The sequence below is a fragment of the Limanda limanda genome, chromosome 9, assembly GCF_963576545.1.
Source record: "Limanda limanda chromosome 9, fLimLim1.1, whole genome shotgun sequence".
NCBI classification, from domain to species: domain Eukaryota; kingdom Metazoa; phylum Chordata; class Actinopteri; order Pleuronectiformes; family Pleuronectidae; genus Limanda; species Limanda limanda.
Genome location: NC_083644.1, coordinates 18,084,807 through 18,227,233, shown reverse-complemented (window position 1 = coordinate 18,227,233; position 142,427 = coordinate 18,084,807). Strand labels below are relative to the sequence as shown.

The window sequence follows — 142,427 nt, the reverse complement described above, 5'->3', positions numbered from 1 at the left end:
GCGTCAGATACATCTGAGGGTTCACACATGATTAATGGTAGAGGAAAATATAACAAAGTCGTCTCTGATACACTGAACTGTGACTAGACACTAACACTGTCAAATATACAGTATAACGAAACGAAATTATTATAACACTAATGCATATTTTCAGATCTGTAATGATCCGATAAAGATCCTGTTGTCTCATTAAAACTAGACTGTTTTTGCTGCTTTTCTTTTCACTAAATTATCTGTATACCTCTTCCATTATGCTTGGGAAATTATAAATGTAGCACAGTCATGTTGCCAGGATACTTCAGTCAACATGTCTTATACAGGTGAAATAAAAAAACAACTAAAATCCTTGCAGAACTATTCTTTATTTATCAACTTCAGATCTTCTGTACAAAGTCCACTTAAGATTGAAAGGGATTTCAGCAGGATGGCTCAGCTTTATCAGTTGACCTCAATAGAACATTTATATCATGGGGGGTTGTGTTTGTATGATACTCATATTGCTGTAATTTTATATAACACAGTTATATAAACGATTAACGATATGATAGTTAGATGCAAGATGTAGTGATATAGTTTTAATTTACCCATAAATACTTTATGTTTTCTGCAGCCGGACACCTTCTGCTGTAGAAAGCCACAAGATAAGCTGCAGAAATCCATTGAATATATTTTGGTTATAACAATGTACAAAATAATTGTTTATAAATTCATCTGTGTTTATCAACAGTTTTTCTGATTTATACAAATTTTTTAGTGTTTAATATAAGAATTAGTTCATACAGCTATATAATACAATGTTATTGATCATTCAGTAACTGTCTATGCATTTTACTGGAGAAGTTAGAGCTGTTGACAAACATAAAAAGTTTTGCCGCAAAAAAAAACTTTTAATGCTAACAACTTTATTATGCTGTATTAAAAAATGTTCATTGTATAAAGAAACAATCAAGTAAATCCTGAGTGAGAGTGCCCCCCCCCCCCTGTACAGTTTATACAGCCAGCTGACTGAGCTGGGTGCAGAGTCAGACGACCATGTTAAGTGCAGTTGATGTAGTGAACCCTGAGAGGGCAGTCTTTACCCATCAAGTCAACTTTTTCCCCCTAGCCTCGCCCACGCAGAGCAACAACACACATTCAGATTTACATCCTTAAGATCTCTTCACTGCAGATGCACTGCAACTCCACAGCAGTCTTTTTTTCTATTAAATATTCATATTTGATATTTAAATATTTTAAAATCTGCAGGAAAATGGGGGCAGGCATGGTAGAGGAGAACAGGCTTCGACTGTAAATGCATTAATTGAATGTACCTATTCTCTCTGGGGTCTGGGATGTCATTGTAGCATTACGGTTCCTCTTGATGTGGAATTCACATAATACTTTGGCATTGTAAAACCTACACAGTGGCTTGGCCTTCTGCTGGATGCTGCCTGTGTATCATCCTCACTGAGACTCTGTTAACTCTGCCTTTTCATTCGGAGGGAATTTTTCATTATTCAAGCCAGTTTACAGTTTTCATTATGTGCCCCCTTTGTATTTTCCCAAACGCCAGCACCGGGCTTCAGACAAAGGAAACAGATTACCTCTAACGTTGCTATCAGATATTCATTGAATAATAATCAGTGTAGCTTTGTTTTGGCCGAGTTTAAAATCCAGGCTGTGCTGATAACAGTCCCGTTTACAACATGAGTCTGATGGGTCCTGACCACGCACTGTAAATAAAGATGGACGACATGACAGCTCCACATCAATGTTGCTGAAAGACCAGAAGAGTTCGCTTGATAATGAAATATAAATATGGGTTGTTGTCATAGATATAAAGATGGAGGACATGAAAGCTCCCGTAAATTATTAATCGCCACCTGGATTCTGGCTGCAGTGTAGGTCATAAAGCCAGCCTCCTCCATGTTGGTAGATGGCAGATGAGCCAAATTAGAATATCAAACAGATTTTTCACTAAGATGTTTCTTGTCATGATAAGTCATTCTTATCCCAATGATGTTCAAGTGCTAAGTTTTGCAGTACGTTTGGTCTAGATCAGCTATTTGATGCTATAAAAAAGGAGTGAAACATGATGATGGACAGCTGAGACTCACGATTGGTCAAGAACATTTATAGGTGCGCAAAATGGCAGTGTTCATATCTGGGATATTGTGGCTTGTGAGAGGGGACACACATTGTCTATCTTTATATACATTTTATGGTCTTGACTAGTTATATGGCTCCTTTCCTTCTTATTGTCCGATAGGTTCATCAATTACAAGGCAATCTCAACCTCTGCATAATGTGCCCCTATCTCAAAGACACACACACAAACACACACACACACAAACACACACACACACACACACACACACACACACACACACACACACACACACACACACATTGCCACCACACTCTTGTGAAAAAGAGACCAGCATGTGCCCCAGAGGCTCTCATCTGTTCCTGCTCAACTCTTCACTCGGCCTCAACGGATCAGTTATTGAGGCCAAAATTGTTCTGGATATCGACTAATTGAAGATTAGTAGATAAGAGGGAAATCACTCACCCCTCAGAGTAAAATGATCACTCCATCCTCCCCCAGTCCCCCATCTCACTTTCTCTTTCCTGCCTGAAGACATACCTTTCAAGATAAGGGCAATAAATTGGCAATTTGACCATATTCCACAGATATGAGAGCAGAAGACATAAATCTCTTATAAAGATTTATCTGAAGACACCTGAGCCTTTTCCACATTAAATTGAAAGCCTATAATCAGTTGGTCATAATAATAATGGAAGACACACACGAGAAATGAGATGGACTGCCATCTGCATGCGTTCAGTATATAGCCATTGAACGAGTTTATATCCCCATTTAACAAAAAAACAAGACAATGAAAAACCACAGCAAACCGAACAAATGATGCCAAAGAGATCACCATAAAAGAAGTCCCAGGTGGGTTTTTGGGTCCATGCAGCATTTTACAAGGACAATTAATAGTTTAAATAAGGAATCCATCATTATCAAAAAGCACATTTGTTGAAGGCTTGTGTTGGTCTGTGCTAAGCAGTGAAAGCAGCAGCACAATTGCACCGTAATGAAAAACATTTGCTCTGTTTCATGTTGAGTTCTAAAGTCTCAGGTGCACTGGGAACAGATTACCTCACAGAAACCTTAATTTCCCCTCCTGTTTACGCCTCCTGCTCCTCATTGTCTGCAGCCTTGAAACTATAGAAACGACTCCCCATACGTTAATAGCTGACCTGATCTGCTTGGTTTCCTCTGCACCACGCCATTGATGGGAATCTTATGTCCGACATCCTGCAACAAATTTCCGGAGACTTGCAAGGCGAGGTATCTGTAACATACAACATGGTGACAAATCATCTCCAGGTTGAAACTGGATACGCACCTTTGCCCTTGCTATATTTTGCCCAATAGCATATTAATAAGGCATAACCAATGCATACGTTATGTGAAGAGAACCACTCTGTCATGCTGGAATGATAAAAGGAAAGGATGCTCACTGTAAGCATGTGACAGCGCCATATGGAACTGAAACAAGGTATTAGCAACAATATAGAAGTTGGGCAACATTTTGAAAAATGTATCAAATATGACAAGGCATCCATTTTCCAATTTAAGTTTATGAAAACAAACATGGACACGTGCTATGAGCAGTTATTTTGTATCTCGGGATTTGGACGAATTGTAAGAGCTTACAGTCGGCCTGCATCAAGCTAATTCTATACATGCTTTTCTTGTTAATAAGCCCTTGGAAACTTCCTTGAAATTTAGGTCTAGTCCATTCACCACAGGCCAAATATTCAAACTAATCTAATCGTGTGCATCAGAGTTAAACATTGCAGGAGAGTATGTTCATTTACAAAGTGTAGGCTCAATATGAACGCTCATAAAAGTCATATTGAACGTTTTTTTTGCGACAGTAACAGTCTTTAATCTTCCGGATAAAATTGCCCTGTGAGGAAAACTTAACTGGCTACAGACCTTTTACGACTGTTGCGCCTTCGGCTTAAAGTATATTAGAAAAGTGATTTGTGGTGGTACCTCTGTAGTAGACTTTAAAAAACACATACTAATCCAAAAGATTTGTAACCACAGTCAGAGGGAAATGCCAGGTCAACGAACGCAACATAGGAAATGAAGAGCAACAAATAAATAAAAAGAGCTGCCACGGCCAACAGGTAGTCTTTCCTGTGCTTCCTCAGAATATGAACAATTTCCTCACACTGTGTTTTATGATTTCCCATCGCTTCTTTTGTTTTTCTGAATAGCGACAGCATGCCTTTCTATTACTCTGGGTCTCCTGTGTTTGGTTTGGCGAGCATTTTTCACCCTAGAGCCCTGACAACGGGTCAGCTGCCCCAGCGGAGGAGGAGAGGAAACACAGAAAGAGCTGACTGGCCCTGAAATATTTATGGTTCTTTAATGTTTTGATTGTATGAGTTTTGACAGCGATGGCACATTACTGGGACCCTTCTCCAAACAATATGACCCGTCTGTTGTGACTTACAGAGGTGAGGCAAAGTGCATTCTTTCCATCTCGTATACGTCAATTTCCTGACATCGATTTTTTCCCTCCCTCCTCTCTGATTATAAAATAAGTCTCTGAATGTGTTGGTATCGATCCCCTTCCCTTTCAGAACAGTTTGGTTCTTTTATCCTTTTTCCAAATGTAATTTTCTTCAAATCTCTTCATAGCACGAGTCCTCATCCTTTCTCCTCTCTCCACCTTTTCTTTACACTCGGTATCCAGTCTCAGTTCCTCCACCTTCACATCTCTGCACCACATTCATTACGACAGATTGATGGCCGCCTCTGCAGTACGTCAGCGTGACACAAGGTCATACTCCCAACTAATTTACAACAAGTTGAGGAAGTCTGTTTACACACCAACTGTAAATTATCTCATATTAAGTGTAAGTAATCAACATTTGAATTAATTACGGTGTCATCTTTGGACTCTGCTCTGAATAATTAATACAATTTATGAATAGTATAGCTGTGCATTTGCTAAAAAAAATAGAAAAGTTATATAACAGTAAATATAAGACCGAGTTTGCTTGCTTTCAGATACAGGAGATGAAAAAACATCCATCATTTATGAAAGCCAGGCTTTCCGTTGCTCCTATTCACAGCCAAGCAAACCTTTGTTATTCAGACCTTTTTGTGGTTCACTGTTTACATGTCACACTGAGAAGAAGAGCATCTCCAAACTGTGTTCTCTGCCTTAATGTCGTGTTTGAATACTGGAGCAGGCTCACACCAGGGACTGTCGCTATCAAGGTCAGGCTCTGTTATTGTTCCTTTTGCTGCTGACTCTCACTGTGCTACAGGCTAGGATCAGGCATATTACATTGAGGTAATGAAATCTGGTAACCAAATCAACTAATTTAACAATTCAAATTTTTTCTCTCAATGACAATAAAAAAAACAATCTTACAATTTTGCATTGGATGTGTTCGTTTAAACATGATTCTTCATAAAATCGTAATATTTGAAGAAAAATAAATTCTATCTAAATATTGCTGAGAAAAATTGTAGTTATTTAAAAAGCTGGAATTGAAAGTCCTCCTGCCCATGTGGACTTTGCTCTGTTCCTGATTAGTACCTTTAGTTGTTACTATAAGGGAATATTTGTTGTTTTGGGGCATTTGCTGAAAAGAATGTTGTTCATTAGACCATAACTGGTCGCTTAACAACAAAACGTTAATATGGGTCGTAATCAAAAATTTTATATTATGATGGACAACATTACGGCTCCCTAAAAGTTAAGCCAAAGCATCTCGATCGCCACCTGGTGGCTGGCTGCAGTTTAGGTCATGAACCCAGCCTCCTCCATGTTAGTGGATGGAACATCAACTACTTTTTCCAGATTATTCTTACCACACTGATGTTTGTTCAAGTGCTAATAAGTTTGGTTTCAGTAAAGCTATTAATGATGGGGGAAATGTCATGACAGCTGAGACTAAGTCATGATTGGTCGAGCCCTTGTATGGGCAGCACCTTGACGCCACACCGCCATCCCTCGATTGCTTCTGCGCAGACTCTGGTTCCAAAAGGCGTCTTTGATCATGGACACTGGAAGTCATTCAGATTTGAGAATGCAGGGACAGAGTCGACATAACGATGTTGTATTAAATACAGTGTGCAGGTTTACATTCTGGATATTTGTATTAATTTGAAGAGCCGACAACACTTTACACCAGCTTTAGATCATTTAACATAACGGAAAGGACATTTGTTTTCTGTCTTATAAATTGCTTCTTAATTAATTCATGTCATGTTAGTAAGTAACAGTAGTTTTTTTGTTTTTTTACTGTCCCTTCCCAGTGGAGAGTACTGCAGCCCCCCTCAGTGCATCTGCTTCCTACGTTTCAAGATGACAATGAACCTATCAGGGATATTTTGGCTTCAATTCTGGATAGTGGAGACGCATCACCCGTCAGTTCATGGTCGCATTGAGCAACTTGCACAAAAAGTCTTTCTGGTTGTTTTATTTGTGTGATCACACGAACCCTGCACACAGTGTGTGTGTCTTTGTAGGCGACTTGGTGAACCATGTGACACAGAAAATGGTCACAGAGGAATCTTTATTTTGTGTTCATACTTTGGGTGAAATGGAAGTTAGCAGACAAAAGCCTCACCTGAGCCTTGCATAACGCATATTTCCTTCTCCACACACACACACACACACACACACACACACACACACACACACACACACACACACACACACACACACACACACACACACACACACACACACACACACACACACACACACACACACACACACACACACACACACAGGCCCCACGGGGGAGGATGGCTGTGCTGCTCGTCCCTGTTCCCTCATGTCGTAGAAAGATTAAAAAGTGCATTCCCCATCAAAGCCTGCATGTTTTTTTTCCTAAGCTTTCTGATGGCAGCTCCTCTGCTTTTATCTGGCTCAGGTCTCCAGTCTGCCGGCACTGACACACCGAGTGGGATGAAAGCGAACGGATGAACAAAATGAACGTTTCTTTATTTATTTATCACCAGCACACAAACTTTGACGGGAGATGAAATGGTGTACGTTCCTCTGTTGCACATGGCTCAAAGCTGCTGTGTCCTGAATCATTTGTATGCAAAGTAGCTGGAAACAGAATAATAAGCTGATCCAGGGATTTAAAAAATAAAAACTTTTGGAGAGCAGTTTAATTTTAGAATAGAGTACTGTCAGCAGTAACTACACTGCACACTGTACACTGAGAGTCATTGTGGAAGTCTTCCCTCCCTCCCTGCATCTATCCTGTGTCACACTGCAGGGTTTCCCTGAATAACTTCTATTTTGGAAGCTGTAATACAAATCAAATACGACCACTCCTCTCTTACAAATAAAAGTCATGCATTCAAATTTTACTTGAGCAAAAATACAGTGGCATCATTACAATAATCCGGAGAATTGTGTCTGGAGCTACCTGCAGTTTTCTTTTCACACATGCACAACGCAGCGAGAGGCTTCTCACAACAGCAACAAATCCACATTATTCAGGCGAGTGATGGATCAGTCGTGTGCAACAGGCAGAGGCAGAAAGTGACCTATTAACTACGCTGTGAGATCACATGATTTTCTTTACAAACCACAGACTCAAGTGTTGGCTCTTATTGCCTGAAACTCTTTTGACGTGTTTGTCAGTGTCTTGGACGCGTCTGACACAGCTTTTTCACATCGCATGCTGTCGATTATCTACGGACACGCTACTCTGAGGCCTTGCGGGGAAAGTCCTCAGAAACTGCAGAGTCCTTCACTGGGACCTTTGTGTTTACACGTGTACCTCCTCTGGTAAAGATACGGAGGATCTGCGGAGTTCAGTGCAGGTCTCAAAGCAGCTTTAGTGGTGAGAGAGTCAAAATAACTCTGTTTTCCAAGGATGTTCTTTTACTGTCTTATTAAATACTGAAGTAGTAACATGTAAGCGTCACTTAAATACTGTAGCAGGTTGAGATAGAACTTTCTTACTTCAAAGCAAACTACTATAACTACTGTTTCTTTCCCAGAAAGATCAAATTTACTGTATATGGCCTAAAATATGAGGTGGCTGCAACTAGGCTATACGTGTGCTGAGATTAAGTGAATATAAAGAAAAAGGATTCCTGCAGCATTGTATTGGAGTCGAAGGATAAAGTGAAATTAAATGGAAAAACTAATGTGAAGCACGAGTGCCTTAAAATGTTGAAAACTCTTTCACAAAGGGAAAGGTCAAATTTGTAAATACAATACTTCGTCTTGTTTGATCCAATAGCTGATGGAGACTATTCTTAGGTTATGTTTTCAAACTTGAGATGGATATCGCTGTATTGTGGGACTTCTGTTCAGTAAAATGATCATCATTGCATAATTGTCACTAGAAAGTAAAACGGCTGCTCTTCAGCAAACTTATACAGCTCATGCTCACAGTACATCAATAGAGAAAAAAGCTGCAGTTGTTTCAAACCCTGACTTTGGGTGGAGTAACAGTGCAGTTCAACAGCTGGGACAAAACAATAAAAAGTGTGAGTTCTCACGCTTTGAAGAAACACACAGGCCCACTCACAGATGGGAATCTCCTTGAGCATTTGTCCGAAGTCTTTCTCTTAAGGGTGGACACAGATTGAATGGTTTTCTCTCTAGTCAAAGCTACCTTGTCCTTAGTGCTTTGGCTGAAAAGACAGAACACCTCCGGTTCCTATGGACACATGGGACATGATGGTTTTGTATGTGCGAGTAACAGACGCCCAATAGAAGCCTGAATAATGATACTGCTGTCAAAGCTCTTTCTTCTTTTGTAACTACAGTCAGCTTGTTCAAAGACTTACATTAGGTGTCCTCTGGAGACCCTGCATGGGCAAAGTTAACCGGACGACAGAATCTCTTTTTTAAGCTTTAATTGTGGAGGCTACAAAGTCACAGGCAGGATAATGAGGTGAACTGTATGAGATGTATTTGCTGTTCTGGTGCAGGCACACTTTGTCTGTGTAAATTCAGATAAGGAAAAAGAAAACAGCAAACAGCAAGCGGGACAAAAAAGGCCCACAAAATATCATTGTTAGATAAGAGTAGGCTTTAAGCTCCACAGAATGTCACCTGCTTAACAATAATCATTTGTTTACCGACTGGCAAAGAAACAGCCTTCCAACATCCCAAATCTCTGCTGACATGACAGAAAATAAGCATTTTAGGACCTTTACTTCTTTAATGCACATTGTTTATACAGATCTCATATGTTTTTGGTTTAAAGCTTAAAGAAAATATCTCTGGGCTTCATTTCGTTATGTCATATCAGGGGACTTTTTTCCATTTTTCTCAGAAAACAGAGGTTGACTCATCGGCTCTGGCACCAATGATTATAACCGAATGAATCAGAAGGGATCCTGGGAGTATAGACGGTAAAGAGAGGGAGCTACACACATGAGCCTTCAATCCGGTACAAGTCATTATTTCAGGAATTAATTATTCATGAATCAAAGCTGAAAAGTGGCTTAGATTCACAGCAATTTGGTGGAGAGGTCTTAACGCCTGGAGCCCATATAGCACAGCACCAGTATTATCCAGTGACACGGCACATGAAGGCTTTTCCATATGCTACTCAGGCATTTGTACTGTGGGCATGAGTATGAGGATGAACAATGTTTGTGGGAGAGTCACCGAAAAACCCACAAATGATTGAACACCCACATCAAACACAAACTCCAAATTGCAAAGAGCAACAATTATGATGAGCTGAAGGCTTATTGAGATTTAATGAGACTAAATTATTCCTCTGTTGTGTTAATTTAAGCCTCAATGGGAAGATGCAAATGCGGCGAGACCTTAAACTCAGGGAGGGAAAAATGTTTTTCAAGTTCACTGAATTATTTCATGTCATTACAGTAAACAGGACTCGGAGGAATTATAATTAGAATAAAAAAAATCCAATACATTTTCCTGTCAATACTTATTATCGTTGCAAGAGGGGATGCTATTCAAAATTAGAAATGCACAACTAATAGTAATACTGCCAAAGAAAACCCGAAACCCGAAATAAAAAATTTGTGATACTAATATCTCACATATGTACGGAAGAGGATTAGGGCCACTGTGGAAAACTCAATTGAGTTCTGAGTTTAAACTCAGAATTCTGACTTTTTTCTCAGAATTCTAAGATTTAAGTCAGAATTATGAGATTAAAGTGAGGATTATGAGAAAAAAGTCAGAATTCTGAGAAAAAAGTCAGAATTCTGAGATTAAAGTTAGAATTCTGAGAAAAAAAGTCAGAATTCTGAGAAAAAAAGTCAGAATTCTGAGAAAAAAGTCAGAATTCTGAGATTAAAGTCAGAATTCTGAGTTTAAACTCAGAACTCACTTGTTTTTTCCACAGTGGCCCTAATCCTCTTCCGTACTATGAGAATGAGTGTTTATCAGAATTTATCACCTCGGATCATTTTAATCCACTTTGTGTTGAGTGGGACTTTTTTCGGGTACTTCCCACTTTGCTGCACCACTTGACTCTCCAGAAACATATAAAAGGTCACCATTATTGTGAAAGACTCTTTGAATCCGCCTTGTGGTTTCATGTTAACGTCAGCACTGTAATCTTTCCAAAAAACATTTTCAAACCCGTCGCTTGTCTTATAAGTGTCACGGTCCCTGGGGTGAGCCTCTGCACCCACGCAGGAGAACAGTGCTCCCTCTCAGGTGCACGCCAGCCCCGGGAGGACTTCTAAACCAATTCCCCTTGTCATGCTGCAGCCATTAAACCCAGTGACCATGTGAGGATGTAGTTTGTTGGACATTTGTGAGGTTTTGCAGGGATAAGACGCCTCCACAAAAAAAAAACAACAAAAAAAAAAACAACGAAAAACCCCAATTAGACGTTAATCAATTCCATTCCAGTCGCTGCGTAATTCTGCTTCAGGTTTTGGCACCGGCAGGCTCCAGGAGTCTCTGGTGGATGACAGCGGGGAGCAGCGGTGGAGATGCTGTAGCTCACACTGCCGCTAGAAGACCAGCGCCGTGGTCCCACCTCGGCAGAGCTCCGGAGTGCAGCCCGGTGGAAGAGGAACAATTTGTTTTTGTGTGCGAATCGATGAGTGGGGCTCTGCGTATTTGCCCCCTGCGCTGGATCCAGACCCCCGGCTTTTTGCGTGTGCGTGTGTGTGTGTGTGTGTGTGGACGGCGGACAGAAGGAACGGTCTCTCCCCTCCGAGCTGGAAGGAGACGCAGCGATGACAGAGCAGCAGTCGTGCGCTGCAGCGGCGGAATAGAGCAACTCTTGTGAGACAGGAGATCGATAACACACAACTGGGCCGAGCAGCAGCGAGGGAGCGACAGATGTGATCTTGGGGAAAAAACCGTCGCAGCTGGTTCGGTGCCAGTGACGTTGCTGGATGCATGGGTCATAATTGCATTTTGCATTCCCCCCCCTCTCCCCACCTCCTCATTTCATCATCCACTGCTCCCGGCGTCTCCCCATAACTTGAGGGTCTCCGGGCTGCTGCAGAGACCCCCAGCACCACCACAGCGGAGGAGAAGTGCCACCATGTGTCGTTGCGCCACATAGAAAGCTCTTTGTGGGGCTGTTCTGCACCGGGGGGACAGGTGGTGCTGCGTGCGTGCGTGTGTGTGTGTGTGTGAGTGTGGGTGTGTTGAAAGTAGCAGGGGGCACGGACACACAACCCCCCTCCCTACCCTGAGACAGTTGTCCTGGGGATGTCAGGCCGGCGCGCTGGATCACTTTGTGCCAGGGACAGGTGCCACAGGGAGGAGTAGTTCACTGAGACCTGCGCAGGATCTGGCAGCGCACTCCCTCTGATCACTCTCGGATTTTTTTGTTGTTGTTGCTGTTGTTGCTGTTGTTGCTGTTTCCAGTGGGACAAACAAACACACACAATTGACTCGCACAGTTTCGGGCTGCACCTCTCAACCCGCCAGGAACAACCAGAGAGGTAAGTGTGACCCGGGGTGGGTGGGGTGTGGGGGGGTCGTAGTGACTCTGATTAGACCAGGGCATTTAGTGAGAGGGGTTTTTTTTCCCCTAAACGAGCCGAACCATCACCACCACACCACCCATCCTCTGGTGGAGCCACTGGCACGTCTTGTTCTCCACGGCAGGTTTTTCATTGTGTAATTTTTATTTTCCCATTTTCATACTGCGTAGCTCGCAGCCACGCATGGGAGAAAACACACGCAGGGTTGTGGAGCAGGAGATCCGCTTCACCTCACTCATCCTCCACCCAGGCACTGGATCATGACACGACCCAGACTCGTGGGTGGACAAATGGCTGTCAGTTGTGTATTGATTATAAATTCGTTACATCATGTTACAGTTATTGTCCTCCTCACATCCCGGTGTCACTCATCCACTTTAATTGAGCAGGTTTCAAGCTGAAATGTGTTGCTTTCCCCTTTTAGATGCTAAGATCATTTAAAATCCCAATTAAACACCTCATTTTCAAGTTGCAGCAGTGTAGAAACAAAGACAGCCTCTCTTCCCCATGGGGCTGGTGGGATGTGTGTCTTTCTCACTGGTTTGTTTGGGTGGAGGATCTATTGGTGTGTGTGTTCTACCTGCTGGGCCCCTGGTGTCCACCACCACTGCTCTGCCATCCCTCCCTCTCCCTCTGCAGTAGCTGCTATCTTTACAGTACATTCAGCTCGTTGGTTGGATAGTGTCAGGATCCCCCATTTTTTTTCTGTCTTCTTGTGCGAGAACCCGCCGAGTCTCAATGGCTGGCTACAAGTCTCCTAAAGTTTCTCCATTTGGGAGCTGCAGTGTTTTTGTTGTGGCCCCTGTTTCAAATTCAAATTGCCTTTCAGCTGCCTTTTGTCCGACGCCGAGGTTTGTGGACTGGAAAGAGAGACAGAGAAGTAAGTGAAGTCCCCAAGGGTCAGAGATTTTCTATAATGAGCCCCAGTGTGTGTGTGTGTGTGTGTGTGAGGGAGAGAGAGAAGGGTGGGAGGACAGCGAGAGAGCGAGGGAGAGAAAGACACATCTAAAGAAAGTGAGACAGTCCCCCTTGTCCGGTGTGAGGGTAGACACAGCCGAGGGAATACCAGCACCTCCACTCACCCCTCCGTCACTCTGACGGTGTCACTTTGCCTCGGAGGCCAAGAGCCTCTTTAATTCCTCCTCCTCAGGGCTGTCACCTCCTCCTCCTGACAGCCAGGGAGCGGGGTTTCTGCCGCAGGTTACACTTTTACACATACTGTAAATCCTTCTCCTCTGCCGCTCCTATGCTACATTGGGGAGAGGGGGTGATGTACTGCACCGGACTCTGTTTCAGACCTTTTCCACGGCAACGGAGGGGAGAGCCGGTGGTTGGTGATAGAATTTTAAACAAGGAAACAAGAGGCAGATGAAACTAGGTATTGTCTAATCATCTCTGTGCCGTTGCTTTGTTTGGCATGACGGAGGAGGAGCGGCCCCCCGCTTTCCCTCACATGTCCTGACATCCTCTTGTATAGGCCCATCACGCCACCAGTAATTACAAGACAAAGTGCTATCGGAGGGAAGGAATTAGTAGACAACACAGGAACTGCACCTCTGATATGATCTCTGATATTATTGCGCTGGATTTAGTTTTCATTTGCCGCGGGAGCAAAGGACAAAAACGTGACTGTAGAGTGGAAAACAGAAGCATACGATGCTGTTGCTGGAGCTTCAGGTCCACCTATGGAAAAATACAGATGGAAATCCGACTATAAATCACACTTATTACATAGTATTATACTTTCATTTAGTCCAGCAGGAGATATAGAGGAAAGAACTAAACCAAAAAAACAGACCTCGGAGCTGCGGCGATGACACATGCTGTAAATTTTTAAATAACCACAACAACATGCTATAGTCAAGATTTAACTCTAATAGTTTTGCGAAAGCCAATTTTGTTTTGGCGATATTGAAGGAATTTATCATAAGCTTCTTCAAATGGGTTTAATTTCTTTCCGCAAGTGCTGGTGAGGGGGGATAAATGTTTTTCTCAGTCAGTATGTAAATAACCAGGCTGCAGGAAGCTCGGCTCCTGCCAACTAGAGATGACTCAGTGGGGGGTACGATTGCACAGAGAATTATGTGAGGCGAACATAAGGAAAGCAATAGTAGCAGCCGTGTATCTGACGATCGAGCCGATGTCCTGAACGCTAAAAGTGAGAATTGGGGAAACAACCCCAACAGAAGACGAAGTATCATCAATCAATCAAATTTTGTTTGTATAGCCCATATTCACAAATCACAATTTGTCTCATAGGGCTTTAACATGGTGTGACATCCTCTGTCCTTAACCCTCAGCAAGAGTAAGGACAAACTACTAAAAACCTGTTAACAAGGTAAAAATACGTAGAAACCTCAGAGAGAGCCACATGTGAGGGATCCCTCTCCCAGGACGGACAAAAGTGCAATAGATGTCAAGTGTAGGAAAACATCATCAAGATTAAAGTTTTTTAGCAGCATTGATAGGGTAAACATTTTGAAGGATAACTTCAATACGGTATGTCAAGCAGTCCTGTTGCAATCATAGTCTATGGAGTACAAGCCTCAAATCGTAGAAGGATTTTTGTGTCAATGGAGAACTCTGATAACCAGGCTAATGTGTGCCCAGGAAACCAGGCGGCGTGGTTCGTACCGTTCCAAGGTCCCAGTGCTGATGTCAGTTTTTGGCGGCGCTTGCCCCCCCCCCGAGTGCTTCTCCTCGCAGCCTGACAAAGTGCTCGCTGGAGCTCGGCTAATCCTCGGCTAGCAGTGCCCAGTGATTTATTATAAAGTTAGTTAATTTGGGGGAGATCTGCAGCATCCCACTATAAGCGCACGTCCTCGACAGATCCCTGCTGCCTTCACCGTGACCTGCCAATTAGCTTGAACAGCTGCTTGAGTGACTGTGTGTGTGTGTGTGTGTATGTGTGTGTGTGTGTGTGTTCGTGTTTGTGTGTGTACGTTTGTCTGGCAATAAGTCCACAAATGTTGTTCCAGTGTGGTATATGGGACGGGCCTGTCCAGTCCCTTCCTGACCCCGGTCTCCGATTAGTCTCTTCTTCTCCTGTTGTTTATCACACAGAGAAACATAAGGCAAATTGTTCATCACATTGTATCTGTTTGCCTTCCTGTCCTCCTCGGACTTTTGTGCGTGTGCATGTGTGTGAGTCAGTCTGTCTGTGCCCCCCCACACAAGTGTGATTCAGCACCGTCCGGCCCCGGTTGAATGGACGCCCTGTTTGTGCCGCGCTCCGTACGCCAACAGCCGCTCGGCACCCCCCTTGCGTTGGAGCAAGTGTTGGGCCCATATGCGCTGAAATAACAGGTGCCTTGACACAGGGACTTAATCCCTCTAACACCACCTCCCTCTGCCGCAGCCCGCCGAGGCTTTACATCACCTGTGGACCTGGGGCAGCGCCAGTGTAGAAATAAAAAACAAGATTCAATTTCAAAGCAAGTTCGGACCGAGGTAGAGGAATAATGTTTCATCATTTGTAGAATCTGTTCTGTTATGATAATGTGAGTTAAAATTCACATTATTTTGATTTTAAAGCGTTAAAACCTTCAAGTGGTGAGAGGGAGAATGTGGCCGGGGTTATCAAGATTGGTCTTTTAGTCCGAAACCCCCTCTTTATCTCCATGTTATCATCTACGTTAGAAGCCACTACACTTATAACTACACAAGAAGTACAACAAAGCCTGGTTTGTAGGGAGGCTTCCGAAGTTGGAAAAAAAGAACCCAGTTGATGTCATCAGGGTTTTCTCTGATTTGGAATTGCGTTACAAACAGAATGTGTGCGGTTTGAAACAAAAAGAGGAGTTCTGATGAATGAGGCTATTGAGTTGCATCGTGGGAAATGTAGGATCTGGTGTATTTGGACCTGGACCAACACAAAGTAGACACGGATCTCAGCCTTTGTTGCTTCAACTTTGATTATTCTTAAGTAGTCCGTGTTTTTAAGGTGCTACTTTTAAGCAATCTACACATGTTAACTCTCGCTTGTTGTCTCACTGATCTCAAACCGTACAGGATCTAACCATGGTGCCTGTTTAGGTTTTATATGTTGACATTTTACTGCCTCCACCTTCACACAATAGAGATTGATGGCCTTTCATTGCGCACAGCTGTAAAAATAACTTTTCACAACTTTTTAGAGAACGTGTCTTTCCAGAAACCGTCAAACTCTGCAACATCAACACCTTGTCAACAGTTTATAATCAGGAGTATTTTGTTGGTCCAATGAAAACTCCACATACCTCTTGAGGATACCGGAGAAAAATATTTTTTCCCGGACCAACTTTTCAGTGACCCCTCAACTTGTGTTTCTACTTGCAAAAATTGGTCCCGAGAGTAATCATTTAATTTCCTCAAAACACATTTCAATATTGCACCTGGGTCCCTGTCTCCCATGAGCTTGTCCGTCTTGTATTTCTCTGGGTTTTGGCCAAACTCAGGCAGATTGATTAGTAGTGAGCCGAGCTGTCGCCATCTACATCGGTCTGCTCTGTGATTGACCGACTGGTAGGAACTACTATTGAGCTTCCCAGTCTGTGGGGTTTGTGTTCAACCTGGCACCCCGGCCTCCTTCTCTCTTTTTTCCCTTCTGTCATTCTTTCTCTCGCTTGTGTTTTCCAGCATTTCTGTCTCCCTACCGCTGCTCCCCTCATTACCTCTCTACTCCTGTATTTCCCTCCCTCTCCTCCTCCTCCCCTGTTGTCCTTCGCTTTCTTCCCTCCTCCCCCCCATCTCCCCCTTACTTTCCTCCGGACCTTGATGTCAAGGCCTCTCAGGCAGTGTGGTCTCTGTCTGTGGGCTGTCAGGGCAGGGACACTGCCCACTGTGACCCTGAATGGGACAAATTGACCGTAACAATGTTCCCACTTAGCATGTGGAGCTGGGAGAAAGAGAAGGTGAAAGGAAGGGCCCGATGATTGAGGTGCAGGCCAGCCGCACTCGGGGGGTAGAGAGAGTTAGGAGAGAGAGTGAGGAGAGAGCAGGACCGCTCTTTCAAATGTATAAATTGAAGACTTATATTAAATCACACACCTCGTCTTTTTAAATCCCCTCTTCGCATATTCTCTCACTCTCGCACACAGACACGCACACACAGCCTTCGCTTGTTATTATTTGCCCAAGGCTACTGTGAGGGGTTGCCATAGCAGCAGGATAAACACGTTTGCCTGTGACCCTGCGAGCCCTCGACACATGCACACACACCCCCAACCACATTCACACACACATATAACACACCTCATTTTCAAGGCCATGAAGCCTTCCGGGGGGGCTCGTCAAGCCTGGCAGTTTGATCCGCACTAAGGTGCTACCGCTGCCACACAAAGGGTCAAGGATCATCCAGCCCCCCACATTACAATGCAATAAGGGCTCCAGCCCAACAGGACCACCTCTGCCATTTAATCACACACTGCTGCTCCCCCCCATCATCTGCTCTCTCCCTTTTATCTTTTAATCACTTGTTTTTCTTTTCCAGCCATGTCCTCCTCGCACTCTCATTTCTCCGCCTGTTCATGGATCTTATACATCCAGCGCTACGCCACGGCAGCTCCGAGTAGATGAGGGAGTTCAAAGAGGGAAGCCTGATATAGTCAATAATGAGAAGTCTTTCATTTTTCTTTGAAAACTCTCTCCGGTTGCTGTCATTGGCAGCCACAGGCCGGCCTCCTCTCTGGGTTTGCAAAGTGTATGATTTCAATATTTTTTTGTCTATGCCCTTTAACTGTGACAGAATGTCTTGGAGAAGTGGGAGCGGCATCATGTTGTGTAAGCCTGAGGTGGCGCAGTATGACAAGAGCAGAGAATGCGGCAGCTATCACCAAAGGCCAAGTGGCTGTTGAATAAAGATGCTTCCCGTTGGTAGAACTGGCATCCCATGTAGGCCTATTGTACTTTCCCATGGCAGAGTGTGTTCTTGCGTTTGTGTCTTTTCTATATCCGAATAAAGTAGGCGCCAGGGTTTCTTCCATTCTCTGCAGCAGTGAGAAGTGAGACATTTCCATGGGTATAAAAAAAACCTCCGTCCTGCTGGCAGCGGTCCACGAGTGATACTGTGGGAGACGGGGTGAAAAGACAGACATCACAGAGACGGACATTGACGTTTACTTCCTGGACACGACAGGATTGAGCTGAATGGTTTTCACGGCCTGTTTGCTTTGTCATTAAGTTGCGCTCACGTAGCGGCTCCTCCCCTTTTCTCTTCCTCATGCACACACACATACACACGGTCTCCATGACTTCAGAAGACATTACATAGACTTACATTGATTTCCTGGTAACTTACTCTAACTGGAACCATAGTAACTTACTAAGGTTAAGGCTAATCTGAACCTAAACCTAATCCGAACCTAACCATAACCTTACATCAAAACGTGTCCTTACCTTAAAATGTAATGATTTACATTATGGGGACGTTTGTCCTCATAAGGATGACAAGTCCCCATAATGTACCTGCACACACACAAACTTTGTGTCTCTGTTACACATTTGTGAACATGAGAAGAAGAGACTAATCGGGGACCGGGGTCAGGAAGGGACTGGACAGGCCCGTCCCATATACCACACTGGAACCATGATTTGTGGACTTATTGCCAGACAAACGTACACACACAAACACACACACACACACACACACAATCAAAGCTAACTAACAAGCCACCGCAAGGCCCAAAAGCCCACAGCAGCACATTCAGCGCCAGCAGCGATACTGCAATTATAATATTTTTCTTCTCTGACATGATATAAATAGCAACACTTATTTCTATTATAGCAGCTGCAGACATAGTGTGTACACCTCCTCAGTTTTATTTACCGCGGCAGGTTGCTGTGATAGCTGGGCAGATAACTAATAAGGTGCAGTTTAACCACCGTATGGTCGGAGACTTTGAGGAGGGGATACTGGTCACACACATCCTGAATCATTTCCCACATCTGCACAGCGTGAATCTGGAAAAAACAACAACAACCATGCCCTGTGGGCCTGACTGGTATTATCATGCTGTTGTTTTATAGCTGATTCATTTCTGAGGGGAACATCCAGCCCAATTGTCTCCATCCTGTAGTTTTATGGTTACAGAGAAGCTACAAAAAGAAAATGAGAATGTGCTCATTTGGCATTGCCCGTCCCGGCTGGTGACGAAATTGTTTACTTTTGGAGCTGCGGCTTCAGCTGTTGTTATTCTGGCCTCTGTTTATCTCACCAGTGTTCTGCCTCTACATTTGTGACTGTAGTCTTTTTTTTTTTTTTTAATGTCAGTTTGCTGCCAAGCGACCACTTGTTCTGTGCTTTGAGGTAATTAACAGCTTAATTCGTTCTGTGACCTGGGGGAGTCAGTCATGCTGAAAGAACAAAAAGAATACTCTGGTTTCCTGGTGGAAAAAGAGTAAGAACACTGTGACTCACTGCAGTTTATAAAGTGGAGCTGCTGAAACTTGGAAAAGTTTGGAAACACTGCTGGCCCCGTTTAAGTCTGGACAGACAGAGACTCACAACTGATTTCTGATTGGGTATTTCCGATGGTACCCTTGGCTGATTCTTCAGGTTCACCTGTTGTATTTGCTAACAGCTGTTGTGCAATTAAACTCGGAATTTTACAATCAAACAATTACCCCACATGTGCAGGAGACAATTCCTGTTTACACTGACACACACGCAATGTACATGGGTGGTCATGTGATATACATTTCGGGTGGGTTACTATGGACAGGGTTTAAAACTGATACAGAGCCAAAATGCTGCTATGGAGAAAGAACAATTTTTTAAATGTCGTCTTCAAACGTCAACATAGTGGTATGAATGTAGATTAAGATATAGATTAAGATTAAGATACATTTATTCCCAAACACATGCACAGACATGCACAAGCACACTCATGCAATTGAGGGAAATTTGACTTCTGCTTTTAACCCATCTGGTGCAGGACACACAGAGCAGTGAGCAGCCATGTATGGCGCCAGGGGAGCAGATGTTGGGGGAGTAAGGTGCCTTGCTCAGGGGCACTAGACAGGGTAGGGAGAATCCTCTTGGATTTTTGGACAGATCAATCCAGGTTCGTCTTTTTGTTGTTTCTCCGTGGAGTTGAACCAGAGACGAACCAGAGACCTTTTCTGCCCATAGTCCAAGTTTCTGCCACTAGTCCACCGCCTCTCCCCTGAATGTAGCATGAGAACCACTCTGTCTATGCACTTGGTAAAGGTAAAGGGATGAAGAGCAGTTGAGGCAAGAGGGGTCACAAAGGCGTTGATGGTTTGTGGGTGAAGCTGAATTGCAAAGTAATCAGGAAAAGTACAGAGGCGTCGAGCAGAGGGAAGGCAGTGAGCTGAGAGAAGGAAGGAGTGGTGGAAAATGCTGGGGTCTTGAGAGGATGCTTCATCCTCGCCCGCTGTTGAAAAGTGGGTCCTCGAACGCACTCGCCTAAATTAACGTCTCAGAAGCGCCAATTAATGTACAGCCTCGCTCTGGGTCTCTGCCACGCCGAATCAAAGAGGTCTCGCTGTGCAGTGCGTCCGCTCATCTTCCACGCATGTGTGCATGCAATCAAATACACTCTGGCACAAACAATGAGGCGATCTGAGCCAAGACACTGCATGGAGCCAGTGAGTGAGTGATGAGACACGTGGAGCTTAAAGCCTGAATGTCAAGGTTACGGAAACAAAAAGGATGGTGATTTGGGTTTTGTTAATAAGTTGTGAAGAGATGAAGGGAGGGTGACGTTTGATACGGAGCTGAAGAGATGGAGTAAGGAAAGGCGGAGGAGTGTCTTCTCTGAGGGAGGGAGACACAGACCCGGGACCCATCTGGAGGCAACAGGTCTGGTGACAGCAGATGGGATCCTGATCCAAGTGTCCGACAGCCAGGAAGTGGGCCGGGGTCTCTCCTTGTGCAAGACCCCTTGGAGATCCCGGCAGTCCACCAGCAATCTGTCCTCTGATACTAAATCACTGAAAACAAGTTTGTACGGTTCGTGCGCATGTTTTGTTATGATGGATTATAATTGTTCAAACTGAGAGTGGATGATTGATTACATGGTATTAACGCTGCTGTCGGGGGATGAGTGTACTGTGTGAGGACGGTGGACGGTCTGTATGCTGAGGAGTTATGTGGGGATTTCTGCTTCTTCATAGCAAATCTGTTAATGCAGTGCATCATGTCCCTCTCTGAATTCCATTAACATTCATTTGACTTGATACAAGGCGCGGTAACAATGGCAGTCACAAACCAATAAGGCACAAAGGCAAAAAAATAATTGATATCCTAAACACATAACAGCGACTTCAAAAGCCTGTGTGCACTCACAATGGAGCCGCTGATTGGCAAGTCCTCTGTGCCGGGTTTTTTCGGTGGTTACTGTGCATTCAGAATGCCATAGCTAGCGTGCTCGCAGGAGCTAGTGGGTCACTCGTATTTGCATGTAAATGTTTTTCACCCCTTGGCTCGACTGGTGGGGCAATCAGAATGGCTCTCTGTCTGCATCGTTTAGAGAGAGGCTGCTGTGACTGACTGTGACATTCAGAACTCGGGCCGGGCTTTGCCATTCGCTTTCACTCACTTGTTTGCTCACATGTTTCTTTCTGTGGACTGGAGAAGGCACAAGACAGCAAATTGTGTTTTTTTTTGTTTATTTGTTGTTGTGTTGTATGTGATATGTAGCCAGTCGTTCTTTTACCGCACATTCACAGTCTTTAATGGCTCGATTGGCTCCAAACATCCGTATCAGCCCTTGTCATCCCACATCCTCCCACCTCATCATCATCCAGCCCTGGAGCCTGAGCAGCGGCCACCTCCATTGTCCCATGGCGCCACTGAGATGGACACTTTTTCTTGCTCAGACCAGCATGTGACACACACACACACACAAGCACACAGATACACACACCTCCCACATGGCGATGATGGATGCATGTGCAAAACGCGTATCTGCACGACGGAGGAGTGTTTGTGCGTGACTCATGTAGCACATCCCCCGGTTTAGCAGTCTGTCAGGCATCTATCAGCCTCGGTCGTCAGATGATACATGCTCCTTCAGGTCTCAGAGCTCCACTATCTTAGTTTCTCCGGTGGCTGAGCAAGGCAGGCAGAGGGGAGTTGGGGGATAAGGAAACTCGGGATGGAATGAGTGATTGACTGAGTATGTTGAGAGAAGGCAGGAAATTGATGATGTGATGGAATAAGAACGTAAAATATTAGCTGGCCCAACTGATGGAAGATATGTTTTGAATATATCCATTTAATTGACATTATTTAAGGCTTTTCTTTTAAGACAACCACAGTGCTCAGCTGTTGAGGTGTTTTCAGATATGATCACAATTGGATCCAGACATTGTCTACACAGCCTAGCAGACAGAGGCAGGATGTAAGGTTTTTATTTACTGCACATCTCATGGTCTTTCCAAGTTGTCGTGACATTATTAAAAGTTTTGATAGGCGGATGGCAGGAGAAACTCAGGAGAATGTCCGCACAAACTGACTCAGCTTTGGATATCTCTGCTCCACTTGTTCAAATTGGCTAAAAAGTCCTTGTCTGAGTATGTGAAAATGTCTCTGTTTTATGTGTGTGTATATAAAATCTAAACAAACACAGAAACTACTAGAAAAGTTTCCTTTTCCAGTTTATGCTGGTTTGTGTTTGATGTGACAAAACATCAAACATTACTCTAATCCTCCTTGAAATTTGAGCGCTTGGTTGTGTTATTATAATTATGGAATGTTTCCGTATGATTTTTCTGCTGCTGGGTAAAATGGAAACATTGGTGTGTTATTACGTTCTTTTGTTGTGTTTTGCCCGCTCTTCTAAAAATAGCGCAGCAGTGGCAACTGTTAGGATTAAGACATCTGCATATTGGCCTTTTGATGAGGCCAAAGCCTTAATTCAATTGTGGTTGTGCTGTCGATGTTTTTTAGCTCACTGTGTATGGATTTAGACAAAATTCCTCAGTAAAAACTCTCCCTTGATCCCTGGGACGGATCTAGGATTTTTCAAACCAGGGGCCATAAAGAGGCCACGATTTAAACAGAGGGGCCAAATTATATGTCCAACATCCATGCACAGTCTCTGATTCAGTAACATGCACATTCTCTTTTTACTGTCAACAAGTTACACCTCATTTAATCTATTTTGATTTGATTGTTCATTGTTCAAGCACATTGTGTACTTCAAAAAAACTTTAGAAATACAACATTTGAACAATTTTTTCCCCAATACTACTGGCAACACAGTGGCAGCACTGATTTCAGCCGGATCCAGGCCCCCTCTGGCCCCGCCCCTGCCTGATCAACCACTCTCTCGAACCCTGTCCTTGCCGGCTGTCGTCATCGCCATGCAGCCTCCACATCCTGTGTGCGCATCAACATGCAGTTCACTTGTTGTCTGCTCTGGCTACTCTAACCTTTTCAACAATTATCCGCTTGCTTCTTATAAATAGCCCTGCTTGTTCTGTCTGTTTCATTTCAAAAACCCGCCACGCTCTTTCCCCTGGCTCAGTGCAGTCGCAGCAGTACCGGGAAACTCAATCCCAGAGTCTAAACTGAAGCGATAAACAAGAGAGACAATGCCTGAGAGCCTGAGATATGTCATGTACCATGACACATTTAAAGAAGCTGTAACAAGGGAAAAGCACTGACGGACTTTTTCCACTCACATGCATTTTGGAGAAGAATGGCAATAAAAGCCATGTTGTTCCTTTAACAGCAACAGGGGTCTTGGCCAAAATAACGGAAATCATCACAGGAACATGACGCCAATGAGTCAACTTTCCGATCTGCCCCCCCCTGCCCTCCCAGCATGCTCCGGACTCGTAATGAAACCTATTTTCGCTGCAATTTTTATGTTATTGATGAGTTAATGAGCGTGTCTTTAATTGTTCTACCCTGAGGGAGGGAGCTGAGTGCTTTGTTACAGAAACACTGGTGATCACTGTTTCTGCCAAAACTTAAAAATGGCAGTTATTCTTGAATGAGTTTTTGGGGGTTTTATGACTTGCCTGCTGGACAACATCATTCCTCTCTGGTCGATATAGTCCTGTTGATATTTTTACATTTCTTTCTTCTCTAATTTTTTCCCTGCTTTTTTGGCTCGGGCCACTTCACCTGGCATAGAGACCCCTCTCCGCTGTCATCAGCACCATTAATGGCCACAACAAAGTAGCTTTGAAGCTCTGCAGGGCTCAGGCCGTAATAGGAGGACAGCACCAGGCTCCCACCATAATGGATGGAAAACTCCGGGCCTCCACCGTTTGCTCCTTAGTTCATATTTCTGTCCCCTTTCATAAAATAAGGCTCTAAAGACACCAAGACCAATTACTGTGTCAGTCATCTTCGCCCTAACTTTCTCTCTGCGTCTCATCTCTTTTAAGGGTGATCTCCACAAAGACGGCAATGCACATCATAACTATACAGACTAAATGACAGAAAAGTGGTGAATGTGCCACGGTAAAATCATCCCCCTCTGGAGCCATCTTCAAGTCAAAGGTAAAGACTGCTGGAAGCACGTTATTTATCGTGTCTCTACTGTTAATTGGATGCATTATGTTCATTTCCTTTGCCGCTTTTCAAATTTTAATCAGTTGGTTAATTTGCTGCCTTGCAGGCTATAACCAGCTGGCTCCAAACACAGACGTTTTTCATGTCTTCATCTTCGTCTCTTCATCTTCACTGTGTGTGTGTCTCCATGGTTCCCTCCGCTTGTTTAGTCATCGAGCGGGTTGTGTGGCCCTGCCTGTGTGTGAGGGTAGGTGGGTAGGTTAATATGACAGGGTCCTCTAGCTGGTGTGGTGTTAGTACGAGTGAAAATGAGATGAAAAGTATTTGTTGTGGCAGCTCTGAGTCAGTCGACAGTAGAAAAGGGCAAGACGCTGCGAGGAACCTCCGTTAATATAATAACGCTAATCGGTTTTAAAAGCTAGGAACGCTTCAAACGCCTTATGTGACATGTGACACACACAGACACACACACACAGACACACACACACGCTTATGACCCTGCTCACTCCCTATTTATACATTTTCCACCTCACAAAGTTAACAAAAAGGAATGAGGAGAAGCTGATTATGCTCCCAACAGTCACTTCTGCTTGTGTTTTACGGGCCATCAGCTCAGCACTTCCCTGCCATTGTCAAGTTGGTTCCCTGGTGCTGATAAGGAGTAATTGCCAGCGTGGCAGTTGACTTGATTCTTCCTTGAGAGTTGCCATCCAGGCGGAAGCAGGCTTTTGAGACACTTTTTTTTTTGTTCCTATGAAAAGTCTACATCCATATCTTTGTCTGGAGGTGGGGAGATTTCATTTGCATCTGATAATCCCTTTTCACTCCTGAAATTAGTTTCTCTCTCTTGAGGCTCACACGCAGAAGCAAAATTACAAATGAGCCAGGATTACAAATGTAAAAGTGTGAAACAGAACAGATAGGGAAATGAGTGGAAAGCGTGTGTGTGCGCATGCAAATGTGTAAATGTATATATGTGTGTTTGTGCGTGTGTGTGTGGAGGAGACCTCTCGTCAGCAATCGAGGACCATTACCTTGAACACTCACCCGACTGAAATGAATTGATTCCTGTACAGTGGAGTGGAGGAGGGGAGTGGGGAGTGTGAAGTGGCAGCCGCAGGACTCTTCAGTCATCACATATACAAACACACATGCATACACACACGCACAAACACATGCACACACACACACTAAGAGCAGCTCATTAATGCACCTTAGCACCATCGGCTACACCAGGCAGCGAGCCAAACCGAAAGCAGAAGCTAAGAGGTGATGCTCACCACTAGCCACCCTGGGATGGGTATGGAGCGGTAAAGCTGAGCCTCTGGCTGGTTTTAGGCATCACACATTAGTGCCCATGCACTAACTAATGAAGAGCCTGGGGAGGAAGAGAATAGAGAGAGGATGATGCAAAAATCAAACACGTTTAAGACACAAAAACACACAAACACAGGCTTAAGCAGAAGCACACACTTCAGGCTGTAAAAGCAGCTCACCGAACAAATACCAATGTTTTCACTGAGGAGTTGATGTCTGGTTAGACTCGAGGCGTAGGAGTGAATGTGTAAGTACGCAGTGTTAAATCTTAAAGCAGACCCCTTTCCCCAAGCTCCTGCTGTGTTTTGGTGAACTAGATTTCTTTCTTAAGTGCCAGGAGACGCTCACACACACACACAGGAGACTGGTTAAAGACGTGCTCTGGATTTTATTTTTCATAAACAAAACTCCTGCGTCAGCGTGATGAACAGAGGATATTGATTTGGTCAAAGTGGTTTGTTGTTTAGTCTGTGCAGACATCAGGATGTGTTGTTATGGTTGTCAGGCATCTCACTGGCCTCGCTCGGGAAAGATCAGAGCAGGGTCGCTTTTATTTTTTAAGGCTCCGCGAGTCCACCGCAGAGGCAGCTAGTTATTCTCCCAACTAGGCCTCTAGAGACCAAACCCCAAGGACCTGGACTAATTTTTCTGCATCACATTAGCATTCCCAGTAATGCGACTGATCATACACTTGGAGAGAGTGGGTTATGGTTGTGAGCCAAACGGCCAAAGTGTTTGCTGGCATACAAGAGTGAAAAATCGGACTGCCCACTCGTGTTGAGTCATTTGTGTCTTATATCATTCTGACGGCTGTGAACAGACCCCTGACATCTCATTCCCTGTCAGAAATGAATTTCCATCTTATTTAGATGGTGATTTAGTCGATGAGGTTGTGTTTGTGCTTGTCGGTCTATTTTTGTCTGCAGTGTTGTTTTTGATGCTTATGAAATTAGAGATGGGGCTGAAGTTAGAGTTAACGTTGTTGAGGTTGTTTTTTTTTTAAATCACTCTCTTAATTAACCTTTCTTTATTCCCAGCTGAAATGTGAAGGAGAACCACTTCATGAACTGACTGTACTGCAGAGATGATGCAAAAGTAACTAAATACATTGTCATGGCAACAGGGCTCAGGAGGTAAAGCAGTAGTCGTGAACAGGGTTAGATCCCCGGTTGCTGCATCATCAGTGTGTTTAAACCGGTCAAGCTTATTACGGGTCCCCTCAGACAGTAAGTACCTGGGGTAACACATGCAAGAGGTTGACCAAACTGAACAAGAATGTATGAGGGATGAAGGGAAGAAAGGATTGAAGGGATAAGGGAGGGGAGGAGGGGAGGAGGACAGACAGGCAGACAGATAAACAGACGGACAGGAAAGGACAACAAAACCGCCCCCAGAGACATCACACTCTCCGAACTACACCCATTATGTGTTTCATTACAATGGGAACACATTATAAATTGCCTGTTATTTCTGAAATATCTGTTTTTGCCCCTCATAATAGTAAAATGGACATTTATCTGGGCCTGTCTAATGTTTGGTTTAGGGGTATTTTTGATCAGTTGCTCCTTAATATAGACCTTGAATATAGACTCCCACCACTCGATATGTCCTTTAGGCCTAATAAAGGACAGACATTCCATCTGCTTAATTCAGTTCTCGTCTTTATTCATAGTGCAGGGACACATTAAGTAGCAAGAGTCACATTTGAAATTCAAAAACCCAGTCCTGCAAAATGTAAAAGAAAGACAATGTAATTACCTGATTAACATAAAAAGGTAGTAATATCAGTATCAATAGTTTAATGGAGCTTTTAGTGGGTTCCCTGAAACTACTAGTGTAAAACTTCAAAAACTGCATTATTCTAAGAGAATGGTGCAAAGTGGGTGACGATCCCTCTCTAATGTACTGGTGTGTCAGGCTGTGAAATGCAAACTGCCACTTTACCTGGGCAATCATAGAGTCTCATGCTTTGGATGGCCGATGCTTCTTTTTTTACCAGAGAGACCTAGATCAGGCTTGCCCACTGTTAGCTTCTCATGTTGTATTTATAAAGCTACATGTCCAAATACAAAGTGAGTGAGTGGTTAACTAATAGGCAAACAATGTTTGGTGTTTGCTCAACTCATACTTGAATTTTCAATTACAAACACGAATCATGATGCAGTGTTTCCACTGGGTTTTAGGGCTGCCGCGATTCGTCGACGTCATCGATTACGTCGACGCTGAAAATGCGTCGACGCGTATAAAATGCGTCGACGCATTTTTTTTTTTAAACCGCTGGGCACCAGCCGCGATAGACTATGCATGCCGCGGCTGGGGCAGCAGTCGCCCCGGCGCCCCCCTCCCCTCCACGCAGCCGGAGGCTCGGTGTGCGGCCCGCCTCAAGTTGTTTTTTTTTTGGGGGGGGGGTCCTCGTCCACGGCGCTTCACGGCGTCGCTGGTGCGGGGGCTTCCTTTCTCTTGGACCGCGGGGCGGTGTCCGTCGCAGGTGCGGACGGCGGCCCTGGACGCGAGTCGGGTCCTTCTCGCGTCACCTCAGCTACGGCGCCCGCGTGGGGGGAGGGGGGGCCGCTAGACTGAGTCCAGAATATGTGGACATGCTGACATTCTTACATTACAACACGCATGTCTAACTAACGTTTGAGTTTGAGCTGGACACCATTGTTTCTTATACTTTAAACTTGTTGCACTTTGTTTAATATGCACACCTAACTTTTTTATTTTGATAAGGGGTTAAATAGAAACTTTGATATCTTTTTGAGTTGCACTGCTGACTTAACTTATATGCCCTCTTTTTTATTTATTTTTATCACGTTGGAGTTGCTAGTTTAAACCTACAGTTTTGCACTTTAATATTTGAGCCTTTGTTTACATTTTGTTTTGTGCTGCATTATACGATGACATACAGTTTGTTGTTGTCAAAATAAAATTAACTGAAATGAAATGGTCAATTAGATTTTTTTGGAGGAAAATTAGTCGTTTAGATTAATCGACTAATCGATAAAATAGTCGTCCGATTAATCGATAGAAAAATAGTCGTTAGTGGCAGCCCTACTGGGTTTAGAGATTTCTTTTCATGGTTCTTTTGTTAATTGTCATACTTACATTCATGAGCATTTTACCGGCAGCGGGGGCCGTTTTGATTAACGTCATTTGTTGGTGAAGCATTTGGGAATTTCCATTTACCCCTTCATTTTAAGGGGGCTAGATGGAGCACTACCCCCACATCACAAAGAGAAGTGGGACAACACTACCCCTTCAAGGCCACCAGCAAAACAAAGGGGTAGGGCCCATTGGTAGGGCTAAGGGGTGTATTGGGACAGGGCATTCATTTTCAATGCAAGCAAGACACATAGTAACATGAGGTCCAGCAGACAATGGCAATCATTATAATGATGTGGATGCTTCAGACTGTAGGATCAGTCAGTAAAGGTAACATTACCTTAGCAATACAGATCCACAATTATGTATTTTCAAAGGACAATTTGGTTTCTCTTACCTGAACTTCAACTGCATGGTGCATGACACAAATGCCGGTGTAGCTGCTCAGGACAGAGCAATTGCTCTCTATGCAGTGTCACACACATAATGTAAAAGTGGGGTAAGAATCTGGCCCACTTTTGCACACATGGCTTATTGCCCTTTGTCTTCCTGCAATTGACCTGACTGAAGCCCCTGCCTATCAGAAACAATAATCCACATTGAGTCAAAAGTTAGTGAAGCAGGTGGAGGCATCACCCTCCCAGTCTAGGTCCTGGGTCAATGGCAGTGAACGAGTGGCAACGACCGCTACTTACTACCATTTGTGATTTCAGCTGACGGTGGATCAGCTTAGCCACAGAAGCTGCTCCACAGGGGCCGCTGCTCCAAGCTGAGCAGAAGAAGAAACCTCTTTCAGAATTAAACACAACACAGTGTTTGTCTCTCAATGAGTTTGGGTTTCTGTAGATTTTTCTACTCCACTGTTCAAGCTGACCCGGAGTGTGTCAACAGGTCAAACTAAAAGAAGTTACTCCTCTCCTCTCCTCTCCTCGACTCGAGTCACAATTAAGGAGAAGAGTCTGGGTCACTTCCAAAATGATTTCCATTACTGCATAAGTGCCTTTGGAAGAATGCAGCCTGGTCCGTGCCAGAGAAGTAAAGAAATAAATGACCCTAGAGTGAGAGCTTGAAGTGCCAATCACAGTTTGGTCTGCAGGTCGTCCCTTTCCCCGGGGCCCATGCAGGGACAATGGAAGAACTTGGAGCAGCGGTGAGAACTGTGTGAGGTGAAGAAGGAGAAGAAGCTAGAATGCATGAGCATAAATGTTGCTGCTATCATGGCCAAGCCGGATGTCGTGTAGTTTTTGCGTCACAGAATGGAGAGGCCACAGGTGCAGCTAAAGACTGACAAGGAGAGAGGTTTGAAAACAAACCTCCATTAAATTATAACAACCTGCCTAAGAATTGAGAAGACAGCAAATTGAGTGGGCGTGAGGGATGATGATAACAAGAGCTAAGGGGGTAGCAATGCTCCCCCTTTGCATGTTTGTAATTGTGTCAATGTGTGCATGCTCGCTCCCCCCTGTTGCCTTTGCAATTATCGTCCTGAGACCAGGGGCGGTCTCCCTGAAGCTTGAGTGCTGGAGACACTTGGGCGGCTTGATGGAGTTCTGGCACCTAGCGGTGCACAGACAGGGCCTAGAGACACCACTTGGTTAATTAACCAAACGGACTGAAACAGATTCTCCAGGAATGAAGTGAACGTTTTCTCTCCCACCCCCACTTCCTCATGAGACAGTCTCCAGAGAGAAAAACTCTAACAGGTAGTTTCAGGCTGTTAGCTTTTGAGTCTTATCAGGGGGAGGGAGGAGGAGAGGTACCAATTTCAATATCATTTGTTGGTTTCTTTGTATGCGGAAGGATGAGAAATTTGCTCAAACACAAGTCTCTACATTTACTTTATACAGCCCCAATTTTTGAGACACATTCAAGCCGTTTTCAGACATGAAATCTGGAGAATGTGCCAAAGATTTGACAGTTTTCCGTCACTTATGAAGAAGGCAGTAGGAGAGTGTGCAGTCCAGACGTGTTCACAACAATTGGAAAATGGACGGAACATTGAGACGATGAGTGGCTCCTGAGATGACACAACCTTAGTTGCTTAAATCCTTTTGTATACTCACAATTGGAGTATCACACGATTGGACATTGTACTCCTGGACTGGTGGGAAAAGTTCCTGCAAATGTCCGGTGAAACTGACTCTGACATTTGAGTTCTTACATACCTTTGCAAAGATTTCTGGAAAATGTCCAGACTTCAGTGCTTGTCTGAAAGTAGCTTCAGCATATGGTTTATGGCCATTCTTCTCCATGCTACTTAACAGTGACTCCCTGCAGGCTTGCTCTGTCATATTTGCCCCCACAGGATTTAATTCCACTGAGAAATGTGCCCGTGTGTATGCGTGTGCCCACGCTGTGCACGTGGTTGTGTGAGCAATTCTTTTTATGGAGCCGAACAAGAATGTTGATGAGTAAGGGTAAATAAACGGTGTGGGAGCACTGGCAGACAAAGCATGCTGGGTTCTTGTAAACCAGTGGCGGAAATGATTAACATCCGCACCGTCCCTGAACGAACCCCAACCGCTTCCCCACCGCCTCATTTGTTCTCACTGTCAGTCCGGGGCCCTCATTTTTGCTCGGAGAAAGAAGGTGGTGTTTAATTGTTTTAAGGGAAACGCTTTGTCACAATCGTTTTAGCATTTCTCTATCTTAATTACAATCTTAATTTTTCATTGTAATTTCCTCAACTCTACTTCTTCTCCTCTCCTTATTCCCACAGTGCCGTTAAATTAGGAGTGCGATACACCAGAAGATGTCTAATACGCTGCGATTTAGCCGTCTCGCTATCTCTCTCCTCCTTCCTTGTCTGACAGTGGTATTTTCTAAACAGCATCCTGCGATTTTGGAGACAGATTATGCTCCGGCCGCTGTGTGTCTGTGTGTGTGTGTTGTGTGTGTGTGTGTGTGTGTGTGTGTGTGTGTGTCTGTGCTTTGTCGCTGCTGACTCCAGCACACAACCTGCAGAGTGCGCAGACATCCTATGACCCCTCATTTCGACACAATTTGCAGTCTTGGCCCTGTAAACCGCCTGCCTCCCGTGCCCTGACATTTTAGCTTTGCCCTCCTGTTTGCCCTGTCCCATCTCATTATGAAACTGCATCCATTGCTGTCACAATGGCTCTTTCAGACGGTCTAGCTTGTGTCCTTGTTGCCGTGAAGCGGCTTCAGCTTTATGTGTTCTCGTCTTTTTTTTTTAATCACTGCCTGCACACTTGAAATATTCCTCCCTCCTTTTCTCCCCGAGCTCGCCCCTTCGCTCCTCTACATTTAGTGCATCCCTCCCAAGCCTCTCCTGGCCTCCTGCTTCATGCTGAGATGTTTGGCCCCTGCCTGCGTGACTGTGGTCTGTGTCTGCTGAAATAAACATTTCCCCTTCATTAAGCCTTGTTGCGGTTGGTCTGCAAATTGGCCATACAGAAAAGTAAGTTGTTCATTGAGCTGCCATGTCGGTAAAAGTTTCCTGGCACCAGCTTTTGTTCCCCTCTGATTAGGGGATTAGGTAATGATATGACACGGGTGAGGGCGTGCCACCCGTCATCTGGGTGCATGAGAGCTGTAACAGGATCTACTGTGAAGTGACGTGTCTCTTTCTTGACATGTCTTAAGTTAAGACGGCAAGGCCTTTGAAGTTAATAACCTGCAGAGTGAGACTGAAAAAAAAATTAAATTCAGCTCAGGTGCACTCGAACTCTGCGGCGCTTAAATTTTTGATGCTTTCGCCTGCTACAGGTGTGACTGTTTCACCTTATGGTCTCTTCCCTTCCTCGCATCTTGTGTTTGCACGAATTTTGTTCTACCACATCTCTCTGATTCTAAATGTCAGCGATGCGGTTGAGCGGTGAAAGCTGTTATTTCTGGCCCGCAGCAGGCTTGGGAAGAAACACACACACACACACACATAATGAGGGCAAATGTTGATAAATCAACACATTGCAAATACAAATGTGCACAGGCACACAAGCTACCACCAACCGTGAACAACCAGAGCCAGCTTTCTACTCGAACAAAGTTTTCTTTTTCTCTTTACTTGGCTTTTCTCCTTCTCAGCTGTTCATTAAAGTGGCATAAAAACAGAGGACAAAGTGGGTCCTCGGAGTCTCGACACTTGAATGGCTTGATTTCCATTCGGGCATAAACGTCGTGTCCTGGTGTGCCAAGTGGTGTGTAGACGGGTCACGGCCTGGCTCCACCTCTGTGAGGAAACCTACTGTACACATTGTTGACCGATTATGAGATACACTCTGCATCCGACAGATCACAGTCCTTTCAGTTCTCGTCTGTCACTGTTGCTGGACTCGCTTCACAGACCAGCTCTGAAAAACACATTTAAAAGGTGCTAGCCGCTTCCTTAACAGCTACACACACACACACACACACACACACATACACACACACACACAAAAAAGGTATATATCTGCTCACCACAGCAAACCCTCTGTGAATTAAGTCCACACAAAGAGGCTATGCTATTCGACTCGTCTCCGATCGCATTTAACTCCATGTCCCTTTACAAACACATCAGAGCATCTGCAGATGGCACCCTGCCCTCTCAGTGGGAGATGAAAGAGGCTGGTAGAGGGTGCTTCACCATACGGGACTCCTTTACTCACTAGGCACGTATCACACATACACGCATATATACACACACTCAATGCCACTTACGTCCCAGTGCAATTTACAGTGGAAATGAAAACACTCAGATGGCAGTGAGCTTGACAGGGTGTGAGTGCTTTTAAATATGGCCCCTTTTCTTTATTAATCATTCCTTGGGTGAGATGAAGGCCTAAACACTACTATTACCTGAATTTGGATCTATATGGGCTTATTCATGGCTAACAATTTATGCTTATGTAGACTTAGGTTCCATTAGCCACCCATCGTTTCACCTCTCCCTTTCCAAACATCTAAGAACCAAAGGAAGCCTTCAGGTAATCATTTGGTTACCACCTCACCACTAGATGCCACTAAATCCCACACACTGCCCCCTTATGTATTAGGTAGTTATGTAGACTTCTTGATGGAGTTATTGTAAGTAAACTGGCGTAAGATCAGATATTTACAGCATGTTTATCTGTGACCAGTAGGGATTCTGGTCTCAGGAGACAGATCAGCTTGAATGCAGCTTGACTGTAATGTTTAAATCAAAAGCCACCCGCCTCCTGCTATGATGCTGAAGGGGGATCTTTCTCACAGGCCTCAGCCATCCTACTCAACCTATCAAAGAGCACCTTGGGTCCTAATCTGCTCACTTAGCTTGGGAACTGCTTTCCGCTCTGCCTCCCAGCAGTCTACCACATTAATGCCGCTCTTCACGTTAAACTATTCTACATGAGCTGCTCTGATGCTGGAAGGCAAGAAAAAAGATAGACTGAGCTTTTTTTATGTTTCAAAGCTACTACATACTCTAATGTTGCTCTAGACCTGAGACTTGAGGATGCAGATAAAACCCTGTGTAGACAAAGTAGCAACAATACAGTCAGTAGAGTTACCTCATAACATACCCCTGGTGCTACTATTTGTACATGACTAGGACTACTTGTGGTAATACCACCAATATAATAAAGTGGGATCATCGAGCTTGTGCTGATCAGGTCAGGTTCTGCTCGGGGGGCTTTAGGAGGGGGATTGTTTTGTTTGGCTTTCGTACAAGTATCAGAGGTAAAGGGACGGATGCCAACGAAATACCAGAGAACTGCCAAAGGACGGTGGACGGTTGCTTAACAAAGTTCCCTAACACGTGTTTTTTTTGGCCACACAGCCCAACAATACATATGACTCCCATTTGTCCTGTTAACTTAATCTCCCTCCTTCTCTCTCTTGCCTTTCATTCTCTCCTTTTCTCTTACACAAGTTTAGTATCGCACCCTAAGGGCAGAGTAGTTTCTGATTAAGGAAACTAAATCAGCCTCAAACTGTCAGGGGTACAATAGGGACCAAACAATATTACTAGGCTACAGGATGGCCCACCTTTTCCTGGCTTTCCTCTGTAACACCAGGTTTTTTGAGTTAGGTCGTGACTGAAATTTTAAGATTAAAATCTGGTTTATACTCCTGTATAGGATTGATGCAAAGCACTGTAGCCTACAAGTGACCCATTCTGTCGTTAGCAAACTTGTGTGCTGGTGTATCAGTGTCACTCTGCAATTATACAGCCGAAACACTAGTTGGCGACAGGGTTTCCATGCCAAGATGTGTATACTTCAAACACTAGTGACTGAAACTGAATGGATCATGTGGAGCTGGAGCTATGAAACATTATTATAATTACTGCAATGCAGTAAAGAGAGATGATGTCAGAGGAGATGGTGAGTACGACCATTTAACTGACCCTAAACCCAACTCAGCAGGATTGGGTTTTCACACACTAGTCCGGAAAGCTTCTGACAAAAATATTGAAATGATATTTGGGATCGGTTTGAGCTTGGGCACATTGGCTGGGGTATGTACTTAATTTTATACACTGCACAATCTCATAACACATTGGCCTAGGAAAAGCAGCAGGAAGGTGAGTTTTGTGCACTTTTCAAGCTAGAGACATGGGTGAGACATACTTCCAAGCGGCAGTGTTGTTGCACTCTGTGTCACATCAACCTATAGGTATATTTCTCAGAAAGCAGTCATCAGACTTCAGTGTAGGCTACAGCATAGGCTGCACGGCTACGCCATACCTACAGTGATGGTCTAAGGCAGAAATGTAATAGAGTTATTGGTTTTTCCACCTCCAGTCTGCTCCCAAAAAAATAGAAAATAAATTAAAAAACACTTGAGTTATCATTCACAAGTGCATTGAAATCCATTCGTCTCTGAGCAGCTGTCCCCAGCAGATGGTCTCTTCGTCTCACAGCCATCAGAGCAGTTTATTTAGCTGTTCGTCACGCCGTGAGACATGGAAGACCTCAATCTCTCCTGTCTCCAACTGCCATGACCTGCCGTGGCTCCAGCCTGAGAAGGCCCAAGTGGAAACTCCCACGTTAGTGCCGCCGGTTTGACGGGCAGGAGCTGCCTGACTGTCACTGCGACGGAACGCTGGGTAAACAGGGGTCAAAGGTCATGTTTACCCAGCAAATCCTCCATTTCCCTCATGTCGTGTCAAACACAAGACATATGGCAGCCAGGAGGAGGGAGGACAGGGATGCTTGACTTAATGCCGCATCTTGTTGAGTTTTTTCTTTTTCAGTTGGTTCAATCAACAAGCGAGTGCCCCACCCTCCTCCCTCACATTTCACAAAACATGCACACAGGTTTTTGTCGCCTGATAACAAATTGCTATGTCACAAAGATCCACACAGACCAGAGCAAACTTTAATATTAAAGAGAGTGGTCTTTGGGGGATTCACAATATTTCTCTGCAAACATTTTTCCTCTTCGGCTCCTCAAAGGCTTTTCTTGGTTGTGGAACAGGAGCAATAACCCATAATGTCTTCCCGCTGGTATGATTAAGAGCTGTCATGATTGATTTCCATGCCGACTCTGTCTTCATCCTCCAAATCTGTCACTCCTTCTTGTCTCTTCTCGTTCTCGTTCTCAGTATGGTTCAGCTCATGTTCCCATAACTCATTGAAAATACCTTAACGCTGTTGGCCATTGTTCGTGGTCCGCTTGTGGTGTTTTGGCATGAGCAGATGTTTGGATTTCAACTGCCTCTGAGATGAATGCTAAAAATGTGCAGGCGGTTTCAGACAAATGCTCAGCAGTGGTTTGAAGGAGTCAAAGTCAAGGGAGAAACTTCTTATTCACAGCAAAGTAGTTTCTGAGCTCAGCGATGAAGATCACAGAGCATAGACTTGCGAATGGATTGTAAAAAAAACAACCCATTTTCCATTCAGGATAAAAAGAGGAAGTGCTTTATCTTTGTCTTTTCATGTAAGTTTGAAATTCAGTTTTCATTATTGGAACGCAGCAGTAGATTGTCCAGGTCAGACCGCTGTCACAATCAAGCCAGGATATAACAAATTTCTGTGTGGAAATCTTTTTGTTCACAGGAAATCGACACCGGCCCTTATCGACAAATGCTCTCGAATATTATTTTTCAAGTTGAGATCTTCCATTTTCATTTCGAGATATTTGTTTTGTGTTTTGTTTCACGTGTTGGAAATCAACACTCGCTTGTACTGTATTCTAACGTGGGCTCAGTCTGACATTCTGTGGAGTTTTTAATAAAACTCTGCAGCAACTGACTCAGACATTTGCATTTGGTGCACATCTTAAAGGCAGCTCTATAGAGAGAACTAGAGGGGGAAGAGAATACAGTGAAGAGAGCAGGGGAGAGGATGATTGGCCAAAGTGGTCCACATGAGTCGCACAGATCAAGGTCAGATCATTGATTCCCTGCGGCTGTTGGGGTGAGATCGGGTGACTTTTGCTTCATTAAATCCGTAATTTGCCTGTAGTCCTCCCTCTCCCTGTGTGTGTGTGTGTGTGTGTGTGTGTGTGTGTGTGTGTGTGTGTGTGTGTGTGTGTGTGTGTGTGTGCATGTGTGCAGCGTGTGCGTTCGTTGGAGTGCTCCTGCTTTGTTTGCGTGCATGTGGAAGGGTGATGGAAGGCTGTTGTTAATGAGGGAGACGGCATCAGGATATGAGAGTAAAGTGAGCAAGAGAAAGTGAGGTTTCTACAGCCAGCGTCTTGATGCAGAAACCCTCCTCCCTCCCACTGACTATCCTATTCCCTTCTTCCAAACTGAAGGAGGAGGGCTGCAGGCACAACAAGCAGACAGGCTTTTGATCTACAGGATGATGGTTACCAATTCCCCCTCCCTCCCTCTCTCTCTCTCTCTGTCTCTCTCTGTCTCTCTCTCTCTCTCTCTCTCTCTCTCTCTCTAATCACAGTCTAGCCAAGCAATAACACAACCCTGCAACTTTCTTTTATTTTTCTTTCTCTCTATCTGTCCGTCTTTCTCGTCAAAATGTACGCCACCCCCGCTCCGTCTCCTCACATCATCTCCCTCCCACTTCGTCTCCTTCATGCAGCGACTCTTGAGCGGAGTAAACACAAGTTGTCACACAATTCATCCCTCCACCGTTCGTCTCGCTGCAGCCGAAGTAACGCCGCATGCTGCCGACAAGCTCAGAGGCGGGCGTGAAGTTTGAGCGACGGCTGGCATGCAGGTGGAATCTTGTGTAGTAAATTAACAGGATTTGGCGTCTCTGAAAATAGAGCAGTTTGAAACTTACCCTGACCCAAATTACTTCAGGGCGTAAATTGCAGCAAATACTTTTCTTTTTTATTTGCTCGGACGTTTCTATGTAAACCCAGTTTGATCGTGTGTTGTTTTTTTTACACCCATCTAGGTTTACATTTCAATGCAATTTGGTTTAATTGGATTAGACAGAATGTTAGGATTAGAGCCGAATCACATAATGGAGTGAGACCTTGCTAACGGCACCAAACTACTTCTAATTTACAATTGATTATACAATTTCTATTATGTCTATACGCAGAATTCAGCCAACGTGAGCAGGCCTGTTAGTTGATTATATATGTAATATAGAGTAATCAACTCTAAGCAAGGGCTCGGCTTGCTTTGCTCCCAATCAGCCAAGTTTCGTGTCTGTGTACTTTTGTTTGTGACGGAAAAAAGGATTTTAACGGCTGAATAGGAAATGTCACTTGAGGACTGTCAGGATTACAGAAGGCTGGAGGCTATTTCAGAAATAATGACTTGGGTCACATGCTTATAAAGTCCATGATGATGTAAATGTGAAGAAATTGGATTTGACTGTTGAGCTGTGACTTATTTTGCTGTCACAGTTTTTTTGTTGTCACATTTTTAAACATCACTCGTCCAGTTGTTACTGCCGGTTTCGTTTGATCACAATAAATAACTGGTTTTGCGTTGACAAAGAAAATTAATTATTGATTTAGATCCATTTATTTGGAGATTACCAGGCTGAATAATATCACCACATTAATGCAGACGAAGTGAGAGCGGAGACTGGCAGCAGTGCACTAAGTGCTCTCAGCTCACAGGTGCATTTCCATTGGTATTCTTTCCATTCACCCCAATAAAAACAGGTTAGAGCTGTCAGGATTCAAGTGGGATAACAGGGGATTATAGGGCGGGATGATGTCTTTTCCTCTTTGGTCTCTCGCTTTTACTCTGTTTACCTCTCTCTACCCCTACCTCTACCTCTGTCTGCCTCCTCTTCCCTCTGTTCTTGTGTATGCTATGGGAGTGTTGTGTAGACCCAGCAAAGCCACTGATTAGGGGACTGTACCATGGAACAGCAGATAGCTCTGTTTTTCGTATATCTCCCTGGAACGCAGGTGGACAGAGTGATGGACAGACAGATAGACAAGTAGGACTCTGAGAAAAAGTTAAGAACAATGTCTATTTGAGATGAAACAGCAGAAGGGGAGAGAAAGTGAATGAGGTGAGGAGCTAGCAACGTTCAGATCATCTACCAACAAGTAGTTAACTTGCCTGGAAAGTATTGCGATAGCCCACATGATGGATTCATTCTAAAATAACGTAAATTAAAGAATTCTGATCTCTCTTGAAAATAATAGTTACACCAGTTGTAAATCACGTCTTCACCTCAAAGTAGCCAAACCCCAGGAAGTCCCTTCCCCCGGCCAAGAAACAGTCCGGAGATCTCCTGTGAAACCATGACGTTTACATTTTACGTCGATTAAGTGAGAAAGATATTATGTGATATTTTATGAGCTTCATAGAGGAGGAGCTGCAGGGAAATTTCTTTAAACTTTGGACGGAGCCAGGAGAACTGTTTCCAGTGTTTCTGCTAAGATAAGCTGCAGGTGGTGCAGGTTTGCCTGTTCGATCCTCTTGTGTAAGACAGAGGAAAATGTGTGTTTCCTAAAATGTCGAAATATTCCCTTTAGTTTATTTACATCTGCGATCAAAGACACTGTTAGAATGGAATGCATCAAATTCAGATTCAATCTCAACTTCACCAAAATGTAGAGATATTACATTTATTGTAGACTACTCGGTTTTTTATTTCAAGTGCAGAAATGCAATGTTACATTAACATTTATTTTACACAAAATCTGCACTCTTTGGGTGGAAAATATGTTCAATAGTAATATATTTTATCTGGTTGTGCCAACAACCGCATTAGTTCTATATCATCACTTTATTTGCACAGTATAGGCTGAATTCACAGCTGACTGTGTAATATTATGAATGCTTTTTTAATTCATTTTATTTGATAAAATGTGAAATATGTAAATGCCAAATAACTATTGAAATTATATTTTTTGCTGAACAGAAAAGGAGAGTTAGTTAAAATGTTGACTTTAACAGTTGATACTACTCGTTTTTAAATAGCAAATTACCTAAACCAGTGCTGTATTTTGTAAGATGAATTTATTTTGTTTGGTTCAACTCAATGTTTGACTTTTTTTTTGTACTCAGTTGTTCTTAATGTTTTTTGGGATCATTACTGAAAAAAACACCCAACTTATAAAGGTGATTAAAAAGTAACAGTTCTTACAATTTGATTTAAAGTGCTCAATTGATGAATAACATAGTAAAGTACGAAAGTTAATCGTGCTAGCAGCCATTCAATTTATTCAATATTCATTTTAAAACAGGCTTGTATTAATTAAATATCAGGGATATTTTGGAAACTCCAAAACCTCCTCACTCACCTACGCAAGTGAATACAAATCCTAATTAAAAAGACACCTGCACACCCACAGAGATACACAGTGTAAAAGGTTTCGGTATTAGCATTTCAATATTAATTCCTGGCTGACTCTGGAATAGTAAAAGAGGTGTTTAACAGTGTCTGACTTTCATCAAATCTATTTTCACCATCAACAAAATGGAGAAGAAGGGGAGGGAGATGAATCCATCAAGTCTTTTTAATAAACGGCCATTGATTTGCTGATATTTCATTTGCTCACAGTCAATAGGGAGTGCACAGTGGTCAACAGGGATAAAGTTTGACAACCGAAAAAGCCCAACACATTTTAATGTTATTGTCTCAATCAAGCCCTTATTGATTAACAGCATCTGCCAAAGAGGGAGTTTATTCAAAGATTGGCACCAGTTTTTTTAGTTTTTCGAGGATTTCTGGCTGATACAGGAACCAAGAGATGCAAAAATAGTACCTGAAATAGTGAAGCCGACATGATTTAAAGCATAAGAAACAGGCAGCGGCAGGTGAAGTGACAGGTTGGGTAGTTAATATGACAGCGCTCGGTACGAGGCACGTTTTGCCGACAGGACCGCTAGTCGAGTGAGGAGTAGTTATGTGCAGCACATACTAGCTACAAGAGATGGAGGTGATGTATCAGACAAAGTGATATTCAGATTGGGAGCTGCGAAACCGATGAGTGTTCATTAGCTTCTTTGCACACACACGCACACACACACACACACACACACACACACACACACACAGACACACACACACACACACACAAAGTTAAAGTAATGGAAAAGAGGATAGAGAATAAAATCTCCAGAGAGCAGCAGTGAAGGTGCTGCTGATATACCACATTCTACTTGCACCTTCTTTACAGTTTAACCCTGTCCCACCTCCTCAATCTGCTTCATTCTTCCTGTGTCTCTCCTCTTTATTCAGCCCTTTCACATCCACTCCTTCATCTTTCATCTGCCTGTCTCTCCTCATAGTTCTTTTTTAACTTTTCCATACTCTGTCATACTTTGGCTGAGTTTTTTTTCCCATCCTCTCACAAACAGAAGATAAGGACTCATCCCCCAGTCCATTAGCTGACCGACACTCGTCTTTAAAGGGAGTAGCTCTGCTTTAGTAACTAAATAAAGGCAGCATGAAAAAACAGTGGTGCCTCACTTTATCTTTTAATTTTATTTAAATGTCTGGAACCAATTTCTGGGACATTTTCCAGATTTGTCTTTCACTTATGAAGAACACAGCAGGAGCTTGTCCGAGTCAGACGTGCAGAGGATACTGGCGCCTACGTAGAGGATGCAAGAGTCAGGACTTGACGTATAAATTCAGCTGTGAAATTTACATGTTTTTGTTTAGACACTCCAACACATTGGCCCATATTTTGAAAAGCTCTTGAATCTCGTTGTCTTTCCAAATTGACATGTTTGTCTGGGTCTTCTAGGTATTTTACTAATTCCTGAGCCGTTTACTGACTCTTGTGTTCTCACTGCACTTCCAGAAAATCTCAGGAAAATGTCCAGAGCTCAGTGCATGACTGAAAGCAGCTTTAAGCATTAAGCAGCCCACAAGTATTGTAGTGAGTGCGGCTGAGTAATCCCTCGGCCACAGGACTTTGATGCTGTGAAGTCTTTTCTTCCGTAACCTAAGCAGCAGTTTGTGATCTGGCAGACAAAAGACAAGTAGGGATCAAATTGCGATGAAATATGTGTTAAAACAACCACATTCCTTCAAAGTTCTGAAGATCCAGAGTGGTGGGTATGTTTATATCCTGAGGACTGACTCATTTCTTTTTCCATTGTGCAATTTTAGCTGATCACACAAAAGCACTGAAATGGATTTGGAGGAGTAATTTGACCTGTGTCAGATAGTCTAGCCCTGGGCCCTGCAGTTGCTTTACTAGCTAGTGTAGTTTACCTTGGAACAAAGTAAGCCGGGCCTAAGCCAGCTGGTAACATGATCTGCCCTGCAATGATTCCCAGGCATCTGGGGGTCACACACACCAACAAGTCTCTCAAAGATGATCCCGCATCAGAGAGGTCCTTTCCCTCACCACTGGCTAAAAAAGAGAAACCTGATCCAGCAAACACACACACACACACACACGCTCACACACACACACACACACACACACACACACACACACACACACACACACACACACACACACACACACACACACACACTTGTGCGCCCCCTCGGATGGGTACAAGAGTGTGAGAGGGACAAGGCTGAGTTAAGTGTAAGACCCTGCGACAGAGCTTGTGTGTGTTGGCTATCGATTAGAATTTGATCCCTGCCAGTCGCTGCTCTCCTGTGTCTCCCTGCAGGCTCCATGTTGACCTTCTCTGACTGTTTTGTCCATCCACACACATGTGCACACATAGACACACACACACACACACACTAAGCATGAGCATTGCCTCTTGGCACGAGCGTGATAACTTAACCTTGATGGAGATGGTGTGAGACGGTGTGGGGGCGTTAAGGGCAGAAGAAAAAGACAAAAGAAAGAATAGACTAAAGAGGATTTTGCTTTGGGCATGTGATGGAAGACAAAAGGAGTGACTCAATAGGTCCATTATGAGTTGGGGAGGAGTGGTGGTTGAGGGATGGGTGGCAAAGACGAGGCTTTGAGACGATGTGAATAGATGTAGAGAAGCATAGTTAGATGAGGCAATCTGCTTAACCAGCTTACCGCTCCTGGCCCTGTTCCCCCACTCTCCATCCTCTCACACTTGTGTAGTCAGACGATAGCAGTCTTTATCGTAACTGTGCCAAGTGTGCATTAGCTGTCTGCCCTACTATTGATATTAAGCGAATTCTTCAGTCGTCTTACATTTCTGTGTACCACTATCTTTGACTTGGGGTCAGAGGATTGGAGGTAATCTTCAGTGTTTCGTTAGTCTCCATATTTCGAGCATGTTCCCTCCACTTCTTAACTCCCTTTTATCTCCGCCAACCCCTCTGTGCCCTTCTGCTCTTAATCTGTGTTCATCTTCTGCTTCATTTTCACCCTGTGTCCCCTTTTCCTCTACGTCTCCTCCGTCTATTTCCTGAGCCCTCTTCATTTGTGCTTCCTCTCATCTCTGTAACTGTTAAGTCTTGTTTTATAGTTCTATTTGCTGGCTGGCCCAGCCGCTGTAATAGAATTGCTCCTTCCTACATGGACAACAGTTTCCAGGGTAACAGAGAGAAGGCCACAGAGTGCACCGCGGTGTAGTCAATTTTATCAACAGTATGTTTTGGACCATTTATGATACACGCCGCTGCCTCGCTTCGCTGGCAACCTGAAGTTTGGAAATGAAAATGTAGGAAAGCAATGTTTCTGTCATTATTGCAGATTTCCATTTACGTGATTGCATTTATTTTTGCAGAATGAGATAAGTGTTAGAGACTTATTTGAGGTTGAGCAGGTGATGCAAGTCGATTGTCAGAAGTAACCCTGACTGGCGTTTGAAAGGAGGAGTGAGCTGGCTTGCCTCGCAGACATTCACTGGCATTTCCCTAATCACTCCATCTCATCTTTTATTACCTCGGAAAGTCATTCTCCTCTCGGGTGCTGGCACCGCAGATGTTTCCACCGCCTGCAGTACTGGACATTTTGTCAGTGGCAGAATAGAGAAGAACAGACAGCCCGCAATATCACTGTCAGTAATATTTTCATTCTGCTCCTGGGAATTAATGTTCGAGCGCAGCAACAAAACTCACACAGGTCTGCAAAACTACAATAAGAAAATAGTCATCCGTCAAGTCTTTGTCACCTTTGGAACTGAGGATAGAATCACGGGGAAAGACCACATCTTCAGGACAGCCCTGTAGATGTTCAGGAAAAGTAAATAAAGAGGACGCCCTTGCAGTAAAGAACTGTATGCTTGTTGTGAGCTTGTACAGAGAAAGTGGTATTGGCATTATTTGTGCCGAATCTTGCTGAAGATGGTTAAATCTTTACGGATGGACAGCTTACAGTACACGAAGTACCTCACCTTATGCTGTGCAGTGTGTAGAATATACCTCATGTTACAGAAAATTAAGGGGACAATGGCGAGCAAATTTCGTGCAAAGAATACTTTTATGTGATTTTCATCATTTTCATTTACTTAACACACAGATTACTTCCAAGATCATAAAATAAAATTAAAAAAAGATGTAATTATTCAATGCCTATATAAAATGAGACAGTGACCGACTTTTTTTGCCTGTCCAAAGATAGCGTCATACAAACAGACATCACCGCTATAATCAGATAGGGATCGGGTTGGCTGGCCACCTCTCTGGTGCCAACAGATCCCCCCCTCTGTTATTCCTGCCTACTGTAATGGCATTATGTTTCTATAAAAGGGGATGAGATGAGAGAGCGATAGTGTAACTTTGTGGGCAGGCCTAACCACTGTAACTAGTGAGAGACGTTTAAAAAGAGTGTGTGTATGTGTGTGTGTTTGCAAGTGCACATAGCGGTGCCGTGTGGGGCAACAGAGAGAGTGAGACAGAGAGTGGGAGCATGGCTATATTTAGTTCGACCTGAGTGCCCATGAGTAGAGGAAGGCCGGGCAGAGAGACAGGTGCAGCGGCTGGTCATTATGGAAGAACACAAGAGTCTTGCAGTCAGTTGCTGATAATGGGGCCTCGTCTGACAACTACCTATAGCCCTACCTCACTGCCTATATTTAGCTCTGATTTGAGCCTAGTGGTCAGGCCTCACAGCTATGTACATGTATTTGTGCGAGTGCAAGTGTGCAAGTGTGCAAGTGTGCAAGTGTGTTTGCCGTGACTCCAACCCTGGACGAGGGGTGGCAATTGGACACTTGCACGGTTGTCTCTAGGGAGACTTACACCTGTTTGAAGACGGCGCACCGCGATAGCAGTGTTTGCTCAGGCGATGCGGCCAATCACAGATGTGTTTCTGACCTGCAGGAGTAGCATGTCTCAGTATTACACAAGTATGAGCTGCCTTGCAGTTTGTGATACCGTTGTAACATGTGCTGGTCTGCGTAAGTATGAGCTACACTCATGTCTGCTTTGTGCAGCACACCCCTGACACGCTACTGATGTTACGCTACAGTGATACTGTTTCACAGTCCGACTCGGCCAACATCAGAACAATTTCGAAGGGCTTCAGTTTGGTTCACTCGGGATAAAAAATGTTCAGATATAAATCTGATAAGGGATGGGAGCACACTGTGTAGATGTATTTATTCCCTGCATAGGCCTGCACTTTCTGACCCTCACAACTGCTCTCTCAGTTCAGAACAAATATCGGTTGGCATGTATCAAGTGGACTCCATCATATCTGTGTATCCCCTTCCTGTCTGTCTGAGAAGACCCAGCACCCTGAGGCAGAGTAGGGAGAAAACGGAACTAGTCAAAGTTTCAGTACTGCTCAGCCTTGGACTGCTCTCTGAGTCAAGAATGCTGTGTCGCCAAACTGAACTTATAAAATGACATTGCTGTAACTGTCTAAAGTTGAGTCTTGGGGCTTTCCAAATGTTAGGACGGTTTCTAAAGGGTTTTTTCCAGTTTGTTGTTTTGGAAAATAAACTTTCTTTCCAACATTTTAATGAAAAGGTCAACAACACTCTCAAGTCTGTACAGTAATTAGCCTGGCTCTGTCATAGCTGTCCAAAGACGACAAAATGTCTACCACTCTAATAATAATAATTATTACTAATACTATTATTTCTCTACTTTGTTTAAACACCAAAGAGTAAAAGTGACAAGTTTTACTCGTTGGTGTAGTTGTATGTACTAGAATGTAAATTGTGAGTGTGAATGGTAATTTGTTTCTGTATGTCCAGGTTGTAGCCCTTGCATCCTTATACGATAAGTGGTATAGATAATGGATTGATGGATAAATAGATGATGGATGGAGGGATAGATGGATAGATGGATAGATGGATAGATGGATATATGGATAAATTAATGGATGGACTATTGTGTGTCTCAATGTCTGTCAGGTGCAGTTATGTGTTTGACACCCTGTAACGGAATCTTTTGTTTCAACATACTTTTTTTACTCTTGTATATTTCAACACTTGTTTGATTTTTACTGTACTTGAAGAAATGTTATCAAAACAGTTAAATCAAACTGAAAATACAGTTCATCTCAGGCTCACTACTCCATTGTGTCAATGAGACTGCCTTGAATGGGAGTCGGTCAGGTTAAAGCTTGGCATCAAAGTGTGAAAACAGAACCCGAGCCCCCGCACACTTTCGGTAATCCAAGGCGGGAAAGCCGATAGCTCCTGATAACTATAACATATTGGCTCTGTCATAATGAAATAATACCAGCTGCTCAATTTACAAACAGTGCAAACAGAGCCAAAGAGAGAGTAAATTCAAACTTTGGCTGTTTTAGATTTTCACAGAGAAAGACCAGTGTTTTTACAGCAGAGATTAGAAAATGTGTTTTTCATGGACTCACTGGGTTGATCTTTGCATTTTTCTGTTTTTCTTGCGAAACAGCGAATGACTCAGTTGGAAACACTGCACGTCACAGGAGATACCGTTTTATCTGGCCGTGCCTTTTGGCTGCATTTTGCAACAGATGAAAAATGCTTTATTCACAGTACATGGCAGCGCTCCGCAAACTCGTCTTTGTGCTTGCGAGAGAGGAATTTGTTGGAGCATGAGTTGTGCTGTGTTTACTGTTGCTAGGCGAAGCTTCATAATTTAGGCGAAGGGTTTACCAATGACCTTTAGTTGACTCATAAATTGCCAGCTGGACCCTTCACCCCGGCCCCATGGGGTCCGCCTTAGATCTCACGGGGAATGCACCATTTAAACCATTAGAGTGTAATCCGAGCATATGGGGCAGGTTGTGTGGACGGGCGGGTGGACGTTGGTGTTGGGAGGCCGTCAGTGATTCTTTATCTGTCTTCTATTTCAGTTCAGAAAGCCAAGGTCACCGTCACTTGAGGAGTTTGAGTGAAGACACTTTGCATTCTGGGTAAAGGGAGGTTCAGAATGACAGGGGGGTTGTGACAGCCCAGGCTCGAGGAGAGGCGGTGAGTGAGAACGAAATAGAGAGAGAAGGAGGTTGCAGGGGGAGAGAGAGGGAACAGGGCCAAGATGATAGAGGGAAGGAAGAGGAGGTGTGTCAGCAAGAGTTTGTAATTTAATCTCTGGTCACTGAATTGAAAGTGGGAGCGCCTGGCAGTGGGGAGAAAAAAAATTAAAAAAAACAACTTCAAGTGAATAAAAAAGCAACTAGTTTGGTGTAGCTCTCATTTATGCTCCTCTCCGACACGTTTTTGTCTTTGGTAACTTAGCTTGTGTGTGATCTGAGCTGAAGATGCCTGAATAGGTATGAGTCAAGTATTTTTGAGAGTGCAGATTAGCCCATTCCTCTTCTAACATATTTTCTTTTCTGAGCAGCCAAAAAGAGGCAATGGAGCAAAGGCTGCAGGCAAGAGCCTATAGGAACTGGGAAGTATATGACAAAAGCAAAACAAAAGGCTTGTGTGAATAGTAAAAGAAAGGGGAGTTGGCACTGAAAGAAATGTAATAATGAACTTTAGCCTGTTAAACCCACCCTGGAGTTTAGCTTTGCATGATAAAAATAGCTAAATAACCTGGAGGGAAAACAAGTAAATCCTATAATTTGTTTGTGGGCAGCCTAATACACTATTAAAATCACTTTAAATTAGATAAATAGATACATCTGCTGGTTTAACAAACGTAAGAGACCAATTAATAGAGTGGAGTGCTGGAGTTTATTTAGTCTGCGTGTTAGTGCACATGTTTGTTTCTGTTTACTTTATTGATTTAAGGGCCTCCGGTCCTGGCAATCAAGACTTAAGCTCACTATTGATTTCCTTATGTAAATCTTTCTGCACATGCTCATGTTCACGGACAAACAACCCGACACAAACTCCCTCCTCCCCCTCGCTCCTCTTCACAGATGAGTCTCCGACAGCACCAAGCACCAGCGTCTGTATCCGAACACGATGCGCTGTCCCACTTTTCTCGCCTGCGGCCTCAGCCTGAGCAGCCGACCGCCTCACCGCCCGTTCATCAGTCGGCATTAGGCTGTGGTAGGTAGGCAGACAGGTCACTCCGCCCACACATGGGCCCATTTTAGAGACGGCCACGCTCCATCCACTGGAGCCAAAACTACACCCCGGCTACTGCTGGGAGTTCACCTGCTTGAGTTTAAGAGCCCTCGACGCGAACTCAATACACCTGAATACCCTGAATACACCTTTTCTTCTCATATCGATCACATTTTATCTCAATGTCATTGGCCCATGTTTGCAGCCACCTCCTTTCCCTCTCTCTCTCCACTTCTCTCTTCCTCTGTTTTCTCTGTTTTCCCCGAGCTCATACAAGTTGGAGCACTTTAATAGGCAGATGAAAAGGGGAAGACGAAGCGTGTGATGTGATGGAGATGAGAGAGAGATGATGAAATGGAGATAGATTGGTTTTGGATGGGGGCAACAGGTGTCAGGTCTCATCCTCTCCTCCCCTCATCCATACCAAACCTTTTTTTTTTTTTTTTTAATCCTCTTTTGCAAATCCCACGTCTCTCTGCCTCTCGATCCAGCTGCCTTTTTCTTTTCACTGCTCACTGTCTCTTTTTCTCACTTTCACTCCCGGCCTGCCGCTGTCTCCGCCGTCTCTCTCCTCCCGTCATCTATATAGGACGTGCCTGGTGTGGGCGCAGAGCTTGGATAATTAGCAGTTGTTCATTAATTATGAACGAGAGCCGGTTCTGTGGGAACCAGTGAGTGGGCCTCTCGCAGAGACTCATCAATTAAACAACAGAGATTCGCAGCCTTTTGATTAAAGATAAAGAGGAAATCGGATGATCAATAGAGACCTGTTAGAGACTGGCAGAGCAGATGAACAAAATGCAAGGAGGGAACGACAGAAAGAGAGACAGACAGTCAGAGACACAGATGAGAGGAGGAGGGAGAGAGACGGCACCGCCAACGCACGGCTCCCACTGCGATGAGGTTCATGTGACAGCATTCAGGAGTGACTGGATGGGCCAGATTGTGGAATGTGTGAATTGAGAGGAGCTGGTGTGTGTGTGTGTGTGTGTGTGTATGTGTGTGTGTGTGTGTGTGTGTGTGTGTTAACGTGTGAACATTTCATTTGACATCGGCAGCACGGTGGGAGAGCATCAGTCTGCATCGGTCGTTACACTGCCCACACAGACCGATGCTTGGACCGAAGCCAAGATGCCAGTGCGCCGGAATGCCAAAGCTCGCCGTCTCCTCTCGCCCTCCTTCTCCCTCTCCTCTTCCTTCGCTCTTTTGTCCTCTTCGCCTTCCTCCCCAGGCTTTCTCTCCTCTGTCCCGTCTGTTGCTCCTCATCTTTTCCCACCTCCCCTCCTCTCTCTGCCACTTGCTTCTCACTGCGGTCAGTTGCACGACACATCTCCCCCCCCCCCCAATCCGCGGGGTCCTGGGTCTCAATTTCGTCCCGCAGGAGAGATTTAGAGGACTAACCCGCTTTCAAGTAATTTTATTAATGCACACAGGGGTGATTATACAAAAGGATCAGCTTTGGCAGCATGGAATGGAATCACTCTGGAGCTCCAATCCTGTTGTTTCACACAATGTCACCCAGTCACTAGCAGGCAGAGTCACCAGGACACCTCCATACAACCTAGGGATTACACACACACACTCACACACACTTACACACACACGCACACATCTTCTGTCTCTGAACATCTGGGCTTTTTGCACAGCCTCCCACATGTCCCCCCACTCAGCAGCCTTGAAGTTCAGGCCAACTGAGCAGTGAAAGGCCTGATGGTCCGTCTGTGCTCACGCTGTTGACGCCATGTCTGATTACACTTTTACACCATGCGTGGTTGCTAGGCTGCTGCCCAATAAGTGGCTGTGACAGTGGGTGGACGGTGCTGTCATGTTCGTCACAAACACACACTTTCTCTCTCCGGCACATCCTCCCATCCAGGTGAGGCATGAAAGGAAATTAACTTTCACCAATATTTCCAGTTCAATTACTTTTACTTGCTTTAGAAATTCACTTCCAAGCTCACATCAACTGTGAGTGCTTGTAAAGATGTGTCAGGCAAATCTCTGGAGTGAAGCCGGCAGTTTTGCTCTCACATCAGTCGAATGTGAGCGAGGCGGTTTCACAAAAATAAAGATGTATAATTCATTTTAAGCGTGAAAGGTTATCCACTGTAAACCCCAAGGGTACAGCTCATCTCAAAGCTACACTCCGTCTGTAGTGCCACCTCCAGACAACACATGAAAAAATGTTTAAACAAATCCTTGAAACTTTGTACCTTGAAACACTGTTTTCTGAAATTGCTGCATTTAGCACAGCATTTTTCTGTGATTTCATATTAAACAAAGCACATCATAGATCATATTCTTATTTTTCTGGCTTTCGGATCTACATTGTCACTGTTCTGTTCACTATATTCTCACTGGATTTTTGTCTATTAGGAGGTGGCTGTCTGACTGGGCAGAAAAGAGGCCTATGGAGCCATTAAAGTTAGGGTTGGCAATCCTGGGAAATTCTGCTGCAGTAGTGTATGTATCCCTGCCTGATGACTCCAGTCATGCATAGAGAGAGCACGAGCAAGGTACACGCAGTTAGGCAGGTCGGGTAGTGACACACAGGTACCGAGTTGGAGTAAAATCTTATTTTTTTTTTCTCCATCTTTCATCACTTTATACAGCATTTGCTACTTTTTTTTTAAACTTTTATCCAAATCCCCTCAAACATAGAAGAAGAGCAGCTAATAGACAATGCATCCCGACATGTGGTCACTGCTGCATATTAACTCCACTGGAAGTTAAAACTGAACATGTACAGTGTTTTGTGCATTTTGAGGTTCAAGGTGCATTTCCTGCCCTTGCTGCCCTCCCACCCTCAGGCTGCAGCTCTGCTGTACTGGCAACCTCCGGTGCAGCAACTTGCCAGGTTACATAGCATTACCCTGATTACTCCAAGCCCCTTCAAAGCAGTTCGCTCATCATGGCTGGAGGATGAAGGAGGAAACATCGCAGGCCTCTTCTGGGAGCTGAAGCTCAGCACCTCGAGCCGAGCAGCCACATAGAGCAGCTTCAGTCACAGCAAAACTTCCTGCTTCACTGATGATTATTTTAGGGTTTCAGTGATGTTAGTGTTTTGCTGTCTTCGCAGGTTCTCAGTCTTTGCTCACTTCACTGAACTTTGCTAATTTTAAAGAGAAAAAAACAAAACAATAAATCTAAAAATCAAAGCGCTCTGACTCTTGGGTTTTTGTGCCTTAAGATACTAGGAGGCTGTGTTTGTTTTAAGCTCCTCTCTCAGATAACTTTTAAGATTCTTGACTTTTATGTGTGGGAAGTTTCCTATCATTAGCCACAATACGATACGATCATTTATAACTGGATGCATTTGCATTTTTTTGTGCATGTATAACTGTAGAGCTGTAGATCAGGCGGCAAAGAGGTCAGTGGTTTGCTTTCTGGCATTCTGTAGTGTCCTTGGGCAAGATACTGCCCCCCAAGTGTTGTCTTCCAACATTGATAGAAAATAAATGTGTTTTGAAGAGCTGTATGAATGTGCGTATGAATGGTTGAATGTGATGCTTGTCAAGGGCATCCAGTGGTCCATTAGACTAGTAATGTGCCATATAAATACAGCCCATTTAAAATTTCAATATAAAGGTTGATCAGTCGTGACTTGAATTGTCGTTGTAATCTCCATTCTGTTAATGAGCTTATTGTAGATGTAAAACCTAATGATGGATAATTTACTGTTGGAGAAAAGCTTGGTTCAAAACAGCATTTAGAACTTTGAATTTCGTCCATTATGAAAGAAAACTACCAGAACATTAAGCTTAATACCGTGCACCTTCCAGGTTCATGTAACTACGAAAACTAAATGACTTTTTAGTTTGCTCCATTTTTTTTTCGATCAAGGTGATTAGGCTTAGCTTTTGAGGAGCCTCTATGTCGTCCAAACAGAAAAAAGCTCGGAGAGATCCTGTAACTATTGCTAGCATGTATCTGGAATGCTAATGTGGAAGCATTTAGCTCGAAAGTGACAGTAGTTCATAAACTACCCCTGCTCCGCGCCAACATCTGGCGTTGTAGATTTCACAAAGGCAACACCAAAATCCCTCAATAAAAGGTGGCACATATGCAAGAATGTATTCAAACACACACACACACACACACACACTCACACATCCATTGGTTTCCATATTCACTGAGACTCTGCCAGAGTCAATGTCTTGTTGCCATAGCGCCCGTTGGCATTGAGGGATGCAGCAGGGCTTGACTGTAGAAGCAGGGAGAGCAAAGACACAAAGAGGTGGAAATACACAGGAAAGAAATGAATGAGAGCACAGTGAGGACTGGATGTTCAGGTTAATGAACATCACACAGTTCGATGTTTGGTCATTCAAACCTCGTTCATGGCTTCCTTCACCTCTGCCTCCGCTTCTTTTTTTATTATCTCTCTGATAGATTTCCCACAGCATGACTCCCTCTGATTATTACTGGGCAGCCATTTCAAAGCTGCACAGACGGATTTAACATATAGCCTGAAACAGAATCGTGTCCTCTCCCCTGCTCACAAGTCTGCAATATGAGGAGAGAGAGAGAGAGAGAGAGAGAGAGAGAGAGAGAGAGAGAGAGAGAGAGAGAGAGAGAGAGAGAGAGAGAGAGAGAGAGAGAGAGAGAGAGAGAGAGAGAGAGAGAGAGAGAGAGAGAGAGAGAGAGAGAGAGAGAGAGAGAGAGAGAGAGAGAGAGAGAGAGGAAATGAACCAGCCATTACGGCCTCAGACTCATAAAAGCCAGCGGTCTAATTCAGGAGCGCACAAATTGATGAACTGTGTCTGTCCTTTTGCAACGGTCTTTAAATTCCATTTAATGCCACTGCAACGGCCAATCAATAGTGTGTTTCTCTCTGTTTGCGTGAGTTGGTGTCTGTCTGCGATTTTGAACAATAGCACAACCCCGATAAGGGTTGTGTGGGGAGTGGGGGGTGGAAGAGGGATTTTGAAAAGAGTGTTATTCCGCCAACACTCGGGATGAGTAAAAATGGAGGCTCAGGTTGTGATGGCTGTCCTTATCTTGTCATGAGCCAAACTGTTTCAGCGAGAACACGGCATTACCACACTGCTGGCGAGGCTGCCGCTCCACTATCTTTCCATTTGTCTCCAGCCGTTCCAATCCAACCCTCTATTTCTGTTTTTATCTCCCTGTGTCATCTCGCTCTGACTCCAAAATTCATTTATGCGCACTTTCTCTCTTTCTCTCTCGCTCCCCTCGCTCTTTGTTCTGTCTCTCTATTTCCTTCCCTTTACCTCTCTCCCCATCTTCACCTCTAGATGGATATCACGTCTCTCTCCTCCTTTTCTCTTTTTTTCTCCTTTCAATAAGGGTTTTCCGGGCTTGACAGCTGTCCTTCAGCCGTACGTGGTGTTTCCACGGCTGCAGATGGAAAATCTTTGGCCGAGTAAGACTTGAGTTGTGTTTGAACAGAGCTACTTAACGTCTTCTTCACAGCGTCATCAGCACTGGTTTTAGAGGTGCAGCTTTGTTATGCTGGGAATCTTGTTTTGATGGCACTATAGCCTTAAAATGAATTGGTAAAACACAGTTTAAGTTTCAAACAACCTAAAAACAAAACAGCTAAATTTGAGATTAAGGTGCCTTTTTAGGTTTTTCCCTTTCCTTCATGGTCACAGTTTTTTGTGCAATTTATCTTCTAAGTTACAGAAGTCTGCAGAACAGAGGAGTCCTTCTCTCTCACAGCAAACACTTCTTCCCTAGAGTTCGAAACACCTTCTTCCTGTTTTTGTATCCGTAAAGTGTCTACATCATTAATCAGCATGCCTTTCTGCAGAACTATCGCAATAGTTACCATGGCTACAGTGGTGTTTACAGATTATGAGCCTGACATTTCTGACACACACCCTTGATTTGTAAAAATAACAAAATGTGTGAGCTTACCAATCAGAGCAAATTAGACTTTTTTGGAGGCGTGACGAAAAGCTCAAATAGATAATAAATTATCCAAATAATATGTATTTTGAACATTAAATCAGCAAATTAACCCAATCTTGTACACCTTGAAATGTTGGTTCTCTAATTCTACTTTCAGCATGTTAACATTGACATTAATATTTGCCAAATACAAACAGACAAAACTAAATTGGAACATAATGATGATGCTAGAGGGTAAAATCTGTGGATCCTCAAATCATTTGGATAGATCGAATTGGAAAACTGATTTGTTGTGTTCCAAACACACTTGATTATGGTCGTTTCCCTGTGTATGTTAGCCCTGTGACCTGTCCATCATTTGACCCTCAAATGATTAGAGGTATAGATAATGGATATATGGAATTTTCAGAGTTGGCTGAATTTGTATTTTATTATTGTTATTGTATTATTATTTAATATTGTTGACATTGAAATATAGTTTGCACATCACAATTATGCAATAGATGATATTCACTTGAGACACACAGAAGCAAGGTTTGTCTTTATCAAACTGTTGTGTCAGTGTTAGAGTTAAAGAATAACAGCCTTCATGCTCTGAAGCCGTCTTTGTTAATAGAAAAACAGCCTCACGTTGGCAAGATCATATGGAATAGTAGGCTTTCTCACATGGTCACAAAGAACAGAGAGCATGGGAGAGACACGCACAAAGACAGAAAGAGAGAGAGAGAGAGAGAGAGAGCGAGCGGGAGAGCCCAACAAAGTGGCCCCAGGGCATCTGTGCAGCAGTGAAACCATGGAGATCTGTCGATAAACAGGCAGGTTGTTGTTACAGGATCAATCCCGGCCTGGAGCATTGCTTCACTTCTAATTGCCATGTGCGCTGTCAGCCCAGCACATGCACCCTACTTTCATGTCTGCCAAAATCTTTATGGCACTTCTCACATGTATCCAGAGCGTTTCCTACTGCACAGGACATGATTTCATTTTCCCTCAGCCAGTGTTGTGCATCGCAGGAGGAATCGTTAAAACTACACACCACAGCGTTACTGTACTTTTTAGAAGGTTTGGCCTAGAATGAGGAAAAACTTCCTAACTGAGCAGCTGCTACTCAGTAAAAAATGTTTTTGTGATTTTCTTTTTCATATTTTTGCGGATGACTGGCCACAGGTTGTAAGAATGGCAGAACAGGTATTTTAGCATGGTGACATATTTTACAGCAGTTTAACAGCTGATAAATTATCAACCGACCAGGTCATAAATGTTAAATGTCACCTTATGAAGTGTGAGTGTTCAGACGGGAACATGAACATGTGCTGCACAGATCGACTGATCATCAGCTGCTGCTGCCTGCTGTTCACTGACCAGGTGGAAATGAACTCATACATTATTCATTCAACTCACAGATTACCTGCTCGTATGTATTATACACCAGGCGTTTGTGCCTACAATTTCAGTCATATACTGGAGTGTACTGTCTGGTGTGCGGCCAGCACAACGTGATGACTTGGCTCCATTAACACATTTCCCACAGAGTGGTTTTGTTTTACCCCAGTTTGAGACGGCTGATATCTGAGTGGGCAGGGAAGCCGCTTGAATGGAGCCATTAAAATGTAACTGTATTTTCACCCCTCAGTAATAAACTATGACAGGAATGTGTCTAACTGAATAAACGTCAGTCACAATCAAACACTTGAGTTTCTATACAACAGTCAACAGTCAGACCACTGTGACAAAAGGCAGTGACAGCTTTCCTCCACAGTCCAGAAAACTGCAGCCTGAGGTTATGTTGTGTTGTCAATGAGTTTATTACTGCATTACAGCTTTCAATGTGTCCACCTACAAACACAAAATGCATCACTTTCCCTTTTGCAAAATTGTAGGAAACCTCAAGAAAAGTGGAATAAAGTGGTTGTAAGACAAGTAGGTTCATGCAAATTCATCACACATTGAGGATACACAACTTTAAAAAGCTGCTTACAGACAAGCCCTGAAGTCCAGGCGTTTTCCTAAAGATTTCCAAAGGGGCTGAATGTAAGAACACAAATTTCCGAGTCAGTTGCTCTGGACATTTTACAGAAATTTTCCTTTCAGCCATTAGTCCATATAAAGCAGATACATGTTTGCAAAACTCCTAAGCAAGCTTGTGGGTGGGCACCTTGATGACATTTCTAACCCAGACGGACACAAAACTGAAAATACACAGTATTACAGTATAATACAGTATGAAAAAGAGATCCCACACACGTAGATGAAGAGATGTAGGTGAAGATGTCAACTTGGAAAGACTACGAGATTCGAGAGCTTTTCTTGATAAGGGCTGACACCTTGTGCCTAACTGTTCCGCACAATGTCCTGCTGTGTTCTTCATATGTGAAAGTCAAACTGCGAAAAATATCTCAGATTCATGTTTGAAAATAGCTCATTTTCCAATAATTTCCTAAAGCAAGTTCTTGTTAATCACAATAAAATTCCAGATTTTTTCTCTGGATATTCGTTCAGTATGAGAGTGTTGGAGGAGAAAATCTGGTGGAATCAAGTCGGGCAATTTTCCTCAGTGCCATGTTGTTTGTCCTCTTCCCCGTGTTTTTAAATGGCAGCCTCTGTCAACAGACGCAGCGGGGGATTAGTCTCCTGTCTGTTTGGCTCTGCAGCGTTATACCCTGTTGCTCAAAAGCCCGGAGAAAGACCAATCAGTGAATGAGCCACTTACCCTGTTATTCAGAGGACAAAATAATGTCTGTAGCTACCAATCTGCGAGAATGGAAGGAACACAAACAATCGGTGTACCAGACCGGTGCTTTAATGGAGAGATGAGAGAGGGGGCTGATGGAGCTGTGTGTTGGATTCTTGCTTTTGTTACGTGGGGACTTTAAAAAGGCCCCAGATAAGCTTTTTCATTCCTCTCCGCTGGCGTCATGACAGGTAACACAGAGAACAGCTCCACCATTCAGCCCCTGGTATCATCGAGCATGCACTGTACTCCAACCTTCTTAATCAATACTCCGAGATGTCCTGCATACCTCACCTGAGCTGCTCCCCTGTAAATGCTTTTCTCCTCTTGGGTCTTCCGTGTCGTAGAGCTCGCTGAGTTTTTTTTTTTTTTTTCTCTCCCTGCGCTCATTTCTTCGTCTCTGGTTTTATTGAATTAACTTGACATCCAGAGCAGGGTCCGTTGACTTCCGAGGGAAATGACTTTTATTGATTTGATCCGATCCGTGGGATGCCAGGTACCAAATGACGCCGTTGAGCATCACCAGCGATCAGAGAACGGTCGACGACCCTCAAACACGAGCTTGTTTTTAATGCAAATGGGAGTGGTTGTTTCAGGCTGAGTGAGCAGAGAAAAAAAACCCATTGAGATGTTATCTGTGAAGTGTGTCATGAGAACGCATTTATTTTTAAGTGCGACTCGACAAATGGAGGCCAAGCCCAAGAGCCTTGTGGGCTAAAATAAAGAAAGGAAGCTGTCAACCATAACACGTCTTCTTTGAGCGCCTGCCGGGATCATTCAGGTCAAGGAATCAACATTTCTTTTAATTTGTCTCATCCTTGCACCATTGATTAATGAAGCTAAGGGGCCTCTTTTATGCTTTGTACACATGTGAAGCTATTGAATGGACACGCTCCTCTCTCTAAATTGAATATACTCACCACATGCCCTCATCTTCTCCTTCTCTACTTTCCCCCCCTTTATGTCCCCAATTCACTCCACTCCCTCATCATCACCATTGTTATCGCCGTCTGCACGGAGATGACCACCTCCCCTCGCTCCCTCCCCCGCCTCATGACTTACAACCGTGTTCTCGGGGTAGAAATCTCCCCAGGAACCGTCTTCGTAAACACACAACCGCTATATATCTCTCTGCACAACTGTCTCCCCCCCTCGCCACCTTCCCCCCATCCTCCCTTCCTCTCTCTCGCTGCTCTTCAGCGTTCAAAGCTCGCTCTCTTTAAAAAACTCGCTCTGTGAAACTCATCCAGCATCCCACAGCCACCCACCCCGATTCCTTCAGCATAACCAAATCCCCTTTAACGTCAGGCACAAACAGATCCCAGTGCCTCGGGAAGGGGATGTAGGGGTGACAGGAGAGAGGGAAAGAAGAGGGCAATAAAATGTCAGGCCGTTGGGGTAAAAGTGAGCTGGCTTCGCTCAGCAGCACCTCTAAATAAACCATCCGCTGTTTAGTGTCTTAAACCCCATCAGTCTTACCCAGGGCATGGGGGGTGTGCATTAAAATGTAAGAGCAAAAAAGAAAGAAGTGATTTGCTGTGAAGCTTGAGCAAGAAGGAGGAGAGGAATGTGAGATAAATGCAGTGAGGCAGAATTGGAGGAATTGGGGGTTCAACGGGAGAAAAGACAGATTGGAGAGAATAGATGCAGATAGAGACAGAGAGACGGAGACATGGGGAGTGAGAGGGAGAAAGATAGAGACACACTGTATGGCTGAGCTGGCAGCCTCCTCCACTGATTAACATGCTTCTAAGATACGGTGTGAGGGATCAAACTCGCACACAGCCAAGCCTGAGAGTTAATCCTGCTGTGCAATGGCAGTGTGAGTGTGTGTGTGTGTTTGTGTGTGTGTGTGTGTGTGTGTGTGTGTGTGTGCGTGTGTGTGTGTGTGTGTGTGTGTGTGTGTGTGTGTGTGTGTGTGTGTGTGTGTGTGTGTGTGTGTGTTTGTTTTGAGTATGGATCTATCACCCGGCACAGACATAGGAATGCATCTTTGTTCACAGCTCAGATGGAGACATCTGTAGATCACTCAGTGTGTGTGTGTGTGTGTGTGTGTGTGTGTGTGTGTGTGAGAGAGAGTTAGTGAGATTGTGCATGCGTTCATGAAATATGACATCCAAAGCAAGAAAAGTGAACCCAACAGGGGTGAATCCAAGGGTGGGTTCAGGGTTCCACTGACCCCAGCTGAAATCTGATTAGCCCCTGAAGTGCCCCCTGTCCTTTTAGAGTAGTCCCTTTATAACAAGCTAAGAAAAATTTGACACACATTTTTTCAGCTTTTTTGAAGAACAAGGAAACATTTTCTAAATAAATTCAGAGACGTGTGGCTATTAAGCTAATATTGAACTTGGAATGACTTAAATGTTCACCTTACTGAATCAGGACTTGTGTATAGATGTTGTGCATATAAATGTGTGTGTTATAGCCTCAGAAAGATCTTAGATCTGCCCCTGGAACCCTGAGTTACTGTTGTGTGTGAACTAAAAGTGATACAGGTTGGACTAAATTGAATGTGCAGGTGGTCGAGAGAAGATGGAGTGGGGTGGGTGAGCGGAAGAGAGAGGAAAAAAGGGTAGACTGTAGCGGGGGGGCTGCATGTGTGAGTGTGTGTGCAAGCTTTTGTGCAGCTTTACAGCTTGGGTGCATACGTACGTAATTGTCGAGTGCGAGCTCAAAGGCGGGGAACTTGCAGGGATGCTCTTCTGTATTTGCCAGTGCCAGCTGGTCGGCCCTCCACTGGGAGAAGATCCCTGACACCAAAACATACAACTTCCGTTTTAATACCGTTCACGATGGGGGGGGGGTGTTGGTGATGGAGCATTTAAAAAAAAATATGTATCTTTGAAATTTGCTATTATAAATAAAACATCTGGACACTGCTGAGGGACATGTTATTCCTGGCTTACATGGCCAATTATGCAGAGTGAATCTTTCCACCATCAGTTTTGTTTTGAGTATGCCGATCTTGACAGTAAAAACCGAGCAGTGGCTTCATCTGGCAGAGCATGGTGCACTGTTCAGGGAGTGTAGTGGAACAGAAGGTAAACACCATTAGCATACAGAGATCATTGTGAAGCCCAGAACGTATGCATACCTCCCTGTTCCTTCTCTCGCTCTCTCTCTCTTTCTCTCTCTCCCTCTGTCCTCCTCGGCTTAGGGGTTCTTTTCTCCTCCAAATAACAGAATCGCTTAGGTAGACAATTTCACGCTGGCCTCTTACATATTTTATTATTTAAAAGTACCTGTGTATTGTAGGATCTGACCTTGTCAGTGCTTTGTCCAACCAGATTTGTGGTGTTCAAGAGACCAGGAACATTTTTTTTGTATCGCTGACGGCGATTTGCCAGTGCAGGAATTTAAAGGGATAGTTCGACATTTGTGCTTATAGGCTTCCCAATGCAGGAGATGAAAATCTCAGTGCCACTGTCAAAATACAAATGGCCTTATATATGGCCTTGCAAGTAGAGGATTATTAAATCACAATGCCATTGATAATACTAGCAGTGATGTACTCTTCTGTAACTGCAATCAATACAATGTTTTGCCATATGGATTTTTTTCTTTTCTGTTAAGGTTTTTTCATTAAAGACAGATTGAAACCTAGATTGAAACAAACAAGGAGAAAAACCCTCGGCATTGAACCATTTCGAAGTCTGCTGATTCCACCATTATTTATTATCAATACCTTCTATTTACATAAGTGGACAAAAATCAAAGTAAAACTTTGAGTTTTGTGGAAGAAGTGCAGAAGCGAACACTTTCAACTTTCCCCTAAATGTTCTATTTTTGCCTTGATCTGCAGGCCCCATGCCCCCCCTGACAGTCACTTGTTGCCATTACAATAAATCCACCTCTCCTCTGGATTCACGAGTTAAAAGGCCAAACAGTCTCTGGATATATTGTCCTATTGGGTTACTCCTGAGTATTTACCCAAGATAATACGTGTCCTTGGGGGAAATTTAGCTGAATAATCACATCACGATGGGTTCTGTCATGGTGTAGAACCTCTTACTGCCATTAGCAGGGTTTCTGTATTATTTATAACCAGGCTGGAGATTATCGCCTTGTGTGTTTTCCTTTGCTGGCTTTATGGAGCCTCCTGCTAGTGATGGATGGAGTTGCTCTTAGTCTCCCGTTAGACTCGGCGTGTGTTTTGTTTTTCGTTTTTTACTGCAGCGTAGCTGGGTTCCTCCTACATGGTTTGAATGTGATTGATGGCCTCGGTCCCTGATCCTTGCCCTGCTAATGATGGTTGTAAACCGTTGGGAAGCCAAAGGTCACGCCTATCTCTGCTGTCGCGATGTGACATGATGTTTCTCCATGTTTCACGCATCACTTTTATGATGATGGAGACCACAGTCGGAACTCTTCCGCAAGAGAAGTATGTGGAAGCTGAAGGGATGAAAGAAACGAGGAGAATTAACACGGAGGGTAAAAAAATAAAAACGAAGGCGAAGAAAAAGAATTATCTCAGAGCGGCTTCTTCCTGAAACTAAGACCTACAATTAACCTGCAGACGTTGCCAGGCACTGCTGCAAAAATCTTTGTTCTCCTCTTTTGAGATTGCTTGTGCAGCACCTCTGTCTCCTGGTGTCTCGACAGCTGTCATTTTTAGGACTGTGATGGTTAATGACACTGACACATCTCCGGCGAGAGCTCCAGTAATACTCAGATATCCATTCATCAACAATAAGCTATTACAGGTGTACCATTACTGCTCTGTCATCCAAAGCTCGTTAGTCGTCGGGCTATCTCTCGCCCATTAATAGAAGCACTTCCTTGGCAGAGAGAAATAGTGTGAGATTATCTTATTCCAGCTTCAACCTTTAAATCCCCTGAAATTACATATCCATTAGAAACATGGTTCTGCGTTAAATATGCTGTAGGCACTGATATAACTGGCCAGACTATCAGGGAGCAAGACAGTGGTCATGGTTTACATCCATACTATTATGATTTCATTTTAAAACGGAAATGATCCCAATCCACTGGGCCTGCATGTGCCGCTGTAAACAGGAAGCAGATCTAGTCTCCTCTGCAGTGGGTTTTTAGTTTCAGAAAGAGAAAGTACTTGTGAGTGTCTACGTCATCGCTTCCAAATGTTTCTGTTTCTGCCCGTCTAGACCAACGCACCCCCTGAGTTTTCAAACTAAAATGGGGCCAGCAGTGTTTTCAAACCTCTCAGTTTTAGGGACTTTAAAACTCTTGAGTAGTTTTGGAATAACAGTTGACTTGAAGTGTGGGTGAAGCCATAGTCTCAGGGTCTGATTCTGATGGAGTCAAAGTGTCACGGAAATGTTTTTCCTTATAGCACATGCTGCACATAAATCCATGGTGCTTCCCAGTGCATGGGAAAATCTGTGCAAAAAGGTCACTCTTCACTTTTCATTTGCTGTGAACTCCCCCTGTTTTCTCACTCTGCCTCTTTCTCTCCACTCCCCCTCTTGCTCTTTAGATTTGTGCCGTGTCATTTAGGCTCCAGGATTTCATGGTGGTGCAAATATGTAGAAAACAGACCCTAGGTCACTGGAATCCAAGGCAAAGGGGAGATATCTTGTGTGTGTGTTGCTGTGGTGAAGTGAATTCCTGAATCGTTTTTACATTAGGTCGGAGAGAGCTGGAGGGGGAAGACTGTGGCTGCGCTTAAGTGAAGGCGCAATGCCCAGAGGAGACATGTGCGTTTGTTGCGTTGTGTGTTGTGTGTGTGTGTGTGTGTGTGTGTGTGTGTGTGTGTGTGTGTGTGTGTGTGTGTGTGTGTGTGTGTGTGTGTGTGTGTGTGTGTGTGTGTGTGCAAAGTATATAGTGCATGCGTGCATCAATATCAATAACCGAAGAGGAAGTTGTGTTTGGGAAAGCAAAGAAACTTTGCTCACATGGAGCATTTTATTCCAGCGTAAAAAATAGTGCACAAACAAAGACCAATAACAATCAGATCTACAAATACAACAAAATGATTCAAATCCACTGGGGAAAACAAATGTTTTTAACAATGCTAATGAAATGTACATTGCTAATGTTGGAGCACATCTGATGCAATCTCAGAAGATATGGGCGGTCTGATAAGTTCACACAAGCAACTCAGAGAGGAAATTACTGTTTTAGTTGCCTAACTTTAAAAATACTAGGTTGTATTTGTCATGAGTAGATGCCCCTAAAATCAGCTGCAAGTTTTAACAAGGGGGTTTGAAAATAAAAGTGATAATAATTGGAATATTTAATAATAAAAAGCAGTATGTGTGGGTTTTGGGTCAGGGTTTGAAAGACCTGTCCAATAAACTGCAGTGGTTCAAGTGGTGACCCTGAGGGACCCCCCCTTTCCCACACATCGAGGTACACAGAAACATGTTACCCTGTTAGATAAGTTGCAAAACAGGCAAGGCCTTCACCAGAGGAGCCTTCCCACTAGTCTCCTCTTGGCTTAGTATATCAGTAAATCTGGCAATGCAAAAGTATGGCTGGCTTTATGCTGTTCCTCTCTTCTGTCTCTGTCTTTCTGTCTCTCTCTCATTCTGGACATTCTTTGGCTTCACTCTCTATATATCCGCTGTGACTCCCCCTCTCTGTTTGAATGCCTCGCTTGTCTCTCTTTCACCTCTGCTTCTCTTCATCACTGCCTGCAGTGCATTGTTTGAGTCATTTTGTCCTGCGTTGTCCTCTGCACATTCTCCAACCTCAGATTTTTTTTAATAGCTCACTATGTTCATTGCCATCTCTGCCTTAAATCCTCCCTCCCTGCCTCCTCCCTCACATCTAATTATTTATTCCCTTTCTTCCTCACATCTCTGGCATGTACACCATCTTGTGTTCGTGCTGATGCAGGAGATCCAAGCAACATCAGGATATCACCTGTCATTGATACCACACACTCCATAAAACAGCCTGTCCTATCTCACTAACATGACAATTAGGCCAATCTCTGGGAAACTTAATGGGTGACTTTTAATCCACATAAAGAAAATGGGAGATTCGTAAAAATCCTCCTGTCCCATGCGCTTGTGCACCGAATTCTGTGTTAGGGTTAGGGTCATCTTGGTGATTCTGTACCGAAAAATTAGAGAAAAGTGAAGCTCACCTTTGTTCCTGCAGCAAAGTATTTCTTTGAACACTGTCCTCCTCGAAAAACATAACATGTTTTAAGGATCAAACCTAAAGTCTACTGGTGGTTTTGAGTTTGTCTCAAAAAAAAAGACCGGAAACCATTCAGGCTTTTATTGGCTTTGCCGTTGTATTAAGTCTTTTTACAGAGCAAAATCGGAGACTGTGGATTGAAATGAATGGTAGTACTGCGTCATCCTCTACTGCTACTAGCGCTTGTTTTGCTGCCATTACGGCTCCTACTGTTATTGTGGTATGAAGACAGACAGTGCATGGCTGTTACGCAGCTGTTTGCAGCTAGTAATGTGGATGTTGAGAGCATTTAGAAGGAACTAAAACAGTCGAGATGTGAACCAGGAAACCAAAACAACAGCCTGAAAGGCATTTAAATGGCTGCGTGAGTCATGTGATAATTCATTGAGGTCCTTCTTGTGACTGTTCCCTTTTACATACAAGTAGATCCATTGAACTCAATCGAAACGGTCCGGTTCTTGAATTATTTTAAAAGATACTTTATATATTAAAAAATCTGTAAAACTATGCTAGCTATGCATATAACATATGCTAAAAGGTTATTTTAGTTTAATTTGAAAATAATCAGCAAACAACTATCTTCCTTGGCCCGTTAAGGGCTGTCCTTGGGAAGTCCATTTTCATTATCAAATAAAAGGTTAGTTCATCTTTAATATATTGAACACTCACAAATTAGACAGGAAACCTGATTAGAATAGAAGTTGAAAAAAATTTCCAATGATGATAAAAAATATTTTTAATGGAAATAGTGTATATTAGATATTCTTCTTCCTCTTTTTTGTTAATGTAGCGGGGTGACCAGTGTGGGAACACATTTTATTTGACTGTAAATTGAGACTGTATTCTTCCAGAATTAATTCCTCTGCATAATACTTGACGACTGCTCTGTTAAATATTTTAATCATTAATACCCCAACCACCATCACTGTGTGCCCATTTATGCTGCTCTATTTCATTACCATTTTTCCCCATATCTAGGACACACATAATCTTGGATTTTCTATAAAGCGTTAGTCCAGTTTCCAGTGAAAGAACCTCACGGCTGTGCAACAGAAACACGGTGAGACGTATACGTCGACATGACCGGTGCTGAGGGAGAACAAGAGTAAGAGAAGAGAAAGAGGTGGAGGTAGAAAGGCTTAGTGAGGACAGAGTGAGAGCAACCATAATAGGTGACAAAAGCATTTTAGAGCATATTAGCGCCTTCATTTGAATAGGAGGTGTTCTGTTTGTATGCAAAGCATCCAAACTCCTGCAGTCCAGGAAGCTTCTCTTTATAACCAGGGTCCAGTTCCACATTACAGAGATTCCTCATATTTCATCTCTTCTCCATCAAGCCATTCTTCCTCTTCAAGGCCCTGACTTCACTCTGTATCAGAAGATGATCAGCGCTCATTAGGGCTTCGCTAAAGACACCCGACATAATTGATTAGCTGGTGATTTGTTTGTTAAGTTATCTTTATGAGGTGGCAGTAATGAAGTCCAGGGAGACGTTACACCTTCAAATTGATCTGGGGCTAGGGACAAATTAACAAGTCTGCGTAGAATCCTAGCAACTGGAGCGTGTGAGTTTCTTCAAAGCTGCTGTCAGACCTGCACTGAAGTCTGGATATTTTCCTGACATTTTCCAGAGGGGCTGTATGTTAGAAGGCAAATGTCCGAGTTAGTTGATATTTTCAGGAACTTTTCCTGCCAGTCCCCTTGTAAAATGTGTCTAGAATCAGTGAGCCCCTGTGATAATACAACAGGAAACTGTAGAGTAAGTATTGATGACGTTTCTTTCAAGCAAAACAACGAAAGTAAAACAATACCTATATCCCATATTGCAAAAACAATGATATTTGAGCTTTTGGACATAAGGGCAGATGCCAGTGTCAATGTGATGTAAACAAAAACCTGATATTTTCCTGTTGTGAACATCTCTAACAATCTCTTGTCTGAAAACAGCCAAATAAAGAACAGCAGAAAGTTGCTGTGGACGGGGAATTAAAGCTCAATCTGAGGTTTTACTCGACCAGACATTGTTTTAAAAAAAAAACTCCACTGTCTTCATTTGCCATCTGTATTAACTTGGCAAACAAATAGGGCTGTTGGGGTAGTGCCCGAGCTCAAGCTCAGTTCCTCCAGTTTTTGTCACAACATTGAAAACTATAGTCCCTGCGGAAAAGGAACTGATGCAATAATTTGCTACTGGCAGTATGTTGTTTTTTTAACGTTTTTTGTTTTTTTTAAATCCATGGAGCCAACGCACTTTGTGCCAACTTCAATATGGCTTTGATGACATCAACTGCCATTTTAGTTCCATACACAGAGTGGTATAGCACCCTTGGGTTGAATATTTTGTATTAAAGTCTCCCACAAATGGCAAAATATATATATGTGACTTTCAGTGTGCCTGGCTCAGTGATAATGTCATACTACCATGCAGTGTGTGCTTGTGCTTCTGAATGGACTCGCTAGAGTCATTTGTCATAATTACAGAGATGCTTTGGCTCGGAACTGTTTACACACACACACACACACACACACACACACTTCGCTTTAATACTTGTGTATCTACTTATTCTGCCGTCCCATGAAATTGTATAGCCCAGAGTGTCTAATTATACTAAGCGAATGCATACCGCCTGACATTTATTCATACATTATTAATAGCAGAAACAATAGAATCTCTGATTGGATATACTGACTTCCTGACTTCTCATCTTCTCTATCTCGCTCTTTGTTTCTCACTTATCTCTCTCCATCTCTCTCTCTCTCGCTACCCCTCGACCTCCTTTCTTCTCTTTCCGTGACTCTTTCCCCTTCACCTCCTGTAATTTTGCTTGTGGGTGTTGGGTAATTAGCATGCCTCCCACTTTTATTGTAATGGCAAAGTAGGGGAATTTGAAAAATGCCCCATAAAGATTATTTGTCCTGATAAGGTTATGTCTGGGACTCCATTAAGTAGATGGGATGCACAATGGCTGTTTGTATCTTTCAGAGGAGAGCGCGTATGTGAGAAAGAATGGCTGAAGAAAGGCTGCTGGTCCCAAATGTATATTATACATCGTCTCTTTCGTCTACTACATTTGATTAAAATTATTAACTTTAGAATTAATCTATTGTTTACTATTAACATTTTTACTTCATTAGCATATTTTGTTGAGCCTCCGTACAAATAGTTATGGCCGGTTTTGTCGAGAGACTGTCATGGTTTGAGTTCAGTCCCTTACTTCCAATTAAATGGAAGGTAACAAAGCAAGCACATTGTTCTTCTTACGGATAAAAAGTTCAATGCATAGCATTAAAATACCCTCTTACTAATTCAATGCGGGCAGGAGTTTTTATGAAATATGACAAGTAGTTATCGTTGAGTAATTTGAACAAACTTTACTCTCATTTACTGGTGCTGTTGTTACAGCCCTTATATGTTTCAGTATTTGTAAATAATACATCATGCATTAGTTCCTTTGAATGTGGATGCAGATTGGAGATGTTGGGTTTCTATTGCAACATCAGAGACACTTTTGCAATCGTTGATGTTTTGCTTCAAGTCAGCGCTAGTGCTGCTGGGAAATCCGAAACGTAATGACGAGGCTCCATGGTGGCTCTAGCCTGCTGAAATGGAAAACGGTTCTTTAAAAGGTTTGCAAGTTGAACCATGTCCGAACCAACCCTCGCACCCAGAATTGTCATCAGGATCCCCTTGGTTGAAAAGTGAGGCCAATAAAAATAGTCTTTCCCAGTTTGGGTCGGCCTGAGCACGGAGCACTGACCTCAAACCCATCCAACACCTTCAGCATGAAGTGGAACATCCAACATTAACTCAGCTCTGCGCTTGTGCCTGAGTTGGAATAAATCCCTGCAGCCAAGTTCCAACATCTTGTGGGAGCAGTAAAGAGTTTTCTAATGACGTATTGTCATTGTTTATTTGAACTGCTCAAGATTGTAGTTTTATAGTAATGAATTAGGGTCGTATATGCAACAAAATGTAATCTTTGCTAGTTCAGTCCTCAAGCACACAGTGCAACAAATGACTTGAACTTAACTGAAGATGACATGTGAAAGTCTAAAGGCCATTTTATACTCGACCGAAAACCACTAACACCCACTAACATCTGTTTTTTGTCTTCGGTGTAAAAGGATAGAATCAGTAGTAGTGGCTACAGCTGTGATTGCCAGATGTAAACATGACACCACCGTGGGCGCACTGCTCACTACGGCACAATCAAAGCAGAAGCACAGCGGCTGCACCTTATTTATATATAGTCAATAGACTACACATGGTAAATATAAGTTAATGTTGTAAGCCATGCAATGCTAGTGACCAGCCACCATGTAGCTTTGTTGTGAGTGTGATCAAAGCATCTCACACAGAGGCTCCAATGAGTGGATAGGACACGACATATCCATTTTAACAGTCTGCACTTCAGATAACAGCTCACCTAGTTTACCCCGACGTGTAGAAAACCTGCATATCTACACTTGTTTCGGTATTAAAGTGTGCAAGAGAGATGAAAACTGAGTTAGATGCATCCTGGATACCGTACAGTCAGCAAAGTGCTTGTCTTTCCATTGTTTCCTGCGTGGCACATGTGTGACCACAGTAAAATGCTAGCATCCTTTGCATAAAGAAATCCAACCTTGACTATTCAAATTTGAGATGTTGCAATTGTGCATGGGTGCAAGAGATGTTTTTGTTTGTGGTGACATGTCTGCTTGATTTTCAATGCAAATTATTCAGCGTTGCTTTCAGCATTAACAAGAAGTTAAAGTGGAGTTAAGAGGTTTTATAAATCACAAGTCCTTGCCAAGCAGGCATGGAGAGGGAACAACTTAGAATATTATAGATGAATAAGACAAAAAGATAATAACAACTTGAATAGAGGTCTCAGTAAGATGGACATTGGAAGCTACCACACACAAACGATACGCCAGTGAAACTGCAGAGACATGCAGAGGTAGCAGCCTGCCCTTAATGCCTTCTAGGGTTTGTGGCAATTCTGAAAGCTTTTCTCAGACAAGTCCTAAGTGCCGGAGTCATTTTCTAGATGGATCGTGTGAGGTAACTTAATTTGGGTATCATTTATATTTCCACATGAATCACAGTCGAGACCTGCATGTGCCTTTGTGCTACGTGATGATAAACACTGACCGTTACAGATCTGCCGTTAGAGAGGTGATATGCGTGGATGGCAAGCATTTAATCTATGTAAACCACCGCTACACTTCCTCTGTCAGTCTCTTTCATATCCTGGGTAATGCTTGATGTCTGGAGGTTTATTGAGCATTTCACTCGCTCTCTGCCAAGACAGATTTTCTATTCATTTACAGGCTGTATCCTGGCCTCTGTCTTGCCAAGATGTCACCCCCCCCGCTTGTGCTCCTATGTCTCTTTCTCATAGTTGCCATATGTGTCATAGGTGGTGTGATGTTTGATGTGGTGGGGCTGTATCACAGTGATCTGGCTGTATTCAGATCTGACCGGACACTTCCCACAATGAATGAGTCAATCGCTCAGTCAGAGCAGCGTTTTATCGCCCCTCTCATCAGGGAGCGAGATAGAGATGCTGTGGGTCTTTAAACTAAGAGCTTCAATTGAGAAAACAATCTAGCTATTTAGTTAGGTAGTTCCATAGTCTGTTAATTGGTGTTTAAGTAATCTGTGCCTTAATGTGTCTCACTCATCTGGCTTATTTAGCAACCACTTATTCTTTTCTGCTTTTCTGTCTTTTTTATCTCCACAGACTCCAGTGCTGTTGATATGGCAACCATGGCCCCTCCCTCCTTCTTCCTGCTTTGTTGGCTCCTCCGAATGGCCAGCCCGGCGTTCCCAGAGGAACCGGGGCCCCTGAACCTCATCCCCACCGAAGGTATTGACCCCGCTGATTTTTCTCACCCTCTCACCACCTACTACCCTGCGTGCCTCTCGCCCGAGTGTGTGAGGTGTCCCGAGACGTAGGGTGTTGGAGTTGGGGGGGAGGGCATAGAGGAGGCTTGGGGTCAGGGTGTGGGCTGTCGAGGTCAGACAGGCTCTCACACGAAGGGTGTTGACTGGTGTCCAGGTCAGGAGTTGGGGGGTCACACTCAGGAATGAGAGTGGAGAGTGTAGGAAGAAACTCGTAACTTTCCCACACACACAGAGAGAGAGACCCTCAGGAGACAGAGCTCCTCACACACTCAGACTTTGAGTCTCCATATCAGCTCGACAGTCTCCATTCTAGGCCAGACCCTTGATTGATTGCAGTTCAATAATATTGATTGATCGTTTCCCCAGCTGAGTCCTTCTGCACGTATCAATACCACACGCAGCGGAGAGTAGAGGTTGTCAGTCTTCTGAAAACTACACTGCATTTTCGTCTCAGTAGCTGTGTTCTATTGCAGGTATAAGATATAATACAAAGCACATTCACATCTGGATGGACAGACGAGACAAATGGAGGGATAGTGTGGAGGTGGAGGATGAGAAGAGAAATAATGAATCATAGTGGATCCCAGGACACAGCGACAGAGGTTCTGTTGAAAGTAATTACATGACAGGAATAAAACAGGCTGACAAAACATAGAGTTGAATAAGAAGAGGAAACAGATGAATGGACTGTGTGTGGGATAAAAACAGGACAGAGAGAGGATGCGAGGATGTTAGATAAAACAATACTGTCTCATTCACCTCAGTCAATGTCAAAGACGGGCAGCCATACTGATTTTCCGTCAGATTTATACGTAACTGTTATTTCTGCTTGTCTCCCCACTTATTTTACACTGTGTCACATCTGTGGGACGTGATAGAAACAGACCAGCAGCTGAACACAATCCACCGCTTTTATCTGCAATTTCTCTCCCTGAAGGTTTCCCTTCCTCCACATACAGAAATCCTTGTCCTCTGAAAACAGTTTGAGTGTTTTGATGTACGTTTCTTGATATTTTTGAAATGTCACCCATCCTTGTGTGTATCACTTTTTTGAATTATCTGAGTCAGCTGGCAGAACACGTATTGCCAAACTTGTCAACATGAACAATTTGTCAGTAGTGAGTCTCAATCACTCAGTAAAACCTGTGAATGTAACAGTGACACATGCAGCACGTTTCAGAAATCTTTCGTTTTCAAAGGATTATTTGTCTGTGTCTTTGTCTCTTTAATGTATTAGATGTGCTGCTGTTTTACAAGCCTGGAGCTTTGTCTCCACATCACCCAGCTACTGCTGCGGAGCTGTCATAACAAACACAAAACCCCTTCTGTTTTGAGTACTTTTCTTCCTCCAAGATTTGTGTCAGTTCAGGATCAGTCACTGTTCGTCTCTTTGTCTCACTCCCCGACAGTGGCGAGACGATACCCGGTGTTTCTGGGCCGACCCCACCGGACGTGGCTGAGACAAGAGCCGCTGCACATCCAGAGGATCCTGCAAGTCAATCGGACGCTCTACATCGGAGCCAGGTACAACACAACACACACCGATTCACACAAGACTTACTAGAAACATATTCCCAATTCGTCAATGTTCAAGTTAACATGATTTTTCAGAAATATGAGATCTGTGTGATTTGTTTTTTACTGGTCGCAGCACACACACACACACACACACACACACACACACACACACACACACACACACACACACACACACACACACACACACACACAGATACTAAGCCTGTTTTCAGTTTGTTTGTTATGGCTACATTCGGTGCCATGCAACCATAGCTACATTGATTGGACATAAGAGATTATTCAAAAACCACTGGACAATGTGGAGGGATGTGGTATGGGTCAGGGGGAAATCCTTCCAATTGTGGTGCAGAAGAATTTTCCTTATGGCTTTTCTTTTACATTGTGAGATAGAATCAGTCATGGATCATGTGGAAAGTATATTTAAAAGACTGCTATTTATGATTTAAGAGCCTGAGATTTGAATTAGCTGATACAGTGAAACACTAGACCATTTACGTTGCTGTGTAAAGTGTTAACTGTTTAATGTGTTAATTGTGGAAGGAATTTATATGGTTGATTCACGTTTCAACATGTTTAACAGAATGAATCAGAAAGTAATTGGAAAAAAAAAAAATGTTTATATCAATCAAGGACGATTTTTACTTCTCTACATGGTCAAAATAACAGATTGGTCCTGTGAGGGTGTACCATGGGGCTTTTAAATGTTCTAACTAAAAGATCCGCTCTGGTAGTGTTTAAGACAGTGCTGTGAATATTTTAGTAGCTAGTCCCATGTTTCATAAACTGAGTGAAGTGATTTTTGCAAAGACACGTACCAAATTGGAAACAGTGATAGCTGCAGTGAGATCACTACAGAAACTTTGCCAGTTTTTCTGTTACAGTAGCTGCATCTGAAGATAGTTGGCCTGACAAATGTGTTCTGGTGTGGTCTCCATATGAAGATGGTCCCCATATGTCTGTCAGTCTGCTGAATGCGCTGATCCCGGTGGAGACAGCAGCCCTGGTGGTCAGTAGAGCCAGACGAGGGCGTCGTGGACGGCAGCGCCAGGTTTAGGCTGCTGAGCTACATCTGCTGCTCCCCCGGAGCCATTCAGGAGCCGAGCGGAGGCAGACAGAGCTAACAGAAAACATGCACCTCCAGATTTTCTGCCCCGTGTTGTCAAAAAATTAATTTAGCTTGCAACATGCTAAAAAAATGAGACGCAGTCGGTTTCCACATGTGGTGCTGGTTATTTGCTGCAGTGGCAGTCTGAAAGAAGATTGAAGTGGTTTCCAATAAGAGACGCCACTGTGGTCCAGGAAATGACCCAGTGCCTGGCCTCCAGCTGCTCTAACCTCACTGGTGAGAGTCGGTAGTAAATATATCAACCTATGTTACTATGGTTCCAGCCATTCTGTCTGTGTGGAGAGGGTCTATAAGGGAACACACGTGCACACAGCCAGATAATAAAACTGCCCTTAGACTACAGCTACTGTTGTCTGCTGGACAGCTTTGAAATATAACCAGTCTTAAAAAAGGTTATTTCCAATTTACAGCTGCAGAAATTATTACTGAATAACAGAGGTAAACTGATATGAATGTCTCAGCCAAGCACATGATACTGAAATGCAAGACTTGTAGGTAGAAGGCGAAGGATGTTGATGGCAGGAAACAGAGAAAGAGTTTCATGAGTACACTGTATATATTTTTATATATTCCGTGTAAGTGGCTAATACTGTTTTCGGCTTCGTGACAGAAAATGATCAGTCTGTTGTGAGAACAGATCCATGTGCGAGCTGGAGACAGCCCGGCAGGAAGGCAGAGTTTTAAAATGTGTAATGTATAAATAAGTACCTGTGGTGGCAGGTGTGACTGCAAAAAAGCTCCTACACCGCGCATAGCCTGATAAGACGCCTCACTCATCCCCAAATCCTGTCACCATTAGCATAGTTGCTCCTCAGACTGCAAGCGCTGCTGAATCCCTGCCCAGGCACCTGCTGCGAGCAGCTACCTCGCCCCGTCCGCTCCCCAGCTGCGCTAAAGGAAAGTAAACTATGCATTTGGATGGTGTCAGGTGGAGTGAAGCACCTTGCTGTGTTAAGCTCCTGACAAGACGAGCAGCTGCAGACTCTGGTCCTCAGCGCTCGGTCTGATCCAAAGGGCTAATCCACACAAATCATTTATAATGGAGAGTGTTTACCTATTACAGAGATGACCAGAGGAATGACGCCAAGTCTTGATTAAATGTTGCATTTCTGAAAAATCTGATTTCTGCAGTCTGTGTGATTACTCATGTGTTTGTGAGTGTGTAGCTGTGGGGAAAGTTTGCAGACTTACTGCCAGGTTGGAGGTCCCTCAGTTTATTAGCCGGCAGACGCTGACCTCAGAGGTCAGTGGAGGTTACTCAGCGGTCACAGACAGGTTGAATGACTCATGGCAGATGGGCAGGCAGATGATCAATTGTGGCAAAGATCAGGAAGCTTTGGAGGCTGCTCAGTTGTAGTGAGGCTGGGAGAGAAAGTTAATGTACAACAAATTACTGTACTTGACCAATGACATGAAACAAAATGGGTGCATACGATTATTTTGCAGTCTATCTACAGCTTTTCCTTTGAAGGTCGCTGGAGCCGATCCCAGCTGACATTGGGAGAGAGGCAGGGAAACCTGAACAGGTTCCCAGTGTATCACACGGCCAACATACAGAGACAAACAACCATTTACACTCACATTCCCACTGATGGGCAAATTAAGAGTCATCAATTAACCTACATGTCTCTGGAGTAAGCAAGAGTACCTGCAGAAAACCCATGCAGACACAGGGATGACATGCTAACGATTAGGTTTATTATTGATTTAATAATTATGACTTCCACTAGGGAGATAATGTTTATATTTTGTTTGTTAGTCTGCCTGTTAGTTAGCAGGATTACGCAATAAACATAAGGCATTAGCCTTGGCAGACGTATGCACCCTTTTAGTTTAATATGTAGTTTTTAAGTGTTCTCGAAAAACTCTGACTAAACAACAAAGCCACAGAAGACGTTGTAAGGGTCACCCTTTACTGTCACATATCTTCAAAATACTCTGGACAACTGTAAAGAACAAAATACAAAGAATTCAGTCTGTGTTTTCTGAGTTTAATGCCTGAAGGTATTGAACTCAAACATTCTTCTGTATAAGCTTGGTGGTGACAGTGTGCAGCAGTTCACTTTAACACTACTTCTTAGTTTTCACATCATTGCATAGTCGGTTGTCAGGAGTAAGTCTGTAAGTGGGTTGCAGGTACTTAGCCTGGCACATATTTACAGATACAAACGCCTGCATGCACAGACATGCCACAGCAACACTCTCCCTCCGTCAGCAGATGTGTCGAGGTAACTAGGTGGTTTTACTTTCATCTAGCGGAGCGGCTTCTCCTGCTCTCTCCATTTGCAGGCTTAGAAAGGCTCAGTGCTGCTCACGATAAACCACAAGAAGAAGACTGCAAGTAGAAGAGCGAAGGAAAACTGAAATCTCTCTCAGGAGACATCGACGGCTTTCGAGGTCTCGACTTGACCTAGGTCTGCTTGTGTTTGGCCAAGAGGAGAAAGTTCATGAGGCAGTCAAGTGAGAAATTAAGGAAATGTTGACAGTTTCTCTCGAGCCTGTGTTGACATTGTATTAGGGCAGGTCAGAAAGGTTCGGAGGCGTTGCATGAAATAACAGCTCAGGCACGTGCGTGCACACACTAGCACACACACACACACACACACACACACACACACACACAAACACACACACACACACACGCAAGCCTAGCCGAGAGGCGAGAGACAGGAGAGTTTTGATTTGTGGGTTTGAGGCTAGGGATTTGTAAGCCGAGGTGCCTTTGTGAGTTATGAGCCATTGAGATGAGGTGTTTCAAGGCTGCGTTCACATCCTGCTACATAAAAGAATAATGAAATCTTTGCTCAGTTCATACATGGTGTGTTAGTCCTTACCCTGAATCCCAACCTTAAATCACACGTTAAATCCACTTTATGAACAAACAAAAGCACACAGGCCACAGGCTTTGCATCATTCAAACAACCTGAAGCAAGCTAGAAGAGGGATGGCGAGAGAATGAGAAGCAGTAGCATGAATAATTTCTCCCTCTTCTGCCCTATCACAGGCAGCGGTGCTGGTTGCCAGCGAGGAGGCCTGTTGCTATACTCATTATGTTAAGCTGACACAACGCTGAAGCAGGCTGGATGAGATTACGCCTCACACTCTGGCCCACTCCAGTGTTTGGAGAACTCTTAAACTCTGACCCGTTAAAGCAAGGAGGCACCACGCAAGTGTTTGGTGATTTGGCACTTCTTCGCCCCTTAGCCATTGCCGTGGTCTGCAAGGCTGATTAAGAGTGGGCGTCTTCAAACCACACCACCGGGAAGTGGGGATGAATTATTCAGGAGAGATACCTGATGGCACTTGGCGTACCTGTGTTCATATCGGACTTACATTCTCACAGCTCTCTCTGTAAAAGGACAAACATCAAATAAAAGAGGAGTTGTGCTTTTACTCAACCTGAGCCCTTTGTTTATTAAAGTGGGTGTGTAAATTAATAATACTAGAAAATATGACTGCAACAGTCCAAGAAAATGTTCTCTGAAAGTTCTTTTTTCAATATTGCAAATGTCTCGCTTGATGAGAAGTTAAGAAAAATATCAGAATCCCTTTAATGCACATTGATGAACACTCTCAGGTGGTAGGAATACTCTCATGGATGCTCACACATGATAAACCCGTCCTCTGTCAAGACATCGGAGGAACACGCAGCACAGATGGGAGGCGGAGCTGGATGGAGTCGATAAATTCAATAGCACAGCTATGGCAGATTTCGAGAATAGCCCATTCAAAGCATATAGCCTTTACCTAGATGAGACCCAAGCTTCAAATCCATCCGTACAAATATATCAAGGCCTTGATCAGTATGCAAACATCAGCTTTTACCTGCTTATCCCAACTCTCATGTAGTGGGCACATTTCAGAGGAATGCCCAAGGTTACTGCAGAATTATGAGCAGAGCAGCGGTACACAAGTGCAGCAGTGTTTTTTGAACATCATGAATACATGCATGGTGTTAGGTGTTTGTGCCATGTGTAGGCAGCGTGCAGCTGGGGGTGTAAACATCAGTACAACAACTTGATTAAATCGTCCATTAATTCAATTTCAGGGTTTTGAATAAGACTGATAAGCAGAATTCGGAGGCCTGACAGCAAATTCGATGCAGCAAGTCAAGTTTAATGAGCGGAGGCAATAGGCAGACGGGAAATATGAGACATCATTATGCAGTCGAATTCCATTTCTCATATATATCAGGAGGAATGGAAGACAGTGTAAAGCTGCTCCCTAATCCCTGCAGGTCTGATCAACTTTAAAGGAATGAATGTCTCTAATGTGCTGGAATTATGGATTATACACAAGGTGGAGGGTTATTTGTAAAACCCTGGTGGAACTACCTCTATTCAGAGTTAGTATTAAGTGTCTGCCTGGATTTCATCCAAAAGAAAATCTGCAGTGACTTGCACCTCCCAGATCTGGCAACAATATTCAAGCTGTACTATACAGACGCATGTGCGGTGTCTGGCCTTCCCTCAATGGCTGCCACTTTCTCTATCTCTCTCTTTTCAGGGATGACCTTTTCCGTGTGGAGTTGGACATCGTCGCAGGAGATGAGATGTTCTACAATAAGGTAAGCACCTCCTGGACGAGACACACACTGCGTTTACCTCTTACAGGTAACTGCATCTCTGATCATTAGGCCACAAAATGTCATTTTTTGGAGAAATGCAAATGTAGCTGAACAGCGATGTGTGTCTGTGTGCTTTTTTTAAAAATGTGCAGAAAAGAACATGGGAGTCCAACAAGAACGACATCAGGATCTGCAGGATGAAGGGCAAACATGAGGTGAGACGGTGTTTAGCATTTGTTCCTCCATCTTTCCTTGTCAAACAGTAATCTCTATCATTCTCTATGTTTCAATCAAGTAGATATAGCGTGCTAAAATAGAACAGCACAATAATAGAATGAAAACAACATACCATCACGATCCTTTGTTACAGTATATATGTTAATTATAGCAACTTTAAATAGCCTCATCACATACGATCAAAAAACATCACTGTTACTAAAGTGACAGAACAGTAGTTTTACAGTTCATATACTGATTTGGTTGTAGCAGAATTTTTTTATTTCTAAGCTCATTGTGTAATTTACTGCCATAAATCAGTTTTTAAACTGAGTAGCTTTTCTATTTTTTAAGTAAAATCTGCCAAAGTTCCAAAAAAAGAGAAATCACTATATAATAATACATTATGTCGATAACGCATTATTGTTATAAACACACACGCAAGCACACACAGACATGATTTGTTAACCTGAACTAAATATTATAACATGTCTTAATGAAGACAAGTCCCCAGAATGTGACTGTGGAAACAGATTCGGGTCCCCACAACATGAGTAATACCTTCACCACACACACGCACACAAAGGCACAACGTGATCATCTAAATGATGCCACTTGTTTTACCTTTCTGGCTCCGAGCTTTGGTTTCACCGTGCCAGTTATCTAACAGTCCTGCCTGCTGGCACAGCTTCAGCAAGAGGGGTGCAATGACTGTGAATAATATCATTGTCCCAGCTCATGTAACCCATCTCACACACACACACTCATACAAATTGAGTGGAGGCACAGAACCAATCCTACCTACACACCACTTGTTCCGCCGTCGTGAATCAGGAATTCGGTTTGTGCCTTCCGAAAATGCAGGTGGGCGTTGAGGAAACTGAGGCCGTGAGGAAGAGGTGGGGGGAAACGTCCCAGCAGCCACCAGCAGCCCACGGCTGAACACTCACATATCTCTAACACACACACACTAGGGATCTGTGTGTGTGTGTGTGTGTGTGTGTGTGTGTTTGTGTGTAGTGGTGATGGTTGTGGTTGACCGGGGAAACACAGGCTCTGTCCCCTGAAGGCAGAGACAAAAATGACTTATTTAACACACTGAGAGAACACCCGACATTAAATCTGTGTGAGACAGTGCCAGACAGAAACACAATGGAGAAAAGAGGCACAGCGAAAAAAAAAGGGCGGGTGAAAGGAGGACAAGGAGAGGAGAGGAGAGGAGAGGAAAAGGAGGATAAGGAGGAAGAGGAGGAAAGGAGGAAGGGGAGCGTTGTTGGTCCTTGTTGACCAGCCCTGAGGAGAGCTGTGGGGCTGACTGAGATATGAAAGGTCTTCTTGCCCCTAATGACTGTACTGCCTGGTAATGCTGTGAGTCACTCGGCAATGTGAGGAAGATAAGAACACTGCCAGGTTGTCTCAGTCAGCTCTCTGGGCTCAGACTCATATGAATGACTGTGCTTGTGTGTGTGTGTCTGTATGCAAGCACATCACACACATATGCAGAGAACGAGAAACACTGATATTTTTAGTCACAAGTCATCTTTTTACATTAAAATGCAACTAAAAACTGTAGGAAACAGTTGGAACTCACCCATCTACATAATGTAATTGTGTGGAAAAACAAGAACGTCAGCTGCAGCCTCAGAGACGACTGTGGAGTTGAGTCAACACCTCTCTCACACAGCGTCAACAGAAAATGCAACACTTTAAAGACACCCTGTGTTTACTCTTGGGGAATTTTCTCCAAAAACAACTGTGTGTGTGTGTGTGTGTGTGTTCACTGCATTTCCTTCCTAACATTTAAATTTATACATTTATTTCGAACATTTTGAACCTGGTTGGAGGACCCCAGCAATTTGCGTCAAGAAAAATGTAATGCCCCTTGGTATTTCAACTTGGTTGAGGTGAAGCCTGATACTTAGGTTGTAACTTTCATTGTTAGCATCATACATTTTGGTCATCAAGCGTTCTTCATTCTGGGATAGTTTGGCCAGAGACGGATCCGCCCGGAGGAGGCTGCCACTGAATTGTGACAAGTTGTTTGTGGTTAATGAGCATTGATTATTTTCTTGGCACATTATCAGTGGACTAGATCAGTGGAATAGTGTGAAATCACATGGTGTAAATCTGACACCGCTCTTCTTGATGCCAAAACAAACTGTATAGTATACGTGTGCATCCTCATGAGTTTCATGTCATCACAATACCACTCTAAAGTGCTAGTGCTTAGAAACACAGGGTATCTTTAAGCTTCATAAAGTCACATTAGCAATATATGCTGTAGAGTTACATTCAACTGTGAGACCATATATGTTGTAATAGGTCACAAAGTGAATATATATAAATAAATACCTCAGTATGATAATTGGAAAATGGTGTATATTTATGAAACACTTTTCCTCTCATGAGCCACTCAAAGTTACGTTCACACACACACGTCCATACGCAGCGCTTGTTTTCTTTCTTATAACGCAGCGTTCATGCAGTGTATTCATGGCCTCATCTCACACGCCATTCACACACTGTAATTTGGGGTTCAGCATCTTGTCAAGGACACTTTGGAATGCGGACTGGAGGAGTCCGGGATCTAACCACCGGCCTTCCTCATGCATCACAAAAAAAAAGCTAACGTAAAGTATTTTAGATTATTTTTTTAAATGTCGACATGACGATCAACAAAGTAAAGTTATTCACTGATCTGATTGTTTTTGGACCGAAGGCGCTCTGGAGCTGCAGTATTATTAATACATGCAGCTCCCATTAAAACTTCCAAGTCAAAGCTCGATCAAGATTGATCAGGCATGGCTTCATCATTGAATATGTGAGTTGGTCCAAAAGTTTGCAGAAACCTTTATTTCATCATATTTGATTTTTTTGGCCTTTTTACTTTACAGAATTATGTCAGACGTGTCAGGATTTTCTCAAAAGTTCAGAACATTGAACATCAATGTATCGGTGTCCAGCTGCAGTGGGAGAGGTGACTTTGTACTGGATTAATATTTAACAAAATAATTTCGTTATTGACACATTTGCGTGCAGACACACAGGTCTGTACAGCTATCTTAGTGAGGACACTCATTGGCATAATTAATTCCCTAGCCCCTTACCCTAACCGTACCCATCCAAAATAAATGCCTAACCTTAATTATAACCCTAACCTTAAAACCAAGTCTTAACCCCTCCATCAGTTCATTAAAGGGGGGGTCACAAAGTGAGGAGCAGCCAAAAGATTCTCACTTTCCCAAAATGTCCTCACTCCGTAGGATCAAACTGGTCCTCACAAAGATAGCTGTACAAGAGCTCACACACGCACACACATACACGTGCAGGCTCTTACATCAATGTAGGTTGACTCACCCACCCTCATCTTTATTACACATTCTGTACATTTATACATATTCATGATTTCACGCCTCTTTTTTAACCACTCTCTTTGGTTAAATTAAATCCAAGATCTCTGCAAACGTTTGTCAGGGAGTCATTTCCTGGTGGCCTCCCTCGCCCTCTCCCGCCCACTCCTCCCCTCTCTCTCTATCTCTCCTCCACCTGAAAATGTCCTGTTCCGCTCGGGGGAGGCTTGTGTCAGATGTGATACATTCGCTACCTCGTAATTGGTTTTGTAATTAAATATTTCTGCTTGGCTGATCACAAAGGACATAGCGCTCTCCCTAATTAGGCTGAAAATTCAATATACTAATTCTTCTGCCTTTTCTCTTCTCGCGTGTTGACCAGACGATTTTTTGATGAGTCGGCCCGACTGTCACTCACGCTGCTTATTCCCGTCATATTTCCCTTTGTCCTCTGCGTTCCGCTGTCTCTTTATCTCTCCCTTATTTGCCATTGTCATTGTCTGCCGCTGTCGTTGCCCCCACCCCCACACTTTCAACCCATCCCTTTCTCTTCCGATGAAAGTACAAAAGAGGGTGACATGTTCCCCAGAGGTGGCTCTGTGCCAACACATCAACCTGTACGGCAGCGAGGCATGAACACTGAGGCAATTCCATATTTTAAATAGTATTTGGGCATCGATATAAGCGGCCCTTAGCAGGATTGTTTGATCGATATAACGTTGATCGTGCTCTCGGGAGAAGCTCTGGGTTTTCAGTCATCCAACTCAAATCCCCTCTCTGGGTCGGACTGTCGGAAGATTTGGTTTCACGGCCTTTTTGTGGCTCCTGGATTAATCAATCTGAAAACCCACATGTGAGTCGTAACTGTGGGCCTTCTTTAAATCTTAAACCGTCTAGTTGCTCTGTCTGTAGACAGGTTGTCATGGAAGTATTTTACTGTACATTGTAGGTTTTGTTTTACAGGTTGTCCCACTCTTGGGAAAAGATTGATGTCAGTTAAAACTTTATTTATATCACAGCAGTCTGTTGGTAAAATGCTGTAATTTTGAGAAGATTACCAAACTCACAACTCAAAAAGTAAAGTGTAACAAGGCAAAAAACATAAAATACAGGAAAAGGCTCTGCACACTTTACAACTTTACAACTTAACATAATAATGATAATGCTGAGTCTCAGCAAATGAGGCACAACTAAAACCCAAGCAATATACATTTTTGGGGACTGATGCAGATACAAATTGTAAGGGGTTAAAACTTCCCAAGACCAACATATTGGATATATATTAACAATAAGTCCTATGAAGTCGTTATCAATTCATTATGGCAAAGAAATGTAATTAAGTCTTGATGTTTTACAATTTTTACCATGAACTTAATTATAAATAAGTCTCAATAAAAAGAAAACCCAAAGCAGCCGTATCTAATTAACTTGAATCAACAAAATAAACACACATCTAATCAAGTAAAATGTAAAGATAAGTGCACATTTATTCTGCATTATTTTCACATTAAAATCAAAGTGTTCTTATGAGCAAAGCTAAACGCTGACACCGATATGTCTGTGAAAGGCTCATATCAGCCTATTTTTATCAGCCAGCTGATAAATCCTCGGGCTCTATGCACAAAACAAATAAACTTCGTATCAGCTTTCCAGATGTTTCTGCAGCATTTCCCTAAATGTGATACCTATTTACACTGTTTCCCAGTGGCTTCTAGTGTTGATTCGTCCCCAGTCTCTGTGATATGTTGTAATAGTAAACACTACATTGTTTTGCCTGGGAATCTGCAGCTGTGAACTACATACCCGTATATACTTGAACGACAGCAGGTTTTATCTCATCAAAAGGTTTCGACACAAATTCGGCTTGATAAAGGTTCAGTGACTAAAAGACTTAAACTAAACCTAAACTAAATCAATGCTCCACCGTTTTCTCAGCAGGTTTTCAGACAGAGCTGGCCACGGGTGACCAGTCTGTGTTGTGGTCAAGGATTAAATGGCTGTGTGTGCGTGTGTGTGTGTGTGTTCACTCGTTTGTGTGCATGTTAGTGTGTGTATCAGTGTGTGTGTGTGTGTGTGCTTTCACCAGGGAGTGGACATCAGATGACCCCACAATCTGTAGCTCTAGCTGCAGGTCAGCTCCACTGCTGACAATGCCACATGGCTGCCTGGCCAGGACAAAACTTATTTTCTATCACTCTCTCTCGCTCTCTCTCTCTCTCTCTCTCTCTCTCTCTCTCTCTCTCTCTCTCTCTCTCTCTCTCTCTCTCTCTCTCTCTCTCTCTCTCTCTCTCTTTCTCTCAATTATCTCACTTTCCCTCGCCCTCTCTCTCCCTCCCTCTGGTGTCTGATGTTTGTTTGGGGCCTGTGGTGTGTTCAGTCAGAATTACCATCAAGCAGAGAAGAAGGGTTGCAGAGGGATGCGGATTAGCGTTAACATGCTGACTAAGACCGTAGCACTCAGAACAGCACATCGCTGCTAATTTGGTATCACTGTTAATTTATCCTCCGCCCACGTGTACATAAACATACACGCACTCTCTTCCTGTCATAGAGTCACTCAGGGATCATCTGGGATTTTTCTGGAAATGACAGGCCCGTTGTTAATGAGTGGAGACGAGGGCTCGCCAAGTCTTTGTGTGTGTATTGTGTATACAGTATATGTGTGTGTGTGTGTTTTTGAGTATGTGTGGGAGAGTTCTGGCTGAATGGTGGCTCTTGGCAGGGCGACGCTCTCTTCTCCGTGGTCGCTAACATCAGGGGACCAGCCAGGCGTGTAATGGAAACTAGAGATTTAGAGAAGCTGCTTGCTAAATATGACCCCCTGATGTCCTTCTTTAGACGGCTCTTATTGTTCGGACATTACAAAGCAGGTCATCAGGATAACTTATTATATTTTATAAAAAATGCTGTGGTTGGGAAAGACCTTGTGACACATGAACATATTAGTTTCTTGGTTAGACTAAACACAGGAATGTTTATTGTAGCCGCCAGTCAAACAGCACATTCATTAGGGCTCTTTCGGGAAAAAGCTTCATCATTAGAAGAAACACTGAGCCCGGGATCAGGCCAAATGAAATCATCTCAGTGTAAAGGTTGAGTTCCGCACAACAGATGAAAAGCAGATGCAGAGGGTGGAGCCTCCTCAGTTTTAATGGTGTCTGACTGCTGCAGGTTGTTTGGAGCAGATGTGTTGTAGCAACAGAGAAATTGTTGTCAATCCTCTGTCACTGTGTGTGATCACTTTACCTTTATATATTTATATGAATGCTTTTGGATATGCCTGTTTTGGTGTATAATATCCATGTCTCTGCTGGGAAATTCGGAGTTGGAATGCACTTGCTCAGTGTAGATTAGAACGAGCCTGGCTAACATCAGCCTCAAGAGCAAGACACTGATTAAGATATTATAAACTGCATAGCATCCAATTTATATCAATAAATATTCACATATGCAAACCTTCTCACAGGCACACATGAACATGCTTGAGCACCTCTCTCCCCAACTTCCTCTCGATCTCCTTCAAATGTCGCCATCCATTCACGACTAAGTCCATATTTGCACTGAGCACGCGCCCCTGTGTAACTCATCTGTGCTGCAGATTAATTTTTCAGAGGCCAGGCAGCTCAGTAAGAGGAGGAGGAGGAAGGGTAGGAAGGGGAGGAGGGCTGCAGTCGTCTGGGTCTTGGAAAGTCTTGCCAGCCCGCACAGGTGGCGTTTTGTCTGGACTCTGCCCCGGGGTGTGAGGGAGCAGAGAGAGGAGGAGGAGGCAGAGGGGAGAAGGAGGAGGCATCGGGACGTACAGCATTTGAATTCATATATAATTGCTCAATTCAGTGATTCGCCACTTGTTTTCTTATTAAATGTGGAAACCACAGAAAAGCCATAATCCTGCAGACTGAACTAGGCTTTAATAAAGAAGTACCTGGAAGGGCCAATTGGATTCATGGAACTAGCGAATAAGGGTTAATGAAATGCATGCATGCAGCAGGAATTAATTTTGACGATGTCTGTAAAGTGCAAATGGAAATCGGAGCTCCATAGCCGTAATGTTGCAAAGGATCCAATCCTTGTTTTATCATGTGGTCACGAAGTGTTTCATTTTATGCGTACAAGCGCTGCCAATTGCCTACATTTGTGCAGTGGTTTGGCTCCTGGAAGTATTTACTCCCCTCTCCGAGTTGCTGGCAGTGGGACAGGGTTGTTATTAAGAGTGCTTCATCTGGCTTTGTGATTACAGCTCTGACCAAGCTGACAGACTGCAACCCCGCCGACAAGCAGCATGCAAATGATTCTCACACACGGGCACGCATCTGTGCTGTGATGCAGAAAAACACACATGCAAACACACACACACATGCACACACACATACACAGATGTATTCACCAGGCTTGCTGGAACACATGCTGTTATATGGTGGAATGACATATACTCATATCCAGCCACCGTCACGCCTCAATTTGTCACATAGTGCTGCGCCATTAGAAATTTACATCTCGCACTTGACACACCCCCTGCATCAAACGCACAAACACACACACACACACACAAAATCACTTGCTTCCCTCCTGTCTTTTTTTTGTCGTTGAAAAATGAGAACACTGCAGGGAGTGAAGTGGGAAGGTGGAGGGGCAGTGGGGGGAGCATCTGGAATAACATTCACCCGTATCTCAAATCACTGCTTTACTTCTGATCTCCCTCTATCACACACACACACACACACACACGCACACACACACGCACAAGTTTTTTCAACATACCTACCAACACCGCTTCTGCTCCAGCTCCTCTTCTCTTTCCGATGACATCAGTAGTGGGTTTGGTGTGGTGTGAGTGTGGGTTGGGGGTTGGGGGTTACAGAGTGGGTGCCATCCTGACTGGGAGACCACTTTGGGGAGGGGGGTTGCTGGCTGCTGGCCACCAGAGATCTACTGTACATCACCACTCACTCACTCTGCACTAACACACACAGGTGGCCGACTCAGCACTGCAAAAACAAACTGCTGTCAATACTTTGTGGATTTAAAGTCAAAGGTCAGAACTGGAATTTGGGCTTAAATGTCAGTGAAATCTCAGAGGGGATTTGGCCACCAAATCTCCAACATGCAGATTCACTGCTACTGTTGTTTGGGCTGTAGCCGTACAGTAAACTCTTGTTTACTGGCCTGACTGTTGTTGTTTTTCTACTTGAATACCTTCACCACCTCAGGCTGTAAACCTCTACATACACTTACACATAAAAAAAACTTAACTTAATTTTACTCCACAACTAATGATAACAATAAAGAAGAACCTGCAGTGAGAGGTCAAAGAAACTGTTTTAATTTGAAGGGGTCAGAAAACCAAAAAGTTAGGAATATAGCAATTAAAAAGTGTTCATAGCACAGGCTGTTTATATCTATGGATACAACGGCTTCCTAAAAGTGAAGCCAAAGTGGATTTATTTCTGCAATTTTGGTCATAAATCTCGCCTCCTCCATGTAAGTGGATGGTTCATGAAACAAACTGATAAGTAGTATTGATGTTTTTGATATTTCCTGCTACAAAAATTTGGTGAAAAATCATGATTGACAGCTGTTACCTTACTACCACAATTGCGCAGATGGCGGGGTTGGTATCTGGGATGATTTAGGTTCAATCTTCCAAATTTTTCGTGTCTTAATTATTTTTAATTATTCGTTTCTTACTTTGCATCCATCCATTGTCTATACCACTTATCCTTAAATGGTGTTGGGGGAGCTAGAGCCAATCCTACCCGACTATGGGCGGGTGTGGGTTTACTTTGCATCTCTCTCTTAATCAGACACACACACATAGACATATATAGGAGGTACATGATCCTGTGTTGTAGGTGCAGAGTCATGTTATCATCTCAACAATGTCAAGTGAACATCACTGAAACCTTTTCAATAATAATATCCATGAAGACACTGACGCCAGGAGATTAACTCGCAAATCTTTCTTTTTCTCTGTTTCATAAAAACCAACCTTCATAACTATCACTCACTGTGGAATAAAAGCAGTCATTAAGTCGTGTGGTGCTCACTCTCCTCCTCATTTCAAAGAATGAGCGTGGAATAATGAAAGTGTGACTCTGGTTTTTTAGTCATTAGGCGGGCATCATGGAGTCTGACACTTCATGGTGGAGAAATTAGTCTTCAAATCGGCTTCTTGTTTTGAAATCCAGAGCGTGGTATGGATTACCATCTGTCAATCATCAGCAGCTGTGTGTGTGTGTGTGTGTGTGTGTGTGTGTGCGTGTGCCTGTGTGAAAGAGTGTAGACACTTAAAGTCTCTGCAGGCTACGTTCAGACTGTATCAATCTGATTGACAGCGCTAATGGTGTGATAATTCTACACATCAGGCAACTGAAAAGCTTCATTTCACAGCACACGCTGGATAATCAGTCTCAAAAAATAAACTCACTTTTCCCTCTGTTCACTCCATCATTTTGCTTTTTCTTCTCCTCGCTTATACCCCTCCTGCATACTAAGCTTCTTACCTCTCTGTATTTCTGTCTTCCCCGCAGGATGAGTGCCGTAACTTCATGAAGGTGCTGCTCAGTAGACAAGGAGGCCTGTTTGTGTGCGGGACCAATGCCTTCAACCCGCTCTGCGCCAACTATACCGTAAGTAAAGACTGATCGTGCTCACACCTGCAGTCACAGCTTCCACCTGTTGTGGACCTGCGACTGGTCCAACCGGGCTTCATACAATCCATCCATCCATCCGTCCTTCCATCCATTATTTTCCTCTTGTCCGGCCTCAGGAGAAAATTTATTTTTGCGGCTGGTATTTGGTTCTTCGTTCTTTTGGTCACTACCCAGAGCTCATGAGCATACATGAGGGTTTATGTGTAGATTGACCCGTAAATGGAAACCCTTACCTTTAACAACAGTCAGGTACAATGCCTGCATTAATGCTGACTTACCCATATTTTCAGAGAAGAGGCCTCGCTTCCCTTATGAAATTAGCATGTCTGTCCCGGTGACAATTCACAGCTTGATTAAAGTTGTTTGTTTGCGGCGGCGGCGTTGACTTTCTCTTCAGGAACCGTTTATCCGAGTTGTCTGGCAGCTACACTGCCTCGCTTTCCTGAGATACAACAGTTGTCGTTTCCCGGTGGTTAAACTTTGTGGTCTGCCAAGCTTGTTATCATCAAGTCGGAGAAGGCGGATAACCAAGACAAACACAAAAGAGGGAGAGAAGAGGAAGAGAAGCGTATTCAGTGATTAAGGGCTGTGCAGACGTGACTTGTTTGCCTGATTTGTTCTCATTTGCTCGTGGTTAAGAAAGAAAATCCACTCCGCAGTAGAAGGCAGGTGTTAAAGAGACACCGGGGTTCAAGCTGTTGACTCAACTGATTCAAGCAAACTAGAGTGTACGAATAATTCCTCCTCATAAACACATATCAGACTCCGAATGTGTGCATCCATTCAGCACCTGGTTCCTTCACCGTTCACCTCCCGACCAATCCCTGTCTCGCTCAATTACGGTAACAATCTCAAACTCGAGGAGGAAAAACCACACATAAATATTAATCAAGGCCTCGGTTGATTTCACAATCCTCCAGCAGGAATATTAAATAAGGGATGAAGAGGGCAGTTGAAAAGGAGAAAAATATTCCCTTCACTATCAAAGGCTTTTTTTCAGATAAGTGTTGTTTTCAGTCTTTCACATTTCAAACAACAGTGCCACACTGAGACACGTAGCTCTACCTGGCCTATTATCTGTCAGCCACTAATGACAATTCTACATCAGCGTACAACACACCTGTCTCCTGCCTGATAGGCTCTACGCCTTTTTCTCCAGGGACTAGTTAGTGATGCTAGCGACTATTTTATTTATAGCCAGGGTTTTAATGAAATGACACATATCAAATATTTCATTCTCAGCCTCGGATGTGAATTACACTGCAGGGATAGTTTGCTTGAGTTTTTATTTATTTTCAAGTTAATGTGTTGTGAATGTGTTTTTGAAGAGAGAGACGCAATGTCCTGATCCGTATGTGTGTGTATTTGTGTGCGAGAGCAGATAACTTGTTTGAATCGTCAGTGTGACTTCATGTGTGTGTATGCCTGGACCCCAGTGTGTCTGTGTGTGTTTATCTGTGTTATTTATGTATGAGAATGCGTCTCATGTTGTTGCTGCCGTGCCTAATTGCCACCAGTGAATCATTAGTTTGCACTTACGGTAACACTCCCTAATTGCCGTTCTCTGGTGCCTTGTTTTCACAAGCTTTCACGTAGCCACAATGTTTGGAGTCGGTTGATTGATGCGTGCGTATGCGTGTGTGCATTTTATGTTTGTGCGTGCTTACAGGGAGACACTCTGGAGATGGTTGGAGACACGGTCAGTGGGATGGCGAGATGCCCTTACGACCCCAAACATGCCAGCGTAGCTCTGTTTGCAGGTAAGTCCTCTTGTTTTAGGACGTTTTCCCACCATGTGGTTTGTTCTGGACCTTTAGACTTTTCAGTTTAGTTTAAACCAAAATAACAGGTGTGAAAAGTGCCTCAGACCACATTCTCAACTGACGGACCAACATTTAGAGTTTCTCTGGAAGGAAGTTCAAACATCAATAAACGACATAAGAAGAGATAGAAGCGGAAGAGCCTTGCAGGATTGCTTGGTGGCTTGCTGCCTCTGACACCATATTGTTTGAATGAAGATGATGCTCCTTTTGCTGGTGGTAATACGATAATGATGGTTCAGTTTTAGTGGCCACAGCAATGACATCAATATCATTGATAAACATCATTGTTCCTCCGTGAAAGACATTCTGATGCTTGAAACCAATACATACAAACTGCACATTTGTGATTCTTCATCAGAATCAAACACTGCACTATAATCAGATAGACAGTCATATTACTGAAACTGTAGGGAGCCATTACTGTTCTGCCATCAGCACATTATCTCATATTAACAGGCTGGAGGTTGTTTCTCTCATGTGTGTGGCAGAGCTGCAGAGTCATAATTATGTTACTACAATTGCATTGTTTTCTGGTCACTCATGTTTATGATGCAGGTCTCTGACAAAACTGTAACAATTACTCCACTTTTATTGTTTGTGGTTACCCTGTTGCATTGGCAGACTGTCCAGCTCATTAGTATGTGTGTGTGTGTGTGTGTGTGTGTGTGTGTGTGTGTGTGTGTGTGTGTGCGTGTGGTTGCTTTTATTCTGTGTCCGCAGAGAGGAACCTGTTTACAGCTACAGTGACTGACTTCCTGGCCATTGATGCAGTGATCTATCGCAGCCTTGGGGACAGTCAAGCTCTGCGCACCGTCAAGCACGACTCCAAGTGGTTCAGAGGTACCTGTATATGTGCGTGTGTGTGTGTGTACTTGTACTTATATGTTTCTGAGGACCATTTTGAGTAAAGCTCCTACAGGGTGAGGACACTTTGGCTGGTCTTCACTATTTCAAAGGGCTGCTTGCAGGTTAAGGTCAGGGGTCAGGGGCAAGGGAATGCATTATGCCAATGTCTGTCCTTACTCAGGTAAAAGTGCAGGAATCTATATGTGTGTGTGCTTTCGTTGTTGTCAAAGTGTGTTTTAACAAGTGTTTGTACATTACTGTTGTTTTCTCAAGTACGTCTCCTCGTCAGCATCGTGCCTGTTGTTGTTGTTGTTTGTAAGAGACAGATGGGTTGAGTGGGCGTCCACAACACTTAGTAGAAAACAGGATCAATATGTGTCAGTAGCAGAGGGCTGAGTCAGCAGGCTGACAACTCTGTGTTCAGGTCACTGGACATGAAGCTGTCAAACCTTCTGCTTCTTGACAGAATGTGGACCGTAGGCTGTATATAAAGATGCATGACATGACCGCTTACCAAAACTGAGGCCTGCAGTATATATCATAAATCCTGCTTCCTCCACAGTGGATATCGAGGCCAAGACTGTCTTTCTTTTACTGTACCAAAGACTGATTACAGTTTGACTCGTTTCTAAGATCACAAGAGTTGAACGTTTCTCCACACAAAACGCAAACACTGATACTCTTTTAGGTGTTTTAGGTCCAGGCAACATTTTGGCCAATCTCTATTAACAGCTATGTGCAGGTGATGAAGAGAAATTAAAGAGCAGATGCATTTTGGTCATGCATGTGCACTGAAACTAAAATGTCAAAGTTTTTCGTGAAGATGGTGCCTGTCATTAAAGGCAGCTCTTATCACACTGATGCATGTTCAAGTGTTTATTTTTAAAAGAGGAGGAAACACCATGATTGACATCTCTGGATAGAGTGAGAAAATGGAGACTCATTGTCCATCTTCATATAGAGTCTTTGGTCTGGACCATCCACATCAGGGTCAGTCTGCAGTCTGACCTGATGATGAAAATTGGATTGTCCCAAATAGACAATAATAGACAAACAGGTTGCAGCTGGTCCCGGGTGTATCAGCACCAAAATGCAAAGCGTGAAACTCTTTTCTCAGAAACATCAGGGAGTCATAATGCGCTTATTGTTTGGTGTGAAATCCCCTTTCAGCATGTAATGAAATTAAGCATGGCCTCTGCCACATCCTCTATGCCCTCATGTCGCCTCAGTGTCATTGGAGTGAATGATGAGCATGCACATGGAGGCACTTTTTGCTAAATGCTATACTCTCAACATCAATCTACGTTATATCCAACTTTTACCACCTACTTCCCTCTCTCAAACTATTTCTCTCTCTCACACTACAGAGCCATATTTTGTCAATGCTGTGGAGTGGGGACCTCACATCTACTTCTTCTTCAGAGAGATAGCCATGGAGTTCAATTACCTAGAAAAGGTAAAAGTCATCCACTTTCTTCCTGTGAACTTTCCGTATTCACACAAAAGGAGCCACTGGTCCTTTCAAATCATCTTTTGAAAGCACTGCAGAGGCCCATGTGAATGTGTGGTTAGGATGCATCACCATTATAGAAGAGCCCAGTCAAATATCTCTCTGCTGCAATCATTTGACTGTGAATATCAACTCCTCCCACAGCTACACTGACCTTTCATCCTTGTATTTGTTTGTCTGCATATCTAATCCAACAAACCATGGTCAGAGCAAACAACTCTTTGTCTGTATTAACCTCAGAAAAGCCTTTTTTTTTTACAGCGACTCTGTTTATTTCCTCCCTCTGCCAGAGCTGGGTATACATATTAATGAAAAAAATTTATATTCGCAGCATCAGCAAACCCATCGTAATTGTAAATTATCATTTAACATTGATGGGGGGAGAAGTGCTCGCGGAAGGTCCACAGTTTTGCAGAAAACAGAGAAAATGGACACCTAAAATGCATCACCATTGTGTGGACGATTGTGTTCAAAGAACGGTTTTGACATGCACTGACATTTTCATGAATAATTGATAAAACATTTACCATAATAAAACAACGATCCGTCAAAACAGGGTTGCCGTAACACAAATAGCATGTAAGTGACTCTTCAGAGATACCATGCAGTCGGAAATTGGCTTTTAAATGTACCTTTTTTGAAGATGAAAGCTGAAGTTCGTGAAACACTTTTGATCCTTCACACCTCATTACTGACATTGTATGTGAGCTGCAGCAAGGCGATGCTTATCAATGAATTGCAAATGCGATGTATATTCTTCACACTTATTTCTGTGCCTTCTTTTTATTTTAGGTGATGGTGTCGCGTGTGGCCCGGGTGTGCAAACGGGACCAGGGCGGGTCTCAGCGTGTTCTGGAGAAGCAGTGGACGTCGTTCATAAAGGCTCGTCTGAACTGCTCCGTCCCCGGTGATTCCCACTTCTACTTCAACCTGCTCCACTCCACCAGTCCCATCATCAGGATGCACGGCAGGGACATCATCCTGGGCGTGTTCTCCACACCATCTAACAGGTACAACACACACATAAAGAGAGTAGAAACATAGTGATCGCGTGATGATCCTTCGTTACACGTACTCGACCAATTGAGTCAGTTTCAGCTGTCAATCATTACATTTTACGCTGGTTTTATAGCATCAAATACCTAATTACCAAACTTACTGGGGGGAAAAACCTGAAACCTACATCATAACATGCAAACATCTTTAACAATAATTCATTTGATGTGTACTTTGACATTTTGTTTGTCCATGTTTCATCACCTATCATGGAGGATGCAGGATGTATTAACTATACTACAGTCAGCCCCCAGGGGGTGATCAAGGTGCTTTGGCTTCACTCTTGGGTAGCTATTTTATTGAATCTTTATATACAGTCTGGGATTTGAAGTGTTCACCCATTGTAGCTCCAGCATAATTGTTTGTTTTTGCGCAAACTTGCCGTTCAGGCGTTCAAGCTGACACAATATGAGGATTTATTTTGACTTAAATGGAAATATAATTCTATAATTACAGCTACTACTTATTACTAATCCACAATCTTTGCACATAACCCTCAAGCAAGAGCAGATCCTGATAATCAATACCCAGCATTTTGGTCTTCAAATAAGAAGCTTTATCTGTTTGCTTATATGTGCGTGCTACACAGAGAAAATTAGGAAATACTCAGACATAGAGAGACATCTTGACATACTTCCAATGGAGACTGGGATAGACACCCGTGGCGAAGCTGCACTCACGGCTCACCTTGAAAATTTAGCGGACCACCATAGTTTGTTCCCTCACAGCTGAAGTCAGAGAGAGCGAGGCCTGCGGGACAGGCGAAGCTCCAGAGGAAAGAAAGAGGCTGTGAGGAGGTGCAGAGGTCAAAATTGTGGGGTGCAGAGTAATTGAAGACACATGGGACGCTTTCATTGAGGACAAAGGGGTGATTTTCTGAGAGACAAGATTAAATTGAAAAAAGGTGAGAGGGAAGGAGGGGCGAGGCGAGGGGAGGGGAGAGATGCTTCCTGGTAAATGGGGGATTATTGGAGAATGAGGTTATTTGTGGAGGCGAACACGACTCTACTGACAGACCGGAGACAAACTTGAACAACAGAGTGAAGAAAGGAATGAAAAAAGGTTTATTTATATGAGCTATACAGTACTAATTATAGAGATATATTAAACAGATGAAAGATTTTAGCTCCAAAGCCTGATTCACACAATTTCAGCCCAATTTTCCAGTTGCAAGTCGCAGATAAAAAACCCTGATCTGCACTCAATCAGCTTCCGCCAATCTGTATGTGTGAACTCTTTAAAGACGCAATTTGAGAGGCTCGCCCACTCGTCGCAGACATGTCGCTGACAACTCCAGCAAATCAGAGCACAGGATGAAGTGAAAGTAGTGGTGAGGGGCTCCCGGATTTTTCACCAAGCTCATGTATTTAATCGAGGAAATCCAGCAATAACCATTTGTGTGAGAGACAGGTTAACACAAATTCAGCTCGGTTCAGATTCAGCCAGAAAAAAATAGAAAACCCGTTGGATTCGAGGTTGGGATCTGTGGTTTCAAGCAGGAAAATGCAACCGGAGCCCCTCTCCATTCTTTACTAACTGTGATGTCCACTGAACTCATCTCCTCTGCAGTCTGTCATTTTCTGAGCAAGACTCCCAATCACAAGACAGCAAGTTGTGTAGTGTGAACTCAGCTTAAACTCGCACAAAATTTCACAAGTAAATTCAATGTGCGATAGTTCCTCTTTTATCAGGACCGAATAAACAAGATGTGTTTGATTCCCATGTCTCTACCTTGGAGCATTAATCTGCTTATCGTGCTTTGTTTGAAGATGCCGACGCAGAAAATGTTGTGATTAATTTATAGAAACATGCAATTTCCAGACTTACTATAGCTTTTTTTAAGAAGCTCATTCCAGTTTGTGTATTTGAAGGAACATCGTCCATGTGTCTTCCAAGCTGCAAAAACAGAAACCAATACTGTGTGCTTTAAAATAAAGTAGAGCTATATTGAAGTCTAAGTGGCTCAAATCATAGAAAAGAACTCAGTCTACTTTTCTGTGATGGCCCACTCATCTTACACCACCTTAATGGCCCTGTTACTACTTAGTCTGTCTGGTGGAGCAAGCACATTATAGCAGACTACTACAACTGCCTGCTATTCGACTCTTGTGGAGAATCGATGCAGTCTTTCACTTAATTGCAGCCAACAATAACTACTACCTGTCATTTGTTCCACTACAATGCCATCCCTTTGTTTTCAGGATTAGAATAAAAAGCTTTGTACCAGTTGCAGGACAGTGTCTCAAAGCACTGGAGCTTACGGCTGTCCTGTAACAGACATGCAGAGAAGGAGGAGAATGAAAGAGTGAGACAGTGAGCAAGTTGATGTGAAAGGATGGATGAGACGGAGGAGAGTGACGGAGACGGCAGACAGGAGGCGGAGAGACAGACGAGAAGCTCAAGGACAAGGAAGTCAATAATGGACAACACGTGCATCCCTGAGATCTAAAAGTGTTTCATCAGCTGCATCTTATCCGTGTGTTTGGAAAAGGCTATGCTGCGAGAGGGGGCCACTGCCTGCAGAGATAGACGGGTGCCTCACACACACACACACACACACACACACACACACATATATACAGACACACACACTCCCGCTTTCATACTCAAACACACATTTGCACAAACACACTTACAATGGTTCCCAGATAACAGCTTTTGCCACAAAAGAGAACCAGCTGAAAAAACACACATACACACACGCACACCTGCTGCTACTGGGTCCTTTTTTAAATAACTCCCAGGTAAAACAGAGAGCCAGGGAGGTTTAGATGGATGGATAAGGAGACGTGTGATGAAGCAAAATGAGCACAAAGAGAAACAGAGAATGTGTGAGGTGAGCTGCAGAGCTCCCACAGGTCCCACGTGGCCCCCTGTGCCACACCAGCTAAGTGCTCGCCAGACAAATTGCTTTGGCTGGCAGCGTGCAATGAAAACAGCGTGAAACAGGGCCTGCGAGTGGAGGAATAGCTATATTCTTTCCTGCCATTTGGCCCCATGCAGCAACTGTGGGGCTGTGGTGTGAGAACGACAGGACGGAGTCAAGGTTTTACTGATGATCTCTGTCTGTGGGGTACGGCTCTCTGCAGTTACTCACCCCCCCCCCTGCGCCCACATGCTTCGGGGATAATTTTACAGCCACATACCAGCTCCTGAACTGTTCTGGAATTGCATATGGGGTTCTTTTACCCGATGTGTCCAGTGTACGAACCCCCCCCCGTTTGCCAATTCCTTTGTGCATCCACCTCCAAAGCCCCAGGCCCTTCCTCTCGTAGGGGAATGAAAGAAGAGCTTGGATTTCTCACTGAGAGCCTTCTGCACTCACACTCCTGATGCTCAAGAGGTCAAGGAGACACAGAGAGGAACAGTATGACGGAAACGTTTTTTTTTCCTCCGTTGCAATTCAAATAAGTAGTTACATTTTGAAAGAAGAGCAGCAGGATGTCAAATGGAAATCTTCCCATCATCCTGCTGGTATTAAAAACAAACAATTCTCCTCATTCAGGTATTGTTATGGCAGCTGAAAACATCTATGGCTGCTGCAATTGGCTGAAGTGGGCTCATTAGGCTTAATGGAGTTGTGCAGGAATGCAAGGAAAACATCCCATGCGAAGCAAAGTAAATCTAGTGCCTGCTGAGAGCGGGGAGGCCATGTTTGTTTTTGCTCGTAAAGAATCTCATGTGACAGGGTCAGACAGCAGAATGTCCCTCTGGGAAAACAAGGCAGAGGACGGGGGAATTAGGAGGACAAGGAGCAGGAGGGGAACAGGTTACTGTGCCAGGAGGAGGACAGCAAAGTGGGAAGATCCATAGATGTGCAAGCTATCCTTCCTGGGCCCACAAGTAGAGAAGGCAATAGGATACATGGAAGCGTAGCTACCTGCCCGACATAGAAATGGGTACTGGAAAGGAAAACCAAGGTACATACAGAGTTGTTACAGAAGTTTTAGTTAGTTCACATGGGCTAGGATAGTCAAATTATGGAGAAAAGAGAATACCCCATGGGTAAGAGGTCAAGAAAAACCATGAAAAACTGGGTTACTTGGATAAAATATATAAAATATATCAGGCTGGAGTTTTTTGGAGAACAGATGAAAGTAATAACACGATGGAATAATATTAAAAATAAAGTTTTGAAGTTCCCATAGTGCAGAGGGTCTGGAATCCAAGGCCTAATTATACATGAATGTTTTTTTGATACTGTTTCATCACAGCTAAAAAACGAGTTCTGTAAAAACTGTTAAACAAGCCAACAACTCTGGGATGTTTTTATTATAGGTTTCATGTAAACGAGTCAGATGTGTTAATATAGGCTGGGAATGGGCTGTACATTGGTCAACTATCAAGCTCTTTACTGTTTTACAGAAGTAAATGAGAGTTCAATTAAATTCAATTTAAGATTAAGAATTAAACAGAAGAAAGGTCTTTGGTTCTTCAACCCCAGTAAGAAGTGGAACACAATGATTTGGCTGCCTGGGTTATGAAGGACACTTTCTCGCCAAAGTCCAGACACTTGTGCCAGTGATGAGGAATGGAGCATGAAGATGGGACGTCTCAAGAAATCTTATGATTGGACATTTAAAGGGAGATTACCTGGTACCCAGAGTTGAGGTGGTGCAGGGGCCCAGAACCGATCAGCTGGATGTCGGCAGGGAGAGAGAACATTTTCAACTTTGACAACCTACAGCTGATCGGCTCAAGGCAAGCGTGTGAGGTTGTGATTGGATTAAAAGAGCGAATGAGCTGATACAACGTCGAGATAGCGATTTCTTGGAGGAATGTGCAAGAAGACAATATTACTGGCTGAACTTCCTTATAGCTTTATTATAAGAATATTGACCCCTCTGATTCCCCCTGTGCTTTACATTAAACATATAGTTTGATATCCTGGGAACGCAGTTTATTTTCTTTTACAAAGTTGTTTTTCTATCGATATCACTTAGCCACTGCTCCTGCCCAAGAAAGAGTCTGGCACATATAACTACCTGTGAAACTACAATGTGTTATTTTTACACCTCAGCTTTTCTACCTTAGCAAGAATAAAGCGTGTTGATTAGTCAGCTGTGGAGGTGCAAGTATAGGCAGATTTCTTCACATTTAGAAAGAGACAAAAGTTTTCCCTTTGTTTTCTTTGCTGAGGCAAAGCATCATATTTACCTCACAGATATGAGAGCCAGATCAATCTTCTCATTCAACTCTGCCAAAAAAACAAATAAGTGCATTTTCCAACCCTGTCTATAAAATGCCGGTGGAGCTTTTATCTGCAGAAAAAACATAAAAACATTTTGGGTCATTAATTTAATGCCATCTGCAACTCCTCTTCCATGAAGTCAGTCAATCTGGTCGACAGACACGGAATCCTTGAGTATAAAACATTTCAGATCATGAAAAGTAAAAGAGAATTTATAAAAGAAGTATTTGAAATGGTTCAATCCAAGAGTGTAAAAAACAGATAAACAAATTTAACATTTGACTTAATAAAATGTATAGTCCTCGTGCATTCGATTCAAACCTCTCAAAAGGTAATTTTATACTTTATTTACAATGACTGTGATATATAGTTAATTTCAAGTCTCTAGTTAAAGGCTTGAGTTGATACTCCTCAGACTTCTACCTTCTCCTCTTCCTCTTCCTCGCCCACCCCTCGGAGGCATCGTGTGTCCGTGAGGCCTGTGTTAATCCCAGCCGTCAGAGAGCTTGTTAAATGTTGAGGAGGTAGTTTAAACTCCACACTCTCTCAAATGGACAGCGCACGTATCTCGCCTGTCACTCAGCCTCAGTCAAGGAGAAAGACTGAAGGAAGGACAAATTCCGACGGACAGAGAGAGGAACAAGGAAAATGTGAAAGTAAACAAAGGGAAGTGGTCTCATGTGGAGGGAGACTGAGAGGATGATTGAAAATGAGATATGTGTACAAGAAATTGCATGTTGACATAATCGCTTGAGAGAATACTTCAGAGGGAGAGTTAGAATAATTTAAAAAAGAGGAGAAAACAGCCCGAGGCCTTTTGGCTCACTTCTGTCGGACACACAGAGCTACACCGGGGCAAACCCAGTGACCTGAAGCAACAGAGAACAGGAGAGTCGGGGGGGGGGGGGGGGTGGGAAGATATAGCGAAAGGAAGCCAAGCTGGCATCAACGAGGAGCTGGCAGACGTGTCACACCTAACATCTGGTGCCCGCCGTCTTGAGAGAGACGCGGTTGACGTGGAGTGATCCGCCGCCCTGGCCAGGGTTTGAGTCACATCCCTGCCTATGAATGATAAGCGCTGTGGGAGGGGGCCTGACCTGATCAAATGGCACATCAGGAGACCGGCGCCCCGCTGCAGCCGCGATGCCTGAGGCGATGCCTTCCCAAACAAACAAAACAGGCTTTTTCGAAAAGGGCGGTCAAGAGAAACACCGCTCAGCTTGGTTCATAATGACGGGGGCACAGACCCTCAAATCTCCAGTTGGACTTTTTGATGAAATACAAAGAAAACAGAGGGTGTGTGGGCTTCATGCAGCAGCAGGCGGCAGGTGACTCAGCCTCTCAGGTGTTTTTTAAATGCGTATGTACAGCGGGGGTATACACACTTAGTCTCCAGCTCTCACACCACAATCACCATTACTCATTGATGAGGACACTTTCAGAGCAGAGAGTTGAGTCTTGGAGCAGGAAGCGAGGGATGTTTTTTTTTTTTCCTCATTCCTTATCTCATCCTGACACTGCTCTCTTTATTTCAGTCTGTGATTTGTCTCTGCAGCCACAACACTAAAATAAAACATTAGGATGAGGGAAGAGAGAGGAAGAGTCGAACTTTGTGTAAATGTGTCTCTAAAGCCCTATTTCCACTGGTCAAAAAAAACACTAACACCCACTAACATCTGGCTTTTGTCTGCAATGGGAATGGACACAATCAACATTCACTTCTGGGTAAAATGACTCAGTAGACAAGTGTTTTTAGCGACTCTGGCACCTAACAACATGACACCTGGGTGAACCCACTATTTGTCGATCGACGTGGGTTTACAGTGAGCCCAAGTGAGAATACAGCAGGAAATTGAACGTATAATTCAAATCGAATGAGTGGGCGTGTGTCAATACGTGATGTCCTGCCTCCTCCATGCTCGACCCAGGTGCCACCCCTCATCTGACTGTTCCGAACATTTAACTGTTGTTGTAAACGTGTCTGAAGCGGACAATCTCCTCCTGTGTTCTTCATATGCGAAAGACAAAGTCTGAGAATTTTTGTGAGTATATGTCTGAAAAGGAGCTAAATTGTTGGTTGTGACAGTGTGTATTATGTTTTTGAGGATGCGTGTGGGCTGTGGACACTTGCTGGAGCAGATGTTCTGTTCCCTATTCAGGGGTCACGAGTAGTTAAACAGCCTACGAGGTGCACCGGGCCTTTTACTGGAACATGTCCTCGGGGTTCATTTCCCTTACAAAGATCTCCCCCCCTCCTTGTGAGAGACAGAACATTCAGTGACTCATTTCCTATTTGGATTTATCGTCCAGAAACTGCAGCCAAGATCTTTATTGTGGGGTCTAATCTAACTATTGCATCTGCTGCATATCCATCCTTCCCCCACTGAGTTGACAGCATCTATCTTTGTCTGCCGTTCTCTCCGTCTTTATAACAATTTCCTTTGTTTTCGAACATTGAATGTCAAAAATATGAGCAGCCAAAATCCAATTTATCATCTCCAATGGATGTCTGTCTCTGTCTCAAACTCACAAGTGACTTTCTATATTTAAAACTCTTTCCTTAGTTTATTTTTTAGAAGGTGATTCTCCGCCTTGTCTTTTCTTTTTCCAGTACGTCTCTTTTCTGTACTCCCATGTGAAAGCAAAGCCACTTGACACAGGACGGACTCATTTCGTCTAAGTGTTTTATCAATCAACAGTCTCTTTCTCTCTCTCCATCCACTTCTGTCTCTCCAGTATCCCGGGTTCGGCGGTGTGTGCCTTTGACATGGAGCAGCTGGCGTCGGTGTTCGAAGGGAGGTTCAAGGAGCAGAAATCACCCGAGTCCATTTGGACGCCTGTTCCAGATGAAGTCATCCCAAAGCCAAGGTGCAGATGGCTGTAATCAATTCATGCACCTGTGTTCAGGTTGTTACTGGACAAATGTGGGAGGAAAACATTATTTTGAGTGATTTAAGCCACAAATCTGCCGGCGCAGTTCATGTCTAGGGTTTAGATTTCGTATGAAGAATGCAGGAAGATATTATATTTAGTTATACATTCTGGAGAAACTTTGTTTACCAAACTGAAAGTCATGTGGGAAAGTTATTTTTTTCACAGGGAAACAGCACCCTCATCCATCACAGTCCAAATTCTTCAGATATGAGCTTGTGGCTCGTCTCTCTAATGTTTAAAAAGGAGATCTGTCTTACTGTGAGTGTGGCCGTGACATTCTAGACTGCTTGGTTATAAAAATATATCTTCACTAAGGCCCAAAGTAGTCAGAAATGGGAACGCCACTTTGCCTGTGAACCATCTGCTAAACTTGTTTGAAAACTTCCTGTTCCCAGACCCGGGGGCTGTGCTGTTCAAGGATCCAGATTCAATTCGTCCAACTCTTTCCCAGATGACATGCTCAACTTCGTCAAGACCCACCCGCTGATGGATGAAGCTGTGCCATCACTCGGGCAAAGACCCTGGATAGTCAGGACTATGGTCAGGTGAGACTGAACCCAGCCAAACACTCAAACACTATCTCTGTCCCCCATAGATTTTGAGTTGATGCACTGATCAGAATGGCGCTGAGTAGAATGGATTACTCCACCAATATCATTATCAGTCCTTTAAATTTGCCTGGATTTTTATTTCATCAAGATCCATGAATTATTCCCAGGGAGAATTGTAAATTATTGCAGTGTTAAATACAATTTATAAAATGACCTTTGTCTCGAAACACATCCAATTTTAAAGTGTTTTTTTTGGCTCATGTCCCATTCTTCTGCCAAGTGTATGTATATATATATATGTTCTATAAATGACGTTTTTTTGGTCAATATTCATGAATTGTTTCCTTGGAAAACAGTGAAAATATCAAAAATCTTTAAAAAGTAGGAAAGTGAAAAAATGAGCTATATCAACCCCCTGCAAGGAAACTTGGTGGGTTCTTACCTGTTTCATGGAAATCATTATAGTAGATTTTGTAGAAACCAATCACCAAACTAAACTGACTTAATATTAGACATAAGTTAGTGCAGAAAACACATTTTGAAATAATTATAGTGTCACTAAAATTGTAATTATTTTCAAGCAAACTTTGATTGAACTGATAAGTTGATATATTCCTAATATTCCTGTATGATGTTTTAAGGTGTATGAGACTTGGTTGCAATCGCAGAGATTTCGTATGTACTCAAACACACACGTGATCTGTCTGTCCATGCTGCTGAAGTTAAGACTAATCCTGCTGGAAGCTATCCTTGTTCTGTTGCATCATGTGGTAGCAGTCAACCAGCTGTAGTCTCACATCAATGCATGCATCCTTGGGGATTATGGGAACTGGATGTATATGGAATATTAATCACCCGGCACAACATGGCTTCCATTCTTGTTCCATTGACTCACATACACAGGCCCGTGTGTAGCTCAGCAACACTCTGCTATTGTTCCGGGACGAGTCCATTGACTTGACTGATATTATTAATGATTGAATTTCTGCCATAATTCATTTATTATGCAGATTTGATGAGCAGCTTTTCTCTGAGGAATTCCTTTCATTTTGTAGTGACTCATGAGAAATGAGCACATCATGATTTAAATTCACCCGAGGCAGTGTATTTTATACCCGCATCCCAATCAGTTGCAATGCGCTTAAATCATAAACTCGCCTCCAGAAAGTTCCTCACTATGTTTTTAGCTTTCGTGGAATAAAAGTCCCAAATGAGCCGCATAATAGTGTGGCGGTGTTAATGTAACAGTCTGCCCTCTCTGTGCAGGTACCAGCTGAATAAGATCGTGTTGGATACAGAAGCCGGGCCGCACAGAAACAGAACCGTCATGTTCCTCGGGTCGAGCAGCGGGAGCATCCTCAAGTTCCTCATCATGCCAAACCAGGACAACAGCATCACTAGCAGCAACATCTTCCTGGAGGAGCTGGAGGGATTCAACCCTGATAAGTAAGATATTAAAGCCAATTCAGACTCAACATTTTGGGAAATGCTTTCTTACTGAGAGTTGAATAAGAAGACTGATGTCAATTTATAGGCTGTTCATTAAATATGAACTGACAGGCAGCAGCTGGTTTGCTTAGCTTAGAAATAAAAACAGTCAGTCAGTCAAAGCTGTCAATCTTCACCCTGTTTTTGTAGCATCAGATAACAAACTGCAACCAACTTTTGTATATGAAACTCGAGCAGTTGGACAAACAGATAACTAGAACTTTCAAAATGACAGAAACTATCGTTGAGAAGATTTTATGTGACGTCTTAAATCTCTGAAAATGATCGTCTCTGACAGAAACCTGCTATAGTGAGACAGAGAGAGATAGAGCAAGCTTACTGGGAAGTGTCACCAACCGGATGTTACGTACTCGTACAGCTTTGACTAAAAACAACAATAAATTTCCAACTCACCTCCAGCTCGATGCAAAACATATACGCCTTCCAAGACTACATCCATAGTAGCATACACACATTTTCCCCCCGCTGCAATACAGAACATACAATGACGGTCATCCTCTCTGTTTTTATTTTTTTCTGAAGTCACGTTCAATCACGCAATTGTTCCACATTCTAGCTCAGATTGTGGCAGTAATGCACCTCAAAGTTGTTTGCCAACCGTCATAAAGAATCTGAAGAGGAAGAAGAAGATATCGCGAGTTTCTGTGATATTTCAAGTTTCTGGAATCGCCACTGTGAAATCCCTTCCTACAAACGAACAGTGTGTGGTCTAGCTCTGTCCAAATCATCCAGTGTGTGAGTTCTCATTATGCCTGTGGTCTCCCATCGGTCAAGAAATCCACTAGTGTGCAGCAGTCCTTAATTGGTCAGCTAAAACGGTGCTAATAGGTCGAGTTTGGTTATCTTAAGACAGAGCCAGGCTTGCGGTTTCCCTCCATTTCTCACCCTTTTACTCAGCTATGTTAACTGGCTGCTTAAGCTTTATTTCTTAAAATGTAAAAACTATTATTTTAAGGCAAAAAACATGTTTGTAGAGAGAGCTTGATCTAAAACAGCTCACAGAGAAAGACGTATACACCAGCCTGGATAGGAGCTGGTAGGAAAAGAGTCCCAGAAAGAAAAAGATAAACCTCAACACATGACATATTTTTGAAGATTACTCATAGTTGAGCTGAAGCTGAGTTGATACAACCCCATGAAGAGAATACAAACAGGACAAACAGAAAAAATAAGATTAGAGGCTAATATTCATTATCAAATCTTAACATCTTCTAATGAGGTTGAGACACACTGCAGGACGACATTACGGGGTAAACAACAGAAAGTAATGAAGTGATGATAAAATCACATTATCCTTCATCTAGACCAAAATTACACTGTCAGGAAAAAGTGACCCTTTATCATCAGTCTGAAGCAGAATCATATTTAATATTTGGATCTTAACAAAAGATCAGTGGATTAGAATTCCCTTTCAAACTGCTTTTTTGCTTTTACTCTTTGTTTCCACGTGGCGGAGAGCCGCAGGGTGGAGGGATGGAGATTGTCACACACATGCAGGCAGATTTAGCTGGTGATTATCCTCCACCAAGCCTAATTAGAGGCATTAAAAGAAAGACAATGTTTCCGTACACTAGCTTTTTGATATGGTTATTTTCCTCCCAAATATATTCATGCAATTTCTTCTGCAATAACGGGGGGAAAGGAATATTTCTCGAACCAACTGCCTGGAAACCTCCTTCCAGTTCATACTGGTCCACTTCTTATTTAGTATAACTCTTTCTCTCAATCCTATTCCCATCCAAAATGTTTGCCAATTTGTGTCCCAGCATATTTGTTCTGCTTCAGACATGACAAAAATGAGGGATAGTAATGGCAAGTGAAATGAGGGGTGTGTGTGTGTGTGTTGAATGAGCTGGTGTAGCCTGGAGCCAGTTTGTAAGGGATAATTTGATGTGCATGGCGAGCCCACCAGGAGGTCAGTGACAGTCCAGCTATCACAGCTTTCACCCAGCTAATCAGGAGACAGAGCTCCAGGCAACCCTTAACCTCACCTTACATACACGAGACAAAGAAAAGCCCTGTGTGCTGCGTGAAACCCTGGGGTACAGAGAGGAAGGGCCACCGACACAGTCATCCTTTAAGAGGTCAGCACAGATGGAAATCACTGGTTTATGACTTCCATAATGGACCAGAAAATGACCTGAAAGAGATGCAACACTAAAGCTGCTAATAGACATGCACTGATCATTTTCATGATTTCCTTCAGGGGAGTTGACAAATGTCTAAGTCAGTTGTTTTGGACATTTCCCCATCCTAACCCTAACCCAGACAGACACATAACCGAAATACACCAAAAGAGTAGAAATGTCTGAAGATAAAAAACAGGTGCCATATGTGACAAAGATGTTAACTTGGAGAGACAACAAGATTCGAGAGTTTCTGAGATAAGGGCTGTGTCTATGTCCTGGGAACAAAAAAGGATTTACCCAGCTCATTTTATACGTCATGTTCTCCCCCCTGCACTACCCACCCAGCACTTGAATGTTCTGGACATTTTCCTGTTCTAAACGCATCTGACCGGGACAATCACCTGCTATGTTCTTCACATGTGAAGAACAAACTCCGGACAATGTCAAATATTCTGGATATTTCCTAGAGTGCATGGCAGAAAAGGTTGTAATAGAACCGGTATGCTATCTCCCTCTACCTGATCATGGTCCTGTCTCCTTTATTTTCTTTTCACCAGTCTTCAAACTTTTATTTTTCTTTCCCCTTTTCCAGCATTCGTTATCTTTTTCCTCTATTTGCTCACTTTTTCCACATCTCTCTCCCTCTCCTTATTGACTGTGAGGAATGACTCACAGACTCACGGCCTTAGCAGAATGATAGATTCCTCTTAATGACTGCGGGCTCGGTCTCAGTGTTATTACCATAAACCATCCAGATACAACCGGTGCATGAGTGTACATGTGCATAAAAAGGTATAAATCCACTACGCTCAGGCAGGTTGTTGCCGGCCGCCGCAGCTTAAAGTGCCAATTAGCTGTGATTCAGCTCCTGGCTGCTGTTTTTGATGACCAGCTGACCCCTCTGACCTCGACAATCAGCATAGTGCCTATTTTGGTTGACACAGTAGCATCCGGCGAACACGAACGGTCTCTTGGTACTTTCACTTTTACAATGGTTTTTATTTTTAGAGCGGTTAATGTTTGGTTGTGCTTCACATTGAGTCATGAGGAAGGATTTTTTTTTCTTGCTGTTTATGCTCAGACTGAGGTCACACATTTAATGTTTTGTGTTGATGCCTGTGTCTTTGTGTGTGTTGCAGGTGTGCTGAAGACTCCCCTCAGGCCCGACAGCTCTTGTCTCTGACTCTGGACCGGCCGAGCCACAGTCTCCTCCTTGCCTTCCCCTCCTGTGTGGTTAGAGTGCCGGTGGCGCGATGCCAGCTCTACTCCCGGTGCATGAAGTAAGTCTTCACCAAATACTGTGCAGGCGGAAGTGCAGCAGGGCAGCGTAATGAGAAACCTGGTGACCATTCAGTAACTCTCTTACTTTGACAAGTGTCCTTGATGAAGACGCAGTGAAGCCCTGCCAGCTCTAGACTTGCGGGTCTGCAGCTGACTTTAATTTTTCTTGTGATGATAAAAGTGATAATAGCAACCGTCACCATGCCCTTGAGCAAGGTGATAATCTGTGAACTGCTGTACAGCCCTGAAATGACTCAAAACCCAATAAAAAGCGCCAGTAAATTCGAGGAAAATATAATAAAAGCTGTTAGTGTGATACACCACCATTAAAAGTAATGCTGTATTATTGCATCAGCAAGCAGTTAACATTTTATTATAGACGCACTGTAATTTTACCACATAATGATAATGATGATTATTTTTGCCTTTATAATACATATTAGAGTGAATAAATAACTAATAAATGAGAATGTTTTTCATTAGGAAAGTAAACTAGAGTCTTCTAAATACTAATCTAGTGGCTTCTGTTTTAATTTGTATCTTAATTACAGCAGATACAGATACTAAAAAATATTTGATATAAGATGTCATTATTTTCAATATTTTTATTTTTATTTTGTGCAGTCCACATAAACAATTTCCAAAAGAAATTTTATCATCACACTTAAATTCACTTATTATCCACTCACCATTGTGCCGATGAAGAATGGCTGACTTTTATATTCAACTCGAAACAATGTCATTTACACCATGTTTTAAGCCTAAAACTCAGCTGATAGCCTCCTTGGATGACACCACACAAGCAGGGAGGCATGTTGTGTTTTCTTTCTGTTGTTTTAATACGTCTCTAGAATCAGTTACTCTGGCTGAAACACTGTTTACCCCTGAGACTCCTAAACTGTTATTGGACTCAAACACTTCACCCTCCATCAGCTTAGTGGTGAGTCGATAATGAGTGAATTTTCATTTTTTAGTGAACTATCCCATCAAAGATAAAGTTCCTCAGTTGATTATTCTGGCAATTGATTTGTGTAAAAGCTGTGAAGTTTATTCCAGTCGGACGACTCACGTTTGAAAAGAGTCAGAGCTCATCGCTGCCCTCAGATATGATTAAATAGAGGTAATGGGGAGTGATGAGCAAATATCTCTGCTGGCATAGTCACCGAGCGCTGATGCCTGTGGCTGTAGAGCGTTTGGGTTCACTAACACACAAACACAACCTGGTACACACACACACACACACACACACACACACATCACAGTGTTCACTGAACCACGTGAGTCATAAACGAGTGTGATTCAAACTCACATGCTTTCTTAGTTGTGTTAAGTGTGAGAGTTTTTTTCGTTCAGCTCAGCGTACGAGAGTTATTCTTGCTTGTGTGAGTGTTCAAGGTTTGTTGGAGACATTTCATCAGCTCAGGTTTGAATTTTTAACCTCTGATGAGCGTTTGTGAGAACTTTTGATTTAGTGTGTTTACAGCTGACGCACTGATTCCTCTCTGACCTGCTCTCAGCCTACTACACGCTCAAATCAATCTTTAATCATTTAACATCTCACAGTAAATAATCTGCTGTCCAATGCATAAAGAGTAAACACTTACAGGTTGACCCTCTAACCTGATGTAACTCCACATGCAGAGCCATCATTAAAATCTCATGTTTTGCAGCCAACCACTGAGCAAGGTTTTATTGGTCAGCAGTTACTAATCACTCCTTTCCTACAAAACTCTTTTTCCATATAATTCCTCTGGTTTTCAGGCCATGCAACCAGTTTGTTCTTTTTACAACCTTAGTCGAAACCCAAAAACCTTCCCAGTGAATATCTCATTGGCTTTCTGTTTTTGTCCTATCTGTACTATCATTGTGTGGTTGTGAACAGTGAGAATTTTATAAACTACCCTTGTTGCTACAGCGAAGAATGTCTGTTATCCAAACTTTAGAGACAAGAATGGAGTAAAAATACCTAGTTTATCTTTTTATCGAAGCGACCTACATCTTCTGAAATCAGAAGACACATCTTATGACAGGTACACACTGTCACATTTGAGGCTATAGCAGACAAAATGTGTGCGTTTTTGAAGTGTGGGTAGTTCAGACTTTTGGAGCCATTGCAAGAAGTTGAGACAGTATTAAACAATAGAAGAAGTAGAAGAAGCAGCTTGTAGGATTGTTTGTAGTCTTTGCCTCTGATGATATATTGTTTGAACGACAAGGACGTTCATTTTGCTGGTATTGTACAGTAATAATCCCTCGTCTGCTCATCAATCTCTGTCAAGTAAAGATATATGCAGCCTTCTTTAGGGATGACGACAGAACGTACTGTATATTCATACAAAAGCCTTTAGTCCGCTCCCTGAATAACAAGGTTAAACCAAAACTAACCGAATCCATTGTGAACATGGTTTGGACCATGATCCAGACTCTCAGGTTTTAAAATGTCCCTAAATCAAACAGAGCAGAAAACACAACCTTGAGTTGAAACGCTCACATTAATTTTTGTGACTTTATCTACAGGAACTGCATCGCCTCTAGAGATCCGTACTGTGGCTGGACTAGAGGAAGCACTTGCTCCTTCCTCAGACCTGGGACCAGGTATGACACCTCTGTTGTATATACACTACATCCCTACAACACACATACATACATCACACAGTATGTGTCTGGTTTATTCTTCTGTCAGCCTTAAGGTATATGTGAAGTTTTATTTGTTGCTTTACCATCTTCCGCTGTTCTTTCTCTTAAATACAATCTTTTTTATATATATAGTTTTGATTCGTTTCTGCCTTTATCATTCCCGTCAAAGTTATTTCTCTGACAGCACACCCGCAGAGAGTCATACATTATTTATCTGCTCTGGAATTCCTTTGCTCTGTCTGTGGCTGTTTGGCCTTGTTCAGACCCGGTATTCACTCTATCCCGAGACATCCAATCACAAGTGGACAACCCCAAGTTCGGCTGTTCGCACCTTGAATTAGAATGCTTCCTGAATGTGTCTCCTGTCACCAGCTGCTCTTTTTACAAATAAACACATACATCACTTCTGTTCGCAAAGGCAAAATAATGTCGTTCTTACGATACAGATTTGTCCTCTGTCAATGAGTCCATGTGTGAGAAGTCGGACGGACAGATAGACAGACAAATACACAGATAGACAGACAGATAGATAGATAGATAGATAGATAGATAGATAGATAGATAGATAGATAGATAGATAGATAGATAGATAGATAGATAGATAGATAGATAGATAGATAGATAGATAGATAGATAGATAGATAGATAGATAGATAGATAGATAGATAGATAGATAGATAGATAGATAGATAGATAGATAGAGAGAGAGAGAGAGAGAGAGAGATAGATAGATAGATAGATAGATAGATAGATAGATAGATAGATAGATAGATAGATAGATAGATAGATAGATAGATAGATAGATAGATAGATAGATAGATAGATAGATAGATAGATGTCATTTCTCTTTGCAAAGACCAAATTGTGTTATTGTTTTTACCTAGAGGTAAAGCTAACGCACCCAGACAATGTGTGTGGGTGCGTGCGTGTGGGTGTGTGTTTGTGTGTGTGTGTGTGTGTGTGTGTGTGTGTGTGTGTGTGTACGTCTGTGTGTCTGTGTGTGTCTGTGTGTGTGTGCGTGTGTATTGATGTCTGTGAGCCCTCCGTCCACCCAGTAGTCTGACTGCTCACCTTCAGTCTCTGCTCCCCCTAGTGAAATCAGATCTCTCTTTAGTCGGACTGCTTACTGAATTAGGTCCTAAAAGCTCATGTGTAGTGGCTGCACAACAGACAGCGTGGGCCTTAAAGACCACCTCAGGCTGCCTGCTTATAATATTAAAGGCCTCTGTGTTGGTCTTGATTTGATTTACCAAGGGCGGTCAACTTGACAATTGATTTTGCATCGAGTTTCTGTGGATTTCCTCTTTGTGGAATAATGCAACCTCTCTTTGCAAAGTGACGCCAGAGGAGACCTCTGTGATTGTCGTTATGTAATATCAGATTGTAATGTGGGCAGTTTGCTAGGGAGAAAAATGTTGTGTGTTTAATGAAAGTAGAAGCTGTGGCTGCTTTACTGGAAGGCAACATTTTACTTGGGTTTTACTGGAGCATGTATGTGTGCTTCTAATTATCCAAGGTCCATTTATTCACAGTTACTATATGTGCTAAACACGCACACGCAGCCTAATGTATACACTATGAATGCCCCACAGACCATGGGAGGCAGGCGACTGAACACAAAAAATTGTTCTTTATTAGGATGACGGCCGCTGTAGTTTCAAAGCACAGTTGCACCCATTTGTTTCAGTGTTTTCTAGACATTAAAAGCACAGATGTTGGCTGTGTTGCAAACTGAGCCTTGAGCTAATTGCAGAATATGTACTTCTCAGTCTCCTGCCCCAATCAACTCAATTCATCATCCTCAGGCGCCTCATGCGTCTTCAAAGGTCGTTTGTGGGCCAAATGGTGCGCCAGCTTTTAAGAATGAAAATGTTTTAATGGTTATTTACAACCTTGTAGCAATTTTCTTTTTAAATCACAAGAGTCTTCAGTGGCTCTGACTGATTTTTTTCCACAACAGACCAAGACAACGAAACTAAAGTCTGAACATAGTTGATTTGTGATTTCCGCCCACCAGTAAATCTGAAGACAACCACTTTTGAAAGAGAAAATCACAAGATGCCTAGCTCCCTGGAGGCTTGTGGTTTTAAATAAGCTCCCATATATCTTAATGTCCCTTAAATCATTACTTAGGCCTGCATCAGATCACCTGAGCCTCTCTGCTGCCAAGTGCTCTGTGACAACAGATACTAAGACAACTCTTAAGTATTAGGTTACAACTGTGAGTCATGTCTCAGTTATTACTAACAGATTATGCCGAGGGTTCAAGTCATTTTTAGATCATGCATTAAAATGGTAAAACACAACTTGTTGTGTTTTCTGAAAATAAACGAATGAGACAAAATGTGAAATGAATGCCCTTTTATTTTGTTAGTTGCCTTCTCTAGTTTACTTTTTGCAAAAAGGCAAATATGTATATTTACCTCAAATGTGTAATATTTATACGCTGCATGGCCTTTATTTACCGAATGAACCATACAGGTACATCTTTTTCTATGTGCTCAGTCTGCTCACACACATACACATAATGACTCCATTGGACATAATGATGTCCACTGTAACCTCTCAGTTTCCCCTGATACCTTGAAAGCAGTTGTGCTTTTTCTTTAAAAGCACCTGGTCTCTGTGCTGTTCTCATTTCCTCTCTGCTTCCTTTCTTCATCATAATATTCTCATCCCTTGGGTTTTCCATGCTCCACTGTTGTCCAAATGGGAAATGAGTTTTGAAGCGCGGGGGCTTGGGTTTGTAGAAATGTCATAATTTCCTTAAAATAATAGAAAACCTGTCAAGTTTGAGTTTGAGTTTTTGTTTTTGACGAGCAATTAACTCACATGACAAATTACTTTTTTCATTGGAGCGTAATAGGTTTTTCATAAAGTTCATACAATGACCTTTTTTTCCGGAGAACTCCGGAGAATATTTTTTATAGAAACTTCTTCAGTTCCCTAGCACTTGAGGACACAAGGTTTATATTTATACCACACACATTTAATGTGAAGACAAGTATGCTGAAATTTAGTGCATTCATTTGCTTAATTGGTAACCCTCCAGGCATAAGTGGTTATCTTTAAATTATAACGATGATTATTGCGAGATATTAGGCAGCTCAAGGACCGCTCTGTTTTTAATTATTTACTCACAGTGTAAACAAAGATTTCAGTGATGTAGGTGTCAAAAGGAACCTGCAGAGATTTATGCATCTGCGTGTAGCTTGTCCTGCGCTGAAGCGTCGAGATAGTTTTCCTCTATCAGAGAGAATCTGTGCTGTGTCAGTGGCCGCGTTGCTGTGCCTCTGTGCCCCTGATTAATGGCTGTGTCTCTTCTCCTCTGCAGACTGCCGTTCGAGCAAGATGTCGAACAGGGGAACGTGGCCCACTTGGGTGACTGTGACGGTAAGAGGAGAGAGATGTGTGTGTGTGTGTGTGTGTGTGTGTGTGTGTGTGTGTGTGTTTGTGTGAGTGCGTGCGCTAAAGCTAATCGCTCTGTTGTGTTTGCCCAGATTCCCAGATAGCTTGTGTATCTTCAGGGTAAACAACAGTACAGTCAGAGAAAAGGAAGAGCCTGGCACTGTCAGTTTATACAGAGGAAATCCACAAATAAACACAGAGACGAGTCCTTGTCTACCTCAGTGCTCTCTAGTATCTCATTTCTCCCAAGGGTAACCGCCGAGATCCACCACGAAGACAAAATCTGGGACTCTTATTTTTTTTCTGCGAACTGGCAAGAAAAACCCAGTGTATGTTTTTAACTAACGTTGTTCTCCTCGCTGTTTACTCTGTCCCTACTTGTACGCTCTCTTTGCTTTGGTCTGTTAGCATTTGTTGCGTATACACAGTGGTTAATTACATTCAACTCCAGCTTGCACTCCCTTGATGTTTCCTCTTCCTCCCGTATCGTTATGAAAATAGAAGTAGTACACAGCAAAAGCGAAATCTCTATTCTAGATACACAGAGGTTTTGGGTAGTCCCACGACGCGCCCCGCGCTTTGATCTGAGCACTAATTCCAACGCGTGCAAATTAATCCTTTGCTTTTGAAAGTTCCCAGAGTTCATGTGCCGTGCTCCTTGAGAAAAGAACAGATAAATATTGCATAATCAGAACCTGCGTACAACTCTAATCCGGTTTCTGATGTGTGCGCTGTTTGATGCTGCTCTCTCACTTCAGGTCCTCCGACCGCCAAACCACAGGGGATGACCTCTGTAGCCGATGGCTGATATGGTCAAGTTAAGCTGGTTATTTGTCTTCATTAAGCCCTTGTGTAGCTCCAAGACCGGTTCATTTCCGGTTCATTTAAAACAGGTGCATTCATCATGTTTGGATTCCGGTAGATTAGGTTTTTACGTCAGGGAATTAGAGTCATATTGAAGAAAAAAATGTGAGATTTTAAGAATGATATCACAAAGTTAAGAGAATATAGTCGTCATTTATCGAGGAAGAGGTCGTAATATGACAAGAATAAAGAAAAACATTTTTAGGAATAACCAGGAAGGAGAAACAGTACTCGTCTGAGTTTTACTCCAAAATCTTGAGCCAATCTTAATGTTTCTTGAGAAACTACACTGCACGCACCTGTATCTAAGTCTGTGTGGTTCTTCCTCTAGAATAGACACAGTTTTGATACTTATAATAATATGGTGCTGATGTGTCAAAAGATTATTATGTTTTTTGTCAAACCTATAACAAGATGCTTCACATTCCTCGACAGGCTTATCTCTGATACTCACCCTGCTAAATTTACAATGTGCAATGACAATAAAAGGATTCAATTATAATCTAACATGACACGTATTCCAAAACATATGTCAGTAAAGACTATTCACGTAATATTACAAAATTATTAATGTTCTCATATAATTATGACTTTATTCTTGCACTTATACAACATCTTGTAAAATTACAAACTAATTCTCGTAAAATTTCAATTTCAATTTTATTCTTTTTTTTGGGGGCCCTAATACTCTGTTGTAGTTTTTGTAAAATAATATAAACTAGATGAAAACTTTTAGGAATTGCTTCTCCACAAGGAAACTGCACTTCAGCTGTTGTGCAGGAAGCTTGTAATTAAATGTGCAACTTCTAGGATCATTCCTCTACTCCCTGCACTACACCAGTGGGTGACAGATGAACATTATCACTCGTGCTAAGTGCTAATGGACTGTTTTACAAGCTCCACGTGTTATATCTTGACCTCTGCGGTCGGGCTTGGGGGGGTCACAGAGAGTAATGACAGTAATGCTGCAGATGTAGTTACATCAGCCTCCTACTATCTGTGCACTGTAAATCATCACACACTACCTTGATTCTTAATAGGTGGTCAAATATCTATTATCCTAAAAAAAGTACTCCAGTGATTTAATAATTCTCTTCCATTAAGTCAGGAAACACGAGGGAGAGTCATTTAAAAAAAACTTCAAAATCAAAGCTGCAGAAATGTCATGACTTTTTGTCCCAACAGTGAATGAGTGGATATCCTCTCCCTCTGCAATCTATCAGACAGATAGACATACTCACGATGAACTGATGCTTGGATTGTTCTTCTTCACTCTGGACGTTGGTTAAGTTAAAAGCATAGACGCTATATAAAGATAGAAGACAAAGCATCTTAATTGCCCCCTAGTGGCTGGCTGCAATATAGATCACAAAACTTGCCTCCCCCTTGTTAGTGGATGGGACATGGACCAAACTAAAAAGTTAAATTGTTTTTCTAAGATGATTTCTGTCATGTTAAATAATGTCATGTCCAATTTTATTTTCCCAAAGTAGCATCATGACGCATTTCTACATGAAGAAACAGGGTATCAGATCTTACCTGGGCACGGATGGAAACAGCTTTTCTTAAATCAAATCACCAAAAGTTGTAATAGCTAACCTTATGAAACACCTTCTGACTGAGAGATATACAATAGTATCATACTCTACAGCTAGTTCGGTCCAAGCTCAGGGATCCTACTCTTCCCACAATACAACTTGATAGTTTCTTTCTTTACACTTGAAAGATCCTCAATATACCTGCCTCGCAGACTGTGTAAAACTAGCTGTGATTAATAAATTGACCTTGGCCTGTAAAGTTAGTGGAATGCTTCTTTAAACAGCCCACAAATGTAAAACAGAATATTAATCTTCAGATTTACCCTTGTTACACTTTGGAGCTGAACGTGTGCGGCTCCCTGATCTGTGTTCTTTTTGGACCGGTGTCAGATGGAGATGTACCGTCCTGCTCTCTGGCCCTGTCTTTGAGGAAGCTCTTAGCTGCAGGGCATGTGTGCTCCTGCGTCTGATCCTGTCATGAAATATGCCTGAGCTGCAGTCTGTTGACAGAGAGCTCTGTTGTCGTCTACTGGCATGGCTGGAACGTGAGCCGGCATCTATCCGAGGGCTGCCACCAATCTCAGATATTGTGATGAAGTAGGTGCTGCAGCCTAGCCGTATCCACTTTTTTTATTTGACACTTTCATTGTCTCTGATATGGGATCTTTCCTCAGTGTTTCCTCTTCCTAGTTAAAGCTTAAATCCATCTATCTTTGTCTTCCTGTAGGACAGATTCCTTCAGCCATCTGCAATCGCACAATTCAGTCAGAGGAAGCCAGAGAGGCACAATGGCCTTGTTATGACAAACTGTCGCTGACACTATTAACACTTTGAAAACTGCCTGCACACCGTCGCTGTATTTGTCTGTCAGCGTCGTTCACTGTGAACACAGAACTAACAAACACAGATGCTCATATAACTCCTCGGGGATATGGATTGGTGGGATAAACAGAAGGATTTTGTATCTTATTTTATTTATCTAATTTGATATCTCCATATTGGACACATTCCTCCTGGTGTACTTTGACCCAGCAGATGGGGGATGAGATAGAGTCTGCCTTATCTATCTCTCTTTGGGGAAACTCAGCTATCTCATTTCCACTTTCCCTCTGCTTAACTTCACTCCGAGAGGAATACTCTCCGTCTGCAGCTGCACAATACATTTTCCCTCTCTCCCTCCAGTCAAGCTCAAATTCCAATTTTTAAAGATGAACCATTTTTATTATTATATTTCTTGATCAAAATTACGATAAGGTATGAGGTTACATAGGGGTGAAGAGTGACCTAAGTCAGCTGGTCCCAGTTGGGGGGTTAGGGTGACTCAAGGGGATCAGAAAATAAATCTGAGCAGTTATACATATCTAATAAACCAGGAAAGAAGGAAGACGTTCTAAAATCCTTGCTCTTTTCCCTTTTTCAGGGGAAAATTCCTCTTTGGAGTCAATCTTATATAACACTAATTTGAGAAATCTGGGGGCTTGCATATCTCGAGAACTTTGCATCTCATTGGCTTCACACTTGGGATGTGTTTTATTTTGGGCCAAAGGAAGTGCAGTGTCAAATTTGTGAATGTGATACATTCAATATTAATAAACTTTGAATGAACTCAAGGCCAGTGCTCTGTATTCGTGGTGGCTGGGACTCATCAAAATACAGGACATTTTTTAATGTGAAAATGTGATAGAATTGGTACAAGTAGGAAGGTGGTGTGATCATTTACAGTGCCCAGAGAGTAGGAGGCTGGTTTAACGACAACAGTGCGTTAACAAAAAAGGTAACGACAAGTGATTCTCCTGTTCTGGGTTCTGCGTACTTCTCTGAACTTTGAATAAACAGGTGAACAGCTCTCTGAGCAGCAGTGGGGGGGCAGCTTCAGGTTTCTGAGGACTGAGACCTCAGTTAATTCAGCTCACTGTTCCAGTTTCAGAAAAAATGCCTCAACCAGCATAACAACGGGACAAGCAATGAGCCCATCCCAGAGAGCTATCTTTAGACCAGGCACTGTAATAGAGGATCATAAATGGAACCATTTTTTACATTTGGAATTCATTTTTTTCAGATTTACCAATGAGCGCCACCAACCAAATTTCAGCCATTTCAGTTTAGTTGGTTATGGCATAAACCTCAGAGACAGATTTCTAACAACCTGGCAAAATTAAACCAAATCTGCCTGCATGGTTAGACACTGCCCGATTGTGGAAGTAAAAAAATGTGTTTTTATCGTTTGGCTGCACCGTCCCCTTGAGTTTAAGCTGCATATAGTTGTTAGGGGGGAAATTATGTTAGGCTTTGTCTTTGGAGTTGGTCTGAAAAGTCTGAATTTTTTCACTCTGCCAAAGTCTTTACTCCTCGGCTGCTTCTCTCCCTCATGCTTCATCTCCCTCCAGCCTCAGTCGGTGCTACACTGATTTCAGAGCCGCCTTGTCGTCAGACCTCAAAGGGAGATGGATGGACGACCTTACTCAGAGCTCAGCTAACTGCCTCCCGTTTCTCCTTAGCCAGAAGAGAAGCAGTTGCTGGAAGGAAAATCGATTTTCATCTCTCCTCTGGCTGATGGCAGTCAAATAGATATCAAGGGTGATTCTGCGGCGAGGAGAGGAATGGGGCCGAGAGGAGGGAGGAAGGCGAGGGAGGGAGGGAGGGAGAGGGGGTAAATCAGATCAAGGAGGAGAGCGCGGAGCAAAAAGAATGAGTAAGGGATTGAGAGATCATAGGAGGAAGGCAAACTTTGAGGATGGAAAGGGTGAAACGGTTCAGAGGATCAGAAACGTGGAGTCATGAGGGGGAATAAGAAAAGAAGGGGAGTGATGAGAGGAGAGCACAGGAAAAAAGTGAGGGTTGCAGTGAGGAGAGGGAGGACGGGTGGAAGGAGGGTAATCACACAGGGAACTGAGGAAAGACGAGGGTGAGGGGCGGATGAAAGCTTCGAGTTTGCCGGGAAGGGAGAGAAGCGGCGTGTTTCATGGGTGCTAGGCCGGGGCTCGCTGTGATAAATGGACTGAGTGCCACCGGCGTCTCCCGTGTCACAGCACAGTCACCGGCCTCCTCTGTGGGCGGCTGGCCAGGCTGTAACTCTGCCAAGGTGATGTAAACCACCTGCCTCCTATCCTCATCATCTATTCTCCTCATATATCACCGAGCTGGTGCCCTTCTTCTATAACTTCACACTAGTGTCTACACCCGGTTTTCTTTTTATTTATTGTAAAAATTGATTAAATGTTCATAATGTTCACACCATAAATAAAAGGGATTTCTGCAGTGTCAAAGGAACATATGAAATAACTTTAATTATGAGAGGGTATTAGGAGGTGTAGCCAAGGTTATTTGCGTGTGGATTTACATAAATACATTTGCCAAATTAGGGAAGTTGGTGGAAGGATGTTGTGTTAGTCAGGGAAGAACACATATTGAGGTGTGGTTATGGATCAGGGGGCGGATCCAGGAATTTTTATTTTCATTTTCCTTAACATTGTTGGACAGGACATTTTTTTGACATTTTGCTGATTTCCCAGGGAATAATTGATGGGTTTTGATAATAAAATTCCAGCACATTCAGTTAACTGATTTCTATGAGTGTGTGAGATGAAGTGCAGATTGGGCCTTGTTAAAGGTGTTCTCTGTTTAAGACTGCTGTTCTGGTTCTCTCTGCATTTATTAGAAAACAAAGATTACACACACACACACTAAACACTAGTATATGGACAAATGCTGGTCTTCTAAACCTGCTCTGATCAAAGCAGAGTCTGGAAGCATGACGTCTAATTGAGACGATGTGGTGTGGGAGGGGAACTTGGATGAAAGAGATGAGGTCATAGGAATATCTGGGTTCAATTTTGTGTGTGTACGTGTTTGTGTGTTTGCCTCTTAGCCTTCATATGGGCTCTACTTCCTCTCAGGTGCTCATCAGAATAACTTTGTTGTCCTTGTTTCCCAGTAATTGTGTGAGTCCAAACAAGCGCCAGCGCACCGAGGGAGGTTGAAGTGACTCAACTGTTGTGTTCCACAGTCGTTTTCCCACCTGGTCAGACCACATTTCATTGTAAAAACTTTAAATACGTCAGTTAGCAGATGTGCAAACACAGCCCTCACTGGAGCCAATCGAAAAACAAGGAACTCTCTTCATCTGAGTAAACACGTGCAGCCGGTGTGTTAGTTCCACCTGCAGTCTAAAAGTTGAGGGATGCAGTGAAATACCCAAAGTGACATGACGTTAATCGACTAAGTTGAGAACAAACCTCCGACAAGGCCCCAACTGTCCCTTTAATTTGATCAAGCTGCGCCAAATTTCACACAATCATGATATCGATCCCATAAATGTGCTTGATTCTTTTCATCAAAGAGGATCCGCACCAAAATTCAATGTGCTCTCCCCTGACCCGTACCACATCCTTCACAATGGGTGAACAAACGCTGAGTGTGGATTTTCTCCGCACCGTGGTTCTCCTTTCATAACCTCTTACGGCTTCTCCTTCACACGGTTCCTTGACCATCTGACGTGTTTCATGGAATAGTGGCTAAGGAAAGAAGACTATTTGGACTTTTCAAAAGCAGCCCCTGTTTTGCAAGCATGTTTTTTTGGTAATCATGCTTGCAGATAAACAGGGGTGATGATAGAAATAAGAAATATATATAATGATGCAATCATTATATATATTTCCAGACATTTGGCTCAATTACCTTTTTCCCCTTCAGCTAATCTTCTGAACAGAGTAAACACAGTGTGAAGCCCGCACACACACTCAGATATCAAAGATACAGACAGAATACTGGTGCAACAGTTTCTCTTTCATGTGAATGTTTTTTCATAAAATTTGGACAGTGCAGTTGAATGAGCAACATCTGGCTTTCTTCAGGAGAGCGGTTGATAATAAGAGTAAAACACCAGGGAGATTGTCTGCCCTTTGAAACACGTTTGGCTGCTGTGGGGACCCGGTTTGGATTTCTTGGCCCATTTGGGAAAATGTCTGATTTGACGTGACGGTAAATTAGTGACGTCTGCCCCGACTCCACCTGCTAGCATTTTATTCCTCCTAATAATTATTTGCTCATTACTGCTTCAGTCTCTTTTTCTTAGTTTATACAGTGCTGCGCTTCGGTCTCTGTTATTGCAAAAATTAGTTGGTGATATCCCTGTTTTTACCCAGAGTTTGAACCAGCAGTCCAGCTCATGGAAAAACAGAGTCATTACTGTGTGTGTGTGTGTGTCTGTGTGTGTGTGTCTGTGTGTGTGTGTGTTTGTGTGTGTGTGTGTGTGTGTGTGTGTGTGTGTGTGTGTGTGTGTGTGTGTGTGTGTGTGTGAGCAGTTGTGTGCCCTCTACATTAGCAGGCTCTTCACAGTGGACGACTCAGTCAGTGTGACAAAGTGCAGCTGGATCTGTGCTGGATTTAGTTTTAATGATGTTTGAGCAGAACAAACTCAGCTGACAGAAATCACCTAACTAACTCGGAATGGCTCTGGTTTCTGTGTATGTGTGTGTCCGTGTGTGTGTGTGTGTGTGTGTGTGTGTGTGTGTGTGTGTGTGTGTGTGTGTGTGTGTGTGTGTGTGTGTGTGTGTGTCCGTGTGTCCGTGTGTCCGTGTGTGTCCGTGTGTGTCTGTGTCAGTGTGTGCATGTGTGTAGTTGAAGTTAAGGTTAGGGTAGGTTTTTTTTAGGAAAGTAGCTACTATGGTTCAGGTTGTAGAAAGTCTCCAAGAAATCAATGTAAGTCAAAGTAATGCCCTCTGCAATAATGTTGTGTGTGTGTGTGTGTGTGTGTGTGTGTGCGTGTGTGCGTGTGTGTGTTGATTGGTTACCATTTCTGTAAACAGCGTAATGAGTCTGATTTGATTCAGGCGTCCACACTTGCCACAGGATGTCGGATCCACTTTCGGCAGGTTATCACCAAGTGTCGATTGGCTGCATGGCTTCACTTTTTCCAGGTCGTGACCCTCGCTGACAGGGGATCGGTTACAGCGTAAGCGTGGTCTAAACACTCTGTCAACGCTCTGCCCTCTCTCTTTTAATTTACTATGAGAGTCTCTAAATTCCAGAGAGATGGAGATTTATTTAGCTGCGACCCTGGTGCAGCCTCAAAAATGTAGATTGCCTGAATCCGCCTGCAGCAACGTGCTAAACACTCCCTCATTTTATTTTGCTGTTTGAGGCATTTTTACAGAAATGACTAAAATTGTGTTTGCACAGAAACTCATCAGCTAAAGTCAACGCTGTTAAACCAGCCATTAAACAGGAGTAGGCAGCGATGTGTGTTTGTGTTTGTGTGTGTGTGTGTGTGTGTGTGTGTGTGTGTGTGTGTGTGTGTGTGTGTGTGTGTGTGTGTGTGTGTGTGTGTGTGTGTGTGTGTGTGAGGCTGTGGCTGTGGCTGCAGAAACATCCAGCTTCATCACATTCCTCTGTTGTTCCAACTCATCCCTTTCCCTCAGATCTGTTTCTCCCCTCTGTGGATAAAAGCAGAGTTTGCCTCTCAGTGAATGCCTCCAAACCCCGCACTGACACACACAAGTGTTCACACTCGCACAAACCCCGCTCGCCACCCGTTTCTTTTTCCTTTTTTTTGCTGTGAACTCACTCAGGCATAATGACATAGCTTGTGTTTGCCACAGTGTAGCTACAGATGGAACCAATTATGGTGCTGTGAAAATATTTCCTGAAGTAAGGCACTGTTTTGACTGGTGCGACGGCGGGATGCAATCACTCAGTGGGCCACAGAGACATCAGTGAGGCGAAGGCAAATTGGAGATTCCTCTTTGTGGTTGTCACTGGAGCGGATGAGGGCCTGGACGGTCTCGGCCTCTCTTTGTGACGGTCGTAACTTTGCCAGGAGCTTTGTGCAGGAGGGAAAATTTGTGGGCCGAATTCACAGCCGAGGTCTGATCTAATTCCTGTCTAATTGCTGCGGTACGGAGAGAGCCCACAAAAGCAGACACAATTCTTCGTATTTACATGGCACCTAGTTACAGCGCTGGCTTTTAAGTCTGCTCGTGATAAATGCGTTGCCCTGTAGCGTGAACCCCGACAGAGAGACAGAGAGAGTGCAGGAAGTGAGAATGAAAGGAAGGGCAGTTCATTTTCCCCCGGTTTGATGCAGTCTCCTCTTTCAGACACAGAGAGGGCTCCGTAACCTTGACGCCACAGTCGTCCTGCTTCCTCTCCTAACTCCCTCCGCTGTCACTTCTGCAAGTCACCGAGGGTGCAGAGAGAGACGGAAAGAGGGAGGGAGTCGGAGAAGGGACGAGTAGAGATAGAGGAAGTGCGGCATGGAGCTGAGCATCCCCCAGACATCGGGCTGTGCTGTAACTCACACATCTCTGCCACCCAGAGGAGTTTCTGAGAGGCTTGAGAAACAGAGTTGATCCCCTCAGTGAATACCGAGGCTCAGCTGATTAAATATGAGGACCTATCGTGCTTTATAGCAACTGACATGAATGCGCATGTCTGTGAGAGTGTATACTTGGGTAGAGGAAAAAGAGAAGTAACATACTTACTTCCGTGTGTGTGTGTATGTGTGTGTGTGTGTGTGTGTGTGTGTGTGTGTGTGTGCAGTTTTTTAGAGTAAAGGAATGGGGAATTTTTTTCTTTGGCCGGCTCTAAGAAGATAAGAATAGCAGCCTGTGCCTCTGGAAAGCTTGTCGAGGTGCGAGGACTCCTGAAGGGTTTCAGGTCTTTCATCTGACTTCATCCTGCGAGTCCTCCCCCTGCTCCTCACATCTCCTTCCCCACAGCGGGAGCCTCAGAGAGAGCCTTAAAAAACACAGAGAGCCCGCTGCTGACCCCTCACACATCCACAGGTTCCACCGACACGCGTGTGTGTCTGTACTGAGTTGACATGTAGGACTGTGGGACTGTGGGTGGCCAAAGTTGTGCACATACAGTAACTTTTAGTATTTGTATTTAACCAAAAAGTACACAAAAATCTGAGAAGAGAATCAGATACATGTTTTGATGAACCAATCAGGATTTTACAACATTAGAATCAAACTGTCAACAGGGTGTTTGCTAATGTTAGTGTTACTCAAATATGATCAAACCACACCCTCAACTTTTTAAACTGATAAACTCATATATGGTCATACATATATATACAGTATATATAATAAACATTAGTTTAAATATATAACAAATATTGATATTGCAGAGCAAGGGGGTGTCCTGAGCAGAACATGAAGTCATAGAGCTTCTCTGTTCTTTGTCCTGGTAGCTGGTCCAGATGCTTGATTTCAATTTGTTGTTTACTTTCCTCCATTTTCCGCACTGCGACATCTTTCAGAGAAAAAAAAAACAGTTTTTCATTTTGTCTTAAGATCCCATTCAAAATTCTTTGGGTAACGATCTGATCTTGTGTCAGAAATATAAAAAAATCCATCATATATATTGACATTCTCACTGCACATGTGCTGGAGGCCTCACATCTCCCCTGTGTAAAATGAATCCAGGATCCCGACTGACTTCCAAACGAGTTATGTCTCAAAAAATCATCTCATCCATACGAGTGTTGAACTTAGATTTGTGGTGAGAAACTTTCCTCGGTCAGCAGGTGAATGTAAAAACCAACAGCACACAATCTGCATCATTCTGCTCAGTATTGGTCCAAATGTTTTCAAAACACAATCAGGTTTTATTGTTCAATGTAAGTGCTAGTGCTTTTATTTAGGATTAGTCAAACACCAGAGGCCACAACCTCGACAGTTTGGAAGCACTTCACTCATCAGCTGTCCCAAAGACCAATCACACGTTCAGAAGATTTCTGATGAACACCAAACTGTATGAAAATCATCTCCAGTGCAATTGTTGAAATTAGAATACTGTAAGTTTTTGTTGAAGACTAACACTGAGTAAAAATCAGGTGACTACTGTTTCAGAATATTGTCACAGTTTATGATTCTGTGATCAAATGATCCAATGATATGACAAAACACTGACAGGGCCTGCTTTGCATAATGAGTTCTGTTACTTTTGATGAACCTATTTTGTTGCTTTGTGTTTGTACTGACGCATGTTTTAAGTTAAGTTTAAATTTAGAAAGCTGGACTTTTATCAAAACATGAGCGTTGGCAAGACAGTATATTGTTTATGTATCTGCTGTCTGTGTGTGATGGGATGAATGTGTTGGATCCAGATGCTAGCCTCAAACAGAAGGTGTGTGTTCCTGTACATATACCTTTATGAGGACCATTTTAAACATAGACCCTACAGAGTGGGGACATTTTTGGAAAGGCATTTAGTTTGGATAGTTAAGGTTAGGGTAAGCTAGGTAACACATTATGCCAATGAGTGGCGCAGGCATTACTCATGTTTTGGGGACGTATACATCTGAAAAAGTTAGGGGTGAAGACATCCTTTGAGTTCAGTTTAAGATTTTACTTAAGGCTTTGGTCTGGTTTAAGATAAAGTTAGGTTAAGGTTTAGGCGTAGGGTTGGATTTGGGGTTAGCTCTTAATTAACGGTTACGGTCGTGCAAGTAGGGATTCAATTCTTCAGGAGTCACTCTCCTCGTGTGTCGTTGTATGTGTGTGTGAGAGAGAGAGAGAGAGAGCGAGAGAGAGAGATTGATGGATCAGACTATCAGAGGAACCCAGGGTTACATCACATAAACTGAAGCCACCGGCCAGACACTGGCATTTAAGGAATTTCGCTGACCTTTCACAAACACACACACACACACACACACACACAGGCATGATGAAGAGTAAGGGCCTGCGGGGAGTGTGTGTCCAGTGCTGAATAATAGTAAACCAGTGAAACGAAGGCAGACGCTGTGTGATGACTCAACAGAGAGTCCTGCAGCATGACTTCCAGAGAACTGTAACTACCCAGCTCACGCACACTGGGGCTTGTTTCTGTGTCCATCACCCAGGCGGAAATCGACCATGGTCGGTTCCCATAACTCCCTGCATCAAACAACACTTTTCCTCCTCTCCGCAACACATCAATAACACTACACCACTTTTTTCACACTCCCTCTCTCTGACTTTTTCCACTCAATCACACTCTCTCTCCATCTCATTCTCTCTCACTTCATTTTATGTGTCTCTTCCCTCTGACGCGTCCTCCTTGCTCTTTCTGTCACTGTCACTTCTCCCCTCAGCCACTTCCTATCTCTATCAACTCTTGAGTTTGTTGCGGCGGCGCCTCTGTATCGATCACCATAAACTCCTCCTCGGTTCAGGTCGGCCGACTGGTGCTGTGATTCTGAGCAATCGCTCCCGTTGCTCGGGATGTGTCGTGATGGCACGGTCCACCTGCGTGTCACAGCAGAGACATTTCATTACAGGCGGCCTGTAAATTAACCAAACAGGCGGGCGGCTGAGCGAATGGGGCGAGAGCAAATTCAATCAGCCGCCAGATGGCGTGCAGCATGAGGCCTAATGGTTTAATCATTCTGTTAAACCTTTGGAAATTTGAATGGAGGCCAGCACTCCAGCGCTGGGGGTGTTAACATAAAAACAAATTGGCATGTGTTTTCAGCTGGTGGGTGTATTGTATAACACCGTACATGCTTCTGACGTGATGTATGGTTGTAGCATGTGAGAGAGATTAAGTTGAAATTGCCTGCTTCATGATTTGGGAATGAGAGACCTGAACCCTCTGGGCAGATCGTTAACGCAATGCGGACCTGTGCTCCAATTTATTGCCTGTGTCATGTTTGTGAATATTTATTATTGCTCCCCACGTTCTGCTTTTGCTTTGCACCTGAAATGAGAATATCAATTACCTAATGAAAACACCAGCCCGCACTGCGATCCCTCATAGCATATAGAGGAAAAGCGTAAAATCTGCACCCTACTGAGAGAACGTTTTTCTCCACACATGCACACAGCTCTCTCTCTCCGGCACACAATTTATTTCTTCGCAGTTTTCACCACATCCCAGTTGCTTTGTTTTGTCTGAAAGCTGCTGGAACCGCAAACAGTCTCACCCGCGATAAGCTGCCCTTTGCTGCAGATTGACCGGATCGGGGAAACAAGATGTCCTGATATAACTGAATCCACAAATTTAATGAGGAACATTCCTCACAGCAGCACATGTGCAAAGGCTGTGAAGATAGAGAAAACATTTATGGGAAACAAAGAAGAAGAGAAAAAAACATCCTGTAGCTTTTGATTACATGGCAACAGCAGGGAGTCAGGCCCCTCTGCTGATTTGAACACATAGCTCTCCCCCAAGCAACTCCAGCCTTACCTCATTTACCCCAAGCAGAGACGTTTCTGTGAGCACAAGATGGAGAGGAAGCCAAAAAATGAGGAAAGTGGACGAGAGTTAAAGTCAAACTACACAGGGCAACTAGAGGGAGAGAGCAGGTGGTGGAGGAGAGGGATGTATATGCTGCATAAGAGTCGTGCAGGTATGTGGTATTCATCCATCATTATGAAACTTGACTGCAGCCAGCCCAATGCCTGATCTGCCCTCACTAATAGACCTGCAGCCCAAGACCTGAATCTATTAACTGCAGGTTTTTTTGGAAGAGATTTTTATGGAATTTTAATTGCAAACACATGGCTGCTGCGCATGAATGTTTTAACATATTGATCATTCGGGTTGCAAGAGATGGACATGTCTGACTGATCCTCAGGAGCCAAGAAAGGGGGGGGAGTATTTTTCAGAAAATATATATTTATCTTTATTTTACTTTGGAGTCTTGCAAAGCTTTGCAGCAGCTTCCCTCGGCCATGCTCTGGAAAGGCTGTCAGGGAGGGACAGTAAACGCTTTTACAATCATCCCCAAAAGTAAACATGGTTTTACGAGCTGGCTAGTTTCGGTCCAAGTAAGGAGTTCTGCAGCATTTGTGCCTCTCTTTCTTTTCTTTTTTTTCGCTTTAATTCTTTCCCGGTGATCATGGGTGTGTGAGCTTCACAGTTCGCTACGACGTGTGGTGTATACTGTGTTCGTGTGAAAGAAAGAGATGCAGTAGAAGAAAAAGCGGGTGAGATTCAGGCTATAGTGTATCTGCTGAAAGAAAAGCAATAGGAATGGTAAAAAGAAAAAATTTGTAAGACAGCGGGAAGGAGAAGGATATCTAAAAACAAGAAACAAAATACTGCCTGCAGTCTTTCAACAGAGGCAAAGGAGAAAAGGATAATGAGCAAAATCACTGAGCCATGGTTGCAGCAAGCGTGTGTAGTCTCCTATTAACACACTCACATTCGTACGTCTATAAACACTCATTCACACCGCGGCGCACATGCTTCGCCACGTGCGTCCTTGCCATCACCGCTTGCATAAACACATTAACATGCAGGGAAATGGTGGATTTTCGGAAGATGAAAGTCGCTCAGATCAGCGGCGTTACACTGACACAGTCGTAACCTATCAAGCTCAGAAGTGTGCACTCGTGGCATCGACAGGTCCGCCGGGATGATCTGAAGTCTCTTTGTTCTGTTTTGATGTGCCGTGTTTCTAATAATTCCGGCCCTTAAACTGCATAAAAGTTGGCCCGGCTGGCTTTTGATCAAGGAACTTATTGAACTGTGGGCAGCCTCAAATAGCTCCCAAATTAATTCATTAACATCTAAAAATGTGAACACCTACAGACAGTAATTAAAGGAGGTTCAGGAGGCAAGCAGGTGAAACATGCTTCTTCAGGCCATTTGGATGGTCTGGTGATGGTTCTTTTTAATAACTAGAATGGCGCTCAGTGGAGCACGTCCCTCCGGCACGGTCGAACGGATCCTCACTGACTAGTTCTTTTATAAGTAATATAAGGAAAACGGAAGTGGACTGATTCGTCTAAAAGTGTAGTTGGTTCATTTTTGCATAAATGGAGCGACACCTGCAGGAAGAGGGAGAGCGGAAACTACAATGAGAGGAAGGGGAAGAAGGATAGGAAGAAGAAGAGCGGAAGAGGGAGAGGAAGAGGGAGAGAGGAAAGGACGATGAGAGGAAGAAGAGAGGAAAGGAGGGGTAGAAGAAGAGGAACTGCTGTGCTGCTCCAATCATGTGACATACACCACGTGACATACCTCACTCTCCACAATCATGTATAATACACACCCATCTACAGGTGGTCTATTTAAGCAGAAGTGGGATCAAGGTATTTATCTCACAATGTTATAGAAAGTGAAAAAAATCTGGATCCACAACAAAATATTGTGATGGTTTATTTGGCCTTGCCCTACCCCAAATTTGATGGAACTCGATTCAGTAGTAGGGTTGCAAAATTCCGGGAATATTCAAAGTGGGAAACTTTCCATGGGAATTAACAGGAATATACGGGAATTAACGGGAATAAACGGGAATATACGGGAATTAACGGGAATAAACGGGAATAAACTGGAAATGTTGTGGGTAATTTATACTAACTGTATTTACCTTTTCATATACAGACATGAATATAAACATTTTGTTTTGTCATAGGCTGATTTGAGCCCTGAGGAAACTTTGGGCACTTGACTATATGCTTCTGCATCGTTGTGTCATTCTTAACATAGGTCTTTGCACAGTATTTGCAAATGTACACAGCCTTTCCTTCTACATTGGATGAGGTGAAATGCCTCCACACATGAGATAGTGCACGTGGCATTGTTCTGTAGAATAAGATGAGAAAAAAGTTTGTAAAAAAACTTCCCGAGCTAAACTTCCCATGGAAAGTTTCCGGAAAGTTTCCGGAAATTTACCGGAAACTTTCCACCCCTTTGCAACCCTAAGTATAACCCTCCAAAGTTTAATGGAGCGACACTCTCCATCTTGTTCAGGCCGTGACCTTGAGCTGCCTTGGTCCAGTCATGTGACTTCCCTCACTCTCCACAATCATGCACACCTTCCAATAGAGGCCAACTATTTAAGCTGCAAGGATTTCCATTTCCATGATTTTATGTACGTAGTTTTGTTCATCAAAAATAAGTTGAATATGTTTTTTTCCTATTTCCTAACTTGTTCAAAATCCATTGACCCCTCAAATTTATCTCACAGCCACCTAATGGGTCCGGACCCCCCAGGTTGGGAGCCATTGGTTTAGATACTCAGATTGAACTTGTTCACTTGTGTGATGCTGGACTGTTCCCAGTTTTCAGCCAGGGCCGTGAAGAGAACAGAAGTATCATGCGCCACAGAAACGACGGCTGAACCTTGGAAAATTAGACCCACCCTGTAATAAACTGTGATTATCTCTTGGATGCATGTGTCTAATCAAGATCATAATCACTGGTGGTGGGTTGGGAAATTATCTTCTTCCCCTTCATCTGACTGTCTCTTTATCTCACGCACACACACACTTGTTCGCGGCGCTGTTGTCAAAAGTGCTGCCAAAGCGTGCGCATGGGCCGAGCAGATACACGCCGCCGTGTGCCAGCGTTCTGATCAAGGGAAATGTTCAACAACTGGCGTGGAGCTTGCAGGGCTTTTCATTAATTTCCCCCTACTCACCGGCAGAATGGAGGGGGGGGGGTCAGAAGAGATGAGGGGAGAAGACATGAGAGAAAACTTCGAGGCAGCCGCGAAAAAATCCCTCCGATCAGTAATGACCACAGATGTAGCGTTTGCACAGTCACGGAAACATTGCTTCTTATGGGTTTTATTATCACATTTGAATGTGCAAGAACTTGGGTGGATTCTAAAGTGTGTGACTAAAAAAAAAAAAAAGTTTCTTCCCTTCGCTTATGAATTTTTAAGCTATTACTCCCATCATGCCGCCACCCCCGGTGATCAAAGAAGTGGTGGGTAAGAGAGGGAGAGATACGGGGAGAGGATTAACGGCTCACAGGAGGATGGGAGGGAGGGATGGAGTTAGAGGATGAGGAGCAGATGACTGTGGAAGAGAGACAAAGGAAATCAAAGAAAAATTGAAACGGTGCATGAGCTCCTTTGTGCTTTGAATTTGACAGTTGACTGGTGCAAACGTATATAGACACAAATATCCTCTCACTGACACAGCTGTTCATGGTGTGTGGTACAAACTAGCTCTCTGTTCCCCTTCATGTCCTTTTGTCCTCCCTCTTCAGCGCTTTAATCCACCCTTTTCTACTCCTCATCTTCTCACCTCTGTTGGTTCAGCCCTCGTCTTCTTTTGTCTCACATCATCCCTCCATTTCGTTACTTTGCCTCAACATACATAAAATAATTTCTCCTCTTCCTCTTCCTCTGCCTCTTCCTCTCCCTCCTCCTACTCCTTTCCTCTTCTCTTCCTCCTCTTCGTCGCCTATACTTTTCATCTCCCTCTCCTCTAAGTCTTCTTCTTTCTACTCCTCTTTTCCTCTCCTCTTCCTCTTCATCTCCTCATCCGTTTCTCTCCTTCGTCTTTTCCTCTGCCTCTTTTCTCCTTCTCTCTTTCTTCCTCTTCCATACCTCACCCTCTTCCTCCTCCTCTCATTTCCTCTTCCTCTTTTCTCTCCTCCTTCTTTCCTCTCCTGTTCAATTTATTTTCACTCCTCCTATTTCATCTCATCTTCATCTTCTTCTACTCCTCCTTTCCTCTCTTCTTCCTCTCATCGTCCTTTCCTCTCTCCCTCTTCCTCTACCTCTCCCTCTCCTATCCTTCTTCCCCTTCCTCTCATTGTAGTTCCCTCTCTTCCTCTTCCTCTTCCTCTTCCTCTTCCTCTTCCTCTCCCTCTCCCTCTACTCTTCTTCCTCTCTCCTTCTCTCCTTCTTCCTCTTCCTCTCCTCTCATTGTTACGCTTTAATTGGAGCTGGAAGCCTCGAGACAAGCAGCTCAATGTGCGTCAGGCTGACAGGCAGAGCCGTTGGCTTCTATTAAGCTTTAATAAGCGAGCAGGATTGGAAAAGGGAGAGAAGGAGCTGAAGGGAGGAGAAGGTGTGCAAGCTACTGTCACCTCTCTGTGGGAAGCAGAGGAGCCCGTCTGCTGTCACACAAACACATAAACACTCACACACACAAACTACCAAAATCATCCAGCATCTCATTTTCAGCTGCTTTTTCAACTTATTGCCAGAGGCTGACAAATTATTTTGTGAATCTAGAAAAGAGTTTTATGTGCGAGATAAAAGAAACTGACAAAATAATTTCAATATCTGAGCATCCATGTCAAAGAGAGAGAGCTGAGGAAGTGTGTTTTACAGAATTGCACACACAGACGAACACTACTAACACACACACACATGTCGATGCCTCTCCTCCGGCATGAAGATGACAGCAGTATTATTTCACTGTGTCGAATGTAATCTGAAGTGCCACACAGCGACCCTGGACCACAGCTGAGGTATAGATGTTAGAGGAATATCTACAACCTCTGCAGCTGGGTGCTGCGAGAACAATGCCATCTGTGATGTGTGTGAGAGAAAGTTGTGGTTTCCCCCCCATCGTGTTGCCGTCTTGTTATGAATTTTTATGCGGTTGCGGTTGTGGCGCTTCGTTTTTGTTTACAAAGTCATCAAGGCTCTGGTTTACTGAAAAAAAATAAACATCCAGCCATGAATCAATTCATTTCCTGACTCCTACAGTGTGTGTGTGTGTGTGTGTGTGTGTGTGTGTGTGTGTGCGTGTGCGTGTGTGTGTGCGTGTGTGTGTTTGTGTGTGTCTAAACTACAAATGATCATGCTAGAAATGTAACCTCCAAATGCCTTTCTTTGCGTCGCAAATGCTGCCCCCCCCCCCATAAACGCCCCTTTTACAGACGAGAGGAGCAATAATGAAATTGAAGCTGGCAGTCGCTCCAAACCGAATATTGGCCTGAAACATGGAAATAAATACAGCAGGAGTGTTTAGGCAGCGGCATGTTTAGGCTGCTGCAACAAAGATGCCAACAATGTGTTCAAGGAGAAAAAGAACTTCCAGTGAGCGAGTGCCAAAGTCTATATAAACACAGAGGAACATGGCTGCTTACATTAATACACAATAAGCTAAAAGGAAGTCTGCGCTTGTTAGCGTGTGTGTAACAATAAGCTGGTTGTGCGACACTGGAGGAATGAAGTGAGGAGGATATATTATGTTGTGAGATCCAAATTATGAGCTGCCATCTGTGTGCCGAGCAATTTTGAGATACCGAGCAATCAAGTTTTTACATCCTGTTGGGTGAAAACCAACCTCCTGAATAAATATTAATATTCTGTTAAATAAATACTTTAAAATGCAAAGCTAAAGCCTAATGCAATAACCAACCTCAGGATTATTTTTGACGATAAATCATTCTGAGCCATCCAATTTTAGCCCAAAATATTAGATGGAAATATATTATCCTAGGATTAATATTCATGAGATGTAATAAACTAATTGGAAGAAGAGCAAAGAAAAATTTAAAAGAAAACGTGTTCACATCAAACGAATGGAAAAAAAACACATTTCAATTTAATATTATATCCCATCCTGTTGATAAAATGGGATCTCTGTTTATTCAGAGGGGTTTATCCGAGGATGAACTGAACTGAACTGTGCACGTCACATCATTAACAGTCTGTAACTAAGCCTGTGTCCACATGTATCATTGACTTTATTGGATTGGTGAGAAAGGACTAATTAATGCTGAAAAAGATATTGATTGACCAACAAGCCCAGTTGATTAACGCCAGGTTTCAGTCAATGGAAACTGCAAACTTGCCGAGAGTGAGGACTTGCATCGATTGTGTCAAGGGTCCATTTTCTAGAGTTATAAGAAGAAATTGCAAGTGGCAAAGGATTGATGAATAGTTTAACATAATTTTGGTCATTTGTTACCTGTACACTTTAGAGTACAGTGACACTTCGAGGCCACAACGCAGATTTCCTGGCTATGAAGCAGCTGTTTGAAAAAGAAGAGACAATTTGTGAGGTTTTACCTGAGGCTGTGTTTCTATCGGTGATATTTTTAGACATGCTAGCAACACGTCTTCAGTGATGGGAATGCTAGTCCACCACCAGTTGACTGACTTTGATGATCCCTTCCTTTCTTTTTTAGTTGGACTGGCACTAAAAAGTTAATGAGTTAAAGAGTATCATGACAGGTACCTGATGATTTTGTTCACTTGACGAATACTTTGACTTTTCAACCAGGGTTAGGGTTATTTCAGGTTAGTCGGAAAGGTTTAACTCGCCATAAGGTCAAAATTTGTCCAGAACTGTGATCACCTTATCTTTTTCCTTCTCTTTTATACATAAACATATGTATATTGTGCAACTTAATGTGCTTTTGTATATTGATACACAATTTTTTAGTAAAGCACAGTTGACAGCTTCAACTTAAAGGAAATAACTGTTTCTTTACTAGCTGTGTCATTGTACTTACTTTAAACCAGATTCAATAAATAGATTGGTCTGTGGTTAAGAGTCGTGAACTGCCCTTTTAATGTGCACGCGAGCACCTCCGGCTGAGCACTGCAGTTCAGCTCTCTCCCACAGGGTTTAAGCTGCCATTCCACAGCTTAATGTCAACGTGTAGGCTGAACCGTTATTATACAAAGCCACAGGCCACATTAATTAACCACCAGGCTGTCTAATACAAGAGCGCCCGCACCACAACCGACTCCATTTGTCGCCATTAAAAATGAATTTGTCAGACAATAAAGTATGTTTATTTAAAAAAGTGTTCTCAGTACTTTAATTTCCCCTCTATTTCTTCTTCCTGCCTCTTTTTCTGCTCTGTGTGTAAATGACTGAGTGGGACCCGATGTCTTTTAATGACCTCCATTCATTTTCTGCGAGAAAGGATTTATTTTGCTGTCCTTGTGGAGACAGTCCTCCCTCTCTTGCGCTATTGGTGTTGTAAGTTAACAGCCATTACTGTTTTTTTAAGGCCCCAAATGTTCGAATTTGCTTCAGGCAACTTCTTCTCTGTAAAACCTCGTTCTTTCATCTGCTTTTCTCCAATCTGCTTCCCCTGGCACATTTTCATTGTGTTGGTTGGTGTTGGTCCCAGGAGCTCACGCAGCAAAGAACAACGTCTCTGCTGGCAGTTTCCTAATTGATCCATGGCAGCTGTGGTTTAGTCGTGTCCATATCCTCAATTATTCATAAAACAGTTATCTCCAAGAGACTACATCACATGTTCTTAATGAAACACAGAAATTCACGGCCTTGTAAGGTGACTTATGTTCATCATTACGTTTCTTTGTGCAGACTTCGGCATTCAGATGCAACAAGGAAGAAATACTAGCTTAGTTATCTAAGCAAAAAGCAGCACGTCTACCACATATCGATTGGAAGTATAATAGATTTTCATGGTTTGAAAACTTTTACGTTATTAGTCAGTGTTACTGCCAGACTTGGAATCTAACCCCATAAAGCTAATGTTGTGAAACATGTTAAGGTTGAAAGCTATTCTCAATCAGGAAGACAGTTATTACAGAGATTAAAATCACCATCCACTTTATTTAATGAAGGCAATTAGGCCAAAGATATCTTGGCTAGAGAACACACAACCATTCCCACCCACAGAGTGGAGAGAGAAAATTGGCCACTCTTTCCATTTGTTAACTCCCACATGTTTAATACAGGAAATACTGACGCTGCCTCGATGTTTCCACCAGCTGACCAATAATGTGTTTTATTTGTGCTTTCTATCTTTGCAGGGATGCTGCTCCAAGAGAGTTTCATCGAGGAGCCTGACGGCCTGGTGTCTGTGAACCTGCTGGTGGTGTCTGCAGTTTCAGCCTTCGCAACAGGAGCCGTCCTCTCCGGCCTCACCGTCTGCTGGATAATGAGTCATCGCCACCGCCACTCCCGCAGCTCCGGAGCTAATGGTGCCCGCCGCAAAAGTGACAAAGAGCAGAGCATGCTGGGACAGGGCCGCAGTGGCTCTGTAATGAGCGTAACGCGAACCAGCGGCGGAGAGAGGCGGAGGTCGCAGGTAGACAACCCCTTCGTCACGCCCAACGGCTGGCCTAAAGGAGACATGGATCCGGGATTGTTGCCGACCCCGGAGCAGACTCCACTGCAGCAGAAACGGGGCATGCATCTTCCGGACACTGACTGGGACCAGAGCCAGACCTTCCTTACCACTGTGGGGATGCCCTGCCCCAATAACTCTGTCATCTACCTGAGCTCCAAGTACCTGCATGGAGGTGGTGGAGGGATGGTTCGGATAGAGGACCCAGGTGAAGTTGTGCTGCCTCTGCACACAGAGCGCCAGCGCTACCTGATCTTAGCCACCCAGAGAGGGGAACACAGCGGCAGCCGTCCCAGTGGCACCCTGAGGAACTCAGCTGGGGAATATATCTACCCCGCCACACCACAGGACTCCCCCGACAGACGGAGGGTGGTTTCTGCTCCCACGCCCCACATGGACTATGGGGAGCCCCGTTGGAGTCACGAGGTGCTCAACTACAACAGCAACAATGGGGCGCCCTATCACCCTCAGCGCCAGGGCCTCATCAGGCCAGACATGCATGGGCCTCGAGGGCTGGGGGAACTGGCTGACTTCAGCCATCTTCTAGTGAAGAACATGGGAGAGCGTGCCCCTAGTGGCCAGTGAGGTGAAGTGTCAGAGCCCTGACACCAAACTCTCTCTGAACGCTCATTCCCTCCAACAGTAAACTGGAAGAAGTCCACCCCTCAGACTCACTGTCCCAGGTCCAACCTTTCCCTGTCTGTCTTCTCTCACTGTCATTCAATGTTCAATGACGTCATTCAGCCGACTGAAGAGAGAGACGGAGAGAACAGAAACAGAGAGAGTGGAAAAGAGGAGAACGCTCTCCCTCACATCTCCGTTCCTCTGCTCTTAATCTGAGGCGCACCCCTCTACTCTGTTTGTGGAACGGCCGAGAGAGTGTGACTTTGACACCACAGGACAAACAGTGCGGCACAGAGAGGGATGTAAAAGGACGGGGAATCTTCTAAAAAAGACTGTTTGGAGATTTAAATAAGAAGACAATTTCGCTTGTAGCGCCAAATGTGAAAGATCTCCCTCCAACATTTTGTTCACTGTTTTGACGCCATGGATCTTCTTTGGGTGTGAAATTTTTGGTTCTGCCTTTTTTTTTGTGCCAGTGGGCATCCAGCAGAAAACAATGTGCTTTACTCTGGATTTCAAATGGGACAGACACTGTTGTAGCCGTGCCAGAGACTGTGACTCTCAATGAATCCTGCAGTGTGTGCGTCTGTGTGTGTATCTGACTGTGTGAATGTGTGCGGTCACGACAACCCCAACCAGTGTCCTGTCCAAACTGTGAAGAATAACTATATATTGAAGTTTCTGTAAACAATCACAGAGAGATAAATGTATTTTATTATGTGTCTCTGGATGTGTTAACCAATCAGAGGGGTGGGTTGCTGAAGGGTTGAGTAATTTTTTGTGATTCCCAGTACCTCATGAGCAGCACTGGACAGAGCCATGATCAATTGAAAGAGAGCAATAATGAGCAAGAAACATATACGGATGAAGATAAAGCCAATTTAATTTGATATTTTTTTATGATACTAGTTTTCTCAGCAAAGCAAGCTAAAGCGTAGAGCCGTCAGGAAGAGCAGGGCGCTGGGGAAAGGAACAATATCTCCGCTCCATTCTTCTCTCCCTCGATCCCTCTCAGTATGCCTGGGTCTGTCTGACCTGACCTGAGGCCTCCCTGGGCTCCACAGCCCATTTGAAAAGGGGGGAACGTGAGCTGTGGCTGTCTGGCTGTCTGACTGAGGCTCTGAGGCTCGGCCGCTTGGGACCTACATTCAGCCTCTTCTGCCCGACACTGAGCCTCTTTGTGCCCCAGAAGCATGAGGAGACTGCGGCAACAAATAGCCGTTAAGAGTCAGAGACCTAGCCCAGAACCACAGCCTAGCAGAATATCAATGAAGAGGACAGCGGCTCCATCCGTCATGTGAGATGTACCGACCGGGCCCGGGCATCTCTTAATGCTTCACCCAGTTGCCAGGATAGGGAGGAGCTGAGGGCTGAAGCGGGGGCTGAGGCCAGGGTTGGGGCACTGCTAACGGTCACAATGGTCATCCCTTGTGGTTTTATCCCTTTCTGTCATTCAGTGTGTTCCCCAACAAAAGCGGGATAAAGAACACAGATGGGCATGGGTGTACTTGGGTGTGGAGTTACTCTTTCTCTCCGTTGTCTTTTGATGTTTTCTGTTTTATGTCCGCTCTCATCCGTTCTTGATTCAGATGTAGATCCAGAGATAGCTTTAGTTCATCTGGGTCACATTGGTTGTTTTGTGTGTCTGCGTGCGCGTGTGAGTCTCTTAGGGCTTGTATCCACGAATGTGTTGCTCATATTGAGTGTGAAAAAACCTGCTTTGATCAAATGTATTGTCATCCTCACCCTCCTTCTTTTCTCTGTTGAGTCACTTTTTTGTGTTGTGCAGCAGCTCTTTGCTTGACATTCACAAATCTGTGATAACAGTGTCACAGCCTGGGATCAGTAAACGCTATACAAGATACTCAAACCATTACACAGTGCACAAAGATGTGCAGATAAGACAGAGGTTATGGGCTGTGCTTTGTTGAAGGGACAGATGGCAGATACCAACATTATATATTATTAAGTACAAAAGCTAGGGCCGAGGATTGTTTTGAGTTTTTCTGAAACTAATGCCAATATGACATGACGCCTTTGAGAGCAAACATATGTTTTCACAAAATCCTGTTTTTCATTTGAAGCAAGTCTGCGTTGCTTTGTATTTTGTTTTTGGCTTTTGGCTCTGGTTTACTGACCTGTCATGAAACATTCACTCGGACAGATCTTATCAGGGTCGTTTGGGCCTCCTCAGGCAGCTGTTTTCAACAATAATGCTTCAATGATCAACACTACCTGGCAGCAACAGACAGTCAAAGTCAATGACTAGCTAGTAGACATACTTGAACATTTAACAGCTAAAGATCCAGATCCAAGAGTTGGTAGAGACCAAAAATGGAGAATTAGGAGAGTGAATATTAGATCACCTTAATTAGGTTAACACACACAACTTCAAATTAATGATATTGTTGACAAACAGCCATATGCCAACACATGAGCCTCATAGTACTAAAATGTCTTCATATCTTTTTTTCGCTGGCCCCAAGTGGCCAAAAATCTGTTAATGAGCATTTCATGTAAAAACTATCATTTGAAATGATGGGTATCATTTGAAATGATTAAATTCTAAGGCCTATATGATAAGGATCAATACCTTATGTTAAGAAAAGTGTTTTGCCATAATACTTTTTAACGAAAGGAGCCAAAGCAATGGAGCGTTACACACTGTCTTAAACACAGTCTACATTCAACAACGATTAGATGTAAATCAAGAACTGGCCATCCAACACAAAGTTAACAAGATTGTAATTCCGACCAGACATTTGACACCGGCTGACATTTTGCATTTTGATACCCAGCCCTAAAAGGTAGACAGCAGAGAGTGTGAGGTGCAGCAGTGTAAGAGATTTATGAAGGCAAGGACAGAGGAGGAGGTCAGGCAGGCGAGCCCGATGCTACTGCATTACAGCCTCTCCACATTAGAATTGTGTATTCTTTACACATTCTACCCTGAAACAGGTCATTAGTATTGAGGATAGTGGGGTTTCCACCAGCCCGGCGCCTCATCTCTGTCTCTCTTTATCTCTCTCCCCGTCTACCCGTCTCTGCCATGGCCTGCGTTATCTATGTGTGTGTACGTGTGTGTGAATGAGGCCTCTCTGACTCGGCCGGTGTGCGCAGCCAGCCGTGTCCTCGCTCCGCATCTCCTACGGTGTTTCACTAAACATGCTTGATTAGGCAAAGTACATTCCCGGCCCTCTAATGGCCTGATGAGCCCCTAAGAAGATTACTACAGACACATCAGCCCTGAGAGGGAGGTGCACGTTCAACCAGCTCTTTACCCCTCCACTAACCACCAACCACACACACATGCATGCATGCGTACACACACAGACACACACACTTTGTAGGGCCCTTTTACCAAATACGGGACGCAATTGAATTAAGATCAGAAATAAAACTCACGCTTGAACTGGCCCGACACTGGCTGGTTCTAGGAAAGGTACAGTACACGATGCTATCTTACTGACTGCGTAATTTAATTACCTTAGCTCGACATTATGGGGCATCTAAAGAATTCAGATGTAACCACATGCAGGTCATTTCTGTTTATCAAAGCCATCATCCTCCCTCTTCTTTTTACTTACTTCATGTCATTCCAGTTCCTCCTCTTTACAACAGCTGCACTTTGTCCTCTTCCTCCGCTTGCCCTTTTATTCTTAACAGACTCAGACTATCTCTCTGCACACACACACACACACACACACACACTACATCCCTTTCGTCGTGTTTATCACTTTTAAAGGTTGGCTGGTTAATTTACTGAGCTGGTGACATAAGCAGAAATCAAAGTAATTCACAAAAAACTGCTTTATTTCGGCTCACATCTTCTGTAAGACATTTTCAAAGCCGCTCTCATGGTAAATTGCTTTCCTTTGCTCGGAAATTATTTTGCTTGGAGTTTTTTTCTTTCTCTGTCCCCTGCCTCTGCACACACACATACAAACACACACACACACGCATTAAATTAAATTCCCACCCACCTCTCATGACCCAGCCTATGCGTGTATATTGTTTTGTTCGTGTTTGAAGAGACCATGCCGTCGTGTGTTGGGGTTGTTTATGCCGTGTGGCCCAGTGATGCGATGCCCCCCCCCCCACAGCCAATAACTGCCATCTCGCCCTGCAGTGCTCCGCTGTACTGTACTGTATGTGCTCTACGCCCTAAAGAGAGTCCAGAAACGGAGCCTGACTTATATTAAACCCACCATCCATTGCAGCGAGGAGCAGTGACATGACACTGCTCATTTCCAAGTCAACATCCAAGCGAAAAAAGCACAAAAAAATCTGAAAACAAAATCAACATTTGCATTTTTGTAAAATTGTAGATCTATTTAGTCCGCACTGATCATCTTTGTCATGTTTGTTTTTCTATGGTTTGTTTCTGTGGTAGATATTTTGTTTGAAATGATATGGGATATTATTGTATATGATTTCAATTTCAATTCTCTGGTGTGCTGGATTTGATGACATCATTGAAGATGAACCTGATGACTATCATGATTGCTGTTGTGTTGACAGTGACAATGAAGCAGTACTGTGAGCAGCGCTGAGCTCTTGTGTTTGGACGCTGAATCTAAGGTTTATAAAGAGACTTCTCTCCCGTAGAGGGGAGTCTCCTGCTACTGTGAAGGACCCCGCTGCCCTACAGCTCTGGCCAGAGTCTGGCCCGCCGTCGGCCCGGGTACCTCGGGGCACAGTGTCATCAGATGACAACAGATGTTCCTACTACCTGTACATAACCTTGATGCTTACATGTAATTAAAGTGCAGTAGCTGCATGACGACACAGCCTCTGTGTGTGTACAGAAGTAGCGACGTGTGAATTTGTACAGTACATGCAAGTGTGTGTGCTTGTGTCCGCAAAGAAAATCTGTTTGTCATCACGCAAAGAGCAACATGTGCATGCACCCTCCGACAACTGCACAAAGCACACATACATTAGACACATACACAAACACACTCCAGCAGTTGTTCTCCATTCTCCACGTTGTCCTGAGCTCTGCCTGTCACTCCGCATGGAGACTTTGCTCTATGTCAACTTTCTTATTCTAATAAACCACTCAGACATTGAGGTCTGCTCATTGAGTTTCTTCTCTTTTTTTTGCTTCTTTAAAATGTCCTATTAGCAGCAAAAGACTCAGCATACTTACTTAATGAAAAGGAAAAACTGATTTGTCTGCTATCTCCTTCAGTTCCTCAATGGTGGAGGACCAATTAAGATACAAGTAGTTAGGCTAAAAGTAGCAACATCTAAAAAAAAGATGTGCTTCACACTGACTCTACCAACAAACATTGGCAATGTATTGCAAGAGATTTTACTTCATTTTCAGGACTCTCATCTATATGCTCTTCTGTTTCATAATAATAATCAAAATGTGAAGAGAGAAGGACAGGTTGCCTGGTTTATTATTAAAATTTTTGTATGAATCTAATGTGGGACCAGTGGGGAGTCAAAATAGTAAAAAAAATTTAAAAAAAATTTAAATAAATTATAATATTAATATAACGTAATTAATCAAAGTAAGTAGGCTGTTTCATTGTTCTGTTACGTAAAAGTACATCATACAATATTTAAATATTTATTATTCAGACTAAGCAAGTAAGTAAGTTTTTATGTATAGCCAAAGTAACAACTAAAGCTGTCATATCAGTGAAGTGTAGCAGAAATAGAATATAAATTGCCATCATATGTTAATAGTTAATATACACTATATACACAACATGGGACGGAAATTATTAAATACAGTATATAGCACTATATTGTGGCTGTTTGATTAAATGTTTTTTTTATACATTGAAGAAAATCCAAAAATTGAAATACTCATGTTTTGAGAAAAAAATCACAACCCTTTAAACATATATTATTAATAAAAAAAATATTCCTCTACCATACAGTGTACTGAGCAGCATCATAACTCAAGCTGCACAGTAGCGTACTACCATCACCACTCAGTAGAAGGTGCTGTTGCTTCACAGGACCTGGAGCCATGCCTGTGCATATTCAATAAAACAATCATTAAGGAGTGTGATTCAGTGAGAGGTATTTTCATTTACCTGTCACTTCGTATTGCTACGTATGAACTGACATTTACATCACTCCTTTTTCTTGACCCTCCGCACTGGACTCCTCCCTCGCCTGCTCCAACATCCAGCTCTCCGTCTCTCTGGGGAGCCCATCAGCCCATTTCACATCTGTTGAGTGGTGGAGGACCGTGAGGACCTGTCAGGGCCTCTCGTTCGCTCGTGTTTTATGGGACTGAAGGACCTCCAGAGCTGGAGGGCTTCGGTCATTGCGATGGAGGAGGAAGGATGAAAAGGGGGAGGAAGAGGAGATGGAGGAAGAGGAGTAGGAGGAGGGGGAGGAAGAGGAGAAGGAGAGGGCGGAGGAAATTAAATAGGATGGCACTTGGTTCAATTCGACAGGAGCAGTGTGGCATTGTTATTCAATCTCCTCTGCAGATTCAATCTAAGGTGATCTATCTGTCCGTCTATCCACCCACCCATCCATCCATCCAGCCATCTGTCTACACACACACACACAAATATGTTTGTACTTCTATCTTAGTGAGGACACTCATTGACATAATACGTTCCCTTACAGCCCCTTACACTAACCTTCACCATCCAAAGTAAATGTCAACTCCTAACCTAAGTCTAATTCTAAAACTAAGTCTGAACCCTCAAACAGCCCTTTGAAAATGTGAGGACCGGTCAAAGTGTCCTCACTTTCCAAAAATGTCCTCACTTTGGTATATTTTTTCAATGGTCCTCAAAAAGATATCAGCACAGGAACACACACGCACACACACACACACTTGTAATGATGAATCTGATTAATGAAGAGTTTGAAACAGTGCCAGTCGGTACTCTCCTCAATTTGACTCCCTCTCCCACAGCTGAGCTCCACATAAATCTGCCTGTCAACCAATTTCTCCATCACAGTATTTAAATTTCAAACACACACTTTTTATCAGCTGGGTTTAGTTCTTTCATTATTATTCTACTTATCTCTGGAATTAAACATGAACAGCCACAATGTTGCTTTACATCACGAAATTACAATGACTGTGATAGATAACATGTGGATGTAAATCAGAATATTTCCCATGTTTACCATCTCAGCCGAGCCTATTAAGATAGTGCAAT

The 142,427-nt window shown here is 43.3% G+C and overlaps 1 protein-coding gene across 1 annotated transcript; it reads left to right on the top strand.

The window, feature by feature from the left end:
* The first annotated feature begins 70,040 nt into the window (after positions 1-70,040).
* On the top strand, positions 70,041-135,240 carry sema6bb (sema domain, transmembrane domain (TM), and cytoplasmic domain, (semaphorin) 6Bb). Its single transcript, XM_061078457.1, has 16 exons — positions 70,041-70,149; positions 71,597-71,711; positions 77,359-77,419; positions 77,572-77,634; positions 87,513-87,611; positions 89,305-89,395; positions 90,179-90,298; positions 91,672-91,760; positions 92,607-92,824; positions 100,798-100,929; positions 101,391-101,540; positions 102,813-102,992; positions 106,324-106,464; positions 108,983-109,060; positions 112,437-112,495; positions 134,339-135,240. Exons 1-16 carry the CDS (start codon positions 70,041-70,043, stop codon positions 135,238-135,240), a joined length of 2,607 nt encoding a protein of 868 aa, XP_060934440.1.
* The last annotated feature ends 7,187 nt before the right edge of the window (positions 135,241-142,427 follow it).

Coding starts and splice junctions, on each gene's coding strand:
- sema6bb (XM_061078457.1), top strand. CDS start 70,041: ATGGCAACCATGGCCCCTCCCTCCTTCTTCCTGCTTTGTTGGCTCCTC. Junction 77,420..77,571: donor ATGAGATGTTCTACAATAAG/GTAAGCACCTCC, acceptor AAAAATGTGCAG/AAAAGAACATGGGAGTCCAA. Junction 100,930..101,390: donor GAAGTCATCCCAAAGCCAAG/GTGCAGATGGCT, acceptor TCCTGTTCCCAG/ACCCGGGGGCTGTGCTGTTC.